Genomic DNA, 144179 nt, shown 5'->3' with positions numbered 1-144179 from the left:
CCGAACTACAGGTACTTGGCGGCGATTCGCTACCGCGAATCTTGAGAAATAATATTTTGAGGATTTTCAAAACATCGACTGGGTCTTGAAAAAATGTAGAAGATATGACAAACAGGGGTACAAATAATACTTTTGCATTTTCATCGCCATTAATTCCTAATTTTTAATGTAAAATGTATCCATCAGCCATTCAATTTTTATTTTTAATGGAAAATAATTCCCATTAACCATCATATTCTAATTTTTAATGAAATATAATTTCATTAACCATTAAATTCTAATTGTTAGTATAAATATTCCCATCAGCCGTTCAATTTTAATTTACAATGGGAAATCAATCATCCCATAACCCACTAAATTTCAATTTTTAATGAAAATTATTCGTATTAAAAATTGAAAAAGTAATAAATAATGATTAAAAATCTTACAACCGTTCAAGGTAAAATAAACCGTGCGTGAAGGATATTCTATAGTACATATTGTCCATGTGAATAAACAGTGTGGAAATAATTGATCATTTATGGGGCACATTGGACAACATGTGGATGAATGGTGTTATATATATAACGGGGTGAAACGAACAGTAGGTACTTATATAAACGCAGGATTGTAAATGATACATTACTTTTTTCAATGCATTAGCATTTTCATTGATCACGAATTCTTACTTTTTAATGCGAAATATATCCATTGACTATTAAATTTTAATCTTTAAATTAAGAAAATTAGGTCATTTCTATTCACCGTTGAATTTCAATTTTTGACAAAGGGTAATTCCATTAAGGGCTCACATACCCCTGAAATTTTCAAAAAGTCGATTTTTTTAGAAAATTTTACTCCATTACAAAGTTATAGCAATAAATGTAACCAGACATCGGGTTGGGACGCCAACCTAGCTAACTGCCGCGCCCCTCTCGGCAAGTGCGTTTCGTATTTCTTTTGTTTGCAAAATCTGGGTTTCTTAGAAAAAAAGAAAACCATAAAAAAATACGAAGATACGAGAGGAAAAAGGTGTACAGTACGAAGCTGGAATGGCAGACTAGCCGTAAGTCACGTTGTACCCATCAGAAACTTTAAGCGCGTTTTATGTTTTCAGACAGTGTCAGTACGGTAACTTGGTCAATTTTTAATACTGTTTAACTTTCTTTTTTAAATCTTGATAATTAGTTTTTCTACATATATCCTGGTGAGGGGTTTTTTTAATTTTTTTGCTGGACAATTTTTTATAAATTATTGAATACTATTTTTTTTTTTGAATTGCATATTGAAGTTTAAAAGACTGTAATTTCTTTATATAGAAAAAAGCAGTCCTTCCATCAGACTATTACCATTACATTATTTAACCAGATTCTTTTTCATTTTTACCGATTGGATAATTTAAATGAAATTATGATGTCGACAAGGAGGCTCCATGGTATTCATCAGTAGTCCATTTATACCGGTAAAAAATAAGGTTAATATTACAAAAATGTCAATTTTATTCTTATAATTGAAAAGTTAATAAAAAATGTGAATTCAACAATTTAATTTTTTTTTCACCATATAACCTTAATAATAATTTTTCAAATTTAGGTACATACTCGGTTTTCAGCGCGCGCTTGGCCATGTGAGCCCCTAACGATTGAGTTTTAATTTTTGATGATAAATAATACTCATTACTCATTGAATTTCAGTTTTCAATGAGAACCAATTTCCATTAATCATTTTATTTCAACTTTAAGGTACTTATAAGGACGCGTTGTACACCTCGAAAACACGGGGATGCAAAACTTCTAAACCGCTCAAGCGATCAGAGTGAAACTTGGGCAGTTAATACCTAATTTCGGCAAAAAGTGGAGCGTCTTTTTAAGTTTTCAAAATTTGGAAAAAATTTTACAGATTGGTCAACATCCACAGAAATTGGCCAAATTTTCACAGTTGCACTGAATGGATCGAAATCTTCAGTATGATGCCACTCGGCGTTGATGAAACAGACATTTTGAGCCCAGTCCCATGAGATTTGATGGTGAAATGACGAAATGGCAGCTGATCTGGTTTTCGATTATGAAGAACACCGAAATCTCATTTTGGCGACATTTGTTATCGACCTTTCACGGATGCCGGTAATTTTTTACCTACATCACACGCATACATTACCGGCATGCACGTAATGTCGGTAACAAATGTCGCCAAAATGAGATTTCGGTGTACTCCGTAATCGAAAACCAGATCAGCTGCCATTTCGTCATTTTACCGTCAAATCTCATGGAAGTGAGCTCAAAATGTGTGTTTCATCACTGCCGAGTGGCATCATACCGGATAGTTCGATCCATTCAGTGCAACTGTGAAAATTCGGCCAATTTCTGTGGGTGGTAACCAATCAGTAAAAATTTTCCAAAATTTGAAAAATTAAAAAGATGCTCCAAGTGCAAAAAAATGCACTGCGTGGCTGCTGCTGTGTACGATTGCGTGCTGCAAAAAGCCGTCGATGAGGAGAAAGATCTGACTTAAAAAAGAATCTTCATCATCGGCGCTAACAGTGTCAGGGGATGGTACTAGAAAAAAACGAAGTTTTAGTTCACGGTTTGGCATGACTAGTATAATTGGTAGATATAGCAAAAAAGTGCTAGATACTGTGGTCAAATCGAGCTTTTGCCAAGCGTGTGCTGTAAGTAAAACCAACATGACCACCGAGGAATTCGATGATTGGTTCGAAACTCACAAAGACTGTACTAATAACCACCATGACAGTGCGGGTAAGATGGAAGATGGGTAAGGGGATGGTACTTGGAAAAAACGAGGTTTTAGTTCACGGTTTGGCGTGACTAGTATAATTGGTAAATATAGCAAAAAAGTGCTAGATACTGTGGTCAAATCGAGCTTTTGCCAAGCGTGTGCTGTAAGTAAAACCAATATGACCACCGAGGAATTCGATGATTGGTTCGAAACTCACAAAGACTGTACTAATAACCACCATGACAGTGCAGGTAAGATGGAAGTTGACACAGCATTAGAGATGTTTCTCCGATCGCTCCAATACACTAGATAAATTGGCGATGAAGATTGCAAAACGTATAAAGCAATTGTAGATGCGTGTCCTTATGGTAAAGACACTATTGTACAAAAAAAAGAGTGTATTGGACATGTTTCGAAAAGAATGGGAACAAGATTACGTAACGTTGAAAATCAATGTAAAGGTATAGGTGGAAAAGGGAAATTAACTGACAAGCTAATCGGCGACTTGACGGTCTAGCGATTAGAAGAAATTGTCACTCAATCGAAGAAATGAAGAAAGCCATGTGGTCACCATTCCATCACTATGCTTCAAGTGACGAAAACCTCAACACATGTATTGCCTGCCGGGACCTTCGAGCTGGTGCAAGTGACGTAACGCAGAGACTGCTGGGTCACTCGAAGATTTCAGACATGATAGACTGCCCCTCTGTGTTCAAGTTTCAGAGGTGATAAAGCCCATATAAGAAAATCTTTCGTCGGACGATGTGTTAGAGCGGTGTCTAGAAGCGGAGACGCAAAACAATAATGAATCTCCAAATTCATTGATTTGTATGTTCGCTCCAAAACACATTCACTCTGGAGCTGTTACGATTGAAATTACCACTTTTCTAGCTACGTGTACTTTGAACGAAGGGTTCCCAACAATATTGAAGATATTACATACGATGGGTGTAAAAATTGGACAACGAGCATACGCATATGTAACGTTACGTGATCAACAGAGAATCGATCGTTCCGAAAGACGTTCGTTATTCGCCTCAAAAGAAGCCAGGACTGCTAGAAGGGAAGCACTATTGGAGCAAGACCATTTCTACGAAAGGGAAGAAGGAGCAATATATGGACCCGGGTTGGCAGATTAACTAGTAAGCATCGATAATTCGATTTAAACCTCATCTTACGGTACCAAAAGTTTGAACGCGTTCATCTCAGAACTATGTTTTCCAAATCAGCGCCCGCGATATCTCGATAACTAATTGACCGATCAAACTCAAATTTTGCACATACCTTCTGTAGCCTCTTTCTGAGGACTGGCAGCAGAATTGAGTCGAAAAATAATTTTTCCCACATTTTATGACTCGTCGAATACCCGAAAACGTATGAAATATCGTCAATCAAAGTTTAACAGGCATCCATTTTGTAGCAACATTTTTTAAGTACTAATTCCGCTACCAGTACTCAGAATACTCATACAGATTGAGATTTTTTTTTTTCAGATGCATACATCACCCAGAGTGGGCGCCGATTGAGGCGATTTTCGGCGGACCATGTGGCAAGAAAATAAAAAACTACATTAAAAATTTAGAATAATTTTTTTTTTATGCAGATAAATTTTCAAAGGAACAATAAATACATATGTAAAATTTCATCAAGACAACTTCAACGGTTTAAACATTATTCCAACCCAAAAATGACGTTAAAAATCTCGCTCTACAACAGAACTCGCGACGCGTCAGAACCAAATTCGAAAAAACCTAGCATTTTTGTATAAGATAAGATCGACAAGTTCGATAAAAATGCGATACGGCAAGAGGTTCATGATTTTCATCGAAATAACGAAATGCCAACAGTGGATAAAGTTCTACAAGCCGTGAAGAAGACCTTCCGGAATTCAGGCAATCGGCCTTTCACAAATTAGTACTGGAATTGAATCTCACTTGTACGAAACAACAACGTAATAGCGCCCTGGCGGTGACAGAAAACCTCATAATATGGCGAAGAAACTATCTGATAAAAATTAAAAGGTACCAGATAGAGGGTGGATCGAGTTATTACTTGGACGTAAGGTAAGTCAATGCAGGTGAGGTTCAAAGCAGGGCAGTAAGATCTCAGAAGGAAGCACTTCTCCGAGGCCTGATAACGGGACCTGCAAATCCGAGTAATAAGGGGAAACGCTTAATTGTTCTACATATCGGCAGCGCAGCCGGATTCGTACCTGGTGGGTTATTATGCTTCAAATCAAAGAAAAACACAGCCGGCTACCACGGCGAAATGAACGGAGATACATTTCTGGAATGTTTAAAAAAGTTTTGCCGCCGCTCGACGAAAACTGCATGATTGTTATGGGAAATGCTCCATATCATTCCGTGAAACAAGAGAAGCTACTAAATACTTCGTGGAGGAAAGCAACCATCATTGAGTGATTGAACAGTAAAGGAAAGAAGTGGACGATACGATGGTGAAGGCTGAACTCCTGCATATCGCCGGACTTGAAAAGGTAAAATTTAATAGATACGTGATTGATGAAACGGCAAAAGAAGTGAATAAAATTGTACGTAGACTTCCGCCGTATCACTGTAAGCTCAATCCAATCGAAATGGTTTGGTCGATGGTCAAGAGATACGTAAAAACCAATAATACACCATGAAATTGTCAGACGTGCAGATATTGCTTAAAGAAGGAGTTGCTCAAGCGACGGCCCAACACTGAAACAATTTTGTTAAACACGCAATGGAGGAAGAAAAAAAATTGTGGGACATAGATGAAATCGCAGACAGAATGGCAAACCAAACTCCATCGTCGTTAATTAACGTGAACGCTGAAATAGATTGCTCGACCAACGACAGCCATTATACCATGCAACGGAGTATAAAATAGCGGGTGTTCATACCAAGGTATCCGAGGAAAATGGTGGTGAGCTATCTCAACAGCAAACAATTGATGTTCCGTACCAGCGAGGGAGAGAAAATGCAGCGTATGTCAACTGGTGTTCCACAGGAATGGGTACTAATATACGATCACTCCTGTGGAACATCATGTACGCCGGGCTCCTGACATTGGAAATGCTGGGCAAAGTCATAGCAGTCGGTTTCGCAGGCGACGGTGCAATCATGATCACCACGAGGACGGCGCGCCTACTAGAAGCTACAAAGAACGAGGCAGTGCCGAGGTTGATGTAGGGGTGTTGATTAACCCAAACGGGGCTGGAGTTAGCGATGAAAAAAAGGGAGCTAACAGTGCTAACAAGACGATTGAAGTTCACGCAACCAAGGATCAGGGTCAGGGGACACGACATGCAGCTAGACAAAAATACGAGGTACTTTAAGAGCCGTGATCAACGCCAAGCTGAATTCCTCGGAATACGTCAAAAAGACGGAAGCAAAGGTAAGGGAAAAAACAACGGCACTGGGAGACTTATGTCAAACCTCTCGAGTCGAAGCACGTGAGGCGCAAGCTGCTGGTGGGGGTAGTCGACTCCGGACTACTACGCGGTGCCTTTATATGGATGGACGCTTTCGAAATGGCCATCCACACCAACCGCGATGATCCTATCCGGACCGATCCCACTACACCTTTTGGCGGCTGAAACGAAAAAGGTTGACGAAAAGGAGGCGACGATGGCGTCAGAGTTACCAGAACGGAGCGGAGACACAGCAAACAAAGTAACGATACAGCAGTGGCAGCAAAAATGGGACACCCGCAGCAAGAAATCATGGATGCGCGATACCATTCCGAGTCTACTGCAGTGGATAGAACGATGCCATCTGACATAAGGAGTGACGGGGTTGGGTGCTTCGGTAAGGAGTCAACAACGAGGTGCCACCAGTTTCAGAGCGAGAAAGATAAAGCAGAACACACTTAGTTTGAGCGTCCCCCCCATGGGACGCTGAGAGGCGGACGATGAAGGCAATAGCCGGCCAGGTCCAGAGTGAAGGAGAACTGGTCCACGCAATGCTGGGTGGACCAGACATGTAGGAGGCGGCAGGGGTGTTCGCGGGACGAGTGCTATGGAGAAAAGAAAAAACGGAGAGGTCAAGAAGAGCAAGCAACAACGGAGGGTAGAATCAACATATAGGGCTAGGAACGGAGTGGAGATGAAGTAATGCGGAAGCGGTCTTGTCTCTACCTGGGTGCGCAGGGGGGGAGGAGTTTTAGTTAGTAAGAATCTGACACTATACTGACACCCATAACATCAGGGTGTTTATGCAAGGTTTCTATTCCTCTTTGATGAATAAATAAAAAATAAAAAAAAAATAAAAGTTGACAATACGTAACGGTAAACAACCGAGCTGCAAAGTAACCTTCGGTAGATTTAGCAGCTTCTACCAATGTATACAACTTGACTCCGTGTAATGATCAAATTCAGTGGAGATAGCCACACAAACGACCTGCTTTACGCCAAATGCCCTACATCTGTACTTGATGAAAACCGTTCGATCGATGAATTTAAATTTGAAAAACATTGGAATAAAAATATTAAAATTTCAAATGGTGGTCAGCTCATTCGAATGGCAATGAAGACAATGATATAACGATGATGGTGATAATGATGTATTATTATAAGTAATAATAATTATATTCGTGATTATAACGGAGATGGTAATAAAAATTATACACAATAACAAAAATGGTAATAATCCATAGAATAAGTGACTGTAGTTATAATTACTTACTATAAACAAGCTTATAATATAGTCATCAAACTAATACAACTTGTTCAAATCGTTTTACTGCAACTAAAGAACATTGTACTGCGGTACAATTAAGGTTGTATGTCAATCAAAACGAGTCGTTGGACATCGTGTATTCTACTCATCGGTATAAATATTAAATATTCAATCTGTAAAAGTTAATTATTGGGACTCGAAAAGTACCGAGAGAGAAGAGTACAAAAATTCTTGGGCAGTGAATCATTTCAGAATTCATACATTCGAAATTCATTAGGCTTTGTTGCCAACAATATAGGAATGTCACCAACTTAAACGTCTCTTCAAAATTTTCCAGGTAAGAACTTTTCAATTTTTGTAACGTTCATCTAAAACCTAACGGCACAAAATATTCCCTATACGCATCAACTGATCGTAATCTTGAACTATCTTGGACATTTTGAGAACATCCAGATATAATTTAAAAACACTGCTAGAACAAAAATCCTATTTTGCATATTAACAAATGGCATGATTTATTCTGATTTCGATTTTTACGAATACTACTTCAACTGCTTTAATCATGATGCAACGTAAGTTGAGTGTCAAAAATTGATAAGAGAAGATTAAAATGTTGCATATTTTACTACCTAGCGAATTACATCAAAATGTGTGAATATGCTAAATCGTAAATCTCGTATACTCCTATAACAAAGATTACTGATTTTTTCTGGTTCAAACATTTTTCAAGGTTTGCAAGAACCCTCTGTCCACACAAGACACGTCTTGTTTTTACTGCATGATTCTAATTTGCAATTCTTGCCCATGCTGAAAATTCAGACATTTCCTAAATATACCTCATGCGACTTGCTTGTTTTCATCGTAGTAATAAAATATTTATTAGGAATTTACAGTCGCTCGTCAAGTCACTCCCATAATTAATATACATATTCGTTCTTTTGCAAACCTCGCTTTCTTGCACTTGCTTTTCAATTGTAACTAGTTACATATCGAATATCTTGCTTGAAAAGATAAAGGGGAGGCAATAATTGCGACACCACTTTCATGTCACTATACAAACTAAGCGAGCGATAATTACAAAATTTAATTGTAATCTTATTGCTTGAACCGAGTTACGGACGCAAGATATTGCATATCCAAGTATGCGTCGCAACTCAAGTTTACGTAAACAACCACAACAAGCATTGTAAATTCAAAGAATCGCCACCCCGTGAGAATTATTCAAAGTATTTGTTTAATTTGGGTTTATCTTTTCTGTTTCTTATGCCTGTGAGAAAAGGTCCGATGATCGCGCGGGGCTTGACACTAGGAGGTCGCGTTCCTCGTGATGCTCTGGACGACACGTTGACCCCACCAGGCTTCCAGGTTGAACGGCTCAAAATCTGGATAAATGTACAAGTTATGGATTATTTGTCGAACATGCATTAAATTTTATAAGCGTACACCAAAGCCAGATATGCAACACCACTGAAATTCTACAGTAACATGTGCATCATAATCTTGAGCCATACAAACTACCAAAACTCTCTGCAACAAAAATTTATGTAAGATTACGGCATTTGCCAGTGCAGGAAAAACGCAGTGCTTTGTTTCGCAGATTGCAGCTAGAAACAATATAGGGACATGCCTGCGAGGAGTGCATATAATCATTTCATATTATTTCATGTTGTACAAGATGTATGTGCAGTTCATTGTAAAGCGGTGTCAAACTTTCTAAATCCCATAAATTGTGAAAGTATTGTTCCGGGTTTGGAAGTCATGCAGTGTATAACAATGATGGGGTAAGAATATGTGCAAAATCAAAACATATCCATAGTACAGCATCATCAAGAAGAAAAGACATTAGCAACTTTGACATTTAATCATGAATGGAAATATTCAGAATTTTATTTTCATACAAGATGTCGTATGAAATTTGTATAAATATAGTCGAAACAAAGTCATATGAAACACCAACACATTCATACTTCAGTTCTTTGCCTTTTCACAAAGTAGAAACATCCCAAACTTTCATAATGAGAGGGCATTCAAATATTACGCAATGCATATGGAGGCCTAAGATGTCAGGATGTAATATTTAAAAAATTCGAGATGACCTTCAAGTCAGAACACTTTTTCTCCCAAAGACCATCGGGTGTTTAGAATGAAAATTGTAGCTAGAATGAAAACAAGTTCACTTATTTCTGTACTTTGTTTAATTATTTACTCAGTTTCTCGAATGCAGCACCGTCGATCGCTAATTTTGTAAGGACTGGATACCTGAGAACTGAATTGTCACGAACATTTTGTTTACTTGTTGAAAGTGATATTGCCTATTGGAATCCAAATATTATTGATTAGCTGTCTGGTGACGAAATTTATCCGTGAGCCATTTAGTTAATATTTCATTTGAACCTCACTGTGAAAAATGTTCGTAAATTTACGACACATTTACTATACAAAAATGTAACTGAATAAAAAATTTCGTGTTTTAAAGAGAAGTTCTAAGCTATCTCAAGAAATTCACAACAAAATTGTGTAATTTTGCTTAACTTAGTTGAAGAAACACAAAAGCATATTTTTAATTTACTAAATTATGTAGTAAATGTATTATATTTACAAATTTAATATACATTTGCTATAAGGTATTTGGAATTTACTAAACATATTGCTGAATTGACGTGACAAATGTATAAAAAAAAATCCAATTACAGTCTGTTAAAATCTATCGTAGCAAAAGGAATTGATATCAGATATGCATCTCTATCAATTTTTCTCTGCCATTTCAATTATTTTATATAATATCATAGATTCGGAGTTGTCGCATGTGGACTTAAATTCCATAGTTAGATTTCGAATTTTCCAAACCTGAGTTCTAAAATCACCCCAGAGAATTCTAGTTTTACTTGATAGTATATAAATGGAGATAATCACACGTACTGTACTTAAAAAGGTTTTCAACAGTTTTTGGAATTTTCGGGATTTTCTTTTGAATCCACTTGAGTTGTGAATGTATAAATTTTACACAAACTACTTGACAGTACCTGATTTCAGTAACGCCATGAGAATCACCATGTTAATTTTGGAATTAGTAATAAAATTTTCAATTCCAGAGAATTACACTGTAATTTACTGACTATCTAACAATTTACTAAATTTGAAACGTAAATGCTCTTGTAAATTTATTTAAAATTATATTGTGAGTTCCAAATCGGAAATTATAACCTTATTGATGAGTTTTCTGTTACTCTGTTATCTGCCATGCCCGTGTGGACCGTGCGTTGTATTATCAATCGCATGTGTTGGGGCTCGGATCAGGCGGTTTCAAGAGACGTTTAATGTATTCAATTGTTTGCCAGAATGAGTGCTCGTTATCTTCAATAAACTCGAAATATAATATCGAATCGAATATCCTGCTTCATTATTCGTATTGTTGCTCATGTTGACCGCTATTCTCTAACATTTATCCGAAGAACATTACAAACACTGGCTAGAACTCTTCAACCAGGAGTTGATCTGAAACTTACAGCCTCTTCCGACAGATATACATTACATACATATAGCTTCGATTGCTATCAACGATAGGCGAAAGCTTCAGTTCATGTATGAAGCTTATTGTTAGTTAAGGTGACAGAATATGAATACGGATGAATCGACCATCGCATTTTGTTCAGAAATAGATTTAGCAGATACGGGTATAACAGATACAGATTCTTGCAGAATCATGACAGAATAATGATACCGATGGGAAAGATAACAATGATATCTAGAATAATATATAGTCGGCTGTGATATTACTGTCAAAGTTTCTGATTATGGTGCACGCATTCAGTGCATGGATAGCAAGATAGACAAAACTTGTAGCACTTTATCATTGCCGATAAACGTATCATCATATTACATATTTGATTGATCTTTTCGAGTGAAGTTATATGATAAAGCTGTTCAGCAAAGAGCTCCAGCTTGTTACTGAAATCAGAAACGCCGCAGCACTTAATGTTATTTAAGTTCTAGCATGAATCGTTGCATCTGTCTTTTGCAGGCCCTTACAATTTCAAGCTTTTTCCACGTTAGTGTCTGAATTTCTTTATAAATAGAGATAATGAATTTTTGATTGTTACAATTCAGGGATAATCTTTTTTTGATATTTCTGATGTACGTTATACTTCTGAGAAACTAAACGTAGTAGGACTTGAGAGTTGAAACCACGTTACTCCTGGGCAGAATTTAAACATATAGAGTAGAATTATAGGGGAATAGAACTCTTCATCTTGGAAAATGGGAGTACTTTATGGATGAGGGGGATAACTATTCAATCGAAATCTAGCACAATACATATTATTAAGATATTGAACTTCAGTTGCAGGATTCGTATACGAATTTATACAATTATAATTTGTATATTGAAAATAGTAAGTATTTCAGTATTATTATAGTATATTCCTAATGAAATGATTTGATGGTATTCCACTGGACACATGTCTCAGATATGCACTCTGGATGAGAGTTACATACCCATAATGCCACAGTATAAACCGGACATACGCATACAATCTGCCGATTCGAAAACAATAAATGCAATACAGTAGAACCTCGATCATCCGAACCCTCAATTATCCGAACGATGCCTTAGGTTATCCGAACGCTCAATTATCCGAACTTTGGCGCGAAAGATACATTTTTGGTCGCTGCTACCGCCGTGAGCAACAATACATCTTTGCGAGAATCGCGGGCATGCAACGGCGCATATCGAGCGAGTTAAGTGTGTTAATATAAAGAAAGCATTCGACTTTTTGCAGGTGTTTAAAATAGATATATATATATATATATATATATTTCAACGTTAATATGTATGTCAATATATATGTATGTACTGCTTTTATGTAAAAAGGTGTTGTTTATGATCTCGTCCCAAAAAACTCACGTTTCGATTATCGGAACTAGTCTCGATCCAATTGGTTTGGATAATCGATGTTCTACTGTACATTACGTCACGTAACCTGTGCTAGATATCTTTTCGAGTTTAAAAATGCTTCCATAACGAATAGTTGCATTTAAACAACACGAACGATGTTGATGTAAGACGTAGGCTGTGCAGACGGGTTTGTAATACCGATCGAGATATGGCGCTACATATTTGCACATATTTATGTGCAAGAAATCGAAGTACAGCTAGTACTTTGACTGGCGACACGCGCGAATTCGTCGTCGGGGTCGGTATGCCTCGTCTATCAATATTACGTTTGTGCCTTATACCTATTGAAATGCTATTAGTGTTATACTGCCAAATCAAAAACATTTGGCTTGTGTTTATTTGCAGTTCAGAACGGCATCTGGCAAAATTAAACAAATAGGAAATATACGTATATACGTATATCTCTGAAAAAATAAGCCTCACTAATGACACAGCCACTGTCATCCTTGATCTAAAACTATTCGATTTTTTTTGTTGTCCTAGTCTCGAGATTTTTTCAACAATTCGGGCCTACTTATTTTAAGAGGTATTGCATTAGACTGATATTTTTTGTGTATAAAAAGTGTATAAAATTAGAAAATGTTTTTTTATATATTTCAAGAGTGTGTTCATCAAGCCTAACAAACCCTACATCGATATCTACATCAATGATGTCAGAAAAACATTCACAAAAATAGTGTTCTTTTCGGGGCGAGTTACTGTTTCTCTAGTAAGAGACCTTATGCGAAGAACACATCAAGAGAAGCGCGACTAATCCATCGACCAGCCCAAAATAAAGCAGAGAACATAGCTGATGTTTCAGAAGAATTTTTATATAGCACAGAAAACGTAGATTGAAGGTACAAAAAATAATTGTAATTTTATCTCATTGTCAAACCAGTAGTCTATACATCAAGACACTCTCTTAGAATTCAATTGTTTAAATGACAATTGCCATAAAGCCATGCAATTTGTAAAAAAAAAAGTTTGGAATCAAAGGTGTTCTTTGTTGAGTTGACTGTATAAAAGCTCTCTTTGTTACTAATGGAGCTAGCAGAAAAATGAAGGAGACCTTTTCCATTGTAAATCAAAAAAAATACATCTTTTGTTTGAAACTTTGTTTCATAAAATGAATTTTTTCGTCAGAATCGTCATCTGAGCAATTAAATTGTTTGTTTGAATAAAAGAAAGAAAAAAAAACAATTTGAGCGCAAAATAAATATCATATTAGTATTCCCCGTACCTAAAGACAAAGAGTATTAAAAAAACCATCAAAGATATTGAGCAGACCCCAAAATTTGTACGAAAGATGTGGATTTTGTACGTTTACTTTTTTAGCGATTATCTCGAAATTATATTCCACGATCTGGCGGGTATCATATTTCAAAATCTATTCATTCGACTTACTTTTAATTTGGAGTGGCGTAGTTAATAACATATTTCATCGAACCTTCGGATAATTTTTTGATATACCACTGTTTATTAATCACAAACGTTTGGAGTTTTTATTTATGCTCAAAAAACGAACTTAAAAAAAAGGTCGTTTTCGCAATTTATAAATTTTCCAAATAGCATCTGATGACCTACAGCTTCATCGTTGTGTTAAAAGTGGATGTTCCATTTTTGATATTAGATGTCTCCAGTTGCCGAAATCATGTACGCCAACGTGCGTAGCTACAGCGCATTGTTTGAACAAGAATAACTATGTTGCTTGAAAATATTTTGCAACAAAAGAAATGAAACATGTCAAGACTGTGTACTAACTCTGTGCAAAAGTTTAATCTTTCATCCCAATTCTTGAGGCAAGAAGAAAAAAAATTGAAAATCCAACTGTTTTTCGAACGCCAATGTTATGCATACCCATAAAGATTGGAGGATTGCACAGAGCGTCTGCAAACCTTCAACCAACCATGTCCCACATATGCTTTATCGACTTAGGGTATAAGCTCATAGCTGGTGATTGTCCAATGCAAGTTTAAAGTCATTCACAATTTTTTCAGATAAAAAGCGAAACCGAAAGAAAAACTTTTAAACGACGAAAAGGAAGAAGTTTATTTAAAGAAGTTGGCAAATAAAAAGGAAACATATTTTTGCCACACCCTCGTGGTTGTTGTTCTGAATTTGCTAAAGAGCAAAATGAGTAAGAAAAATTTTAAATAACTCTATAGCTTATCTCTAACTCTAATTCAAAAGGAACAAAAGCAATTATAAAATCCAGCACTGCTTTCGTTATTCTGTCTTTTGACTCGAGATTAAAGTCCAACAAATCTTTTTAAGTTTTGCAATCGATATCTCTGGAGCCAGCGATGCATCAAGAATCGTGATTTCCTTTTTTTTTGTGTTTATTCACATCTTTAACAATTTTTATCTCCAAAGCGATGAACTTTGTCAACAAAGACCATAAGACCTTTTATTGAAAGACATTTTATTTTATTAATTTTATTGCAAAACACCTAAGGTGGTGCCCTGGTGGATTTCGACGCTGCGTATACATCTCCAAGTATCTAATTCCACGTATCTCAAACACAAGATCAAAGTGTTAGTGACGTTCGCAAATTAAGGTTATATGGGTGATTCTACAGAAAGGTAATTTTTTTTGTGTTCCTCGATTTAAGAAGTATTTAAAACATAAAAACAAAAAATTTGTTTTCTATTTAAAGCGAAAGAAACTAAACTGAGCTACGAAGGCAATGAAGAGAAATTGTGTGATTTCATACTTTTCTCCATGAAAATGACTCATATTCGTATTCATATTCATATTAAAGTCTCAGTCCACTAGCATGTCAACGACGCAAGATTCAGACAACTAAACGTATTCAAGAGCAGAAGATTATATTTTCACTTATTTTTTTTTCATGGTATCTATACTGCACAGATTGTGAATAATGCTTACAATATTGGTTGCGATTTCAGTTGCTCTTTTTTATATGAAAATTGACCGTGAATTTTGTCATCACTTTCGAGACTTCAGTCCCCTGGATTCAACGAAATTGAAATATTTCGATATTCTTCACCTCAGAGAATAAAGTGCTTCCATCTACCAATGACCTTTCAACTGAAATTAGCAAAAATGTGCTCTGTTCACGCGCATCGGTTATGCTCAGTAGTAATCGCGACTCCATCAAGGGAAGACGTGGTGGTGCCAGTAAATTTATCGGTCCCCTGGTAAGTATTGTTGTTTAAATTTTCATATTTTTCTCATATTTACTGAATACAATGTAATTAAAAGCATGGCCCAGAACTGTGTGTACAATGGTGAGATTGAATAATAATTTAGTTTCGCGTTATTTACAATATCAATGAAGAATCTCAGTCCCCTGCAAGAAACTATTGCAGGAAACTGAGAATTATGCCAAGGGACTGACAAAGTTGCACAACTAATCCGTTTTTCGTACCTTGCTAACTACCTACACCTTATATAAAATCTATTTGTAAGTACCTTTACTAAGTACACAAAGATTATGATTATATAATTTGTATATTCAAAGACAGAAACGAAATAAAAATGACACCAACTCAGAAACGACAAGTAAACAGAGAGGAAAGGCTTGAAAAAAAGAGAGTCGCTGGAAGTGGTAGGTATGAAGAAATGAAGAATGATCCGGTTAGACTAACTCAACAAAAAGAAAACAAAGACTCAAATGTTTTAAAGAGGAGGAAAAAGGGAGCAGAAAATCTATATCTGAAACGACAACTCAACAGCAGAGAGCAATACGAAAAAAATGGTTGACTCATTCTGCTTCCTTCTAGGGAAGACTGGTTGTATAAAAAGAAACCAAATAATTTTATGAGACAAACTACACTCTCAACTTCTGGCGAAATGGAAGAAAATCGTGTACCTTTGACAACAGTAGAAATTAATCCACTAGCAATTGCATATGTAGCAGCAGCACGAAAACAGGCACAAAAACAACGGAAGAGACGTTGCAAAGAAATTAAGAAAAAGAAAGCAATCATTACGAAGTTGAAAAGTAAATTAAGTTGTTATAAACAAAAGGTTTACCGTCTGCGAAAAACAGAGAAGCTGACACCGAGAACCGAACTTCAAAAGGTGGTTGAAAATCCCGGCACAAGAAGAGGAGTACTGAAGAAGGCATTATTTGGTCAAATGATAGAGGAGCAAATAAAAGAAAATTATTCTAAAGCTAGATCCTACAAAGAAAAAAAGATGATCTACAAGAGGCTTTTAGGTGAGAAAATAAGGTACCTTACAAAAGAGTTTGGTCATCAGAGAATCAACAAAAATCCAAAGCTGCACACAAAGAATCCATACGAGCTGTTAATAAAGCTGTACTAGTGTTTTTCGAAGATAACAACACTAGCAGGCTAGGTGCTGGAAAGAAGGAATGTATCGTGACAAATAAGATGGAGAAACAAAAACTTTACCTACTAGACACGATGAAGAATCTATATAAGGAGTTCTTGAATTCTACGAATATGATCATTGGCTACTCCCTAAGTATTTTGCCATCTAATACCCTTCTGGGTTGTTTCACCTAAATTCACGTGTTGTGATACATGTCTATGCGTGACGTATACCAATGTACAACTGATTTTATTACATTTTACTACATACCAAACTCTGCTGCAAACACTTCGTTGCGACAGATATAATGAACGATGATTGGCAAGAAGTTGTAAATGTTTACTTGCAGTGATAAGAGCTTACCTTACAATGTATTTTATAACGAGAAGGAAATTTCTTACAACCAATGGGTATTATATGAAGAAGGCTTAATTGATCCAAAGACTGAAAAAATTCGATATGTGCAAAAGACGAAATAACAGCACTTTGAGTCGTCACCGCAGGATCTTATTTTGAAATTAGAGAATGATCTAGTCAAGTTCTTTCAACACGAATTGAATATCATCCATCGCTATCACACACTCAAGAATCTAAAGGAAAGTCTTACAGAAAAAAACACAATGGACTGATACACATGGACTGTTCCAAAAATTACGCAACGGAATATAATCAAGAAATTCAGACCTTTCACTTCGGAGGGTCCCAGACACAAATAAGCTTGCACACTGTCGTGGTTTATACTTAAGAATCAGTTACGTCCTACTGTACGATTTCTCCAAATTTATCTCACAGCCTACCAGCAATTTGGGCTTCTTTGAAACCGATGTTATTTAAGAAAAATGTCTGAAGATACCGGTGTTCACTGTAAATGATGGTGAAATAGAAGCGATAAGATTATTATAGAAAATCAGTTGGGATTTGGATCTTTCACAGGTATGCTCGGGGGGCTACCATGTAGTAATGGGAAGCACTTATTTGCCACGGCAATAGATTATAAAGTCACTAAGTTCTTTTTAGCATCCAGAATACTCCTATCATTTTAAATTGGGGTCCATAACATATCCATTAAGTGCAGAGAAATTAGATGCCAATAGCGTATTCACTGATTCAAAACCAGAGCATGAATCTGAAAAGCAACTGCACAGCAAGCAAGTCCTTCGGCGAATATTCCAATTAAAGCTGAACCGAAACCACTTATTACATATGGCTAATACATTCTGGTCAAGTTTTCCTCGATGAAAAAATAATTCCGATACACAGCTGCCTATACAGGAATTTTTGAGGACGATAGTGAAATGAAAGTACTTTTTCTCAAAGGTCTGTAATAAAAAGCATACACTTTTTAAAGTAGATGAAAAATATGTAGGTGCCATAGCTTTCGATCAAGTCGTGGAAAAAGTTCCCATGCCTGAACTGCAAGTCAAACGTGACAGGGTTTCGTACAAATTCGTCAAACCAATTAATGTTTTAGAAAAATGATTACTAGTCTTTGCCAAAAGTCATTATATGATTAAACAAGTACAAACAAATTTAAGTTATCTAAGCTGAATAATAAAAATTATAATACATCAAATATTATAGTATAAAATGTGTGAGCAACAATATAAGCACTAAAAACTGATAAATTTAATATACTAATATATTATAAGAATAGTTACCTTAAAAAAAAAAAATATACTATTTTATAAAACTAAAATCCCTCTACTGTGAAAAGTTGCTTAGGAAAGAACGTACTACTTCATTTCAATACACGATAATTCTTTTATTTTCAACAACAAAAAATATGAGATTTCTGATTTGGATTAACGAAAAAAATGTATTAGTATATATAAATTGATGATAAGTATGTGATGATAATTCTTACTTTTTCGATAAAAAAAAATGTTATTTTCGTTTTGGTATTTATAATTTTAACATTTTGTGAATTTAGTATTTTTTATATCAATAACATGTTTGTTCTATTTAGATTTTGTATTGATTTCTCAGTCCCTTGAAAGTGTTTTTTTGAAAAACGATAATAAAAGTTGGAATACTTCTTCATTTTACTAGCCCTTTTTGTAGCAGTAATAGCTCATCATCTGCCACCAAAAAGTTAATTTTTGTTTCATATTTGAGAGAAAGAAGTATGTCAACACTTTTTGGGCAAGAAAATTCTACTTTCTGTAAGATCATCCATTTACAATCGGCCAACAATTCTCAAGTATTATCATAGAGTCTTACATCTGCAAAGTGTGAAAACTAACTTGAAGTACTAATCCTCCGCATCAATCAAGTCACAGAGTAGCTGGCATGAAACGCCTCCAATTAACTATAACAATGGGCGGTAAAAAAAAAAATAGACTTAGCTTTCCTATGCTATCATGAGTGGGATGATAGCAAATATAGTGTACAAACATTTTTTTAACAATATTTATCAATGTCGATTGTTGTAATATTGAAAGTGGATAGAGTAATAAGCAGTAAGAGAGGTAATTAGCAGGCACATAGCACATATTAAAAAGCGTTTAAGATCCTTCTACACAAGATTGGTGAGTCATCAAGAGTAGGACAATTATAGTGAATCAAGCACAATAACGACATATGAGGCACAAGATTGCTAATTTAGTCACTAATTCCCATTAAGGAAAATCAACAGCATCAGGCAATTCATAAGTGAAAAATTGAAGCAAAATAAGTAAATGGTATTTTATACATCAAAGGGGTAAAGCGGCTCGTCTGACGCCGAGTGTAAGTTTGGAATATCAGTAATAGACGATCGTGTACAGTACACAAGCCGAAGAAGAATATTGCAAATACACAAGGAGTAAAGAAACTTTGTCATCATAGTGCGCATACTTTATGCAACAAAAGTATGGTTTACAAACTTTTTGTACTGTCACAGAAATAATTCCTCCGAATATGGAATACAAGAAAAATATGCTAAAACCATACTTGTGTGACATAAAATACTACGATAATTGAATACCTTTCAGCTGGGGGTTAGGCTCTCTTTCTTGATAATACGTTACTGACGCTCCGTTTCTATAATTCGTAGAATTATTAAGCTGTTGGTGGCACATATCGAGTTCTTGGGATACCAGATTCCATGCTGGATAAGACAAAGGAATGAAGATCAATTACATAGACCGGTACCACTATAGGTGAGACATATATATAGAATAATAGCTCAACTGTTCATAGTTACATTCACAGATGTATGCTATCAGATCATCATGCTGAGTCGGTGGTTCTTGTTGCAGCCTAGCCGGAATGGGGGATGGTCGTTTCCCATTCATCGCCGTTATTTGAGATCTTCCGCTGTAATTGAAAGATCATAAGGTCAATGTTGCTTAGGAGTAACAATAACAATATTATTCTATAGTCTGCAACAATTCAAGTTTTTGAAAATTTAGAATTAAATTTATAAGATTGATGTTAGTAACATTGACCCTAACGAAATATTCAGTATTAGTAGCCTCGGAATGGTTGAAAGGGTTGAGCCTGCAAAACATGAGTATATAAATATCAGGGTGATTCATTCTGAACTTACATTTTTTTTTTCCTCTCGCCTGAAAAATCGGTGCCCAAATTCAGAAAAAAAATTCTCATTCAGGAGAATTTGATTCTGACTATTAGGCATTATTGTCTCAAGTGAGAAAAAAAAAATTTATTCCGAATAAACTACCCTTAAAACGATAATTGACTCGTTTACAGAAATTATTAATATTTTTTCTCTCTTGACCCTCGGTAGCAGCCTCAAAATATTTGTTTTGTGCTCCACGCTCTGAGATTTTTATTCTGAATTTGGCACCGAATTTTCAAGCAGAAGGTGCAAAAAATACAAGTTTAAAATGAACCACCTCAATATACATATTATGCTTTGTTACGGCTTACAGCATTTAAGTCAATCATAAAGCTTCAAAATAATAATTCTTCATGAAATTGAGTTATTACTAAATACGTAACCTTACAAACTTCAACCCCAATGAAATTTTTCCCTTGACCTGACAGGTTGTAGAAATACTTGCAACTACAGAAATAGAACAGCAGATGCATTCGTGAATGCTATGGAATAATCATGCTTTTCAGACTTTATATAGACAGTTCCACGAACATTTTGAACTGAGAAAAGCGTAGCATGAGTACAAAATTCTTTAGCTTATCCAGCCTTTTGTTTGGAGTGAAAAGACGTGAAAACAAATCGTTTTTGATTTGAGTTATCTGATTTTAATCACAGTAATGTAGCGTTTGCTATGTGAATCAGGACGGCATCTACCAAGTCAAATGTACTGGATGCAAGAGTTCAATTTCAACATTTGAAGAAAACTCTACATTTGGAGATTCATGTTTTCCTACAAACTCATGTCCTTCAACTTTCTGACGGAATTGAGAAACGGTAATGAATCAAAATACATTCATGTATTTCAAACTGGACTTAGTCACTCATTTCAGAAGTACGAAAACGGGATTTCTTTACAATGTTTAGTTAAATTAACGTTATTCATTTCAACCTTTTTCTGTTTTACTGTTTATTTAGCTATTTCTGTTGACTAGTAGTTTTATGATTAACCTTTATTTGTTTTCAATGCTGGGTCTCCTCATGCATGTCGCGTGATATTGGGCACTTCTTGGAAGAATGAGTATTGAAGGTGAAAAAATGAAAAGTTAAAAATAATTATTACAAAAATTTGTAAAATAGGTGGAAAGACAAAACTCAAATAAAAATGCCCAACGAGATTTCTGTGTATGCGAGAATGAGTGTTAGAACGTTGTAGCTTTGGATCGATTATTCTGAGAACAAGGTTTTTTTAGACTTGTCGTTCTTTACTCGATTAACTACTGGCAGTTTTTTCCTTCTCTATGAATACAGATGCAAAGTATAAAAAACTACTTTTGATCAAATTTCTATGTTCTTGAAGTACTAATTTGCCTAAAACGGAATATGCATTGGCCCTAAAAATTAAATTAAATATACCACCACTGGGTAATCAAATGAGGAACAAAAAAACGTTGAGCAAAACTTTATCCTCGGAATGATTGTTTCAAAGCTGTAGCCTGCTTTTGATTAATTTGTGCAGATGCAAAAATCTTGCAAATCATTCAATACAATCAAACTGTCCTGCTGTTCAAATTTGATCCATATTAATTACTACCAGGCATGACTATGGCTAGGCGCATATGCACGAATTGTTCATTGGCATAAAGTATTTCTGTAACTCGTGATATCACTAGTCGTCCTTTCCAAGCGTGTTAGCACGTGTGCTGGGATGCTTTAAGTATATAATCGACCGAAAACCTGCAGTGGCGAATGTGTCAAGCAACACACACGTGATCCAGACATAAACACACGCACGCTTGCAGAGAGATGTGATATGTCACACGACAATATGGCTGTATTCATTTCTGACATTTAACCTATCAAGCATTTATATTCAGAACAGGCATTGATAACTTGAAATGATAGGGAACTCCAGGTTGAAAAGCACAAATTGTCAAAACATAGATGGATTTATTTATTACTAGTGAAGAAGTAATGAAATAAAATTCACATATAGCTGAGTAAAATATGGGTAATAAGGGAAAATGTATATAGAATGTATGTACCTCATTTTCAGCAGAGTAAATGTGTCACGAGTAGATTTGCCACTCTTCACTGTATTCTGCGAGATGATTGTTGAATATAAACAGAAGATTTCTACAATATTTTTACGGTATTGTAGCTGGACTCCGTCACTTACGTCCCGGATAGGAAATTTCTTTCTCAAATTATAAACCTAGTAACGTACTCGATTAGTTGTTATGTTCATTTGACAGAACGAGTTCGTTGAAATGCAATTGTCAACAACCCAGTCCCTAGAAGGAGGGTTCAGGCACGATGTAAGAATAAAGCTGCATTTTCACGTGCAGCAAACAGCCGGACGCAGCAACAACAAAATGCTCTCATTGGCTGCTTGCTAAGTACGTGGAGAGCTTCTGCTGATGCAGCAAAACCAACTGCTGCACAAGTAGGTCCATTTCTAATTCAAATCGCAATTTTCACCTTCGAGAAATTGCTAAAAAGAACACCAGAATCGTTGAGCAATCGGAGTATTTTTACTGTTTCTGTACCAAGCTGTTTGCTACATGTGAAAATGCAGCTTAATAGGTCGGTCGACGGTGGATCCGACCGGAACGTCCGTTTGTTTTATTACTTTTATAACTATTCCCTAACATTAATACCAACTCACCAAACTCCAATGTGAGAATTCTGTAACTAAATCATTCAAGAAAGCTGCCTAACCATTTGAATATCCCTAGATAAATTATAACAAGAAATATCATTAAACAAGAGTCTAACATCCGTGTTACAAGATCCTTACATTACAGGAGACTATGCTGTGTATTATTTTATCATTACAATTTACTAATACTATTATATTCAAATACTTTACAACACCTAGTTGCAAACACGGAGTTTCGAGCCACATTATAGGCAACCTATGCAACACCCCAGGGCTCGGGAAAAAGATAAAGCTGTAATGCAAAAGGCATACAAGCATGTATAATATAAAATCAATAGCGTTACTGTGATAAAATATACGGGCCAAGGACTGCGAAACCTCCAAAAACGTAAATACAAATTATCCAAGCATGAATTATAGAATCGTTTCCGAAACGCCGTATTGTAGGCAACGCGGCGAACGTTTGGAAGCAATGTAGACCTCTATCCTTAGAGCATATACAGTATGGAGGAAGCGTGGCGACGGAAAACCGGCGAAAGAGAGGGACATAGTAAGACGAGTATTTCTCTCTTTCTACAGCAAGAGCGTACCTATCGTAATTGAGTGCCCCAAGCACTGCAGCGATATTGTAATACGAAGAACATGCCCTACACATGCAAATGCACTAGGGGGTCAGGCGATTGAAACAAGTCGGTAAACTGTTGAGAAATATATGATTGAGTGACACAAAATTGTTTATACAAACCCTATCATAACCTAAAAAATGAGTAACGTGAAACTTACCGATGAAAACTAATAAAACCTTCTATAACATCTTGCTCAAGTTCGCACGTAGAAACATTTCGCTGTCATGATTTCATTCATCAAGTATTGAAGTCTGCTATAAGCAGTGTTTATATATCTCTATGGTTTATAAGCTTACAAGGTATGTTCAACAAATCCAGGGCGCCGGGGCCCTGTGCAGCGAGCGTGAGTGTTCGGGGCGCTGACATCAATCAACCAATCGCGAGCCTGCAAGACAGAGAAAGATACTCATCTTAATATTGCCCTCTTTGTGCCGTTTTCCACTTACACGAAAGGGTATACAAGGCTTCCTCCATACTGTATATGCTCTAAGCCTTTATCGTAGAACCGCACAAAACGCTACCTGGAGAGTATATTAGTAACACAATAACGAAATCACCGAATCGCCGATCTATTTTGACTAAAGAATACTACCACAAAAAGAAATCACACGAAACATGCATGCAACCTTATCCTGAAATTTATAACTACCCAGGTTCTAAATACTATTTGTACGAGGCTAATCCCGTTAAGAATAAACAACTGAATGTAACTGCAGCAACGCGATCTTATTATTTGAAGTCCGATATTAAATACAACTTTAATAGTATTCCAGAATTACTTATCATTGTACCTCAATAAAATACATAGAACATTATACTTCTGAAATAATGATTGAGGGTGAAGGCTATTATATCGCTAATCATTAAGCAAGTAAGCTAATCCATTATTTTCCTCACTAGTATTACTAGAATATTTTGGAAGTAAAACTGCGCTTATAATATTGTTATTTCTTGACAAAATAATGGCACGACACACAGATAAATTAATGTTGAGGCGGTTTATTAATTAATAAATACAAGGTCGATGTTACGATCATGAAATCCTTTCAAAAAGAGAAATGAAAGAGAAAGAGATACGTAACAATATAATGCCCCGTAGCCTAGATAACGCCGACGCTGTACGAAATCAGAACCAATTTAATGGTGTAGGTAAAGCTCACACGAATTCAAAACTAGGGAACAGCGATCTAGAATATACGCGCCTTATGCGGCCGAAGGTCACCCCATGTAAAGTTGCGTAAGATTCCGAACTCCGTCAGTACTGTTATCAAGGGATTGCGCGCCTATACATATACATATAGTACATATAGGAACATACACTAAGGCGCCGCACCGAAGCGCATACACATGAAGCTCATACCCATAACATACTGTTAAGATACCTAATTACTTTAAGTGTCGCACATAAGTACCAGGCTTAAGTTGAATGAAAAATGTAAACGCGGCTTGAGGGCGCTAGCTGCTCCTGCTGCGTCTTCCGGTACAAAGAAACAGAAATCAGTCAGCTAGCAAGTATGGTGAAATTTTCAAAGAAAGTGTATCCAATATAATCCTGCATGTACTTGCTAAATCCGTCAGTAAAATTATTCCTAAATGTATGTTAAATTGTTAAGCTTCGATACAAGTATAAATACTCCTAAGAAAGGTACGTAAACTACAATAAACTGCAAACTAGCAATTCTCATGTGAAACCGCGTGCAACATGTAACCACCATTTCCTTGTTTGATTGTAAATGTTGCAGGCCCCTTTTGTACTTTTGTTATCCTCTTCAGTTCTTATTAACAATAACTCAAATAAATAAGAGATTTAAACCAGACTGAAATTCAATATATGTATACCCACTTCCAACCAAAGAAGAAATATTACAACAGGTTATGGGCCCAGACATAACCAAGGGTATACATATGAACTGAAATAAAAGAGGATAACAAACGTCTGGAAAACAATCGAGTCATGGATACAGTCAGATCTCAACTGGAAAATCTCGCAGAGGACAGTCAGGGAGAAGTCAACTACGAGTCATGGAGGTTCAAGCTGAACCTAACCTTAAAGACTAAGGATCTTTTTCAAGTCGCAACGGGTGCTGAGGTTAAACCGCAGGGACCAGATACTGAAGCAAGCGTCAAGGCCTGGATGAAGAAAGACATTGAAGCTCAAACACTTATAGGTTTAAATGTAAGTAGCGATATAGCAAAGAAAATCTGTAACTGTACGACTGCGAGGCTGATGCTCGAAAAGTTAGAAACTCTATATGAGAAAAAGTCAGATATTACTATTGAAAACTTACAAAGGCTATTCTTTAGTTATAAGTATAATGAGAGCAAATCCGTAATTGAAAATTGCATGAAAATTCAGCAATATGCAGACAGATTAAAAGCCGGAGGCGAAGAAATTAAGGAAGGGTGGATTATATCGCGAATTCTGAATATGTTGCCACCTAGATTATATCATTTCAGAACCTCTTGGGATTGCATGAGTAGTACAGACAAAAATCTAAACAAACTTTTTGAATTTTTGCGTCTAGAAGAAGACAGACTAAATGAAAGTAAAGGCGAAAGCCATAATTCTCGAAACGCTCTTATATCAAAACAGTCAGGAAAAGATTATAAACCGCCGAGTCAGAAAATTGAATGTTTCAAGTGTGGAAAGGCAGGTCATTTAAAGAAAGATTGTCGAGGTAGGCCATGTGAAAAGTATTTAGACTATTGTAAGAAAAACTATGGCTGTAATATTTGTAAGAAAAAGGGTCATTTTGCAAAGGATTGTTGGAACAACAAAGAAAAGAATGAAAAGTCTGATAAAGAAGAGTCCACAAAAGGTAAAAGTGATAGACGAGCATTTATAACAATAAGCCTATCAGCTGCAAATGTAAATCACATAAATTCTTTACCAAATTGTAGTGATTTATGGTACCAAGACTGTGCTGCGACACAGCACATGACGTCTCATATGGAATGGATGAGTGATTATGTAAAACTCGAAAAGCCTGTAATGGTCGTGATCGGTGACGCAACCCAAATTGAAGGGATAGGCATAGGGAATGTTAAGTTAGAAGCATTCGACGGTGAGCGTTGGTGTAAAATTGAGCTAAAGGATGTACTACACACACCAAAGATGCCTTTCAATTTATTGTCTGTTACTAAAATATTAGATAAGGGTTACATTCAAACTGCAGATGCAAAAAACTCCTATTTCATGACTAAAAATGGAAATGAGATTGTCGCCATAGCAAATAGGGAAGGAAATTTATTCAAAATGATGTTTCGTATGGATAGGTCAGAAAGTACAAAGAGTGAGTCAGTTCGTTCAGACAGTTGTCTAGTCAGTATTTCTATAAAGCAGTGGCACGAACGAATGGCGCACCAAAACATTAAGTATATTAAAAACGTATTAGATAAAAAGGGTATTAAATATATCAACGACTGGGAAGAGTATGTTTGCGAAGGATGTGCTTACGGGAAGCAACACAGGGTGTCTCATCCGAAAAATAGTAAAGTAGCCTCACGACCGCTGGATCTGATACACGTAGACTTAGGTGAGATAGAAACTAGATCTTTAGGAGGAGCGAAATATTTTCTTCTTCTAAAAGATGACTTTACACATTACCGAACAGTTTATTTTCTCAAAACCAAAGACGAGGCAGTTACAAAATTAGACATATTCCTAAAAATGGTGCAAAACCAATTTGACAGAAAAGTTAAGACTCTCAGGTCAGACAATGGCACGGAGATTAAAAATTGTGATACTAAGAAACTATTAGACAATCTAGGAGTTCTTCATAGCAAGACTAATACATATACGCCAGAACAAAATGGTCGAATCGAACGTGAAATGCGTACAATCGTAGAGGCAGCTAGAACTGCGATACAATCGAAAGGTTTAGATGAAAATTTGTGGGCCGAAGCAATAAATTACGCAGTATTTACAATTAATCAGACTGGTACAAGCTCACAAAAGAATAAAACACCAGCCGAACTGTGGTTTGGACGCACAATAGACATAAGTAAGCTAAGAATCTTTGGATGTGACTGTTACGTTTTATTACCAAAGCATAAACAAACAAAAATCGGTAAAAAGTCGATAAAAGGTATATTTGTAGGTTACGATTTAGATTCACCGAGTTACAGAATCTATGTCAAAGATAAAAATGATGTGATAAGCTCTGAAAATGTAATTTTTGATGAAAAATTTAAGTCAAATCAAAGTCTAACCGAAATGCAGATGCCTCTAAATGAAAACGAAAATGAAAATATTGAAATTGAGTCAGTAGATTCGGAATATGATACACCTGACAATGACACTTCAGATGAAAGCCAAAACTCCGAAATAGTTGAAGCTGAAAATCAAAATGAGGGTGTAAAGTTAAGAAATCGTAACGAGTTAAGAATGCCCAGAAAATTTGCCGAGTATGAGACAGGCTGGATAAATAGCGCAAACAATTGTGCAATGATAGGTGAAGTAGAAGATATATCCGTATCTGAAGCACTGAAAGATAAAAATTGGTACAAAGCAATGCAAAATGAATTCGAGTCTCTAGTCAAAATGAATACTTGGAAATTAGTAGAACTACCGAAAGATGCTAAACCATTATCCTGCCGTTGGGTTTTACGTCAAAAATCCGATGGTACAGAGAAAGCTAGATTAGTAGCGCGAGGATTTGAACAGGAAAAGGGTATAGATTATTTTGAAACGTTTAGTCCTGTTGCTCGTCATGCATCTATTCGATTGTTGCTAAGTCTTGCCGCGTCAAACAAAATGAAGCTAATGACATTCGATGTTAGAACAGCCTTCTTACACGGTGAATTAGAAGAAAATATATATATGTATCAACCTGAAGGATTTGATGATGATTCAGGACGCGTTTGTAAGCTCATTAAGAGTCTGTATGGTCTGAAGCAATCACCTAAAAATTGGAATGAGAAAATCTCATCGTACTTAAAAACATTTGGATTAGAAAATACCGAAGATGATCCGTGTGTATATTATAATAAAGACAGAACCGTCATTATGATCTTATTTGTTGATGACGGAATAATTGCTGGAAAAGATGAATCTAAACTAGTACAAATATTGAGAAAAGTGAATCAAAAGTTTGAGATCACATTTAATACTGCTACAAGCAATCGTCTGTCATATTTAGGGATGAATATTGAAGTAAATTCAAATGGCATTTTCGTAAACCAAGTCCAGTACACTGAGAAAATTATCAAAAGATTCAACCTTGAAAACTCTAGTCCTGTATCCACACCGATGGAACGTGGTATGATAACTGACGAAGGAAAATTTGTAAACGATCAACCACTTGATAAACTAAATCCATATCGTGAAGCCATAGGTAGCTTACTTTATTTAGCTACAATTAGCCGTCCAGATATTAGCTTTGCAGTGAACTATCTTAGTAGACAGATGAGTAAACCGATGACGAGTCATTGGAGAATGGTAAAACGTGTGTTTCAATATTTAAATGGCACAACGAATTTTGGAATCTTCTTTAACGGAGATGATAACGTAATAGCCTATACTGACTCAGATTATGGAGGAGATCCAGTGACTGGAAAGTCAACAAGTGGTGTGCTTATTTTGAGAGGAGGCCCTATTGTATGGCACACACAGAAGCAACGCCATGTAGCAAATTCTACAGCCGAGGCTGAATATCGAGCAGCAGTATCATCTATTGATGACATTTGCTGGATACGACGTTTAGGTAGCGAGCTAGGCATTACAAATCTAAATGAACCCACAACTTTATACGTTGATAACAGATCAGCTATCTGTATGTTGCAAAACACCCATGAAGGGAGAATTACAAAAGGAAAGAAACACATAGACATCTCACGTAAGTTCATTCAAGAACATTTAGAATCTACTATTACCTTAAAACATGTAAAGAGTAACGAACAAATAGCCGATATTTTAACAAAACCTTTACCCTATGTAAGTTTCAAACTATTACGAAGTAAAGTAATTAAGGAGGAGTGTTAAGATACCTAATTACTTTAAGTGTCGCACATAAGTACCAGGCTTAAGTTGAATGAAAAATGTAAACGCGGCTTGAGGGCGCTAGCTGCTCCTGCTGCGTCTTCCGGTACAAAGAAACAGAAATCAGTCAGCTAGCAAGTATGGTGAAATTTTCAAAGAAAGTGTATCCAATATAATCCTGCATGTACTTGCTAAATCCGTCAGTAAAATTATTCCTAAATGTATGTTAAATTGTTAAGCTTCGATACAAGTATAAATACTCCTAAGAAAGGTACGTAAACTACAATAAACTGCAAACTAGCAATTCTCATGTGAAACCGCGTGCAACATGTAACCACCATTTCCTTGTTTGATTGTAAATGTTGCAGGCCCCTTTTGTACTTTTGTTATCCTCTTCAGTTCTTATTAACAATAACTCAAATAAATAAGAGATTTAAACCAGACTGAAATTCAATATATGTATACCCACTTCCAACCAAAGAAGAAATATTACAACACATACACTAATTCAAATCCTAAAAGATGAATACTAACCTAGTTTTAAATCTTAAAATAATAAGAAGAGCAAGGGCAAGAGTTGGGGGAACGTTAATTCCAAAGTCCAACTTTGCACCCAGCACCAACAAGTGCAGAGTGCTTTAGCACAGCAAGCCGACGCAGTTACAATTCTTAAAATAAGGGGAAGAAATCTTGTTGTGGGGCAATGCTTGAGAAGGAGGATTCACACCCCTACTGCTACCGATTCTGAATAAATACGAGCACCCTGCGTTCATTCGTTCTCTTGGTTTTTATCTCCAGTAGTTACTTGTTCTCGGTAGATTCTCGCGATAAATTTTCTATCTGTTGCATTCCAATGATGAATCTCTGCCCGATTCATTACCGAATTTATACGATTCTGTTAGAATTTTTATTCCTATTTTGTCTCTCTAATTAGAATATATTCAACTTATACAAATTTCAACTTCGACTCAGTGTTTATTTGAAAGAATTTCCATCCATCACATCAATTCAACGGTCCCAAAGAAAAGTTATTCCATAAAGGGTAAAAAAAAACTTTTTTCCGATAATTTATATGAAAATTTCCTATTTCTCGGAATTATCCAATAACGCGAATTTGTCAACGGTGTCCATTTTACTATTGGACCCTCAACTACTGATGTAAAGTCTAGCTGAACCTGTCGCGATAATTTTTAGTAACAAACTTAGGGAATTTTCATGTATTGCCGCACCGACATCGCAGCAGCGAGGTAGTGAAGAGAAAAAATATAATAGAACTGGAACGCGCGCCGACTATTCTCTTGCATTGGACAGACCGCACAGAGAGAGATAGCTTGCTGGTAATATCCTTGTTTACGTCTCGTTACTTTTATGCAAAATCAATTCTTCTCCAATCACTGCATTCCGTGAATTCGATCACTTACTGTTGAATTAACATATTGGAAAGGACACTACCGACAGAGACGGGGATACTACTGGCCTTAGCATGGAGTTGTAAAGACAGAGAAGAAGAGAGTAACATGAGTACCTCTCCCTTTTTAGGCCAGAAGCGTAGCATGATAAATGTAGTGCCTGCGTCAATGATATGTATATAATTAAAATCTTGTATGACATTTTGAGAAGTTCATGTTGTCTTCATTATGGTGAATATTATGTACGCTAATTGCATATTTAATTATTATTGTATACCGTATACAATATGTTATGTATATTTCAATACAATATAGGTATATCCCCAACAATACTACGTTTGCATCTATACTTATATTCAATGCTTGCATACGTATACATATATACATATATACCTGTTTCTTTTATGTTATCAGAATATTAAGTTTTATCAATATATATCTCAATATCTCAAAATATCTAAAGCAAAACATTGTTCTTAAATGATCAAATTGTTATCTTACTTGCGTTATTACTAATATTCTTATAATTGAATTGCTATTAATCCACTATTCTTAGAACACCTAATTATCTGGGAAATTATTACGCTTATTCCCGTGTCAAAGAGATACCATAAGCCAAAAAAGCCTATCAGCCGATATTACTTCACCTTTAATATTAAATGCTAAAACGTTATGAATAAACCCTGAAGGTGAAGGAACCCCGCAAACGTATAACTATCCATACTTAAACGCAACACACCCCCAAACACCTGTTCAATCTTGCACACCTGTGCGCTCCTTTTACACAATTATTAAAATTCAATAATCAACCACCCAGCTATTGCTTATCTAATATTAAGGACATTTTTAGAATAATTCTGAATCCTTATATGATGCTACCAGCGAAAACATCCAAAACTCAAATTATTAAATATTATAAAACCGAACCAAGAGAGCTTTGGTAGCCAGCTAGAAGCTAGCAAGGCAAACCATATAGGGTAACAACCAAGACGCTAATTAGGTCACCTTGATCGGAACCAATCACGGTCCAGCTACCCCCAAAATCTTTGCTGGTGACTCAATGCAATAAATCTGTCACCCAAAAATTGTACAGAAGCATAGGAGATCTTGCCATATATAAACGGGTGCAGATTGGACTCGAAGAGCATTATTTTTCATAAGTTTGTAACCGTCACCCTGTCGCTCTGCCCCAGAGCATTATTTTTTATAAGTTGTAACTGTTACTTTGTCGCTCCACCCGAGAGCATTATCTTGTGCATTTTGTACTTTTAATTAAAACATGAATTAATAAACATTCAAGTGTATTGAAAATCAAAACCGTTCAATTTTAATCAAACGCACCTAAACTAGCTGGTCCTTCGCCGATCCACGAAGCTACCTGTTGTGCAGTTCCTACCGAGTTGGAGCAGCAAAGGTAAGTTGACTTCTAAATTAGAATTATAGTGAATTCCTTTCAAATCATCAACCCCATTACGCGAATTTATCAATGTTGCCTATTTCACTTTAGTGATTAATCGATATTGGCGACCCACTACTACTGATTACAAACGTCCCAGTTCATTTTCGCGACTCAATTTCGAGTCTAACTCTTAAGTTGTCCGGAATTGACCGTTAGGACGTCACAATGTGAAGATCGCAACTAACCTAGTGGCGACTAGTGAACTATCAACGTGTTCTCAATAAGCGACCAATTCCTTTCACTGGAGTTTCTAGACATGTACGTAAGACCGTGCTGCAAGCAGTAGTAGGCAGTTGACAGACAGGATTGAGAATGGCCGAAAATGTGTTGGGGTCCGAAATCGGCTTTCAGGATTATCACGCTACCGAAGCAATTCATTTAGATATTGAAGAGGTAACAATTCCTGAGAGGACACACATTGCCAGTCAAATAGCGAATCCTCTTCCGTTCTACAGACAGACCTCCAAATTATTAATTACATTTTTGACAGGTTGCTTCATTCAGAGGTTATGATCCTCCCCCATTACAACATTACTATAATTTTATAGAGGACAGTTAATTCTTCATATCTGCCCTGTCATATTCTTCAGTCAACGGCCCTGTGTTTACGCTTGCGAATGGTGAAACGACTGGACAATTGCATGCTCGCATTTGTTACAGACAAATTAACACTTCTTAATATACATTGTTTAGAATGTTTTCCCACAATTTCCCAAATTTTGATTACTGTTTACTTATTCTCAAGGTGTCTAATAACTCTACTCTCAAATGGAAAATTTCAACAACATAACGGTATTTCTGCTGATTGCAGTTGCCTGATTTGTATATTGAAACTTTATATAAGGTTGAAATTCATAACATGAATATAGCAAACTATTCAAACGAGACATTGCCATTTCACAAGTTAAAAATGTCTTTTTTGTGGTATACTGTATGTTATGTGGTTTGAACGAAGCATGCATACACATACTAATTCTCTAACTATAATTCGCATAATATAGTTTCAAGGTTACAAGATAATGATTTCTTTTTAATCTTTTTTTAACTTAAGCTCATATCATGACATTCAAGAAACCTGCTCACATTTAAATAAACCTTATGGAATCCCGTTCACAAGAACTATTGCAATATTTTAGAATCTTTGTCACTACCTAATGAACTTTTAAAATTTATTGAAATTCCAATAGTTCATTAGACTGATACCATTCAGCGTAAATTTTGGGGGAATTTCGTTGGTATTCCAGATCTGGTTGGGCCAATTTTCAATACGGGAATTATTTACTTTTCTTTGTCGATTAGTAAATATATAAACTATTACAGAGAACACCTATTGATAACAAAAGTATAAAATTTCTCTCAAACTAGCACTCTACGTGAGGAAATTTACTATTATATGAAATGAACTTGGGTGCTCTTTCACCAAATATTCTCTAGTTCCATAAACAACAACTGTATGATGATATGAATTGATAAATTCTAAATTATTGCTAACTAAAATAATAATTTTTTTTATAATCAATTGCAAAATAATATTTATCACATTTATAAAAACACTTACTACCTTTGATCACATAATCATGGTTCGTTCTTGAATTTCAGTGTTTATCGTATGAATCAGTGGATTGACTATTCATATTATGAGTCATCTGCCACTAGGATAAGGGAACATGCAATAACCATATGTCACAAGCTGAACTATTTCTGCACAATGCAATAGATATAAACATTATTCTGAAAATGATTTCTTTCAGTTAATGTCTGTTAATGTAAAGATATTAGATTAAATTTCTCAATGTTCCATAGTTCTACTTTCTGTAAATGACTCGATGATAGAAAACAGATTAACTTATATTTTGATTTACAAGTCTTGTAAAACTGTAACAAGTCGGGTTGTGGAATAAAGAATCACGCTGAAACTAGCAGCCAAAGTTATTAGCTGAATGCATACAACTTCTTTTGAAGAGGATTACATAGTAAGGTTTCATGCCTACAATTTTATAAGAAAGTAGTTCCACAAAATGTGTTTCAATTTCTGTTTGCTGTTGTACCGCCTTATAGAAAATATCTATTCACCTTCCGTTGCCATCTAAGAAAGAAACCTAGGGCTCTCCTGCAAGAATCAGTATTATTGCCAGTTTAGTTTCACTGAAAGTTAAACAAGAAACTTGCAAGCTCCATCGGTGCCTTTACAAAGCTGTCAATACAGGTTTTTTTTTTGCTCAGAATTTCGTATAAAATTATGCGATAGGTGACATGTTCATTTCAACATATTTTTTTATTTTCATTGTTAATATTTTCAATAAATCTACCGTAATTAATTTACCTTATCACCAAAGGTATAAGTGAATCCGTGCCCTACTAAAGGTAAAATTTTGTTAGCCATTTTATTTATTGTCAATGACTTAGTTGACAAGTGTTTTCATTGTTTCATTTTCCATTTAGAAAAATGAGCGAATAAAATCTAAGAAAGTTCTTGAATTCATTGTCAGGTTGAAATGTTACTACTAAAAAACAACCTTATTCCAAAAAAAACCTCACATTGCGTTTCTTATACTGGAATGCATTGAAACAGGTGTGTCTTAAAATTTATAAGATCTTATTAAATCAAGTACCTTTTTTTTACTCAAGGTCGAAAAATATAATCAGTAAATGTTATTTACCTTTGCATCGTACCTCAAAAACATAGTGTTTTTATGGGTCAAAAAATAAACAGACTTTTTGGACAGTCAAAACATGTTATAATATTTCTCAGCAAGAATTGTAATTCCACCCTTTGAAACAATTCTTTCTTACGCTTTTTATGAAAAAAATCTTATCAAATTTTAAACGATGTATTCTTTGCATTTCACTTCGTAAATAAGATGAAAAAAATATTTAAATATGATTTATTCATCTGAAAAATTATTAAATCTGATAGTAGGAACTTCGAACTAAAGTTCTGTATTTTTTCAAATTTTATTAGGCATGTTAGCATGAAGACGTATATGTTGTACACAAATGATACCAGAATGCAGTTAGTGTTATGAGAAACATAGTGTACAGTTTCACAGTTAATCAGTGATAGTATGTTTGGCAGCTAACTTCAGTTAGACAATCAAGAAGAGCACTATTGTCTTAATAACACTTCTTTGAACCAATATAGTTTTTACAAATCCTTATGTGAAAGCAATACTTTTGAAAAAGTCTTGTCACTAATGTAATGCGTTTTCTTACAGCTAGATGATGCTGAATACGCCATCCCAGCTGTGGAGGAGCCACCCTCCTTAGAGAGTATTTTGACTGAACTAGATTTTGGTTCACTATCTGGAACAGAAGATGAGTTTGCAACATCAGCAGAAAAACTGGGAGGTAGCGAGACTGGCAGCATTGGGAGTTTATTATCTCTAAATTCTGTCAGTAAACCATTTAGACCATCTCAATCACCATCATCGAGTGCCATATTAAGGCACGTGATACTGAAGGGAATATCCTCACAAATTTCATCAGCCAGCGTAAGAATTCTATAATTTACTCTGACTTTTCTTCTACAATAATCATGAATATCAACATTGTATTATCAAGTTTTTTACAAGACATGACTGCTGTACTTTGCTAAAACAAAATGGCAATTCAATCTGGATAGATCGGAATGAAATCTTTGAACTATGAAGTGTTATAGTTTGTCCATTTGATTTTAAGTGCAGCTACGATGTAAAATGTGACGCAGTGACATAAGTTATTACATCGTTAAAAATATTTCATATTAGTGACTACATTGAGTGCTCTATAATAAGAATGAAAAAATCACTGGTCTTAAATATTACGAAGTGATGATGACCTGCAAACCGTGTAATGATAATATGATACTTACGGTCATCTTACGGGCTGTGGGTAAACCAAATGGACAAACTAAACTTCATACTAAACTGGTCTTTGAATTACAGAAAGATTTTTATATGAACGTATTATGAGGAAAAATTGTAACCATTTTTTTCTGCGATATATATATACCTACATACGCATTCAAGAGATTTCCATGTACCCAATTTTGTGAAATGACACGGTATTGATTAAATCAAGAGTCTAAAGTTGCAATCGAAGCTCATCGGGTTATCTGAAATTGACAAAGGTTTATGTGATACAGTAAAAATTTCACAACGCTAAATTTTTATTGTTGAGACCTTGTTATTAGCAGCATCCGAGAAATCACATTACTCTACCATTTGTTACAACCGAACACATGTTCATCTGATTTTATTAAACAATAGCTCATCTTATTCACTTCATTTATGAATAATATGAGACATTATTCTTCGGAATTGGGCTACTAATATGAATTTTTCGATAGAAAAATGACGGTAGAGCAGATTATCCAGACTAATCAGGACCGATTACGGTTTAGAAAATCAAGAATTTGCATAAGCCAACAGCAATGTTGCATGGAGAAGAAAGAAGTATGTAAGCATATGATGTTTATACTTGAAATTCGGAGCACTGGATGGATGTTAAACTCATTCAGGTCTGAACTCACTATGTCGCAAGCCAATCAAATAAATCAAATTATTATTCCGATGATCAATGATTCGGCTAATTGAATTATGCTCAATTAATGTTATTTCTTTGATGTTGTTAGTACATAATAATGAGGTGTTGGTTGATACTGAGAATTTCGTATTTTTATATTTTTGCATGTATCATCGGGACTGTGTTTTAGCTAAATGTGCTAGATTAAGTCGATGCCACTTTTTAAAATCATTAGGTATATACCGCATTGCTGTTACATCTGTAAATGGAGCATTCCATATTGAATTACCATGCATGTGCCCCTGATAATTCTGTATTTGTCTGATTCTTTTTATGAGATTAAAGTTTGATTGAGAATTAAACTTATGAAAGTGCCATTGAAAACGCTACTATTTCAAAAGATTTACCAAAACTAATACTAGTACCGCCACAGTGGTCCAAGATGTGAAAAAGTTAGCAAAAAAATGGAAGGTACTGTTTAATCTCAACGGCATATGGTACTCGGGGCTTTCCGAGGTCGCTGATTACGAATCTGAAATCGAATTCTGTAAAAACAAGATGTAGTGGTCCAAATCACGAAAGAACTGGTCAAAAGTCAAAGAATATTTTGAAATTCGTTGAATTCAGTATGTCTAAGTGTTTTGGGTCGCTGAATCCGAATTTCGAATCGAAATTCAAAATGGCTGACTCAAAATGACGGCGATGTTTAGAACAAAATGGCCGTTCAGAGGGAAATTGTGAACCTTAGCAAACCCGAAAATGTTAACCTAATATAACTGTACTTTTTTGTTTAAAATTTTTTTACTAAAATTGTAACCAATTTGCGTTTTTTTGATAACATCGATCTACAATGTAGTGTGGCTCTTTGCACTTCGATTTGAAATTGCATTTTTTTTACATCACTTATTACAACAAAAATTCAAAAGATTACATTTGTGAAAAAATACAAGATACCAATTTGTATGTTACTTACGTTGGAATAAGTTTTACAATAATCCAACTTACGATTCATAATAACACAAGGAAAATCTGTATACATAAGCGTGAAAGAAATGTAACGAATAACTGAAATCATTAATTTTGGAATTATGGAAGAACACAAATAAAATTGTTATATCATTCTAGTTAGCCAAAAAACAAAGATTTCCGTGTTAAAAAATAATAATTGATTCGATCTATGACATGTGAACCAACTTTGAGCCCTGAAGCAAAATAAATTCTTTTTGAATTTCGAATTCGTTGCTAATCATAAAACAATAAAGTATCAGAATTACCTACCTCAAACTACCTCAGGTGCAAAATTCCTGCGACAAATACTTAAAAGCGGTAAACACCTTCAAAAATTTCTATCTTATCACAAAAACTATCAAAATAGCTACCCCCAAAAATGCTTTCTTGGTGTACAAAAAATATTGAAATCAATCTTTGTCGCTAAGTACATCATAGACAATCATTTCCGTAAAAATAGATACGAAAGTAACAAATGGAGGACTAGCTGGGAATAAATAAAAAATTAGTAGTGACTGGTATTTGGTGGCATTTTCAGATCGAGGAAAAAACGCATAAAACACCCTGTTTCCAAGTGTGGTGGCTCACTTGGAAAACCTGGAAATAACGGGGAATTTGAAGAGGGTCAGGGATAAACCTGGAATTGTCAGAAAATTCGAATATTAATCATGGGAAAAAATAGAAATATTAGTTTTTTACATTCGAAGTTGAAATAAATCTCTGATGAGGCAAATTGATTCCTCTTCAAAGTAACGAAGAGACAGGGAGAATGAGAAATTATGAGAATATGAGAATATTCATTAAATGTTAGGTAATAAAATATCTTAACAAATTAGAACACATACTAACTAGCGTTTTGGGTACTGGAAAGTCTAAAAATTTTATGGAATTTATATTGTGAAAATGAGTAGCCATTCTGAAAAAAGATGAATAGGATTATGTAATTATGTTGTTACACATGTATCAACTTCTACATGTGATGTCTCAACTTCTACATGTAATGTCTCATCTTCTACATATAATGTATCAAACACACGTAAACGTCAAAGTGAATTTTGCTTGTGAATTTTTTGGAAGAAATGCTACTCTTTAATCTTTCGGTATAGAACGGATTCTATAGATGAAAATCTGAGGCTTATGATCGTGAACTAATGTTGTTACGGGTACAGGTTTCATGTGAATACAGTCATAATAACCGTGGTACAACGGTTGAACTAACGGAATTGGGACGCCAGGTACCAATTACTATAATTTTAATCCCCCCCCCTAGTTCTTTATATGTATATATTATTATTTATGGTTGAATGATGTACTTAACAACGAAGATCGATTTTAATATTTTTCGTACATTAAGAAAGTATTTTCATGAGCCGCTGGCTTTGTGGTTTCTAAGATAAGGAATTTTTTTTATAGGTGTTTACCACTTTGGTGTACTTCGTACAAGGTTTTTGCACCTGAAGGAAAAGGGATTACACTAATTTTTGCAGATTTCCATACTTTGACTACGTAAATAATTTTTTCCAAGTCAAAATTATGATGTTTGAAGAGTACCTGGTAAAAAACCGTGTCGGTGAGTTATCCTGTCGTTATTCAAGTAAGAATTGAGTTACATTAAATTTATTTGAAAAAGAGCTCGGTTCGGATCCAGAAGGAAGGTAGTTGTTTCCAGGGGTATGACAGTCTTGTTCCCATCTAAATGTGTTGACGCACGACTTTCGTCTGTTGCAACAAGTGCATTCAGGTTTCTAGTTCGGTCGTTCAAGCTTGTCGGTAATGCAGGCTGTGACTATGTTGTACTTTGAGCAGGTTCAGACTTTTTTGTAACACCTGCTTGGAAAGTGTCATTTTTGAGGCTTACGTAGCGTGCGTGAAGTGCCTTATTCCTGAATAACAGAGTTGGCGCATGCGCACATTCGATATGCTCTATTTTTCGCTGTAGAAGATTCGTGGCGCATGCGCGCATTCGATATGCTCTATTTTCCGCTGTCAAAGATTCGTGGCTCATTCGCGCATTTGATATACTTTATTTTCAGCTGCAGAGCAGCGTTGGTTTGCCTCTCAAATAACACTTTCCTACGCGTGTGTTACAAAAAATGGCGTGTGCAGCTAATGCGTGAAGGCGATACCTGCCTCGTGTGATTGCGGCATGCGCCGTCTGCTCGTGCTGCAAACTTCACAATCGTCGGATATCGCCTGCTTCACGCACTAGCTACACAATTTGCTATTCCGTCTCCCGTCGAGCCGAACGCGGTATCAGTCAGTAAACTCATTCCCGCACTTTTATCTAAACTGATGACTGAATTTGCAGGTGCAGAGCTTGCACTCGTTGCTAAACCACAGTCACTGGCTTATTACGACGTTCCCATGTTCCTGATTGAACCCTAGTCAACAGATGTAGGGTTTTATCTCGTTGCTGTACAGCAAAAGCAGGCTTATATTATGAGGCTATTCTCGCTTTCCTGTCTAAAATCCTAGCTTTTATCTAACGTTACTCAGCCAGAAGACAAGTATTGCAGTTCAGAAATTTATTTAATCAAGCAATTGAATCAAATTAAGATATTAAAAAAGATGAGACAAATGCCCGATTTGATGCGATAACAAGTGGCTCCTTATGGTGCATATAAAGACCCGTTGTACACCTCGAAAACGCGGGGATGCAAAACTCTCATACCGCTCAAGCGATCAGAGTGAAACTTGGGCAGTTGATGCCTTATTTTGGCAAAAAGTGGAGCGTCTTTTTACTTTTTCAAAATTTTGAAAGAAATTTTACAGATTAGTTACCACCCACAGAAATTGGCCAAATTTTCACAGTTACACTGAATTGATCGAACTATCCGGTATGATGCCACTCGGCCGTGATGAAACACACATTTTGAGCCCAGTCCCATGAGATTTGACGGTGAATTGACGAAATGGCAGCTAATATGGTTTTCTATTACGAAGAACACCGAAATCTCATTTTGGCGACATTTGTTACCGATATTACGCGCATGCCGGTAATGTATGCGTGTAATGTCGGTAAAAAAAGCGACGGAATTGTAAAACGAAACCAGGTCCGCGCACGGATCAAGGTCTTCGGAACGCTCGGTCGAAGAAGAACAACGAAGGGTCTGGACGTGAGACTCGGTGGACAACGTCATACGTCAGCAGCTTTGTACCGCCAGGAGGACGTGTTGAACGAACAGCGTCTGGCCGGCCTCGAAGCAAACTCAGACCTAACATGCGCGACGATAGAAACTTTGAACGTAGTCAAGGAGGCGAGCGAAGACGACGACACATCTCGGCGATTAGTGAACAGGCTAACATCGGTCAAGCGCTTTCCGACCTTTTCCGGCGACAGCATGGAGTGACTTCGCTTTAAACAGGACTTTGAGCTATTATCTGAGATGGGAGGTTTCTCCAAGCGAGAAAATGTGACTCGGCTTTTCGAGGTGCCGAAAGGAGAGACCAGTCAAGCGGTGGATGCGCTGATGATTAGCGCAAGTGATATGCAGACGGAAGTGAAGATGCTTCAGTTGCGATTCGGCAATCTGGACAAGATCATTGAGCAAGTGATCCGAGACATCCGGAAGCTACCTAAGATGAATAGGGGCACAACCGATTTGACATCTATCGCCACGAAGATCCGCAACGCCGTATCCGTTATGCAAACGGTTGGTCATGTCGGATACTTACATAGCCCAGTCTTGGTACGGGAAATTGTGGGCAAAATGCCGTCGGCGTTGGTGTATAATTAGCATAGCTATGCCAATTCTGCCCGCAACGGGGAACCGTGGCTGCGTAACCTGGCTGCCTTCTTATTTAAAGAAGCCGAAATGGCATGTGCCGCCGAAACCACGACGGTACGTCGCCCGGGGAACGCGAGTCAGCCAATTTCCGACACCTTGAAAAACACCAGGCGAACGGCGCGTCCGTCGGTAAGACCACAACCGGTCTATACCGCAACGATGTGTGTCCGAGAACAAGCAAACAAAAATAAGCGCGTAGCAGGGCCATCCACACCCCGGAGCGAAAGAAATTATGTGTACTGCCAACGCTATGGGTACACGATATCAGACTGCCTAGTTTTCGCCTACTGTACGACGTTGGAATTGGGTGAAGCAGCAGCGTTTATGCTTTAAATGTTTCGGTAGTGATCACAAGAGCACACAATGTCAGATGAGAATCGGCTCGATCCGCAATTGTAACGAGAGACATCATAATCTGCTACATGACACAGCCAGGGACCATCGAGACCGTCGTGGTAACCTCATCGAATACGCTACTGGGAAAGCCAATGATAAACAGCCGATAATAAACGAACCGACAACATATGACTAGCACTGGGACACGTGCTGCTAAAAATCGTTCCGGTGAAACTCACGGGACCAAAGTTCCACGTCGAGTTCTACGCGTTATTAGACGAAGGCTCGACCGTTACACGTATCGATTGTGACATCGCTAATAAGATCGGCGCCAAAGGCCCACGCGAGACGCTAACTCTAACAGGCATAGGAAAATCTGGAACTATCATAGTCTCCAGCGAATAGATCTCTCTACAGATAAAGGGGGGAGTCGGGGAATGTACTCTCTAAGGAGTCAACTCGGTGCGAAATCTATCCCTACCTTCACAATTGATAGAGGGAAGTTTTGTGACTCATGCCCTTCAGTTGCTCAATCTAAACATAAAACTGTATTCTGCTAGATCAAAACAATTGGGAGTTGATGGAAATTACTGGAAAAATTTGCTGTTCACGAGGCAATGGCTTCGCGCACCATGTTGGGTTGGGTGCTTCATGGGCCCGTGAACCAGGGTGTGGTCAGTGCGGTAAAATCGTCTCGGTGTATGCTCTATCACGGGGGAGAACGTCGTAAAATGTCCATGACCTAGTCAAGCAGTACTTTTACGTGGACGCGCTGGGGGTCCTAGCTTTTGACAGAGTTCATACTGACACAAAACGAGCAAAAGAAATACTAGAAAGGAAAGTCGCTGAATCGGAAACTTTTGGGATACTGAACTTCTCTGGAAGAGTGATAAAGAGCGACTTCCCAGCAGCAGAGAGATGGCCATGTCACGCTTAATAAATCTCGAGAAAAGTATGCTGCGTGATCCATATTACGCGGCTCTATACTAGACCGAGATGCAGAGACTTGTACAACACGGTTACGCCGAGAAAATCACTGACCAAGAACCGGGCAAACGTGTGTGGTACCTGCCCCATTTCGGCGTGCTTAGGCCAAATAAACCGGACAGGATGAGACTCGTGTTTGACGCAGTCCCGAAAGCAGCGGGGACCTGTTTGATCGACTTCTGGCCAGTCTGGACCTGTTGTAACCTTTGCTAGGGGTACTAATGCGATCTAGACAGAAACCGGTAGCCTTCAAAGCGGATATTCAGGATATGTTCCTGCGGATAAAAGTGTGTCCAGCAGACCGGGATGCGCAGCGATTCCTGTGGCAAAGTAATGAGACGCCAGAGGAGCCGGACGAGTACGTCATATCGTCACTCATTTTCGAAGCGAAGTCCTCACCATGTAGCGCCTGGTATATGAAAAATAGAAACCCAGGGGAGTTCAAAAATTGAGCGTCTGGAGTGATTTCAGGAATAATAAACAACTGCTACATGGACGATCTCCTGGATAGTCGGGAAACAGTAGAAGAGCCCATCAAGATAATCGGACAAATTACAACAGATATGTCGAGCAGGAGGCTCCCACAGGCATGAGTGGGCTAGCAACGGCCAACGCATGTTAGATGCCTTATCAACTAGCAGACATGCTTCAAAAATCATGGAACTCAGCCCAAACGGACCGAAAAAGACTGGTGAGAAAGTTCTTGGGTTAAACTGGAACACATGTTCGGATACCTTCGGTTTTGAAACCGGGGTGGGCAAATTCCTGACGGATGTGATATCGGGGCAGAGGAGGCCAACCAAGCGAGTGTTTTTAAGGATCATCAGGTCTGTTTTCATCCCGCTGGTTCTTTTAGCACCGCTTTTGACCAGATCGAAAACTTTGATGCAAGATGTCTAGATGAGCGGTGTAGGCTGGGATAGCACTCTACGTGAAAGTGAATTCACCACGTGGCGGGCCTGGATCAAGGATTTGATGAAGGCAAACTTATACTCTATCCCGAGGTATTATCTACCCATCAACGCGAGCCCAAGACGTTCGGAACTACACATTTTTCGCGATGTGAGCGCCAAGGCATACGCCGCTGTAGCTTATTGGAGGTTCCAACTGGGAGCAAACTCCTACTACACAAGCATAGTGTTGTGTAAAAGCTGAGTGGCTCCGTTGAAACCCCCCTCAATCCCTCGTCTGGAACTCCAAAGGGCCCTGCTGGCGTGCCGGCTCGGCAAAACCATCGAAGCCGAATATGAGATTAAAATTGACCACCGTGTATTTTGGTCGGATTCACGAACAGTGATTTCATGGGTAAAATCATATCCACGATCATATCAAATCTTCGTATCCAGCATACTGGTGGAGATAAATGACTTAAACCCAGCAGATGATGCAACAAAGAACGTGAGCATTGCTCTTGAAACCAATGAATGCTGGTACCAAGGCCCCCCGTTTCTTGGGAAAGAGGAAGCGGAATGGCCCGGGTAACGACTTAAACTCACTAAGATGGACATTTTTGACGCGAAAATTGAGGTGAGACACGCTACCATGGCCGTGGTAAAAAGTACTTCGAGTTCGTGGCTACCAGATCTCTCGCGGTTCTCCTCGTGGAAACGTCTGCTGCGTAGCACGGCCTGGGTGATAGTGGTGGTTGAGAAATGGAAAGGCCATAAGGATCCGAGTCTTTCGGTGAGTCACATAGCAAAAACTGCAGACTTTTGGGTTCGTCAGAAGAAGTGCTTCGGCAAAGAAACGAAGGACTTGAGCGAACATCGAACCGTTGAGGGTATTAGCCGCATCGCATCCTTGATGCCTGTGGTAGATGAAAGAGTAATACGAGGTCGCATTAATAACTTGGAAGAGGAACCCTTTAACAATTACCCCCCCCCCCCCCCCCCCCCCCCCCCAATATTAGATGGAAAGCACATAGCGGTGCGCTTGATGTTAAAAGACCCGCATAAGAGGGCCGGACACGGCAGCAATGAAATGATAACCAATGAGATCCGCCAACAATACTGGATTGTTAACATGCGAAAAACCTTGCGCTCCGTGGCAGTGAAATTTAAATTTTGTTGAGTAAGAAAATCGAAGCCTCGGGCTCCAATCATGGGATATTTACCACCAACCAACTACAAGCGGTCTTGGAAGAGCAGGCACCAAGCGAGGAAACATTGCTCACATTGCTAGCAGAAGTAAAATACTGTGAATTGCCGATCCCTCACACATGTTTCGGTAGAACCGTGGGACCAAGAAGCCCTCACGCCGAATCATTTCCTGCTCGGCTCTACGTCGGTTACCAACCGCCTACCATTAGTATGAGGCCCACAATTCGTGTCTCAGAAGGCAGTGGGAAATTGCCTAGAGATTCGCGGATTCGTACTGGGAGCGGTGGTTACGAGAGTACCTGTCGACGCCATTGCCTAGGAAGAAGTGGACATCCGAGATAGATCTCATAAAAGTGGGGGTGTCGTCCTAATTGCGGATAACTAGACACTGAGGAACCAATTGCCAAAGGGGGTCATAGAGAAAGGTCTTCCCTGGGGCAGATGGGCGAGTACGGATAGTCGAAATACGAACTATAAGAGGGAACGTTGTGAGACCAACGATTAAAGTCATAAAGTTGACGTCTGGTTGTGTACAAAGAGCTTGAAGAGCCCAGTCTTTGTACGGAGGAGAGGGGGGGGGGAGGGGGTATGGCAGACCCGAAACCAGGGCAATTTATTATTATCATTATTATTTTTTTTTTTCTTCCCGAGTAGTTGCGGAATCCAAGTTACAGGTTCACGCCAGTCATACGGGCTAGCGCGGATGTGGGACTCCAGGGTGGCCTACCCACTAAATCGCCGCCTCCTGTGCAACGCCCTCAGCCATGAACTATGGTGATATTACTTCTAGCTGGGGGTCTGTGTACGTCTTGTCAGTCTGTCCGTCCGTTCAGTGCAGGCCGTCCGTCAGTCACGTTACGTCAGGCAGCCTTCCGCGTTCTTACGTCGTAAGATTGTCTCTGTGTAGGTGGCAACTCGTTGCTACCTTTCCGTACCATGGAGCATCACTCCGACAATGTTGTCGGGACAGATACCTCCCACGATCGTCTCCAGTCTCTGTCTCAGTTTTGTCCAGCGGTCACATTCAAAGAACGTGTGTTCCGCGTCGTCTCGTTTGTGTCCGCAGTACGTACAGTTGGGCGTCCATACTCGGTTCATATTATGTAAGTACCGTCTATAGTAACCGTGGCCCGTCAAAAGCTGGGTGACATAAAAATTGACATCCCCGAACCCCCTCTGGATCCACGGTCTGAGGTCCTTGATAAGTCGTCTCGTCCAGTTTACCGTCGTTTCTTCCGTCCAACATTCTTGCTACGTCTGTAACGTCGCGTCTCTTTCCGTCGTTTCCGCGTCCCATCGTGTCACGTCCGCGTCTCTTCCGCCGACCCTCTTACGCTCGAACGCAAGAAGGTCTATGGGAATCACGCCTGCCACCACCAGAACGACCTGTGCTGAGACCGTCCGATAGGAGCAAGCGATACTCAACGCGCTCCGTCTCTGTACCGTCGTCATCGCGTGACAGTATTTCTTAGTCTTTAGGGAATCTGCCCTGATCTCCGCCCCGTAAAGCAGAATCGAGTGTGTGGTAGACATTAAAAGTCTCCGTTTCCCCGGTCTCGGTCCGTTCGTGTTTGCCACATCAGGCGGCTTAGGGATGCTATCCTTTCGGCCGCCTTTTGAGCTGTCCGTTGTGTGTGAGGCTAGAGGGTCATCTTCGTATTCAGGGTCAACCCCAGGTATTTGACTACCCCTCTGGTCTCGATCTCATCTGTCCCGACCGTCATGGATAGTCTTGTCGGTATGCGTCTTCTAGTGAGAAATACCGGTTCCGTCTTTTCTGTAGCGAGTTGCAGTCCATGGTCAGTCATCCACCGTCCGACTCGTCGCATCATTTGGTTCAGTTTGTGCTGCGCCAGCTCTGGAGAGCGCTCTACCATCACCGCCGCCACGTCGTCAGCGTAAGCGACTAGGCTAACGCCGAGCAGGAGCTCCAGTCTGAGCAGGCTGTCGAAGATACCGTTCCAGAAGTCTGGTCCAAGTATGGATCCTTGGGCGAACCCCGCGGTGATCTGTCGCGTCACTTGACCTTCGGTCGTTTCGTACGTCAGTCGTCTATTCCGAAGGTAGTCTTCTACAACCCGGAGCAGGTAAGGCGAAACCCCGAAGTCGCGTCTCAGTGACTCCAGGAATTCCACCCACCTGGCCGAGTTGAAAGCGTTCCTGACGTCCAGTGTCGCCAGCAGCACGATAGATCGCGCTGCGTGGCAGTATTTGTCTGTTTCCCGGAAGGAGTCGACCACCTCCTGGATCGCTTCGATCGTCGATCAACCCCTCCGGAAGCCAAACTGTCGGTCTGAGAGTCCTCCCCCCCTTTGTATTGCGTCCGTCAGTTGTGGTCGCAGTAACTGTTCAAACAGTTTCCCCGTCGTGGCTAGTTAGCTCAACGGCTGGTCGGCCGACGGCGCGCTGGGGTCGCCCGTACCCTTAGGGATAAGGACCAGCTACTCCGTCTTCCACCGGTCCCTGATAGTCCCTGTCGTCAGGCATGTATTGTAAAGGTCAAGAAGTGTCTCCGGCCTCAGGCTTGCCGTCAGCCGAAGAACCTCCGCCGGTACCCCGTCCGGTCCTGGCGCCTTACCCATCTTTATTGCCTTGGTCGCTCAGATGAGCTCCTCAGCAGTAAAGACGGGGGACGCCGCCGTCTCGTCGTCGTTCGTCGCGTCTGTATGCGTAGGGTGCTTCGAAACCAGTCCGTCTACGATCCGTCGTGCGGTTTCAGCGTCCTTGAGTTCTGGCAGGATCCGGCCCCCCAGCCTGCCGGTCACAATCTTGTAACCGGCACCCCAGGGGTCACGGTCCATCTCCTCGCAGAGCTTCTTCCAGCATCGCGTCTGACTGTCCGTGATAGCGTCCGTCAGTTGTTTCCGTGCCGTCTTGTACTCGGCCTGGCGGGTTTCCCTTTCGGGTCTTCCGTCAGCCCTCGTCACCCGTCTTCGTTTTGCCAAGCAGCTCTTTCGCAGCTCGGCGATTTCGTCGGTCCACCAGTACTGTGGCTGTCTGTTACGCCCGTACCGTCGTTTCGGCATTGCGCTATTGCACAGCCGTGTCGTCAGTTTGGCCGTCTCGTCGTCCAGTCTTTCCGCCCTTTGCCGGCCAGTCAGCTCTGGGGGAACGTCGGTAATCGGGGCCGGCACTTCCGCCAGTTCCACCGAAAACTTGTGCGCGTCGAGTCTGTCTACGTTCCACCGCGGGGGGTGCTGGGTCCTTGTCCGTGTCGTCCTCGTCTCTCCTGCCACTTCGAAGACGATGTACTGATGATCGCTGGCAGTGTAGCCCTCGAACACCCGCCACCGTCCTACCCGTGGCGGAATCCTGTCCGTCGTCATCGTTACGTCCGGGATGGCGTCTCCGAATCCCGGCCGTCTGTACTTCGGTACGTTTCCCGTGTTTGCCACTACTAGGTCCAGCCTTGCGGCCAGCTCCGGCAGCAGCTGTCCGCGTCTGTTCGTCTCTGTCATGCCCCACTCGATCGCCCTCGCGTTGAGGTCCCCGCGACCACGAGGTCCCCGGGCAGGTTCCTGAGTCCGTCCTCGAGGAGCGCAACCTTCGCCCCCAACTCCGCCGCAGCGCAGTTTGGGGTTCAGGTACACGCTGACGTAGGTGACAGCGCACACCCTAGCCCAGACGTAGTCGTCTCCTATTTCACGAGCGGTTATCCGGGCTCGGGCAGCGCCCCTCACCCAGATAGCTGCTGTCTCAGTCTCGTTCGTAATCTAATCCCGTGTTCGTCGCGCCCTGTACGGCTAGCACAGAATCAGAATGTCTGCGTCATGTTCGTTCGCTATCTGTGGTAATAGCATGTCTGCAGTCCTACTTCGATTCAGGTTTCCCTGAACTATCCTGTTCGTCGTCCAGCTTGCTTCCTGCACTCCTCCAGCGCGGCCCGAAACACAGCACACCCCCCGGACCCCGTGAGGTGCACCGCATCACCGTGTGCCGCCTCGGCGCACAGTGGGCAAGCCGGTCTGTTCTTGCAGTCGGTCGTGTAATGTCCGGTCTGGCCGCATTTTCTGCAGTACTTCGTCCGGTTCTTGTTCTTACAGTTTGCCTTCGTGTGGCCGTAGCCTAGGCACTTGTGGCATTTCGTCACCGTCAGTCGCTGTCGGACGCGGCAACCCACCCATCCAATCCCGATCCGTCCCCTACCAAGCAGCACCTTGGCTTCCTGCGACTCAAGATCGCAGACCGCCATATACTGCTCGGCCCGGTTCAAACCGAAGATGTGGACGACGAAGTCAGCGTCTCGTCCAGTCGCCCGTCTCAGTGCTTGGACCACGTCGGCCTTGGTATTGACGCAGTTCAGATCCAAGATCTCCAATTGAACCTTGGAGTTCCCGGCCCTGACTTTGCCCGTGTTGCCGACCGCGTCCTGCAGTGCGCGTCGGAAGTCGTCCCGTCCGTCTGCGTCCGTCTTGAACTTTAGAAGACACAGTCCGTTCTTGGTCTTCCTCAGAGTTGTCACTTGAACGTGACTCTTCTTCGGGTCGACCGTCGTCCGTATCTTTTTGACAATGTCGGAGTATGTGTTGTTGTTCCCGGGTTCGACAAGCACAGCCGTCCTCCAGTGCTTGGGAGCCATTCTGCGCCCTTCAGCCCGGGTAGTCGCGTTTGTCTCGTCCGTTCGCGTTTTCCGTTCCTTCGTTTTCTTTTTCGTCGTCACGGTCTGCCAGGCCGCGGACGGTTCCACTGCCGTTGGCCTCTTTTGAGAGGACTCCGGGATGGTCTCAGTCGCTTCCCGCTTCCGTTTCGTCCGTGGCGTTTTCCGTTTCTCTTCTCTTGTCTCGGTCTCCGTCTATGTCGACTCGTAGTCTGTCCGTTGAGTTCGCGGGGCTGCTTTGGTGCCCCTGTTCAGGGCAACGTCAGCGGCCCCGAGTATCGTCTTGATGCCTAATTTCACAGTCATGTTCATGTTTTTCTGGATGGCCACTGCCTCGGCCATCCTTGTCGCAGTACTGTGTATAATCATCAGTACGTCCGTGAGGTTCGTTCCGTCTGTTATCCGAATGTCACTGCCGATCGCAGATGTAACGGAAGCGTAACTCGCCCCGCTACCCGCGCTCGAAATACTGCCCGTCCGTTCGCGTCTAGGTAACCGTAGTACCGTCTTATTCCCTTTTCCATCCGCCCGTCCGTCTTTTTTGTCGTCGTCTTCGTCGCCTGTCCCTTGCACGTTCTGCGGCCCTCAGAATCCGTGCCGATGCCCTGAGCCACCGGGACTTTCACCCGAGTGGAACCCGGGATGGATTCCCCCTGCACTGGGGCTACCACCTGAGGTACTCCTTTGTTAACATGGGAAGATGGCCGTCAAACACCAAAGACGACCTGTCACATAGGGTGACTAAAAAGGGTCGTCCGCCATATAGGGTGGCGCTAAAAGACTGACCTGTCACATAGGGCGACCAGAGGTCGTCAATCACATAGGGGCGTGGCAAGTTTGATCTGTTACGTAGGGTGACTGAAAAGAGTCAAAGGCTATGCAGGAGACGGTACCACAGGCCCGCGGTATGAGACGGCTGAGCGAAGGGGGTCAGCATCGGCTATTGGCGAGAGCAGACGGCTGAGCGCATGCGCTGATGACAGCCGAACACTTCTGGGGACAGGAGAGGGGAGAAGATTCCCGGGGCTAGCGGCGGGAGTGATTTGCACTCAGATTCTAGTCACAATATAAATGTGTCACAGTGCAGAGCTCAAATAAACAGCAGAGCAAATAGATAAGCGTGGAATTTATTATCTTCTTCCTCCGACTTCTCCTTTTGATTCCGCCCGCGCGTGATTCGATCATTTAACGTATATGGTTGATCGACTTACTCATTCTCATACTCATCAAGCTATGTCGTATGCACATTAGGGCGATTTTTTTTGAACGACTTTTTTTTTCAGTCCCCATCGAAAATTTTGTTCCGTGTGTCAAACAAATAATTCCCTAAAAGTTAAAGCTCTTAACATTAATATTAAGTACTCGCCCAGGGTGTCAAAAGATTTCCCATATAAAATACACGTGAATCGAAGCGTTTTTTTTTCAAATCTCTACAACTCGGTGGAATTTTATGATATCACATTGGTCTTGGTCGTAAATTACGCAGAATCGAACGATCTTCAAAAGTGTTTGGGACGGCGTAAGTGCAATTTACATTTGTGAGGTGGTACAGGGCACTAAAGTTGATTTTTACCCAAGATTCTCCTTTTTTCGCTGTTATCTCCAAAATGATTAACTGTACCAAAAAAATGTAAAGAATAACTTTGTTGGAAATTTGATTTCCTACCAGAAAGGTCCTTCAGACCAAAATGCTTAGATCGATATTTCTTGAGATATCGAATTTCAACTTACTTGACATATAAAATTTTTATGTTCTATTGAATTAAACGTTTTAATCTAATATAACCAATGAACATTATGGTTTATTGAATCAAACGTTTTGAATTACTGATATTCCAATGGAATAGATTAAATGGATCGGATCGAATCGAAAAAAATTAAATTCCAATGCAATATCAATAATTTAGAACGTTTGATTCGATAAACCATAAAGATTTTAAACGACAAGAAGTTGAAGTTCGATATCTCAAGAAATATCAATCTGAGCAATCAGGTCTACAGGACCTTTTTTGTAGAAAATTGAATTTTCAACAAAGTTTTCATTCACATTTTTTTGGTAAAGTTGATCATTTCGGAGATAACAGCGAAAAATGGAGAATTTTGGGTAAAAATCAACTTTAGTGACCTGTACCATCTCACCAGTGTAAGTTGGACTCACGACGTCAAAGATACTTTTGAAGATCGTTCAATTCTGCGTAAATTGCGACCAAGACCAATGTGATATCATAAAATTCCACTGAGTTGGAGAGATTTGAAAAAAAAACGCTTCGATTCACGTGTATATTATATGGGAAATCTTTTCACGCCCTGGGCCAGTACTTAATATTATTATTAAGAGCTATAACTTTTCGGGAATTTTTTGTTTGACATATGGAACAAAATTTTCGATGGGGACTGTAAAAAAAAAAAGAGTCGTTCAAAAAAAATCGCCCTAATGCACATATATGTTAGTAGATATAACATGAGAGTTCTGGATCAAGATCCTTACTGCCGACAGTTACCACAGTCGGTAAGTTACCTGCAAGGAGTAAAAATTTTCGCCTTACTGACGGTCGCATTTATTTGCGACGGGTAAAAAATCACCTTCATTGCCGATCGATTTTACCGACCAAAGTGTTACCAACAATTAACCAAATAGCGTTATTATAGACGACGCCACCTTTATCAAGTAATCGTTGTTGTACTTATCAAGTCTGTTTTGTTTTCAATGTATACCGCAAGATGGTGTCCTTCAGCCTGACCGAAAGTGTGTGTTGCCCACGAGAGATAAAAAGAGTGTTATCATAGATTTTTACAGGTAGCGCCCTCTTCATCGACCAATCGTTGTTCTTTTGGTATCGATCGACTCCGCTTTGTTTCCGAAGTGAGCCGTGCGATGGCCACTTTTCATTGGGCGGTGCTAATATGGGAACATATCGTTTCGAAACAACGTTCAGATACCTTTAAATAATTATTTTTACCCATCATAGCTATTTTCAATTTGTCCACAAAATTCTTGTCGAGCTTTGTTTGGTAAAAAGTCATGGTGGTGATAATTGATATTGTCAATAAATCAGTTGGTGTGAAACGTGGGGTTTGTAAAACTGGAAAAGTTCGGGGAAATGTAACCTTTGAGTTGGTGCCAATAATGGGCGACATTATAAGTCAATTAGTCTGGGATGTTGGGCTCGTGAGAAGAATATTTCCAAAAATAGCTGGTGTCATTATGAATAAATTGGTGTGAAATAGGGGAGATTCATCAAATTTTTTTCCTTCAAGTGCATGTCGAGTCTTGTTTGGTGAACATTTTTAGTTGGGATAGATGGTCTCCAAACGTGAGCTTATTTGAATAGTCACTCTGTTCTCATCGTCTCCTCGTTGCGAACAGTTCTAGATCTTGGAAAAATCAACATCGTCAATCATTTGTAAGGCCAGTCGACGAAGATGTCTAAACTGAATATTGGTAGAATATACAATAATACGAATACGAGCGTAAAACTGGACAAAACGAAATTCGGAGTACGTGTTCTGGCAACACCTAATGAAGAATACAACGTCTTTTTACCGTCAGGAATCGATCGCACACTCCGAGATTCACGCCCATCAACCTTTTGCATCATTCTCCTTCGGGAATAACGACGAAATTTGTAAATCAGAACGAACGCATGCTATCCGAGGAAAGTTCCCTGCCTGCACACGGAAAAGTGACAAAAGCCGACAATTCCACGATGACTACCACGAAATAGGTCAACATAGCTGCGAGCCATATGTTTGAGTAAATAGCTTTCTAGTTGAACGGTATGCAAATTGATCGGAATAAAAATGTGGGCATCACCAGTGTTATGAAGGGTTACTTAATGCATCGTCGAGTACAGTCTGACAGTGGTACGGTAAAAAAATCAGTATAAGGTAATATGTTTAATTTTGGAATAAGGTGCTTCATTGATAATGTGTATGTTGAAAAGCAAAATGTAATCATCAGTAGTATTAAAGATTTAACGGGAGGAAGCAAGGGGAATGTAAACTCACTAATAATATTAACACTGTGGGTGCCGGCAGAATATAACAATAAATATATTAAACAATTAAACGGAATACAATTAAGTGAACCCGGACATGGTTCAAAAGAAACGGTTATTTAATTAACTATGAATAATTATATTGATATTCGCGCATTATACGTAATTATCGCTCTGGTTATCTTTCGCGTCCTTATACTTTCGGTCTTTCGTACATACTGTCTTTTCCTTCGCTCGTGCTGTTCACTCATCCTAATCCCTATTGTTCCGTTCAGTCGTCAATACCGTACGCAGATTATCACACACTACTCACGAACACATACTTACATACACACACTCAAACTCATACATAGACATATTCGTACGAAGATCGATGTGATCAATCTTCAACAGTAGATATAGAAAAAATATGTATAGGGTGTTTGTACAATTTAGACTAAAAGAGAATCAATTCTTAATGTGCAAACTGAAAAATAGAGTGTAATCGTTGGTGAATAAGAGAAAAAATAATCATTGTTCAAAAGCATCCAATCCTTACTTTGAAACGTTATAACTCCCTACCACCACCACCCATTAAAAAGTAGCCATCCTGCAACAGATACTAGAAACAAAGCAGAGTCGATCAACGTTGATAAAATAGAACAGCAACTGATCGATAAAGGGTGCACCACTTGTAAAAATCTAGATAACGCTGTTCTTACCTCTTTCGGGTGACACCAACTGTGGATAAGGGTGGAGTTGTCACCATCTTGTGGTGGACATTGGAAACAAAATAGACTTGACCGGTAATACAGCGGCTGATGGATGAAGGTGGCGCCATCTATGGTACCGCTCTTGTCAGTGACACACCCGTCGGTAAAATTGATCGGTCATACACGTAATGTGTAACCGCTCGCAGGTAACACTGACTATCGATAAGGCAGGAATTCCTACCCCTCGCAAATAACTTACCGACTGTGATAAGTGTCGGTAGTAGGGGTCTTGGTCCAGAACTCTCGTATTATATCTACGAATCACAGTTTCATTCACAAATTTATTAGCATCTTAGAAGAAGACCCGCTCTGTTCCAGAAAAATTTACCTGTAAATGTGTAATATCAGGGGTTATTTAAATAGCGTCAACATAGGTCCAGACGTTAAACACCTTAGTAATATATGAGACATTCCATGCGGTTTCGAACGGTCAAAAAGTTGTCCACTCTCAAAAAATTAGAAGTTTTGTCAAATTATGTAAATGAAAAAATTTTGTTTTGTAATTTTTGGTGTTGGAAAAATTACCATTTTCATCAAAAATGTACGAAAATAATTTTTGACGAATAGCCTATGAATAGTCATACAATAGCCACGTATTTTTCTTAGATGGTTCTATTAGTTGTTTCAAAGCTATGATTTTTTTTAATATAACGATTTTTTTCCCGAAAAATCAATTATCGCCGGCAATCATAATCATGCTTCTCGTACGTGAACGTATCCCACTCATCGTAGACCATTAGCGGGATCACATCGATCAAGAGATCCTGATAATGATTTATTCGTTGTTAATTTAACAGAAACTTCCAAGCATGAGTAGCTGGAAGAGGAAGATTTCCTTACTTTCGTCAAACTGCTATTGGTCTTTATAACTGGCAATTAAACTGAAATATAAATAATTTCAAGGAAATGTAAGGTTCTGTGCACAATCAACGCTTCCTAGCCAAAAAATCTGTAAATTTATGTCAAGACTCACACAAATTCGATACCCTATCATCGTTTTCTATTGATATAGCTTGTAACTTAGGTTCATCTAATGAACAAATTCAGTTGAATAATTCGTTCTGATGCAGTTTCCCACTCAGTCCGAAACGTGAACATAAAACCTTTTGTTTCGTATCATTGACCTTCATATCCAAGAAAACAATCCTGTTCATTATTAGTTATCTATCAATTGATTCGTATTTGCACTTAGGCATATATTACTGGTCGCCCTGTATGTAGGTATATGATTGATATTTCTAATCCATCTTCCACATTGAATATACTTTGTTATTGTTTTGATTTTAGTTAGAAGTTCGTTATAAAACCTTTTTAATATATTTGACACTTTCAGAATTTAAAAACAAATGCGTATTCTATCTATAACAGTAACAGTTTATCTTCGCAGTTTATAAGCATATGATGTAATCACATCAATATTATATCAGGCGTACAAAAAGAATCCAAATATGTGGCAAAAACATGAATCGCAAAGAATCCGCCAGGTACTTATTTTCTATAGTTTAGCAGAAAATCGAGCGAGAAAAACTTATCGCCAGTTTTTGTTGTGAAATGAAAAAATAAAGCCAAGTACAATACACCCGTCTCATCAGGCACATTGTACTTTGTACTTCCGAATTCTAGATTAACTGAAAGTATGCACCCTTCTTTTTTTGATTTACAGGAAAGGATAAATGCTGGTTTAGCAAGTGCCATGGCCGCTGGTGGTAACATGTTAGTCATAGGCACCAGTCACGGTTTGATTCTGGGCTTTGATTCTAATCAAACTTTACGTTGGTGCGACCAAGAAGCCAGGCACCAAGGCTCCGTCTCAGCTTTATCCTTCAATCACGATGGTTCAAGACTATTAGCAGGCTTTGCAAGGGGACACATACTAATGCTAGAAAGCTCTAGTGGCAAAGTCTTAAGGACACTCACTGACGTACATCCTCCTGGGACTGCAGTGTTACATGTGAAGGTAAGTTTATCCTTTTTCTTTATAAAGATCAATGAATTGCACAGAAACAAAATTTTCAGACCGTTTTCCAAATGCTCGTTTCTGATTTTTTGATGAATACTTTTTGATGTTCCGAAAAACACACCCAAAGTTAGACACAAAACACAATATTAAAAACTCACTGGAATTTTTTTCCAGCCATAAAATGAGAATACCCACCAGTTTTCTGCCAAAAATGTAAAAAAAAGTAAAAGTCGTTCGATTTCAAAGAAAAAAAATTGATATCGTTGTGATTTTTCTACAACCTTGATTTCATTGCATATAGCTGTCATGAAGTGCTAATAAATTTGATGTGCAATCGAAGTACAATAACACAGGTCGACAAAAAAAACTTTTTTCCTGGACTTCTGTTGTAATGCACAAATTCTGATGCTAGGCATCGAAAAACATCAAAATATACATTCTTAGCTTTTAAAGTTTGCTTTTGTCTGTTTTACGTCGATAAGTAAGTTTTGAAAATTTTAATTGATTTTACGAGAAGCAGATGGTAGCACTTTGATCAAAGCGGTAGCAAATTGCATATTACTCGCGTAAGGCACAGTAGTGAGTGTTTACTTGTATATCAAAGCTGTAATAACCGTTCTTGTGCATTACTGAGTTAGAAAATGGCGTGAAGACAGTGTAAACCAGGTGTTGATTCGTTCGGTTTCATTTGCGGTGAATTCATTGAAGTGAGAAGCAAAAAATTCTCTTCGACTACAAATTTCAAGCTGTGTGAAGTTTATGTAGTCTACTTCAACCGGTGAATTCGGAATCAAGATAAACAATAGATAGTTGGATACCTCACTTTGCCTATGTTAACTGCAAAAATACTTTAGAAGGTAAAAAACTAAGAAAGTTCCGAACGTATTTATATTTTTATAACTTGAATACTCAATAACTTATATTATTATACGAGAAAATCATTAGAATTGACCCCAATTGATCTCAATTTTCATACGAGAATATGATGAGAGGTTACATTTGGGGTTTAATACGAGAAAATCCATACAAACGTAAAAAAATTACTAAAAATATTTATTTTTGAACTTGATTTTTTATTATTTTACACTTGTATGCTATTACTAATTATTATTCTTGAATTTAAAAGACTGATGTTTAGCAAAAGTTTTTCTGATTGCAATTTAAAGTAAAATTATGAAGAATTCAGTTATATTTCTCAAAATTGGAACAATTACTTTGGTTTCTACAAAAGCAAACTTTGATGAAAAAAAATATTTTCTCCTTTATTAGTAACTAGAAGAAACCAAAATTTGACATTCATAAATCAGACCCAAAAATCGACCGGTGTAATGATTCCCGTCATCGTAAAACTTTTGCCTACACTTTAAATTATTCAGATGTGTGTTTGAAAAATAATTTGAAAAGTTATCAGGTATCTCTACACAAATTTGTACTTTGCTTTGGTTCATTTATGGTATAGTGAGTATATGTGTAATAGTGCTGTACGAACCGACTTAGCCGGCCATAACAGTTGACTTGACTAATTAGCTGAAAGTTAGCTGCCTAAAGTAATCAATCCGCCAAAATAGTTAACCGGTTAACTGGCTAAGCCGACAAAAAGTAGCCAACTATGCACTTCCGTATAATCCCGTTTGGCATCTACGTGTACGTTTATTAAAATACATTATTCAATACCGCAAAATCTCGAAATCGAAATGGCACCGCTTGATGAAACTGGATCAAATTTTTGGTCAGTAAAAGATGTTTTACCGACAATACCCTCTTTTAACGGTCACAACATGCCGTTTGACTCGTTTGTAGAGCAATTGCGCCACGTAGAAACTCTAATAAAAGCAGCAGACAGAACGACTTTCATCAAATTTGTGCAATCTAAATTCACAGGCCCTGCCTCTCAATATTTAATAGGCAAAAATTTCAACTACGTCGAAGACCTCATAGCCGCTCTTAGTCGAGCTTACCGCCCGGATATTCCCATACGTCAATTATTTGCCCAATTGGATAGAATTACCCAACAACCTCACGAACGCGTCGTAGATTACTCGTGTAGAATAAGAGAAATATCGAACGAAATAAACAATGCAATCATAGAAAAGTACCTGTCAGACATAGCGACCATCTTACTAAATGATTTAAAGTAGGATACTGCTAGATCGTTTATTAGAGGGCTTCTTCCAGAATTGGAGTGGAAAATAGCTACTATCAGACCATTACCGACCTTCGACGTCGCCGTCAGCATCGCCGAAGGTGAGGAGACGGAACTAATTAACCGTCAGATGATATTTTCTGCACAATATTCTACTCCTTCTACACCTACATATCTCCCGTTACCCCCAAATAACGCCCCCCTATCTCAGGTATACACAACTTCGTCCTTTATACCCCCCTGGCGTCACTGCCCACACTTGGCTACGCTTATCAGCCAGTGTCCCGTACCGAACTCAAGTTCTACGCTCAAGCGCTCGATCCAAACGCCCGTCCCGTTGACCATGCAAACGTTCTACCCGTTACTTGCCAATTTTGCAACCACCGTGGTCACTCCATCACGGAATGCCATCGTGCGCAATGTAAGAGATACTGTACTAAATGTCGGAGAATGGGCCACTTTCACGACGAGTGCAACCGGACCAACGCACCGAGCAGAAACCAACAGCTGTACTGCGATAATTGTAAGCGCAGAGGCCACACAACAAACCAATGCAGATTCTCTCCGCGTGGTAATCAAGGCCGTTGAAATTCAAATCAACATTTAATCGACAACACTGCCCGCGGGTAAAACGCGCCCGCGAGCAATGCAAACAACTAGCGTTTAGATCCTCAAGTCATACTTAATAACGGCTTCAACTAATCCCGCCTTAATTTCTATCAACACCCCCGAGTTAACAAAAATTTCTAAGTTTATTATAGACACCGGTGCAGACGTGAACTTGGTCAAAGAAAATTTTGTTAGTCCCCTCGTACGACGCACAACCGACGGACGTCTGACATTGACTGGTATAACAGACAAAAAGACGAAAACCATCGCAAAAACAGAAATCCATTTTAATAATCACTCTCACGTCTTTCACTTGGTCCCTGACTCATTCCCCATCCCGCATGACGGTATTTTAGGCCAGCCCTTTTTACGGAAAGGGAGAGCAACTATTTCTTTCAACTCAAATTCGGTAATGCTTGGATCCTCATTGCCAATTCACTTTGATAAAATTGAACAATCATCTCTCGAAAATCCCCGCGTAATTACAATACAGGCCCGTACTGCGAAAGCAATCCCATTAATAGTGGCGAACCCAGGTACCAAAGTAGGCTACCTTAAACGCATCGATCTGGGCGACAATATTCTTTGCGGCGAAGCATTAGTTGAAAATCAGAACGGCATCGCTTACTCTTACGCGTTCAATTGTAATGAATCAGCTGTAGAGATAATACTCCCAAAGGTAACTCTAGCCGACGTTGACGAACACTGAGTACAGTCATGTCAAACTTTGCATCTACTTCGCCGAATAATTGCAACAACGATGCCCGACGTAGACCCGCGCAGTTGCAACCAACCCGTACAACGCGTCCGACTAATAATTCCCTCCCCCGCCCCCTCCAGTCCACTGACCTCACACAACAGCAAGCCAATCCTCCGTACCGATATTCGTACCTGATAACAGTACACTTTGTCCCGGCGCCGCGACAGTACTCTTGACTGACAGTAGGCCAGAAAGATTAGACGTGCTAAAAAATAATTTGCATCTTGATCATTTGAATGACACCGGAAAACAATCCATATTCAACCTTGCCACGGAATTTAACCACCTTTTCTACCTCCGAGGTACCCCCCACGACGGACGATACGCCCCTTCATACGAAACAATACCGTTTTCCAAAGATCCACAAAGACGAAATTGAAACCCAGGTCGTTAAACTCCTTAAGCAAGACCTTATTAAACATTCCGCACCCCCTTGCAACTCCCCAGTGTGGATCGTTCCCAAAAAATCTGATAGTGACGGCAATAAGCGATGGCGCATGGTTATTGACTACCGAAAACTCAATGAAAAAACTATCGGCGTCGGATATCCCATGCCTGACATCACTGAAATCCTTGACCAACTTGGCTCAGCCAAATACTTCTCTACATTCGACCTTGCCTTCGGCTTTCACCAAATTCCCATGCACCCGAAACATGGTGCCAAAACTGCATTTTCGACACCTCGAGGTCATTATGAATTTTCTCGTATGCCTTTTGGATTAGAGAATGCCCCCGCCACGTTTCAAAGGCTCATGGACCAAGTCCTGCTAAGCTTATAAGGCAATGAGATGTTCGAATATTTGGATGATATAGTTATTTACGCCCGAAATTTACATAAACATAAAATTAAATTCCGAAAAGTGATGAAACGACTAACTGAAGCTGGCTTGACTCTGTAGTCAGACAAATGCCAATTCCTGCGCAAAGAAGTCGTTTACCCTGATCACCTTATAACTGAGTCAGAGTTAGACCTGACCCTGGGAAGTTAGTAGCTTTGAAGGAATATCCTGTCCCGAAAAATCCCAAAAGTGTTGAACAGTTCCTTGGTCTTTTGGGTTATAACTGCATGTTTGTCCCAAATTTCGGAAAAATTGCGAAATGCCTCACTAATCTAACCAAGAAGGATACCCCTTTCATTTGGACATCCGAACACCAATATGCCTTCGAAACCTTACGTGACTGTTTATGCAAAGAGCCAATTCTCCAATACCCAGACTTCAGCAAGCCGTTTATGCCTACTACCGACGCGTCAAAATTTGCCATCGTTGCGGTTCTGAGTCAAGACAAGAACGGTGCCGACTTACCAGTAGCGTACGCATACCGAGCACTCATATCCGCTCAGTTAAACTACTCGGCGCCCGACAAAGAATGTTTAGTCGCTTACTGGTGCATCAACCACTTCCGCCCCTATATCTATGGTCAGAAATTTACTCTAGTTACTGACCACGAGCCACTCAAGTGGGTAAAAAGCGTTAAGAAGCCTAATTCTCGTTTATTACGATGGAGTCTAGAACTAGCAGAATACGATTTTGATACCAAACATAAATCGGGCAAAGCGAATGCCAACGCCGATGCTCTATCCAGGAACACGCTGCCTGACGTCGCGCAAATCCTTCCTATAGATGCAAAACGTCCTCGTCCCACGACCGAATCATCTGACAACAGACTCAAAAAACGCACCAAATAGACCCATCAGTACCCCCGACGCCCTCGACAGACCACAGACGAATCTACGAACCCGACCCCGCTAAAATACCCAAAGATCTCACGACCCACCTATCACATGATATACCCCTCTGATTCTTCTGATCTCTCAGATGATGAATCCAGTGACAAAGAAACCGCAATGCTTTTTAAACCTCCCCCCTTCATCCCACCATCGCTCCCGGTTCATCCCTATCCGAAACGCCACCGAGAAACGAATTCTTCTACAAACCCTGGACCACATAAGAGACCACACCTGAACTACTTTTCGGATTCTTCAACTAGCTCAGATGACCTACAAACTCCAGAAGTTGATAACGTTAATTTGGTTAGCGATTTACCTAGCTCCTCTCACATTCACAACCCTTCCTATAGCGATTTCCTTATAGAATGCGACACGTTCCCTCTTACGCGTGATAAATATATTGAAGAAATAAAAGCTGACCTATTACAGCAAAAAGATAATTTGGCTCATTACATATCAGCTGATTGCCAAATGTCAAAAGGAATCGCGTCACAGCTAAGGGAACGTAATCTCATAAATCGCGAACAATTCAGAAAATTCAATCCGACTGTGACTGAAATTATTCCTACCACTCACGGAAACCGAAAAATTTATAACCTAGTGACAAAGCCAAAGAACAATGACAAACCCTTACCACACGATCTTTTGACACCTTGGTTAACTTCAAGAACGCGCTGCAAGAAGATGGTGTTGTATCTGTCTTAATCCCATGAATAGAATGCGGACTCGAAAAACTAGAATGGAGCGCGGTGCGCAAAATGATCCATTATGTTTTTAAAAATTCAAAAATGAACATTACAGTTTGTCGCCCCCCGTCCCTGCCCCCGCCCATGCCGATGATGCAACTACGTTCATTGATAATCGCCCCTCTGACTCCGTCCCTTCCACATCTGGAAATCCCCCTCCTTCCCTTCGACCTCCACGAAAGAAATCACAACGTCCGATTGAACCCTTGGCATTTCATATGTCTCTGCCTCCCCTCTCAACGACGGACGCCATAATGATTCTCCCTCTCGGATCGCCACGTCGGGCTGAGAGAAACCCCTCCCCCCCACAGCTTCTTCGAGGCCTACGAACCCCCCTCCTCACTCTCATTCCCCTCCTCTCTCTCCTCCCCCGCCAGCCTACAATGACGACGACAGCTCCGATCTGCTAACGGACACCGAGTACCATACGTGCGCTCAACAATCCGACTCTCATATGGAAGTTATACACTCTACCATAACACTGCTCTCAACACTGACGATGAACAAACGGACACCCCTAACGCTTTTGCACACTTTGTTGACAACTTGGACGACATACCAGTATCAGACAATATTAAAGATACCAATGATGGACTTTTGATGCTTTAAATCAATTATGCTCACTTTATATCAGCAGACTGCTCTTGGACTAAAGGTATACCAGCCCAGCTTTCCCGGGAAAATATCGTTAACCCGAAAATCGAAATGAAGCGACCTTTCCGCGAAAATTTGATATTATCGAATCCAAGCACAACAACCGACGTATTTTTACCATGATATTGAAATCAAAAGAATCTGATGAAAACAAACTATACGATATTTTTAAACTACTGTCTACATTGAAAACTGTGTTGGCCGAATCAACGCCAAAGTCCCTCGCATTTCCAATATCCGCAGACGATTTAGGTGAACTCGATCCTCGCGTTGTTCGAAATCTTTCATCCTATATTTTCGCAGATCTCGGAATTTAAATCACGCTTTGCCGCAATACTACGGTCGTTCCAGACGAATGTTTACGAAAAGAAATAATCAAAGAATGTCACGAATCGTTAACCGGTGGTTATTAAGGCGTCACTAAAATATATAACCGCGTCAGACAAAGGTATTTTTGGCCATATATGGAAGAACAAATCTAGGATTTCATAAGAACTTGTGAGAGTTGCCAAAGGAAAAAATTAGTCAGAGTAAAGACCAAGTTGCCAACGCTGATAACGAACACCCTTGCCGATGCATTCGACAAGGTGGCGTTAGACATTGTTGGACCCCTCCCTCTTACTAAATCGAACAACAAATATCTCTTGACGCTGCAATGCAACTTGACAAAATTCCTAGACGCTATCCCTTTGCCTGACGCCATTGCTAAAACTATAGGTGCAGCTTTCGCGAAAGATTACATTACACGTTACGGTGCCCCTCGAGCAGTACTTACGGACCAATAACAAAACTTTACGATCGCGATCATCAAGCAGCTTTGTAGAGTTTTCAAGATCAAGCAAATTCGAACTACAGCTTACCGTTCTCAGTCTAACGGATCGCTAGGCCGTAGTCACCTTGTTCTCATTGAACACGTTAAACATTACACGAACGCATGTAAAGATTGGGACGATTATATCCGCTTTGCCATTTTTTGTTATAACACCGCGAAACACGAAGGTACTAACTTCAAGCCCCATCAGCTAATTTTTGGTTCTCATGCCAGACGTCCAACAGACGCAAACCCTGCCAGCGCATAAACCCGTTCCTACGATTCCTTTCTCCTAGATTTAATTACCAATCTATCCAGCATACGAAAATAAGCCGCGTCTAACCTCATTCAAGCAAAACACCGTTCCAAGACGTACTACGATCGTCATGTCAATAGCAGAAATTTCGAAGCAGGTCAAAAAGTGTATCTACGAAATGAAACCCGGTCTAAATTTGACGACCACTATAAAGGAGCGTATACAATCAAACGTATAATTGACAATATCAATGCTGAAATTTTCATTACCCCCAATAAAACTAAAATCGTTCATTTGAATAAACTAAAATTGGCACAAGAAGAGAGCGACCAAAATTGAAGTTCTCTAAACATCAGCAACCGCATGTTATCAAATTTCCCATGGCCGTGTTGCACGACATCTGTTACCCTTATATGTCGTTGCAGGTGCAGTTCTCTAGGCATCAAGACAGACGAATCGACTGACATTGTGATTAAGCAACTGAAACACAACCCGGGAATCGTCTTAGAACAATTACAAGACTTACGCCCCTATAATGATGAATGGACTCTACTGAATTACGTAAACCTTCAATATTTGTTCGACCGACTCGACCAAACATCAGATTTCTTGATCATAATAGAGAAAAAATGCTCTGATGCCACGAACTATTGCCATACGGGCGACCATATTCAAATGCTGGCTAATAGACTAAAAACCATGATAATATACCAAGAACGAATCGAATATTTAGTGGGACACCGCACAGGTGAATCCACTCACTCCGAACTCGCGAAATTAGCCCACCATCGCAGAACACGAGGCGCAATCGATCTCGTTAGTAGCGTGTCAAAATCCCTATTCGGCACCTAGACGCAGAGGACGGAGAATACTTCAACCAGCAAATTGACAACTTGTACAATGACAGTAGACTCTTAGCATCTCTGCTTAACAAACCGACAAATATTATACAGTCAACGCTGGGCGTCTACGTGAAAGAAATCGACAGCAAAATAAGCCATAACCGCGAACGAGACAAGTTACTCACGGCTCTCTCAAGTGATGCAGTTATTTCGAGAGCCTTAATCGCGTACCATACCTTCAGAATAACTTTACTTAACCGCTTAATTCACTTGGATCGACTCATGAATGAAAACGAACTTGACCTGTCGATTCTAGTAAACACAATCCTCTTCGCTCAAAGAGGGATCGTCCACCCTAATATTTTATCGCCGGACCAGATTATATCCAGCCTTAAACATATCCAGCTACTTAGACCACAGATAGAGTTCCCTATCCCAATGGACCCAAATTACGCCGAAGAATTAATTCGCATCTCACAAATCAGCATTAAACTAATTGTAAGCCCTCTACCATATCTGCAATTATATTCTTTCATTGCTTTATTTTACTATAATAATCTATAACGATAACATGGATATGAACCACATTATGTATGCTGTCTTTTGGTCATTAGGGGACTTTGTCCTACGATCACAATAAATTACATTACATTACATTATTATAGGTATATTACTATATCAATATCTTTTTTTTTTTACATTTGCAAGTTTCGTCGCGGAAGCACATTTTTGCCTAGTCTGTGTAGATCTTATAGACTGTGTGTGTGTGGTTCTTTTGATAGTGTGACTCTTCAGTATCACTACTCAAGTCTGTTAGATGGCCCAGCCGTCTAAACAGAGATATGAGAATATGAGAATCATATCATTACGATGCGAGGAGGTTGGTTGAGAGAAATTAATGACACTGGGGTCAGGGCGGCTAGGTGGTCTAGTGGAGTAAGTCTCCGGCAAAGCATCTCTAGATACCAGGTTCGAATCCTGGCTCCGTCGTTAATTTTTCAAGTCACCTAATATGTATTCGAATCTATATTATTCTATATCAATATCAATTATACATAATTCAAAATTATACCAAAATTATTCTGTCGCCATACCTCAACGAATGTTTCCTTCTAGGGGGGGCGTGTTACGTCCGGCGCCCCGCCATACGCCCCCCCCCCCCCCCCATCTTCCTCAACAACCACTCCTCTCTACCGGTCATCCACATCGTAACGCCATACTCCATTTTCTCTTGATCTTGTCCTCCTATTTCCATCCAGCCTTACGCCACTCGTTACCGCCCTTACCTTGCTATTTCTATTCCCCACTATCCTGGATTCTCGCTCCTTCCTCACGCTGAGAAGACACTCCGATCCCAACGTTCTAACAAACAACATCAAGCTCCAACTTCTGTTCTCTAAAAGTCACCTTAGCTACTCCTCAAAGTACTTCGCCAACTTATTCCACCCTACTCCCAAATTCTACTAAAGTTAATACAGAATCAAAAGTAACCCTTCTCCATTTCATTATCCTTCCTTCCATTATCCCCGGAACGAGGACAGCGACGAGATCGGACCCAAAGGCATCCGAACCAACATCTCGGGTGGATATAAGGAGGTATTGACAACCGGTCGTCAATACCGTCCCTCTATACCGTAACATAGAAACCAGAGCAAGTTTCCAATTATAAGAAAAATAACTGAATTTTTCATAATTTTATTTTAAATTACAATCAGAAAAACTTTTGCTGAACATCGGCGTTTTTTTAATTCCAGAATAATCATTAGTAATAGCATAAGAATGTAAAATAATGGAAGATCAAGTTCAAAAATCAATATTTTTAGTGATTTTTTTTATGTTTGTATAGACTTTCGCGTAGTAAACCCCAAATGTAATCTCCCATCATATTCTCGTATGAGAATTGAGATCAATTGGGGTTATTCTGATGATTTTTCCGTATAATAATAACAGTTATTGGTATTCAAGTTACAAAAATATAAATATGTTCGAAACTTTTTCAGATTTCAATTTTAGATATAATTTTAAATTAACATAGGCAAAGGAAAGTATGCATTTCTTATCTTGATTCCGTATTTGCAGGTTGAGGTAAGGTTCTTAAACTTCACAAAGCTTTAAATTTGTTGTTGAAGAAAATTTTTTGCCTCTTACTTTAATGAATTTACCGCAAATAAAACAGAATGAATCAATATCTAGTTTACACCGTCTTCACGCCATTTTCTAACTCAGTAATCACAAGAACGGTTGTTACAGCTTTGATATACAAGTAAACACTCACTACTGTGCCTTATGCGAGTAATGTGCAATTTACTACCGTTTTGATCCAAGTGCTACCATCTGCTGCTCGTAAAACCAATTAAAATTTTCAAAACTTACTTATCAATGTACAACAGACAAAAGCAAACTTTAAAAGCTAGAAATGAATATTCTGGTGTTTTTCGATGCCTAGCATCAGAATTTATGCATTAAACCCGAAACAGAAAAAAAAAAATTTCTCGACCTGTAATATACTAACTACAGTTGGGAAGTAATACGTATTAAATTATTTGAAAATATACGGAGCTTAGTCTGTAATTTTGATAAGTTAACCCAAACAAGTATCATGATTTCACGGATAGTCATTTTCATCTTTAGCTTTGCTGGTTTATCAACTCTTCAGGTACCCTGAATGATGAGATGACAAAAATTCTGTAAAGTGTACATAATAAAACTTATTTCAATTGTAAGTTCCAATCTGAAAAACTAAAAATTCATTTGTTGTTTGATTTTGTACATTTTTAGCTTTATCAAGATGAAATTAGAAGATTAGGTCATTTTTGCCGGCTGTGCCGGTTGTCCGGCTAACTATTTTGGCTGCCTAATTGTTTTAGTCAGCTAATTTTTAGCTAATTAGCCCAGTTAACGTGTGCATCGGATAAATCGTACAGCACTATAGTATATACCGATGATATTCAAACTTGGAAATGATATAAAGTTAGCGTATAGTTATAATCAAGTATATCAATCAGTTATCATAAAAATTATAACCACGAGGCCTAACGGGACACATAAAATTGACCAGCACAGCTTTGCTCTTCATCGGTAGTCTACAAGTTCAAGAAATTGGTCGCAGACATGAAATGAAAGCTTTTTCTTCATTAAATGAGTAAAACAAAATTGTCAGCAAATTTTTAATCATTAGGCTATCTAGTTATAAATTATCTCTGCTGAATATTATGGAACAGAAATCAATATTCGAAAAGGGTGCCACCGAAATTTTTTTTCCTCATCTATGAATCTCTAAATTTACTTATCAACTTCTAAGGATCTACTCTTATCTCTTTTGTAATCATGTTATCTCACACCCCCTAGCAGTTCAAGTTGTATCACTGTGTAAAACACAATACCAAAAGTTTTAAACGATTGTACAACTTGACAATTTGATTATTTCGCACATCATAAAGTGATTGAATGCGTTGACCATTGTTTAACCCAGAATATACTATTACTATCTTTTTGATTCTTGATCTGTAAGTGCACTTTTTTGAAACATGCCCTCGCAGATATGAAATCATGCATATTTAGTAACGAAATCCTTTTACGTCTTAATTGTATTTTTTCATTTAGTTTACAGACTCACCAAAGTTGGCTTTGTGTAGTGACAGTGGGGGTTCTGTATTTGAATTGAATTTCACTCGTGTTATGGGAGTTAGAGGTTGCGACAGCAAATGTCTCTTTAGTGGTTCAAGGGGTGAAGTTTGTACATTGGAACCCCTTCTATTGAACCAACTCCCGACGCATTCACTGAAGAATTACACGTTGGTGGCAATGGCTACTTTATCAAAGGTATTGTAATTTTTCCATTCTTGTTATCTTGTCACATACTTTCTAACAAGTGTTTCTTTGGTGGGGTGATGAAAAACTCGCATTTTTAAACGTGAGTCAAATTCGAATCCGTAAAGTGATTCTAGTGATACCTCATTGTGGTAAAAAATGAAAATGATACTTTTATTTGTTAAACTAACAATGAAGGAATATTTGTTCATTACAATATATGTACTACTTGTTCGAAAACAGAATTTCTAGAAATATGTTTTGTACATCAAATTACGCAGTCAAACAGGATCTTGGGTTTAGTTGTCTACTTAATTTCAAGCTTGAGTCCTAATTATATGAGAATATAATCATTTTCAAATGTTTGTAGTTTGTACATATTACGTCATTTCGACTGGTATGCTCATTTTTATTACGCATACTCATCAGCGTTAGATTAAAAATTGTAACATTGTGCATATAGTTGTGTAACTAACGATAATTTGTGCTCACACCCTTTACACACCTTTGATCTGCAGAGCAGAATAAGTCAAATCAGCTGCCTCATCTACTATCTTAATTAATACCGTTACTGAGTAAACTCACAATATTGCGTGAACAGTCCACCCTTAGAAATTAAAGAGATATCTTGATTTTATCTTTGCTTTTGTTTTATTTGACGTGCGTTGTACTTTATTCGCTTAGAAAACTCTCTCAATCTTTATTTTCACAACGGGAGATATACTCTTGTGTTACGAAAGGTAACTCAAGATGATTTCTGGAATCGTCGCTCAGCTCGTACAGCTTTCAATGAAAATGATCTTAGCGTATTTTTGCATGTAATTTCACTTGAAATTTACTCACGCGAGATAATAGTTCTGACTTTAGTTTGATAAGAAGTAATTAAGATTAAATGTTTTTCTTTTTGCATAAGTCAAGTTGAAGCACTTGAACAAATGACAGACAACGATAGGACCTCGGGAAGGGTAGGTAGTGTTTGAAAATACGGGGCATTATTTTTTAAGCGAACCTACCCGGAAATAAAAGTTTTTAGATCGGACTCAAATTTAGTTAGTGTATAACCCACTGTGGTCACAATGTACAGTACATTTTTTCTTGCCCTGGTACAAATAGTTATCAAAATCTCAGGGGTGAAATTTTCGACTTTAATCTGCACATTATTTTCCTTTGATATTTTTTAATTTCAATTTCACCATAACTGATTACCATTACTCAATAAATTGCTGTAAGAGTGTCTTGAATTATTTTCTTCACATGCGGTTCGTTGGTGCTAAGCATTTCACATTTAATCCATTTGGACTTGTTTTTTCAATATACAGTGCACGCTCTCAATAGGGCAGCTCCGAAACAAGAGGGAGAACGATTTTCCACGAAGCGGAGGCCCTCGGCCAGTCACCATCAAGCGTGCAAAACATTGCATTTGCTGTGCGGCCGTATTGAGAGTTGTACTTGAAAGAATAGCTGGAGCTACGGAGTGGGGGGACAGGGATCGAGTATGAAAGGGGTTAGCGGCCCTATTGAGAGCGTGCACTGTAATTGGGGGAAATCCATTTTCTTAAAATTTCTGCTCTTTCGATTTTAATTATGTTTTATTAGAAAAGTTCAATTTCTCGCTTCGAATACCACGCGGAAAGTTCTGGTCTGACATGTAGTTTTCTGGAAACATAGCACAACACGATCGTTGGTACTATCCGTCCGGTCAGTGATTTGAATTTTGTATCGTTAGGTTCTGTTATATTGATGAAGATTGAGTCTGTTTCGCGGCAGCCGGTAGTGGCGCTGCGAGCTGACACCATTACCAACGTAATCGACTTAGTCGAAAAATTAGCCGTGCATGAGTGACTGCAAGTCGGTCATTTTTTGTAGGATTGGTTATATTTTTACAGTAATATCATATTTTATCATATTTTTGGAAGCGACGGCTGTATTGAACGATCCGTGATTGTCAAAATTTTATTCGCTAGGAGTGCCGAGAACATGGGCTTTGAAACGCAACGGCAAACCTTGATTTATCTAATTATAAGTTCGAGTCCGAAATACAAATGCTACTTGCGCTCCGTGATTCTTCATTCCCTCACCTCACCGAGTATTTCCCACAAATGTGTCCCTTCGCTTAAGCAGTAAATCCACCCTCGGGATAATCTACGACTTTATTCCGTTGTTCCATAATTTACAATTTGACCATAGCACCGTCTAAATACTAGCAATTGTAATCAGTAATTCATAGATTCACAAAATAAATGTTTATAAGATGAATTACATATATTCATTTCTTAAACACCAAAAAGAAATCAGAACATTCAAATACATGTGTTTCGTTTTATCGGTATTTTTTGCTTTGTATCACGATTTCAAGTGTGCACAGGTCTGTACTGGTTATAACACTGTATACCTATACACTATAACGCATCGTTGCTCAAAAGAAATTTGTCAAATTTGAACCATTGAATTTAGAAAATTTTATTCATATCTGATTACGAACTAGTAAAACATTACGAGTACGTACATGTAAAGCACCGTGTAGATATGCATTTTCTCGAAAAAATTTATTTGTTATTCTCATCAATTTAGAACCGACTTATGTTTTTGAAATTTATTCTTAAGTTGCATCCAAGAAGTTGTATTTTAGTACATTCCTGCATTGTTAAATTTTCCGATACAGAAAATGAAGCTCTTTTCAAAATAGCACGAAGATCTAGTTTAGTGATTGGAGCAGTGGCGGACTAAGCCCGTCAGAGGCCTGGCACGGCCTTTTATATTGAATTTCTCAATGACCTAAGATAATTTTTTATTTGTCCTAGTTTAGAAAAATTTCTCTCCATGATGAGACTGACAATGAGACATAAATGGTCAAGAAGTATTGAAATATAAGTGATGTACATGGTAATGATTCATTGAAGTCCCATTTAATTATGCCTTGAAAGTCTTCTGGGCTATCCATCTAGCAGCAACGTCCAAACTTGTATCGGTTACACGTAAATGCCTACGATAACTTTTTATTTCTTGCAGAACCTGCTCCTTATTGAATTCATCGTAAATTTCTACTAGATTGTCCAGCGCTACCGCCAGAGCGTCAGTGCAAGCTTCAAGCATAAATTTTGTTTTACCAATTTGGAAAATTTTGTTGACTTCCTTCATGACCGTGTATCCTTGCGACAATTCTCGCATAAATCGGTCAATGCATTCGAACATTGATCTACGAACTACTACTTTAATTGATAATTCAACGTCACGAGCTAGTTTACCCGGCAATGTTTTTTCTACTCTCCTTCTTCTTCGTCTGTCAATGTTAATGCCTACATCATTAAATTTTTTAGTGCCGAAAGTAACAGCATTGTCTATAACCGTAGTTCGTACCGTCACTAACGCCTCATTCAGGGCTTGCGGTATGGTGAGTCCTTTATCCAAAGTCATCTACAGTGTGTAGATACTGTTGGACTAAATTTAAATCCTCTAGTATTGTATGCCAAAATTTAATGTAGGCCAAAATGGTAAAATCACATATATTTGGAAGGTGCAAGCTTGCTGCTAACCTAGTATTAAGGTTTGCTTCGGATGGCTCTTGCATATCTTCTAAAGTGCTCTCAATTATTTCCACATTTTCTTTTACGACTTTAACTGAATCGTAATCAGCACTTCAACGAGTATCAGACAAATGTTTCAAACTTTTTCCTGTTTTTTCTACAAGTAATTCTCATGTATGTGTATAGGACAAGAAGGAAAAATATATATAACTTCTATACAGTTCCAAAACAGATGACGCTAGAGAAAACGCATGAGAATGCATGAACTCCACATAGATTTAAGGAAAGATTAGTGCAGGGACTGAACAGAGCTTTTGGGTTAACTTCTCGGATTATTCGTTGTACTCCTCCATGTACACCTGCAATTACAATGCATACGTGACATTGCGTATCGCAGTTGCTGTTGAATACCTTTTGACATATCCTCTGCCGTCTTTTCCGACATAAAGAAAAACAAACCTAACAAAGATTCTCGAACTTCCACTAGATGTATCTGATTATTTGAGTCATTTAATTAGTTCTGCTTTCATGGCGAGTGCTGTCAAAAATTATTCCGTAATACTTAGCCTCTTTTATATCTGCAATAACTATTTCCTTAACATTTTCACCGAAACAAATAACAAATTCATTTGTCGTCACCTTTGACCAGTAAAAAGGTACTCTTTTTGATCCAGGAGCGGCCTCAGCAAGTTATAAACAATGCTCTTTCAATACTGGATCGTATTTCGCTATCAGTTGCACCAGTTCCAAGAAATGTTCGCTGTTTTGTGATTAATCGTCTTCACAGTGACCGTGGAAAACTAGATTTTGATAGGCTAAACATAGTAGAATATCAACTAAGCGATGTAAAATGTTTCTCCATTTCTTGGTCTCATAGTTAACAATTTTCTCATAATCTTTGATGATCTATGATCTTTGTCAATGGTTTTATTAAGTTTCAGGCCCATAGAGAGTGTTTTACATTTTTCCAAATTCGGTAGATATTGAGACGCTGATTCATGCTGTGATATCTATGGATTTAATTTCCACTACTGACAGAAGCCACAAATAAATTTATTTATGTTGGTATCGCCCTCACATGCAAATAATTAGCAACAAAAACAGTACAGTTTCTTTGTTGATGGTGAGTATAGCATCCATTTGCGTAAACATTTAATCTCGTCCAAGTGGGAGTAAAACCACTACGAAATTAAACAACGATGTGTTCTCTTAATGTGTACACCGGATCTTTCTATAGCTTCAAAAGGTTCCTGCTTGTTTTGATACAATTCACTACCCTTTTCGATAACCACAATTCTGATATGCTCTGGCACAGGTATTGGCCATATACAGTATCATTGTATGAGGATTAGTTGAAGTTAGAAGCATCAGAAACAAGTTCATTCTCAGTAATTTTCTCATCACTACTATCCTTATCATGTTTTTTTCAGCGTTACTCGAAGTCTTTATTAACACCACAGCAGCAGGCTTTTTACCTGTGTTCATAGTCTCAACATCAATTATTTGTACGCCCGAACCAGATTCAATAGTTCGATTACTCTTTCTCCACCTTTTTTTTTTTCTTCACAAGTGGAAAGGTATTTGGATGAAGATCCAGCGAGTAATATAGTCTTTTCAGCCTTTGTTTTTTTTTTTAATTTTCTCTTCTGAGAGTCAGATGCGTGAATGCTTTATACTGAGAAAAAATATTCAATTTATTTCGGTGACAGCTCATGGCCTGGCACGTCCATGAAAGATGGTTCGTCTGGTACGTGATGAGAAACGAATCATAATTTTTAAGGGGGTGCTCTAGTCGATTTCGACGATGTCCGTATATATCTTCAAATAGCGAGGTCCTCGTATTTCAAACGCAGAAAAAGGCTTAGCAGCTTCATTTTATCGATAATTCTGAACCTAAATAATCCAACACATCTTCATTTGACGCAGAGATAACGAAATGGCATAAATTCAACGAATTTACTATTGCGGTTTCGTAGAAACTGTGCTATTTCTTTATTTCTACATCAAATGAAAATGCACATACGTTTTTTTGTTCATCATTGTGTATAGAATTGGGCTGTTAAGTTTTTTTTGCGTTTGAAATACCTGAACTTTGATATTTGGAGATATATATATAAACTTCGAAATCGACTAGGGCACCCCCTTAAAGCTCAAATGCCCAAACAACTTGGATAACAGAAATTTTTATGTTGTATTTTTCTCCTTGTAGGTAGTAGAGGGTAGGTAGGTACCATCATGATCATAAATGTGTGGTCAATTTCAAACGAATATTCTGTACAGCGTTTATATTACAGCTGACAGCCAATTTTTCAGCGGATAAAAACAATATTTTCATTTTAATATTTGATAAAACATTATTTGATTGTTAAGTATCATGATTATACAATTTGTAACACATTTTGATATTACAACAAACTGTTATTTGCTGTAAAACAGTGTAAGGAAAGGATCAAATATTTGCGGAGGATTATGCAAGGTTTTCATGTTAACTCTGAAAAACTTTTAGGATGTGTAGGGGCTGCCAAGGCAATCATTTTGTGGTAAGATACCCATGTTCGCAAACCCATCGTAACTGCTTTGAAGGATTCGGTACCGCGCGCTTGGTCGTAGTGTAATGAATCAGATACGATCACTTTGGACCCAACGTTTCTTCTCAACGGCCATGTGCAACAGTACAAAGTTCTTTAAAAACCATAAGCTTTGTAAAAAAAGAGAAACAATGTAAAAAATAACAAAACGCTTTTTTAATAAAATATTATAAATGTTTTTTGTCTTTAAACGGTTCTTTCCCAGTCAGTGTTCAAAGTGTCCACCACCTTCAACTTTTTCAAATTCTATTTACAAGCACCAGAAATTGTTTTGTTATATTTTTATTGCCAAGTTTATCGTTTCCTTAAATTCACACAAGAAATTTGTACTATTGTCTACTGCTAATTATGAATAAAGCGTCGGGTCGAAAATGATCGCATCTGATTCAGTACACTAAAAACAAGCGCGCGGTACTAAATGCTTCAAAGCTATCCACAGCGCGTAGGATGAATTTCCGACCATGGGTATCTGACCTCAAAATGCTTATTTTGGCAGCTCCTACACACCCTAAAAGACTGTCCAGAGTAAACATTATCCTACTGTAACCAGCGTCCAAACAGGCTAATTTTTGGGAATTTATTTAGAAAAAACTACAGATGCAAAATTTTCAATTTTTTTAATGTGTTTTCATGTATGTACAACTCAAGGTGCTTATAAAGAAGCGGTGTACACCTCGAAAACGCGGGTTAGCAAAACTTCTATACCGCTCAAGCAATCAGAGTAAAACTTGGGCAGTTGATGCTGGATTTTGGCAAGAAGTGGAACGTCTTTTTACTTTTTAAAAATTTGGAAAAAAATTTTACAGAATGGTTACCACCCACAGAAATAGGGCAAATTTTCACAGTTGCACCGAATGGATCGAACTATCCGGTATGATGCCACTCGGCGGTAATGAAACACATTTTAAGCCCAGTCCCTTGAAATTTTATGGTGAAATGACGAAATGGCAGCTGATCTGATTTTCGATTACGAAGTACACCGAAATCTCATTTTGGCGACATTTGTTACCGATATTACGCGCATGCCAGCAGAAAACTGATTATCATTCTACTGTTTACGTTCCATGCAACGTCTTATCTAAATTCTTTGCTGTATATACCCTCTGATAATTGTCATGGCCTGATAATAAATAGCCATGTAGCCATGTAGGTACCTACCTACTGTTATATTTTGCATACGTACGGGGCCCCCAACTCCAAACTGCTTCTTACTGATTCAACATATTTTAGCCTTGTTTGGAATTTGATTAAAAGAGACTTCTCAAGATTTGGAGGCCCCTGGAACTAGAGCCCCCCCCCCCCCCCCCCCGCCCCAGTCCGCCAATGCATTGGAGTTAGGGTTGGCTGTAAAAACTGTTGAGAGAGACTTGTGAATAAAATGTTAAATTAAGAGAACATGAGTTACTCTTGAGAAAGATGGTCTATCTGTGAAGTTCGGGGCACCTGGTCCTCACAGATGAGACCATAATCGAAAGCTGCTAGATACCCAAAAGAGAACACCTTGAGGCTTGAATCATTCTGATACTACAAAAGGGGAATTTCGGGAAGAAATGAGTAATTGCGTGAACAAACTAACAACGAACGATAACTTGGTAAGGCGTAAAAACCCTCAAGGAGCAGACATATATAACATGAGTTACTCTTGAGAAAGATGGTCTATCTGTGAAGTTCGGGGCACCTGGTCCTCACAGATGAGACCATAATCGAAAGCTGCTAGATACCCAAAAGAGAACACCTTGAGGCTTGAATCATTCTGATACTACAAAAGGGGAATTTCGGGAAGAAATGAGTAATTGCGTGAACAAACTAACAACGAACGATAACTTGGTAAGGCGTAAAAACCCTCAAGGAGCAGACAGAAAGCTCGAGCAAGGCAATGAATGATAACGAAATTACTATATAAAGTCACGTAAAACCCAAGTACATGAAAGGGTAAACAAATCACCTCAAGTCAGAAGCTTAATTTATAACTTGATCTATCGTAGTTGAAATAATCATTCGCTTGACTACATCAACTAAGAGAAATCTCTAATTGATTGGACGATACAACCTCCGTAATATTGTCGCAATACACGGTGTACACTGTGATGCCGGCATCGCCCTCTCTTCTGGGCCAGGTCGTGGGGAAAGGAGGATTTCCGAATGGTGAAAGCCCAGCTTATTGCAGGACCCCAACGTCTCAAGAACGGAGACAGCCCTTGCCCCGTAGATGACTTCGGATAACACGCCGTTGATGCGGTGTCGCAAACAGTGCACCTCCACAAGACAGCCCTATTGTGTCTCGCTCGCACAACCAACTACAGGCACACGGTGATACAAACTCCCACAAAACAATAACTGTGTCCGTGACGATGCAGCGAAGTAACAGAATTGATAGATTGTAACATAATCAGAAATTATCCAGAAAGTTGGTATATATGCTGAACGCGCGACCGCTGTCTGTGAAATCTCTTTTCTATCTGCCTTGAGTCGATGGTTTTCACACGGCCTGGCCGTGGAGACCCATCCCTACACCCAATACAGTGGATAACCATATGTCCTCCTGAGTGCATTCAAGCAGACAACCTAGGCCTGCCCCTGACGGTCCCAACTCAGGTCGCTTTCTCTAAATTATGGCTCGTAAACGAACGTGAGTTTGTCCTTCAGGCCTCGGGTATGTTATTTTAGAACTACTTTAGAATTGTTCTTGCTAAAACAGAGGGAGACTTTTACCCGGTTCGTCGCGGTCAGTTGTAGGCCCATGCGATATTTCCGGACCGGCCGGTCGAATCGTGTGGGCTCCCACGCTACCATCCCCACCTCGTAACGGGGCATTTTGAAGGCTCTACAATAAGTGAAGAAAGTGAAAGGAAATGAATAAATGCGATTAAAGTATTGAAGAGGCCTGTAATCTCCTTGTGCTACACCTTAAATCATTGAAGCGCACTAGGCGCGAACAAGGCTGAGATAAAACCAAAGGGAGCCAGCAAGGTTGAGAACACATTGAACGTAAGAATTTAGTAATGCTTCTAAATATTCACTTCTGGTAATGTCGAAAAAGTAGTGAAAAACAGAATAAACAAACTGATAAGTGACTTCTTTTCTAATGGAAGTAAAATTAAACCTGCGCATGTGCACGGTAGAGTGTGAAGGAGTGCGGGATCTCTCCCGCGTATCTTAGCCGAGGCAATCTAGTCCCGAGCGATTACGATAACCGAGGTCCTATTTATTTGTCATTTACAGTGAAACCGGGCTTGTATTGAACCCTCAAACTTTTTAAATGTCCACTTTATCATTGGATGTTTTCAGGTGATTGTTGTTTGTATAAGACCACGGATGCGGGTGGTTCTCACGCACGCCTTACGTGGAACAGCCATTGCTCCGCCACAAGTATCGTGGCAGTTAGTTGTCATACAAGCCGCAGATTCGACCCGTGTTGTTGATCCTGTGTTGGCCCTAGCTCGAGATGATACCGTACACTTCTATCAGGTATTCACTAAATTATTTCTTTTCTACTTCAACAATGTAACGGCAATTTCAGCGACGACGTATATCGACGACGGTTCCATTCAACCTCCGAATCTCATTTCAAAACTTGATTTCGTTACGAGTGTAAAAAATCTAAGAAAACTAGCGTGTAACAAGTTTTGAAACTCGAGTTTCACATGGTCTAATCACAATAATTTATACAGCAATTGTCGGATTCAAACCTCTTGATATCTATGTGAGTTTGACCCCGACTTCCACTGAAATTGTCGCCGATTTGTATCCTACTTCTACTTCACGTAGGAGTAAGTATTTTCGATCTCACCTTCCATAGCTCGGAAATTGCGCTTTTGGGAGACAACTTGTGAAGAAGAAGAAATTGCGATTTTTCTGAATTGGTGGGAAATATAGCTATATATTATAATTATGGATAAATATACATTTTTTCTGAATTTTCTGCTAACATTTGGCTGTAACTTTTCTTTAACCACTTTTCATGCGATATCTTGCACATTAATGTTCAAAAAGAAGCGTAGCACTCATATAACGGCCGGGTTCATTTTGCATGAATGTAAAAACATTTTTTTTTCTAGTCGATGAGAATTCCAAAAAATTTCAAATTATTCGAGAACGTAGTTTTTGAGAAAAATCTATTTTTTTGCGTTTTTTGTTAGAAATGATCACTTGCGATTTCCAAAAAAGTCTATGTTACGGGGTGGATGATTGTGACCACAACGACCCGGCTATCAATGACCGCACCCGCACCCAGCCGCGATGATATTACGGCCTATTTCAGGTTTATAACCCGTTGACTACGCGCACGTACAAAGGATAAAAGGAGATGAGAGGAACTCGTATTGAGAAGTTAAAGGTTTAAGTATACCTATAATTGATTTATTGTCAAAGATACGGAGAGTACAGTGAAAAGATATGGAGGAGGAAAAGGGGAACAGAACCGAATTTAGATGTTGGTAGAATGGGAGATAACTTGTGAATGTCTATGGGGGGGGGGGGGGGGGGGCTAGTTGCAATATAGGAATAGAGGGAGCATACTGCAGACTCGGTGAAGATAAAGAACGGATGCATGCTGTATAGTGACTATAATATCGTGGGAAAAGAATGTGACGGCTTGAGGACGTCACATCTGAAAGAATTATATTTGACCAAGTCAGAAAAAAACATAATTATTTTCGTTTTACAACTTTTCTCCCAAATAAACAGTTTTTGAGTTATGGAAGATGAGATCTAAAATCCTACTCGTAAAAGGCAGGTGGAAAAAATCTGAAAACATTTGCAAATATGTATTTGGTGGCGTGAAAGTACGACATGAATCGGTGATCAATTCGGTGGAGGTCGGGTTGAGACCTTGTTCACGTTCATTTACACTACCCCATATATATATAGAAAATACATTATCGAGTGAGCTATTGACTAGAGATTCATACCAACATTTGCGTCAATTGCATTACTAGCAAATTTATTTAAATCAAGACAATGCTATTGTTCCAATTCATTCTTTCAGGTTTGCACAGAAGGAAATGCTAGAGTTCGGCTTTCACCATTGCAACGTATTACTGTTTCCTATATGATCAGCAATTTGCGATGGCTGAACGCAAGGTCCCTGGCACTGCTTGACTCGCAGGAAAAGTTGCATTTGCTAGATGTCAGATCGCAAGACGAATTGGAAACTCTGGACTTGAGTAAAGTGGGAATTTCCTACGCATCCAGTCATTTTAAAGGATTGTCTACTGGCGGTAATGTCTCAAAGGTAAAGAGCTGAAATTTGATATAGCACGTTCGATGTAATCTTCACGATTATTGCAATTGCAGTCTGATTTGTATTTGGGTCGGTCCACCGATTTTCTGCCAGATTTTTGGAGAAAAAATACCGATGTGACCGCAATTTGGATATTTCTTAGAGTACACTCATACTGGTATACACTAAATATGTGATACAGTGTACTTGAAGATATGAAAATTCTTCGATTTTTAGGCTTCCAGGCCATACGTTCACGAAAAACGCGTTGGTAAATTTTATTATATTTTCGAATTGAACCTTGGTCTTTCAATTGTGAGAACTGCCTTTCTTCATAAAAACACAACCTAATGTGTATTTTTTCCAAAAAAAATTTTCATCTACCTGAATATGAATCCATTGCAAGGAATACTTTAGTAACTGCCAAACACACATTTTTGTATATTTTCAGTCAGTATGTGCGAGAGACCACAAAATGAATTGTTGCTCTTTTATGTAATAAAAAAAATATCTTAGACCACATCCTGAAATTTTTATATTACCGTGACAGTGGAATCATGTGGACTTGAATATTAATATTCCAGGGACCTTGAATGTTATAAATGTACCGGGTGGTTGGCTTTCATTACTCCAGGCGAATATTCAAGGAACGATGAGAGATACGTGAAAAAATCTCACACGAAACTTGTATCGTTCCAAAGGCAAGGATGATGCTTAAAGTTTCGATTTGGATAGGGAACACGTATTTCACATATCAGCAGTTGATTATTTGATTAAAGACAAATATACAGCAGCTCACGAAAAACTCGATCAAAACTATCTTACCGTCTACTGCCTTGCCTTTGAAACGCCCGAGAGTACAAATTCGCTGACGTTCAGCTGCTCGGCAGCAGAACGGTAGCAGAGCTCGTCTGACTCACCTCGCCATTTTAACGAGTTCAGTTTTTATCAGGAGACTGACTCTGATCAGATTCAATTTCGGAAACTCAACACTTATAAAGATTTAGCAGGCTAAAGGCGGGAAAAATGATGAAATAATTACCCGATAGAATATGATAACGATGACCATGACGATGACGATGACGATATTGATAATGATGAAAGAAGAATATTCGTAAGCTCTACCCCCTACCCCCCGGTGGGGGCTTGGCCCCCTACACCCCCTACCAGGACCTGCGTCCTTGGACCCGCTCCAGAAATAGACTCGAATGTTAGTTTTATAAAAGAACGATGGAGGATGTGGAACGAGATGTGGGGGAAATTCGTGAACAAAAAAAAGTGAAAAGAATATGCAATATATGTATACATGGGGTCTCTGAGACCCCAAAATTTTTGAAATTTTTTAAAGTTTAAAATGTGGATATCTAGTGAAAACTCAACTTTTAGGACAAGTAGGAGGTCATTCTCTCAACTTTAAAATGTGTATTTCTGGTGAAAACCCAACCTTTAGGACAAATAGGAGGTGATTCTGTCAACTTTAAAATGTGGATATCTAGTTAAAACTCAACTTTTTATTTAGGAGGATTTTCAGATTCAGATGGACGTCTGCGTGTGTGCATGTATGTATGTGATCAATTACGTTGTCCAACGATACCTCCAGGACGAATTAACAGATATCAATGATTTTGGTGTCAATCGACGTGGCTTTTCCAAACTTATAAATGAGTAGATTTTGAATTTGATCGATTTAATAATTTTTTAATTATTTGAATAACAAAATTTAAAAAAAAACACTAAAAATTATAGCTTCATGAACGATGAATGGATTTAAATGAAAATTGACACCGTAAAGTTTTTGGGTGGGGCTAATCACAAATCTACGGTTAGAGTTCTGAAATTTAAATTTGGCGTGTTCAATAAGCTGTAAAAGAACTAAAACTATTTAGATTGTGATGAAAATTGGTATTTGGCGGTTTGTTGGGTAACTGATCGCGAATCTGAAGTCAGATTGCGAAATCCAAAATAGCGACCAATATGGTAGAAACAAATCTATAAATATTTCGATTTTAGTAGAAATTGGTAGGCGAAGGTTTTTTGACCCACCAATAACAAATCTAAGGTCCGACTCCTGAAATTTGTAATAGTGGATCCATTATAGTGGTTCAAAATTAAAAAAAATCGTCATAATTTTCTGTAATATGGTATCCGCGAGCTTTAAAATCTTTAATCAGGAATTTGTAGCTCGAAATTCGAATTGGATAATATTCTTTTTTATCTCTAGGAACTTGGAACCTGCAGTGTGAGAACGGGAAGTTCGAGGACTGGCTCATGGTCAGTCTGAACTAGCTTATTTCTCTTTCTATTATATTTTGCTATTTTTTTTTTTTTTTTTTTTTAGATAAATTATTTGAAATTCGCACTTTGTACTTCATTGTCACAAGCATATTGTGTAACTACTATCATAACTGTAAAATTTAGTTTGTCTCTTTCTTCGACATAATATTGATTTACAGAGGCCAATCATTAAACAGGATAGGGGAAACAGCTTTGGTGATACGAATCAGATGGATTTTTTTTGTCTTTGGCTGTCTGTCTGAAAGATCCGATCAGGGATCCTGAGTCTGGTGGACAGTCTTGATATACAAACCCGGGTCTGCAGAACAAGCAAATCGAAAATCAGGCAAGCCTAGGCAAGAGCAGCAAACGGGCGTTGGCGAGTGTCGTGGTTAAATCAATGAAAGTGTTGTCAAATTTGAAAAAAGCGAAACTGTGGTTGTAAAGGTGAAGAAATCGTCGTACGTCGGATGTACCGTTCGACCAATAAAGGGGGTGGGGCTTACTCGAATACCGATCGCGTAATTCCTAGCACGCTCAGTTGGATTTAGAGCCTCGTCGAAAAGAGATGATTGAGTGACGAGGGACGATTGTTGACCTGTGTTGGGGGTTGTCGATTACAACATTCAATTTATTCTATATTAGTTTTTCACAGTAAGACAAAAATGTATACAAAATACAATTAGCTATACTCATTTCCTTATAATCAGTCTTCGCAGCGAGCCATTTGCTGTAAATTCAATGAGAGTCAAGCACTAACCACTAACAAGAAAAAATCCCTCATTGAGCCACTGAATATTTCTCTAACTTAGATAAAAAAATATCGATAAAACCAATACACTTTCTTGTTAAAATCTATGGTATTCAAATTCTTCAACAAAAATTGTGTGGCGGTTCAATTATCGAAGAATACGGGTTCTGCCCTTGCTTTATGGTACAGATTCTACTCATATTTAAGTAATTATTAACCAGATTAAATTATCAAGTTTCATGCAGTAAATTACATTGACATTACTTATGATGTACTAAAGGACACGGCAATCCTCCAACTTGACCACGGGTACGATAAAACGTTTTTATAGAATCGTTGAGCGATACGAAACGTTCATTTGCCATTGAATTGCATAGCTTTTTTGATTCAAAAGTATAGCCATACTGTTCATAGCGCATTCCAGTAGCGGCCCGCTAAAATATATACCGTGGTCGCACATTTTCGCAATCAATGACAGTCTATACTGTGGAAGCTGGCCCTTCTAATATATTGCTCCTTGCTATTGGTTACCCCAGAGTTCGTCACGTCCCGACGGCATCCTTAACAACCGGATTCCCTACTCTGCTCTAATCTGTCCAGCGAGAGATCGACACAGCGTAGTGGAGTTTCGCACGGAAATGAATCAACTCCTCGAGACGAAACGACTCTCCGATTAAAAAATTTCAACAACCCATACCGCGACTCGAATTGACAAAATTGCAAACAAAAACCGAAGGTACAACCACTCATCCAAGAATGGCGTTAGAATTTCGTGCTCAAATCGTACTCGATATAGCGACGCAAAACCGGTCACAAAATGAAACTGAAAATCAGATCCAAAATACCATTAGAGTGGTAGTTCCAACTTGCTCTCACCATTCCACAACCGCGTGAAGGTAGCGCCACAACTCTCGAACTTTATCTCCGGGCCGATGAAAGGTGTCATGCCGTTCCCACTAATTATCGTCACTCAAAAAGTTTTTCATTTCCGAAACAACAGAACCTTCTGATTAAATAACAGAACTCTTTACCACATAACAAGGAAATAAGTATCCTCGTTTACCGTACCGCAACGCTGCCTGTGAGTATCCCTCACTTTTTCCGGATGTCTGATCGTGCTAACCTGCTCGATTGATGGATGTGGTTCTATTTCATCGCTGATTACAATTATTACGACTAAGTCCGGGCCTTTACATGCAGGGACTACAATAACAAACAAAAACTTCTGTTAGCAGTCCCTGAAGATCTACCTTGGAACAGCACATGATATGATGCAAAATTCAGATTTTATGCCAGTATATACCTAATTCACATTTGAAAAGATCAGATTGTTTACTAGAAAAATATATTAACACGTTTCTTTCCCGATCGCAGCACGTGCTATGAATTCAAAGGCAACCGTTCAATTCGAAAACTCCATAAAATTTATCAGGACTACGTGTTTCTTGTTAACAGTATGATCTAAACCTTAAATCCAAAGATTTGACCTCAAGTTGATGGATTGGTCCATGTACTTGGGTTCCGTTTATAACGTAAAACCACACGAACCTCAGCCGATACCATGCGATCTTTTTCTGTTCAAGTCTATCAACTATACATTCATGCTCTTCATTATAAAGATGATAGCAGAAGGAATTACGTCCATGAATTTTTTTTTATAAAGTTACTGATTTTACTATTCTTACTAATGCTTATGAGTATCCAATAATACCCAGAAAATTGATATTATTTGTCCAATAATATAACGAATCATTTTGATATTATAACAATCAAATTTCATTGTTAGTACTTTTGTGCTAACTACCACTGTTTACCAGTTTGGGTATGTGGTTTCAGTGATTTTAATACCTATGAAAATTCAATAAAATTAGAATAAATAATAAATTTCGACATCACGCCTAGTATTGTTCGCAACTGATAAAAAAATTATTAAAATATCGAATATCTGTGTTGGTAGAAAATATACTATAGTGTATGGACTCACAAGAGGGATTTGTACAAAAAAATTCTCTTACAAAGCTGAGGACAATTTCTTTACAGGCAATGGCTTTGGCGGGTGAAAGAGCTTGTTATAATACAGTAATCGCTTTTGGCAGTCAACTATTACTACTTGGAACCAAAAGCCTTCACGCAGTCTGCATAAGAACCTGGACCGAACGTTTACGCCATTTAACACTGCAAGTAAGTGCATTTGAAAGTCTCTAATATATGTACCTAATATCATGCATTGACAAGGAGACAAATGAAGAAGGGGCCCACTTAAATTTACACATGTTTACTAACCACACTCGAAATCAATTCGATATTTATCTTTATATACATCATATGTATCGTATGTAATGCTAATCACCCAGTAGCAACGCCTAAAAAAACAAGCGAAATTCTATCAAGCTTCCGGATGCCATAAGTGATTATAATGCGATTTTTATAGAATAACAACTCGTCCTGTACCTCGAGTTCTTAGCAAATTTTTCTGGAATATTATCATTTCGCCAACTAAAACATACGTCACAAACCAATAAAAAACATATCTACGTCATCAACTATACACTTTCCTAACCGCAATTTGTTAGTCACTAGAGTCTAACTCTACTGTTATTCAAGACCTCGTGTTCAACTTCGTAAAACCTTCGATTTTTTTGATAATTGATGCTACTTGTACTATCTATGTACATGCAGTTACTTGGGCGATGGATGAGTATGAAGAATCTTATCTATATAAAATATAGAAAAATGAATTTCGAATATTTATTGGTTGACTTGAAAAATTAACTACGGAGCCAGGAATCGAACTGGGTATCTAGAGATGCTTTACCGGAGACTTACTCCACTAGACCACCTAGCCGCCCTGACACCAGTGTCATTAATTTCTCTCATCAACCTGTGTATTCGAAATGTTTGTTTTCGTGTGCCGTAGTCTATATAGAAATGTGAATTTCGTCGCAGAGGCACATGTTTGACTGTGTCTGTAGGATGTTGTAGACTGTGTCAAGTGTGTGACTGAGAGTGTAACTCCGTATCACTACTCAGCCTGTTAGAACGGGCCCGGCCGTTCTGGAGGATATGAAAAGAAATCATATCAAACGATGCGATGTTGGTTATCTAGAAAAATGAATTTCGAATATTTATTGGTTGACTTGAAAAATTAACGACGGAGCCAGGAATCGAATTTTTCTTTTCATTTTTCGAGAACCTCTGGCGGTGCCACTCTGGCGATTTTTCTGTGATGTCGTCAGACATACTGAAAGACCCTGTAATTTTTTCAGCAAAAAAAAAGTGGCCTTTCTTGAATAAAAGAATTATTTCCAATTTTTTTGGTAAAAAATCAGCGTTACCGCAACGTGAAAATTATTTCAAGTCGTCTGCTCGAAAGCTTACACAAAAATACAACTTTTATGTAGAGACATTTTTTTTCAGTTACTTCAAGTTTCCGAGATATATTAATTTGAAAAAAATGGTATTTTCCAAAATAATGAATTTACAAATCTGAAAAAAATCACGCAGAGTGCCTTTTAGTAGTACTTTCATATACCCAATTATGGGCAAGATCTGAGATGGTCGAAAAAAAAGTGGCCGGTTTCGTGGAGAATCCCTCATATGTAGATTTGTAGTACCAGTCGAACTGACTATGGTACCGACACAGATGGTCTGCCCTTATACATAGGGTGTTTATGTTAACTCTGCACATACTTCTAGGGTGTGTAGGAGCTGCGTAGGCGATCATTTTAAGATCAGACACCCATGGTCGGAAACTCATCCTAAGGGCTGTGGATAGCTTTAAAGAATATGGTATCGCGCGCTTGTTCGTAGTGTAATGAATCAGATGTGATCACTGTCGACCCAACGTTTTATTCAGCCGTAGACAACTGTATAAAGTGTATGTGCGTGCGTGCGTCCGTGCGTTACCACTCGCGTAACTGCATTAGCCATATAGTCCAGTTGAATTAGCTTGAAAAGTGGCCGAAAATGGAAAACGGAAATATAGGTGATTTTTTTTTTGCAATCGCTTCTTCGTAAGATAGATATTGAGAAAATAACCATCCACAGTTTAAAAAAAGTTGTGCAACAATTGTTAAAAAATCGATTTATGAAAATTGCGACACATTTTCGTGAATATCTCCGTTTCCATGCGAATTTCGAAAAAACTTATACATACCTTTTTTGTTCGTGAAGAAATTTCCTACAAAATGGGACCCGTTCGATGTTCGACAATTTGAAATTGAATGCGCAGCGCCCTCTAATTCGTAAAAAGTGGTCTTTTTTCATTCTTTCGTAATGAGTACAGAACTTGTAGAATAGTCTTAATAATCTTGGGAATGAATGTTTATGTCAGTATAATGAAGTATGCAAAACGCGGTTATGGCTGATCGAACCGTTTTCGAGATATTGATTTTTTTTAAATATTCAGAGCCTTAATTGCAAATTGCATCACGGCCAAACAAAATTTTTCCATCTAGTGATTATTTTTTTGCACACACTTTAAAGTATGCAGTATCGTTTGCGCATCTCAGAAAAAAAAAAAATTCCTTTTCACGTGTTTTAAACAATATCTTAGACAAACATGCGAAATTCCGAGACAAAAGGGCGGCATAACTTTACGATTCCACGTGTTTTCAAAATCTCTGTTCCGTACCCGATTGGTAATTGAAAAAACGAGTATTTGGAAACAAAAATTTTTTGATTCGGATCAGTGGTTCCGTAGATATGTAGCATAACGCGTGTCGGCTAATAACAATGAAAGTAATTAATATTTCGACTTGAAATTTGGTATGCAGGTTCTTAAATATGTGTACTTCAGTTGTAAATATATCTGATCGGAAAATGTGCCATGCATTCCGAAATGAGCTGATCTACGTATAGGAGATTTGTGCGGTCGGAAGCGTTTTACGGCCGGGCGCGAGTGGAGGGGGAACCGTTCGTCTCTCTCGGGCGCGCTTGGTCTCTCTCGCTCCCGTTAGGACTATCCGCACCGAATTGTTCCAACATTTGATGCTCTGTAACTTTTTATAGAGGCCCCAAATAAAAAAAAACGTATAGACGAAAGTTGTTGTCAAATACCTGAAAAATATTACGAAAATACTCTCTAAATTTTCAAAACATATTTACGCATTCAACGAAGCTTGTGTATTTTTTTTCTCTGCATACAATTGTATATAACATTGTTTAATACATTTTTCCACGATTAATAAAAAATAAAAGATTGTGGTGTTGGGACAGCGCTCCGTTCGAAAAATGTTTTTTTTTGAGATGCGCGATCGATATTGCATACTTTAAAGTGTGTGCAAAAAAATAATCACTAGATGTATGTATGTATGCATGTGAGTTGGATTGGGGACGGCCAGGCGCTCAGTCCTGTTGGACCATTGTGCCCGGGCCCTTTGTAGGCACCCCTAGTGTGTAGGGAACGAGGTCAGGCCGACCAGCTTCGCGAAATGAAGCAGCCTGCCCACCCCCATTTCCTCAATTTTGCCCTCGCCGGTGTAGTTAGCTCCGAAGGCCTGCTTACGCGGTCCCTCGAGCCCCCTACACTGGGTGATGAGGTGGAGGGGGGTCTCCTGTTCCCCTTCACATCTCGGGCACAGGGACTCTGATCTGAGTCCCAGGTGCACGAGGTGCTTGCCCGTGTACCAGTGTCCGGTGATGAGGCCTATCACGGTCCTCAGATCGGTCCTGTTCAGTCGTATGAGCGTGGCTGCTAGGGCTTGTGATGGCCCTTGGAATAGGGCCCTCGTGTGAGCCATGCCTGGTGTGCAGTCCCAGAGGTCCGCAAAGCAGGCCTCCGTCCATTGCTTCGATAGGCATCTTATATGCCCATGGGGTAGGCCGGGGAGGGAGCCCTCGTCGCTCGGTTGGCGCGAGGCCCCCTCTTTGGCCAGGTTGTGAGCTATTTCATTGCCTTGGATGCCGCTGTGTCCTGGCACCCATACCAGGCTCACGCGGTTGTCCTTGGCCAGCCGTGATAAGACAGTGATGCAGTCCCAGGTCAGCACCGACCTTACGACGCAGGAGTCCAGGTGTTTGAGTGCTGTCCGGCTGTCACTACAAATATATATGTGTTTCCCTTTGTAGCCCATGCTCAGGATATATCTGGCACAGGCTAGCAGGGCGTAAATCTCAGTTTGTTGCACCGAGGCTGTGGGTCCCAAGGCGAGCGACCTGCTCGTCCTTGGTCCTCCACACCAGAAGTCGGCCACGGTGCCCGTCTCAGTTTTGGACCCGTCTGCGTACCACACGAGTCCTTTTGGGGAGAGTATTCTGTCCGGGTTGTTTGCCCAGGTCTCTCTGTGCGGGTACGTTACCCTGAAAACTCGGTTAAACTGGAATCTGCTGGTGCAGCGGTCCCCGCTCTGTTCCAGAGCTGTCCGCGGTGCTCCTTCCCGGTTTAGTATCACAGTGTGTCCCAAACCGGTGCGCTTCCAGAGTCCTAGGTGCCTCAGGCGTAGCGCCGCCCTCCAGGCCTCCTCCTCCACTGTAATGTGTGGAGGTGGCAGGCCCAGGAGGGCCCCCATGGCAATAGTTGGGGTGGTCCGAAGGGCCCCTGTAATGCCTAGGATCGCCATCCTGTAGACGCGTTCGTATGCCTTCCGGTATGTGGCCCTGGTCATCGCGGGCCACCATACGATCGAGGCGTAGGTGATTTGAGGTAGTATGATGGCCGTGAAGATCCATCGAACTACCCTTGGTTGTAGACCCCAGGTCTGGCCCACCATCCTTCTGCAGGCCCAGTACGTGGCCGTAGCCTTCCGTGCCTGGCGGATGGTGTGGGTCTTCCATGTGAGTTTGAGGTCTAGGGTGACTCCTAGGTAGCGTACCTCGGTGGATAGGGTTAGCCTCGATCCGAATATCTCGACATGCCCCATCCTGAGTTTCCGCTTCCTGGTGAACAGTACCATCTCGGTCTTGTTAGGATTGATACTTAGTCCCTGAGATGTGCACCAGTTCTGTCAAAGTCCAGTGCCTTTTGCATCTTGCTTCTCATAGCTGGAAGGTTGTCGCCTGCGACGATCAATGCCACGTCGTCGGCGTAGCACACCACTGTCACGATTCGCTTGTTGAGCCCCGTCAGCAGTCCGTCCACGACTAGGGTCCACAGCAGGGGGAAAAAAACGCCCCCCTGTGGGCAGCCCTTGCCGACCCGGACGCTTACTTCGGTACCTCCGAGCTTAGCGGTGACAGTCCTAGTCTGTAGCATCTGCCTGATCCAGTCGGCCAGCATAGCGCTTAAGCCGAACTTCGTGGCAGCCTCACAAATTGCATCGAAGGAGGTGTTGTCAAACGCTCCTTTGACGTCCATAAATACGCATAGCGCCGCTTTTTTCCGATGGAATGGCCCCTCCACTTCCCTTACCAGGTGGTGGAGTGCCGTCTCTGTCGACCTACCGGCTTGGTAGGCGTGCTGCGCCCCCGATAGGGGGTTTGCAGCTAGAGCCCCATCCCTCATGAATCTGTCCACTAGTCGTTCCAGTGTTTTCAACAGGAACGATGTTAGGCTTATCAGTCTCCATGATTTGGCGTGGTCGTAGCAGCTCTTTCCCGTTTTAGAGATGAATACTACCCTGACCTCTTGCCAGTTCACGGGTATGTAGCGTAGCACTAGGCACGCTCTGAAAATCTTGTTTAGTCTAGCGATGAGGGCCTCGCCACCCTCCTGTAGGAGAGCCGGAAGATCCCGTCCGTCCCCGGGCTTTTAAACCTATCGAAGGTGTGGTGCGAGTTCGCGTCGCAGCCCACTACGAGGTGTAGCCCCTTGTCGGTGCAGTACCTGACCACCTTTTTTCAAATCTTCCGTGGGAGGAGGTTCCATGGAGTCATAGGGGAGGTAGGCAGAGCAGACGACTATGTCGATTGTTCCGCCCTGCTCCCTTTTAAACTTGATCAAGGCTGCTGCTAAGTCCCTGCTGCAAAAGTGGCTGAGCATTAGAGCCTGGTGTCTGCTGTTGATGAAGACCGCCGCCCTCAGACCGGGTCCAGCCGCGCCTTCCTCACACACCAGTGCGCCGATCTTCTTGTCTAGTCCTGAAACAAGTCCCCTGTTAACCCATGGTTCTTGGATGACTGATATGTCTGTTTGCTCCACCGCCAGGCTGCGGCTATGGATAGCCAAGGCCGCTTTGCAGTATTGCAAGTTGGTCTACGAAAACCTGATCTTCCTCGCGGGCATCGGTCCGTAGGATATCAGCATCGCCGTTTTGGGGGGATTAGAGAGTATCTCTTATCGAGTCCCCTCCTCTCCCCTGTCCGCTGGGTCCCCAGCAAGCTGGTGCCCCTGCGGCCGCTCTGCTGGTACGGGGAGCGCGCCCTGCAGTGTCTTTCGGGACCCTGCTCGCACGCTCTCCCTACCAGCCTTGCTGAGCTCGTGGGCCCTGGGGGGACGACCCCTAGGCCTCGCGGCGCAACCTCCTCTTCTTTCCTTGGCGGTGCCCCTCGCACTTTGGGCCACGGGGTGCAAGCCCCCAGTCCCCGAGCCCGATGGGGCCCCGCCTCCCGTCAAGGTGGCGGCCCGGGAGGGCCCCGCTACCGTTGCCGGCGCCGGTGCACTCTCCCGCGACGTCACCTCGACCTCCTCTCTTCTTGTTGAGGTTGGGGGGTTCTCCGGTCCCTTCTTCGTCTCCGGGCGGCCCTCCTTAAAGGAGATTCGTCCCAGATCGAAGTGGGCCATGAGCCCCCTTCCCTCAACCTGTCCCTAGATTCGGCGTCCACGCCTAGCGCCAGATGGACGGATGTGGGTCCGTCCCTCCTGTCCCAGACCCTCCAAAGGTGGGTCTGGAGACCGGCGTTTTGCCGTTTCAGCCTCCTCAGGATGGTCTCCGTGTTCACCGGTATACCGGGGATGAAGACCATCATCCGCGTGAGCCTGGGCAGTTGCTCCCCTTCCAAAATTTGGAGGGAAGCCCCCGCCCAAGGTTCCAAGGTAGGGACCCTCTGGCGTAGCCAGGTCAACGCCCCCTCGTCTGAGCACACGACCCATAGGACTCCCTGGTCGTGCCGGCTCCGTTCGAAGCGCGGAACCTCCTCCCCTCCGGGATGGCGCCTCTCCCAGCACCCGTACCCCCAGGTCGCCCTGGTCAGAGCTGAGAGTGGCCCTGGGGTAGTCCGTGGGGGCGATAATCGCCCTCCGGCATCCCCTGGCCGCCTCCTCGTAGCTCCTGGGTCATGCCCCCCCCCCCCCCCGGCCCCTTTTGGGGACCGAGAGTACTTCCGGCGGCGTGCTGTCTGAGGGCCTGGGTCTTTTCATCCCCATTCCCCCGGCAGCGCGCAGCGCCCGGCTGTCTTTCTGTCGCTCCTCGGTATCTGTCCGTCCAGGAACTGGACGGCCTGTCCCGGGGCGCGCTGGTCTGCCTGGCGGCTCTCCCCCAGGGTTCATCTTCGAGGAGGTCTTGAGGGCCAGTTTGGCCTTCATCGCCCTCCTCGACGCCCCGCTGCGGCGAGCCACACCTCTATTTCCTGTTTCTGGAGGTGCGGAGGTCCCGGCTTGCGCCGATCCCTCCCCCTCCCTAGCCACAGTAGTCGTCGTCGAGACTACCAGGGCGCGGTGTGTCAAGGAGACCAAGGTCTCCTCGTCCGCCCGCGACCCTACCGTCCCGGCGACGGTTTGTATCTCCGAAGAGTTGGCCTCCATGGAGACCTCCTCATCGGGTTAGTTTTTGTCGTCTTGGTTATCATCCATAGATGTCCCACGAGTGTGCAGGAAAGACGGTCCACTCCCACAGAGCCTGCTATGTGTGGGTAAAGCTAATACAATGGGGGGTCGCCCGGTACCCCAAGGGCATCGTTCACGACACTGTGACCCCAGTGCCATCCAGCCCTCGGCACGATAGCTTCCACCTTTGCTTGGGAAGTTGGTCCGCGGCCAGGGCCTTAGTTCCCCTGGGCCGGTTTTTACGCCGGCCGGGTCCCGTATAGCCCCAGCTAACCAGGGCGTCTTCCACCCTCGTCCCGTAGGCCGGTTGCCGACCGGCATCCCAGTCCCGAGCACGAGTACGTGGGGACTACCTTGGCCGTCCTCCTATCCACCACCTGGAGACGCGCTCGGTCGGCGCTCAATCTAAACCCCTTACCCCGTGAGGGGTGCGGGGAGCCGAGAATCACTAGATGGAAAAATTTTGTTTGGCCGTGATGCAATTTGCAATTAAGGCTCTGAATATTAAAAAAAAATCAATATCTCGAAAACGGTTCGATCAGCCATAACCGCGTTTTGCATACTTCATTATACTGACATAAACATTCATTCCCAAGATTATTAAGACTATTCTACAAGTTCTGTACTCATTACGAAAGAATGAAAAAAGACCACTTTTTACGAATTAGAGGGCGCTGCGCATTCAATTTCAAATTGTCGAACATCAAACGGGTCCCATTTTGTAGGAAATTTCTTCACGAACAAAAAAGGTATGTATAAGTTTTTTCGAAATTCGCATGGAAACGGAGATATTCACGAAAATGTGTCGCAATTTTCATAAATCGATTTTTTAACAATTGTTGCACAACTTTTTTTAAACTGTGGATGGTTATTTTCTCAATATCTATCTTACGAAGAAGCGATTGCAAAAAAAAAATTACCTATATTTCGGTTTTCCACTCCTTTTGCTAATTCAACTGGACTAACACGGAATGCTGAGGATTAGTGTGAAAATAGTATATTATATTAGCATTAGACTCTCCGGGAGCACTAGTGGAGCTGCATTCCTCTCTTAGTTTGTGTGAATGACGACTTTTTAGTTGTATAAGAATATAACAAAAAGTTTTTTTCATTCCAAATACCGTCGCTGTAGTAGTGCTGTAAAAAATAATCAAAAACAAAATGCGAAAGCAATCAAATAAAGAAACAACCGTAAATATCACGAACAAAAATAAATAGATGGTCTAATATCGGCGTCAACTACCAAGATGGTTAATCGTAATGATTACAATAATAAATATAAATAACAAATGATATGCGTTGATTACACAACAAATAATTGGTAGATTCGTTAATAAATAGTTTAATTATCAGTAATCGCGTGTGATGCACTAGGCAAAACAATATATTCTAGATCTCCAATGAAAATAAAAGAATTCAGTACTAAATTTTAGCGTTTGATAAAAGAATGCGAGCCGAATTCAACAGAGAAGGTTCAGTTGATTTTTTGGCTCAGTGGATTAGCGCTTCTATAGGAAAGTGCGGAATGAAAGTGTCTATTGCCCTGCCGACACCTGTTTCCATACAATTTGGAAGGCTTCCTCCAAAAAGGATGGGGTAGAGTGGAAGCAGCCACAGACCGTAATGGTCTTTTCCGTATCCAGTTTACTAGCGCCGCCGACGAGTCTTCGGCCAAATTACTGACTCCCACTTCTCGACGTGGCGGTCAATTTGAATTCAAGTTTAAAATTCTAAGCGTCGGACGCTGCTTTGGCACAGGGAAGGATATTAATACACGTATTTAGAACAGTACGTACACGTATATTGACACAAAAAAATGTCCATCTGATACCGGACACGCTAGCACTATTTTTTTTATATACACTATCTACAAGATTTAGACTCTTCACAATTTCTGAAAAAGTTTTTTGATGTACACTATGTACATTGTACGTGTACTTATTTACTTCCCTACTTAGTACTTGTGAATTTCCTATTTTTTTAGGACGTTCCTCATTTGCAATGCCGTCATTGATTTTGGTATTCAATTGTCTTCGAATAAATCGCGCTTTCCAGTGACACCTGATTATTATAAATAATAACAAGAAAGTTTGACTTGTTACAGTACTGTATAAACGCAATAGAGGACATGTCTCTGTAAGCACTTTAGGCCCCTCGCATAAACGGGAAGTTCTACTTTCCGATGCAGAGGGTGGTGAAAAATAGTATACGTCACACGGGAGTGAAAAAGGTTATCCCAAACTGCGTTCTTGCCACCCTCACCTTTGGCTCGGGTGTCAATCTCGCACGCAGTTTGACATAGCCTACTTTCCCTCCATGGGTGCGTAATATACTATTCCTGACGCGTGCATCAGGCCATGCGTCTTGGCGTAAGTTGTCATTATCAAAAAAAATTTGTGATCAGCGTATTCGGTATCGTTTTCCAAAATTGAAATTTGTTTCATTGGAAGCAATTGTGCCACAAACGGAATTTTTCACACAAGTAATAGCAAATGTAATATATTGCCTTGGTCTCGGTAGACTCTTGTGTTTCGGTTATTGAAGAACAATTATGATTCTCGGTATTTGTAATTTCAATTTCAGCGGTTGGAAAAGTTGGCTTAGATCTGGTTGTACATTTTTGATCCAGCTCAATTTAACAAAAACACTATCTTTGTCTGATTGACAATTAGCAAATTCTGAAATTCAAATTAGCTGTGTTATTAAAATGTGTCGCATGCCACACTCAAACTGCATCGGTGATGGGTACATGGAACACCCATGCTGTTGCCTGATGGTAGGGAATAAGTTTTTCAACAGATCCTTAGACAGAAGAAGAAAAGAAATTTATAATTTGTTTTTATATCTTCGAATTAATAGTAAGAACAAAACCTTCAGCGCAAGGAGGTTGTGCTGCGGTTTCGTGTACACAAACCGGGCTCTTTCAAAATTAACTGCCATTAACTTCAAATATTCTGCATGTGCCGACTCTTTGGACATCGCATAGTTTAATTCTCGTGGAATGGTATTTCTCAAAAGCGTTGAATTCAAAGAGTCATTAAATTATTCCTCAAGGATTTTCAAAGATTTGGTGGGTTATACATTACAAAGATTTTATTATTTTTCCAGTAAAACTTTAGTTTTTCTGTCATCATGCCATTATTTAAAAAAAAAAACGTACATTTTTGGGTCCCTGATCAAATATAATTGTTTTTACACTTGAACTGTACTCGAGGTCTTCATGTACAGATTCTAAAATTAGTTTGTGGGTTAACGGAGAATCGCCTGAGGCACTTGGAAAAAAATATCTACCGACCTGTTTGAGACTTGTATCGATCCAAGATATCATTACAACTAATGCGGATTTCGCTACTCGTTCCGGCGAGATGTACCGGTGTCACTGAACCCCAAAAATTTTTAAGAATAAGGATCGAAATGTATTTCTGCTGTGAGATTAGTTTCATCAAACAGGAGAGATACTTCTTTATCTGGCTGAGAAGCGTGTTCGAATTTATCTTTCAGTGTAGTTAACACCAAAAGGTTCAAACCCGAAAAATTGGGAATTACAGCCGCCGCTACTTTTGAAGGTGACATGAATTTGGAGTCATCATAGAAAATAAGAAGAAAATCTGGATATTCAGATTTGCAAATCTGATCCAAACTAGAGGATGGAACTGGGTCCCACTTGATGTAGGAACCAATGGAGGTGTTGGTAGATGTTGGATAAAAGATAGCCAGATATTCTAAATCGTAGCAAGTTGGAATTTTGGAATGTCTAATCTACGACGCGGAACTCCTTTCGGAGGTCCACACCTTGAACATGAAGGAGACAGGAGAATTGGAAGACCGTCGTGCCTTATCAGCCAGCAATTCTATTAGTTGGAGTTTAGGAATGATTATGTTGCCCTGAAGAGAGCAGGTCTCAAAAATGAAGTTTTCAGTTAGTTCCTGTCTTCTTGCGCTGAGAGGTGGAATGCCACTAAGATGGCAGACTACATTATTAGGAGTGGTCTTTAATCATTCCATGCAAATTTTGAAGACTGAAATCTAGACTGATTCCAGTCTGGATGAATGGCATTCATCTCTCAAATCTCACTGGAGGCAAGTTGTGAATCAGGGAACCATGGAATTAAATAAAGATAGGTTGATTGCCGGGAAGTCTCCTAGAGAACACGCAAAGGTGGGACTTCCTTGAACTGATCGTTAGGCCCCTGGAAATGAGCCAGGAGTTTATTGAGACTAGAGAGGCCGAGACTTCCTCGAGAGCGGAATTTAGGATCCGATGAGAAAAATAAATCACCACGTCGTCAGCGTGAGCGAGGACCCTGGTGCTGGGACCGATGTTTCTGAGGCTGGAACTGATATAAATGTAAAAAAGAATAAGACTGAACATGGAGCCCTGGGGAAGACCGAGGCCGGTCACCCTGACACCCAGGTCTACCCCCTGGACCCTGCCATTGAGCACTCTACGCCAGATTATGTGGCTAATACATCGGAAAATTCGATCGGAAACACCGAGCTCCAAGAGATCCTGAATGAGGATCTTCGGAATCACACTATCAAAAGCGCCTTCTATGTCGAGAAAAATGCCAGCTAAAAATCCTTTCCTAAGAAAGCTCAAAGAGATGTCCGTGATAAGGACCGTCATGTTGTCACTTACCGATCTGCCCTTCCTGAACCCAAAAAAGTACTTCGGAAGAATATGACGATTTTCAGAACACCAAAGTAGTCTGAAGTTAATTATCCTTTTCAATTATCTAAGAATGGCGGAGGAGAGCGAGATAGGTCTGAATCCCTTGGATCCAGGTTTGGGAACAGAGCAGACAATGCAGTGTGACCATTCTTCCGGAAACTCGCCTGACTCAAGGATTCTATTAAAAAAAAAAACAAAAGGAAACTTGACCCCTCAGGAGGGAGGCGTCCAAGAACCTCGTTTGTTGTTAAATGGATACCTGGTGCGGACTTGGTTTTGCCCGAGTTCACGGACCAAACCAACTCCTCCTGAGTGATATCCGCATCTAAAGTTTGATCATAGTTGTTGAGAATTGGAAAGTTGCAGATTTCGGCCAAAAAAGGGACCAATACCCTGCAAAATGCGTTAACTATGTCAGGATCATCCGAGGAATGAACAGACAAGAATTTAGGGAGATGAATCTTTGTTTCGATTGACTTAATAGTCCCCCAAACCTTATCAAGGCCGGTTTGCGGGCCTATCGTAGAGCAAAATTCCCTGAAGCTTTTGCTCTTGGCATCCCTGAGGAAATTTTGACCTCTTTGTCGATCATATTATATATTATTATACAACTCTAGGTTCTCCTCAGAGGAGTTTTCCCTAAAGCGTTTAGTCGCGGCTCTTCTAGTAGTTACTTTGTTATGGCATTCCTGGATCCACCAGGGAGAAGCAGGAGCAGAAAATTTCTTCGAGGGAGAGTCCTCAAAGGTCTTACCCCCTGAAACTCGGAGAGAGTCGTAGATGGAATTAATAAATTGAGTGTACAGAGTGTCTAAATTGTTGCAATTTCTGGAGATGTCTTTAAGATTCGAGGTGAGAGCTTTATCGAAGGATGACCAGTCTACATTGTTTAGAGAAAGTTTGTTTCTGATTTGAAATCTATGAAGCTCGATCCTGCCCAGACGTACATGAATGGGAAAGTGATCGCTGCCTAACGAGTCGTCTGTGACTAACCAGGAGGATCGCGAAAAAAGTGGTCCTGAAACAAAAGATAGTTCAGGGACACTTCTTTTGTTCGGTTCAGCGTGAATTCTGGTGTGAGAACCGTCATTTAAAATGATAAGGTTACTGTTGACATATGCTTGTAATAAAAATTTGCCATCTTGGTTTATCAGTTGACTCTCCCAAGTAGAGTGGTGAGAATTGAAGTCGCCACACACTATTAGGTTATCGAACTGAGACAGGGTTTGGGAAAACTTTTTCCATTCGGATCGAGTGAGCGGCTTATGAGAAGGTCTATAGACGCTTAGGATGTACAGGAATGAATTTACCAATTTTATTTGGACCATGTCCCACTCCAGTTTGGGAGGGAGAGGGACATGGTTTATCCTTTGGTAAAATATTTGTTTAGACAAGAGAAATGCTACACTGCCTCCCGGAATGGGAGCGAGCCTATCCCTCCTCAGAATGTTGGAACCTTGAATAGTAAGGAGCTGGTTGTTGGATAACTAGGTTTTCGTAAGGCAAATAATATTGACGTCCTGATTAAACCTCCCTATTTTGGTGATTTCGCTGAAAACACTGCGACAATTCCACTGTAAGATGTTGAGAGAGCTATTCATAGTGAGGATGACGTTGACGCCTGAAAAGCTCCTCCGATGCTTTAATGCTAGCTGATATTTTCTCTGAATTAAGAAACTCTTCAGATATTCTCTGGCAGATGAAATTAGAGAAGTGACCAAGAGAATTCGTAATTTCCGCTCTAACCTAGTCCATCATTTTCATGTCCGATTCGGATGGGGATCGAAAGGGGAGGGATGACCAACACAAATTCCATATCCATAGAGTCCCCGGAGAAATCGAATAATTGTTTGAGAGTCAGGGTTGTGGAATGATCATTCAGATCAACCTTGGATTTGCGAACGTCTTGTTGAAAGCCGGCAAATGTCTCAGGGGAGACCCCAGCCGGGCCATTATAAGGTCCCACGCCTAGGTCTGGAAAGAAGGAAGAAGTCGCCCTCGGATTAGGATCCCGAGCCAGCATCTTAACATTCGTATACGGAGTGGAGGCTAAAAAAGGAAAGTTCGTTTATTTATGAAGAGGAGTCTGGTTAATTGTCCTGACTAAAGCGTTTTGTTTGCCGAATTTGTCGTTGATAGCTCTCCTCTCCTTAAGCTACACTGGGCAGTTCCGGCCAGAAGCCCTGTGTCTACCCTCACAGTTTGCAGAACTCAAATTCTGAAAAGATCTAGGGAGGTCACAATTTTTTTCGTTATGTGAACCGCTGCAGATCACGCTTCTGACTTTTCCTCTACACTGAGACTCAACGTGCCCGAAGTGCTGATATTCACGGTACATTTTTACAGACGGCAGATAGGGATGCACATCTCTAACGTTCAAATAAATGGCTACTTTTTCGGAAAGGGTGAGACCCCGAAAGAACACCTTAATTCTGGATGGGTTTTCCCTCACAGGAACCCCGTTCTCGTCTCGAAATACCCAGGGCATCATTTCAACATAAACTACTTCCGTAGTTGCGTCGCCTAAAATCGTAAGGTTAACTAGAATTTCATCCTCCGAAAGTGAGGGGTCAACCCCCCTAACTGAAGCAATTTTGAAAATACAACCATCGGGGATGTAAGCCCCTAAAGCCGAATTGACCGCCTGTATACCCTTGTCTACAAACAAGTTCGCATCAGTTATGTTATTAAAATATATCTCGAATCTATTAATTCCCGAAGCTTCGATCCTGGAAATACCCTTTTAGCAAATCCTGATCCTTGTGAAATTTCGCAAAGCTCATTGCATGTATTTTTCCCGCGTTGCCCCCCTCTACCGTACACCTGTACGAAGAATGGACCACGGTCACGCGATCTAATAACGATTGCTCTGAGCCCTAAGAGATAGTGGAAAACTTATATAAAATCAATCACTGACATGAATTTGTAGATAAGTTGCTGACTGGCTAGCTCTGTCTCTATCAGTTTCACTGATTTCCTTTCTTCTCTCTTATCTACCTTCACTCTCTGCATTACTTGTAATCTTGGTTTGCTGCTACCTCTCCAATGTTCCTTCCGCTATAAAATCTGAACAGAGAACACGTGCTGCTGACTTTTTCAATTGTGGTTGTCTAATCTGCAATAATCTCAATTGAGCGTCGGGAGATAAGAAGGAAAAAGCAAATTTACGTACCATGTCTGCTTCTCGGAATTGACCGCTTAACGGCATGTAGCAGTCCTACCTTTACCGACCTAGCAGACTCATTCTTTTTCTTTCTATAATTAATCAACAAACAAACGGATAGGGTTGAAATTTGGACGGCGCACAGCTCTTTCGTAGCGAAATCGAGCAAGGTTACTCATATCCCAAAAATCGTCAAAAAAATTGGTGGTTTTTTTACACGTGTTACTATTTTCACATCCCCTGCATTTCAGGGACCAAAAAGCGCATAGCTGAGGTACCTTCCCCCATTCTGCGAAAAATAAGGAGTAAAATGAGCCATTGTGAGACTGTTTTCGTGCAATATTGTGACCAGGCTATGAGAACTAGTAATTACAATAATTTCGCAAATAAAAGATGCTCTCGCGATCAGCTGGGCACGCGGTCGGTACAGCCGAGCGTTCCTTGGTTGGCGTAGTCACCGCAGCACGAAGTGCCGCTTGCGTAACAATGGGCCCTGTGGCAGCTCGTCCAGGAGCGTAATTATTTAATCGGATCAAAGTCAGTGGCGTTTACGAATATCGCTGAATATGACTACGGGAATTTTTAACCCGAGATATAAAAAATTCGTTTCAAGGTACAATACGGTTTCGGGGATAATACGATCAATGTAGATGTGACTCATGATGCCCCTCGGAAACTTTGACTACGTGAAAACGACGTTCCAATAAGCACGGAAACTGCTGAATGCAACGATAAGTAGTGAAATCGTCTGAATAATAAATGTATACATCTTTTCTCGTGGGTCTTTCAGAAAAGAATAGACTACAAAAATTTCGTAACGAATCTCAACAAATCAATTTTACCAGACTCCGAATTATAATTTCAAATTCGAAATTGGCCTGTTTGGATCATTCTACATAACAGAAATTGCTACATAACATGATTCACTTTATTAGTCTCATGCTCGATTTTACAGAATCATATATGTATGTACATAAATGTTACCACAATAATACAACATTATGTTACAACAAGCGTCCCGAATAGTCGTACGTCGACAGTGATTTGGATAAATACACCAAACCAAATGTCTTTGTAGTCGTACATATTTCTGACAAATAACACATTTATTTCGCAGGAAGACATGTCCATTTCGCACAATTCATTCGGAACCTTATTCTATAATCAATGGATCCGAAATAATTCGTCAATTTTCTGCGCATAACAACTGTTGGAATAAAAATTTGACGCTGATTATGCTGATTTGTCGATAAAATTAGTACTAAGCTAAACCTAAATAGTGAGAATTGCACATCATTATTCAACAAATTTCAGGCCTCACAGCTGTCACCTTTGTCAGAAAACGTGACGGAATTGACTACGAATATTAAAAAAGTTACCATTCAGTCAAAACAAAAAAACGTGATCATAAACTGACGTATTTCGTAAAATTCATTGACGTAATTTCGAAATACATGGTTCATATCTATCATACTGAGTGCCTGTCCAGTTCTAGGTATATCTTCGGGCTCTTCGGTTCAGTTTATACTATGCTAAGGCTGTTAGAATGTCAAAAATTGTGGTACAACAGAATCATCGAAAAGCTTCCATGAATCGTTTCGAATATTTCGATTCTCTTGGCTGTACCCAGCGATTGTTGAAACCCAGCGCGAAAGCACCGAAATTAATTCTTTTCAAACAAGAAGAAAAACATCCGGCTTCCGAAACGAAACGTTTTTACGGTAGATTGATAGTAAGTCGTCGGTTTTTTCAACTTTCTTAAAAATCGATATTCCACTTTCTGAATCGTTTTTTGCGAAATGAATGTGTTATTTGTCAGAAATATGTACGACTACAAAGACATTTGGTTTGGTGTATTTATCCAAATCACTGTCGACGTACGACTATTCGGGACGCTTGTTGTAACATAATGTTGTATTATTGTGGTAACATTTATGTACATACATATATGATTCTGTAAAATCGAGCATGAGACTAATAAAGTGAATCATGTTGTGTAGCAATTTCTGTTATGTAGAATGATCCAAACGGGCCAATTTCGAATTTGAAATTATAATTCGGAGTCTGGTAAAATTGATTTGTTGAGATTCGTTACAAAATTTTTGTAGTCTATTCTTTTCTGAAAGACCCACGAGAAAAGATGTATACATTTATTATTCAGACGATTTCACTACTTATCGTTGCATTCAGCAGTTTCCGTGCTTATTGGAACGTCGTTTTCACGTAGTCAAAGTTTCCGAGGGGCATCATGAGTCACATCTACATTGATCGTATTATCCCCGAAACCGTATTGTACCTTGAAACGAATTTTTTGTATCTCGGGTTAAAAATTCCCGTAGTCATATTCAGCGATATTCGTAAACGCCACTGACTTTGAGCCAATTAAATAATTACGCTCCTGGACGAGCTGCCACAGGGCCCATTGTTTCGCAAGCGGCACTTCGTGCTGCGGTGACTACGCCAACCAAGGAACGCTCGGCTGTACCGACCGCGTGCCCAGCTGATCGCGAGAGCATCTTTTATTTGCGAAATTATTGTAATTACTAGTTCTCATAGCCTGGTCACAATATTGCACGAAAACAGTCTCACAATGGCTCATTTTACTCCTTATTTTTCGCAGAATGGGGGAAGGTACCTCATCTATGCGCTTTTTGGTCCCTGAAATGCAGGAGATGTGAAAATAGTAACACGTGTAAAAAAACCACCAATTTTTTTGACGATTTTTGGGATATGAGTAACCTTGCTCGATCTCGCTACGAAAGAGCTATGCGCCGTCCAAATTTCAACCCTATCCGTTTGTTTGTTGATTAATTATAGAAAGAAAAAGAATGAGTCTACTCGGTCGGTAAAGGTAGGACTGCTACATGCCGTTAAATCTTTTTCTACGATTGATGTATGTATTTAAGGTTAGTTTTAATTTCAACTCTCGATCTATTTAGCATATCAACCTTCGTCTAAGTTTATAATTTTTCTTTTAGTACGTCATGGGCATGTCCATCCCTATCTTTCTGTTTTTGTTCTGCGTTATGTAAGGCCATCCAGTAATTATTGGATCAAGTCTAAGCTAAAAACTTTTTCAAGGTCAGTCACTTTTTTTGCTCACTCTTGCTGTTACTTAGCAAGATCTGTAAAATATGCTTTTTTATGTACAGATGAAAAATGTCCTGAAGATGACTCCAATCAGTGAGTCGAAACGTTGACATCAAAATTATTGTTGTTAATAAATGATCTTCATATCCAAGATTCTTCTACAACACAAATATTATGCTGTTTATGGTTAGTGAAATTACACACCCGATACGTCCATAGAATGCAGCTTTATCTTATTTCAGTATTCATCTTTCAATCAATTACCCCGATGAATACATAATTTGTATAAATCAATAGAGTAAATGATTCAGTAAATAATAACCGTCTACTCGTGTAAATTCTTCATGATATATTCACAATTTAATGATGCATATGTTGAAACCAAACCGGTTCGAACGAAATTTAAAGAAGCTGACATTACTCTTTTAACTTGATTGAATTAACTATTAGGTGTTAATAGCTTTCGATGTATCTTGGCCCTATGAAATACTGAGCCACCGCTATTTCAGTTCAAATAATATTTACAAATTCAAAATTTCGTGATTCCTCGAATTGATATTAAAATTACGTTAATAAATAAACATGTGGTACACGTTTAATAATGGTCTCAGATTCGAGGTTGCGTGTAACATTATGATATGTACAATTTCATTAGGATTTCGGTGAAAAAAGTGCCCATGGTACCAAAGGTTTTTTTCCAAACTCCTAATTTATACATTTCATCTGATTTTGCGTTTAACTTTGAAACACACAATACATATTGCGCTCTATGACAGCACCATTCTATAAAAATTCCAGTATGCTAAACTGATACATTTTGGAACGTATGTAAAACGTTTGTTGCTTTCGACGAAGAATTCTCAGCTTCTTGTGATACGTAACTTCGACAGTATTCGTGATTTCAATACATGGATTTGTAGTTGTGTCACGAATTACTGGCTGACTATCGGCTGGTGCGGGCATTTTTTTACACCCTTTGCTTTACACGTCGCTAATACACATACACGTGCCCTAAGCTCACAGATGTCGCTGGCCGCGGTAGATACGGTCAGCTTCCACTCTTCCCTAGCCTCTTTGGCTTCCCCTTCTTTGCCGGCATGTTAAATTTAGGTCGAAGTGGGCTATTGCTATTATTTTTTTACTTGTTTACGTCCATTTGGCTATATCTATAGTCGAGGTTCCTTTTTGTTGTCTGTATTGATTGTGCTCGACATGAGTGTGAGGTATAAACAGTAGCACTCGTGGAAGGATATTGCGATTTGCGTGGCCTTCCACGATCGCACGTGTGGCAAAGAATGGTGGATCAACTACCCTCGTTAGCCATCGAGTATACTTCTAGCGCGATACGCCGTTGCGTATCCGTTTAGAGTAATGCTGTGTTATCTATACAGATGAAGTATATTTTTTGTATCGTTTACACCTATAAAACGCATTGAAATTTCTTTATCTTCATCTCACCTCCCGTTGAATTAAGGTTACAATTTCCTAGCGCAACACTTTTGTAGTCCTGACTTCCTTGCGCGTCCTTATTTTAATCATATTTGGTATTTTAGTCTATATGCTAATTTAAATCGTTATTATACGCGCTCTAATGCATCTAATATCTAGTATATCAGTACTGCAGTTTGCTAGACTGGACGCTCACTGGTCTTGTCTAGAGGACTGTTATAATTAAGAGCCGAAAGGCAACTAGGAGAATCGGCCGATATCTTTCCAGCCGGTCTCTGGCTGGTGAATAATTTGAGTGAATATGGGGAAAATACAGATATCGTAATGGTTGATGCATTTCGAGTGTTATACTCCCCCCCCCCCCCCCCCCCTCCCGCACGCACGCACGCACGCACACATATAATGTAACGACCAGCTGGGCAGCACGCTCACGCTGCTATCTGTGCCGCATACATGAGGGGGTGCTGCGGAAATACCCGAACTAAACCGACGGTTGACGGTTGCACCAGCGCGAGGGAGCATCGAGGGAGACCGAGACAGAGGCCTCGACCGCGACGACGACAGACGGCGAACCTTACCTGTGGACCACGGTCTTACATACAGGTCTGGAAACTCCATTGGAGGGGGTAGGTCGCTTATTGATGCCAGACGTGTAGTTCATGTATTGCCCACTGTGATCGCTGCGATCTAAACTCCGGCGCGATTAGAATGATGTTACAATGGCACAATGTACGACACGGGGATTTTGAGGTTACGTTTGAGTAGGCGGATGGATCGCAGAGACGAGTAGTGACGGGATTACAAACTACTCCAGTGCTTCCATAAGCGTCCACCCCCACCACTTGATTTTGTGACAAGTGTCCAGACCTGTATGTAAGACCGTGCTGTGGACCGACAGCGGCCACGCCACGCTTGACTGGTCCAGTTCCGTATAAATATAGGTGCACCGCTGGCACTCGTCACCAGTAGGCAGTACAGCACTCCTTTGAGTCAAAACATATATATTTTGACCAGAAGGCACTCCTCTGTGCCGTATCTATATTTTTATAGACCCAGTAGGTGGTATAGCACTCCTCTGCGTCACAGTTGGTCATAAATTTAGATAACACTTCGCCACGTTATATGTGAATTCAAAATTTTTATAGTTATCGGTGGCAGAATTCACGATTGTCTAAATTTTTGAGATCAGAGGTTATTGGTATTTTAGCAATATTATCATTAACCTACTAATAATAAAAAGGCCAATAGTTGCCAAAATATGTTCTTCTTGTAGCAACCAATTTCTGTTGTACATACAGACGCATGTATGAAAATATCGGTATAAATTAGTTAACAATATTAATTTCTATCTTCCGGGATTGTAGAATACATATATATCTAGTCGTCAGCTGTATGGCTTTGAAGGTGAGTAGTTTAAAATTTTTTTTTCACTGAACCGCCCTGACTACATTGATTTCAATTTATTTTACCACCTATTTCCGAATTTGTTTTTCGTGTACTTTTTGATTTACAAACTCTTTGCCAAATGAAATGTTTTACAGCGTTGACATCTATTTTCCCTACACTAGAAAAATGGTTTTGAGAGAAATACAGCAGCCGCGCTGGAGAACGGCTTTTCGCCGACGTTTCGTAAACACTACAGTTTATTGCATCAGCATGAGGAGTCAACCTGATGCTATTTGCTTTCTTACAGGGTGTGCCTATTTATACCAGAACTGCAACCGCCACATTGTGACGATACCAGTTTAGCGGAATTGACCAATCAGACATCTTTTTCGAACTGATTAGCCGATCAATCAAAAAAAAACCATTCTCCATCGTGGTTTTACCTCGGAAACCAAAAATTACATTGAATTTGGACAGCTGAAACCTCAAAGGCCTAGGTATAGTGGTAGAAATCCAATAATAGTATTGTGTGAAAGTAGAAATGGTGATACGGATTCGGAATTTATGTAAAGGGTTTCAAAATCACAGAATCGGTATAAATGCGATAAGTTGTGTAAAACTGTGACAAAACTATTTATTTAAAATCTACCTGGTAACGGAAAGACCGGTGATGGAAATGGTATTTCTGCAGGAGGGTGTCCGAAGACTACTATAACTGTAAGGGAACTGTCTTATTCGAGGGGGTCCAAAGGCCTGGTTAAGCTCCTCTTCTGTGGTGGAGAGGCACCTCCCAAGGAACCCAGAAGGGTTGTGTCTTAGGAGAATGACTTGACGCTGCCCCGACGCACTTGGCTCATGGTTTTGGCTAGGCCATCGAAGGACTGTAAAATTTATAACTCTGAGTCCTCTATGCCTGGTTACTTTCAAGACCACCTGAGGAGCATTTCTTAGGTCCGTGGGCTCGGTCTCTGATATTCTACTTATTCTAAGTTATTCTATTTATTTATAAATATTTTCTCAAGTAGAGTACGCCCCGGGATTTTTCCACCGCCGGAGGGGCATGTGTAAAAATGGCATATAACAAACTTACCCATGTCCATGAAATTACCGCTCAGGTGACAGTCAGATGATATTGACAGCTTATATTGACAACTCTCGGTCATTCCATTATTGTATGAAATTGAGTTAAAAAATTCAATTACACAAGAGAGACACGGGCAGGTAATGTTAGAAACTGTGGCACATGTAATACTTTATTGGCAAAACTTTGAAAATTACGTCATAGGCGAAGAATTATATAAAGTATCAATTGAATCATCTAAAAAGTATGCACAATATATTGAAAAAAATCTGGTACAGGTACGGAAGGTTGTTGTGCCATCCCGAAGATTAGAAGAAGTCAGGCCACGTCAAATACAAAATAGTGACGCGCGTAACGCCGAAACCCTAGTATTATTATAATAATAAGGTAGATAAGAAAAAAAAACACTAGTAATCAAATAAAGTTGAATTGTTATTCTACAAAAATCTCATTATAATCCCGATCGGCATTGAGTTACTACCTGGTTAATACTGACATTTTCATACTCACCAAAAATACCATATTACACTATTTGAAATTTAATTTTTAAATTTTAGCGGCGTTTTCCCGAAGCTCTGACCTTGGGGCTTTCTTTTTATCAGGACAAAGGACAAGCTGTGGTAGGTTTGTGTGGTTCGAAGCAACGCCGTAAGCAGATTGCCCGTGATAAGGTCTGTGATGTTTTAATTCAGTACATGGATGACTTAAATCACTGCTCCGTCGACAACTGTGCAGCCTCAGAAGTGGTGGCAAGCTGCGTGAATTTCTGCATACAATTAGAAAATACCGCCTTACTATATGGTAAACTGTGGGAACTTGTATGCGAAACAGACGAATTTAGAGGAAGCTATTTACGAGCACTTGAGGGCCCACTGTTAAATGGAAGTCTGGCTCCACGATTACCGCCCTTTATTTCACAGCAATTAGTGACTTTGTATGAACAAGAAAAACGATTGGATTCATTGCAGGCCATCATCGTCTTGCTTGACGTTGATTGCCTAGACATACATCAAGTAAATATGGACCATAATCAAAATAACATAAATGGATTTTATTCAGTGATTGCAGAAAAAGTTGGCACTTTTTTCGATTCCAGCGTACACTGAAACTACTTACTATTTTGAGATTGAGAACAAAATACAGTCGTACTCCACAGTAGTGAACTCATCGATGCCGGCCAACTGTGCAATATTTTATATCCCTATCTTGATGTACAATATCAATTAGTATATAGTCAACGTGAAATCCGCCCATGATCCCAATGTAAGTATAGCTTACTGCACTAAGTTAACACAGAGCACGGAGATTTGAATTGGTGGGACGGCAGTGATAAAATGAGAGAGGGGAAAGCTTTGACAAATTAGCAGGTTGTTTCAGTTGGTGGGAAATAGCCTTATACACGATTCAAACTAATCGCAAGTTGAACGTCAGTACACAATATATATAGTGCGTGTGCGTACACCGGGGCATCGTAACTATACTTCGAAATTGCGATGTTATGAACTGAATTGATATCATCGGCGAATGGCTATCAATTAATAAAATATCATTTTGTTTTTTTTCCTATTCACTGTGTTCAATTGAATTTGGTGGAATTAACACCGAGAGTTCACGAGTCTCGATCCTGCTTTGTTGCATTCGTTCTCGACATTTTCAAACTTCTATAACTGTAGGTCATAGATCCACCGTCAGCCAACAGCTAACGAAGACCACACCAGCTGTAGCAGTCCATTGCTCATTTCAGTGGATAAACGTGAAACGCTTTGATATTTTTTTATTGGCATCGTCTAGAATAGTTCTTTATAGTGTCAGTGGGTAGAGGCTATCGTTATGTTTCGAAAAATCGACATGTAACCTTTTTTTTACTGTGGGGCACAATTCATAAAAGGCGTTAATAGTATATTTTGTAGCAAGGAGGGAAACTCGAATATGAGTCCTAGGTGAGCACGCATACGTGCCGAAGACGAATATTGCAAATATGCCGGATGAAAAGACTATTGCCTTTATGTTGCACACGATTCTTTATATAACAAGAGCATGTTACGCGTTTTTTCACGAAGCACAAAATTGAGGTTAGGGTCGCGTAATATCAGATTTGTTAGTGACAGCGCATGCGCGGAGTACAGAAAAAAGAAAAGACCACTTTAACTCTTAGGAGTTACTGCGCGCATGCGCATTTGTAGACTCACTCTACTGTCATAGAAACCGGTACTTTGTGTACGAGAAATACGCATTAAACAACGCATAAAACATGCTCGTGTTATATAAAGGAAATTACTGCTCAGGTAATCTCAACAGATTCCTAGGAGATTTGTTGAAGGAAAAGTGCATTTTTGTATGGCATAAACTGCTGTGGAGTAATCTATTTCCAAAACACGACTGTATTTCGAATTACGAGAAACGTTGTCAATCAAACAATAAAAAAATGTTATTCAAAATTTCGTCTAAAGACATAAACGTATAAGAATCTCACGTACGCTGGACTTCTTAAATATCATGGAAAATCGCAATTCAATACGAGATCTTCAAAATGGAGTCTGAATGTATTTTTTCAACTTCATTTTGCCGGGGCATACCTTGGCTTATAGGATATGTGATCGTGAAATGAACAGAGCCGAGTATATGAATTCTGTGAAATATGCTCTTATTTACGCCGATCTGCCAACTTTCGACCTACTTTTTAGAGTCATAATTTCAACCTGACTGCAATTTTGGATACCTTATAGTGTACACTAAGATAAGTATGAAAATTTTTATTTCGGCCGTTGGCAAAGCATTCATGACCTTAACGATTACTAGAAATACATAAGGCCGGAAAAAATAGTTCTGTTTTTTGTGTTAAAACATGAACATCATGGTCTTTTGTTGAAATTCTTATAGTGGTATGAAAATGGGACCATAACTGAATCAGTATAAATATTCTAAAGATATAGAACATATGGGCCAATCTACCAATTGTCAACGAATGATCTGGACGTCAAGAAATTGATTTTTCTGAAAATTTATTCTCTTTTGGTGTCTACTAAGATTGGAAACTTCACCAAGTTTTAACCTTTTAGGAGTTGCCGTTCGCGAGAAATGCCACATCAAAGTTTATCATTTTGTAAAATATGTATTTTATTTAGAAAAACTCACATTTCCGAATAGATTACTCATTTTTGGATAAATTTTGGGACGTTTGTTTTCTAACTGTGTAGAGAACTCGTTGTACGGCTGGCTAGGCTCAGGTACTTACATGAATTGGTAGAGTGGCGGTATTCAAAGACAGCTAGCGATATATAAATAAATAAATAAATAAATTCAAGTCAAAGAAATTAACAGGCCAATCAGGCGTATATTGAAGATTGAATTTACATGTTTCGAGTCAGTCAAATAAGGCTTACAAGACATAATAATAATTCTCTCAGTTTCATTGAGAAGTCAACAACAACAAATAAATCGAAGATTAGCGACTCACCTGATTTTCTGAGGAATACAGTCAAACAATGGCTTTTAACAAAGTCGGTATAAGTGATACGATACAAAAATCTACTTATAACTACACATCACTGGGCGATGTGATTTTGCCCACTTTTCCAAGAACGATGCTATGTAAATTATTAGTTTATGAAGTTGAAACGAAAATGGACGAATTTTTTTAAAGGTCGGTAGTTGTTGAAGGCGGTAGTCTGGTCTAGAAATTGGAAAAAAATCGATTTTTTTTTCATTCTACTATTCGTTAGACCTTTTTTAATACGCTCGTGAAAACCGTTTATTGATATTTCCAAAATTATCAGAGCAATAGAGATTATAAGCAAGTCGCGCTTAGGTAGCGCGGTTGGGAAGCAGCTGCGTGCTCGTTCCGAGAAGAGGCACCGTTTCCTAGGGCTCCAAATAGTATAACGGTTATCCGGTTCTCAGAATTATTTCGCATACTTCACCATTTTGTTTTAACGTAGTTGAATTGTGCTAGAGCTTCAGTTACATCCCAACGTTCGAACAGAGCAGACACGAAAATAATTCTGTAAAATGAACAGTAGAAAGGTACGAAAACAAATAAATTTCTCTCACATCCAAATTCAGCGACGAAAAAAAGAAAATTCTGCGGACATCAGCATACTGGTGAAAGCAGTAAGAATCTAACAAGTGCATTAGCAGCGAAGTTGCAAAAATGAATTTTTTCACCGCTTTTGCTGCAAGCAGCGCGTTTGTTGATTGTAAAACTTGTAAAAACGAAGTTTCCTTCGCTAAAACCGCCTCTCACGGATTGGGTTTCGAAATCTAAATGAAATGTGCGATTCCCAGTATATCAACACTTCAATGCGATTGTCAGGAATTGGAAGAGAAGGACTTAATATATTTTGCGGGACAATGGATATCGGAGTGAGAATGTCGAAAGCAAATTATTCTGCTGTTCAAAAAATTGCACTGCGTGGCTGCTGCTGTGTACGATTGCGTGCTGCAAACAGCCGTCAATGAGGAGAAAGATCTGACTTTTAAAAAAGAATCTTCATCATCGGAGCTGACAGTGTTAGGGGGTGGTACTTGGGAAAACGAGGTTTTAGTTCACGGTTTAGCGTGATTAGTATAATTGGTAAACATAGCAAAAAAGTGCTAGATACTGTGATCAAATTGAGCTTTTGCCAAGCGTGTGCCGTAAGTAAAACCAATACGACCACCGAGGAATTCGATGATTGATTCGAAACTCACGAAGACTGTACTAATAACCACCATGGCAGTGCGGGTAAAATGGAAGTTGACGCGGCATTAGAGATGTTTCTCCGATCGCTCCAATACACTCGATATATTGGCCATGAAGATTGCAAAACGTATAAAGCAATTGTAGTTGCGTGTCCTTACCGCAAAGATACTATTGTACAAAAAATAGAGTGTATTGGACATGTTTCGAAAAGAATGGGGACAAGATTACGTAACGTTAAAAACAACGTAAAGATATAGGTGGAAAAGGCAAAGAAAAATTGAATGACAAGGTAATCGGCAACTTGACGGTTTACTATGGTTTAGCGATTAAAAGAAATTGTCACTCAATCGAAGAAATGAAGAAAGCCGTGTGGTCAACATTCCATCACTATGCTTCAAGTGACGAAAACCCTCAACACATGTATTGCCCACCGGGACCTTCGAGCTGGTGCAAGTGGCGTAACGCAGAGACTGCTGGGTCACTCGAAGATTTTAGACATGATAGACCGCCCCTCTGTGTTCAAGTTTCAGAGGCGACAAAGCCCATATACGAACATCTTTCGTGGAACGATTGGTTAGAGCGGTGTCTGGGAGCGGAGACGCAGAACAATAATGAATCTCTAAATTCATTGATTTGGACGTCGCTCCAAAACACATTCACTTGACGTGTATTTTGAACGAAGGGTTCCCAACAATATTAAAGATATTTCATACGATGGGGGTAAAAATTGAACAGCAAGCATACGCATATGAAACGTTACGTGATCAACAGAGAATCGACCCTTCCGAAAGACGTTCGTTATTCGCCTCAAAAGAAGCCAGGACTGCTAGAAGGGAAGCACTATTGGAGCAAGACCACTCCTACGAAAGAGAAGAAGGGGCAATATATGGACCCGGGTTGGCAGATTAACTAGTAAGCATCGATAATTCAATTTAAACCTCATCTAACGGTACCAAAACTTTGAACGCGTCTATCTCAGAACTATGGTTTTCAAACCGGCGCCCGCGATATCTCGATAACTGATTAACCGATCAAACTCAAATTTTGCACATACCTTTGGTAGCCTCTTTCTGAGGGCTGGTAGCAGAATTGAGTCGAACAATAATTTCGCCCACATTTTATAACTCGTCGAATACCCGAACATGTATGAAATATCGTTGATCAAAGCTTAACAGGCCACCATTTTGTAACAACATTTTTTCAAGTACTAATTCCGCTACCAGTACTCAGAATACTCATAGAGATTGAGAATTTTTTTTTCAGATGCATATAACATTACCCAGAGTAGGCGCCGATCGAGGCGGTTTTCGACGCACTATGTTGCAAAAAAATAAAAAATTACATTAAAAGTTTTAAATAATTTTTTTTCAATTGTAGATACATTCTCAAAGGAACAATAAGTACATATGTAAAATTTCATCAAGACAACTGCAACGGTTTAAACATTATTCCAACACAAAAATATCGTAAAAAATCTCGCTCTGAACCAGACTGCCGCCTGAAGTTAACGACAGCTTGAAACAGTAGTGACAAAAGAATTAGATAAAGTTTTCGATACACGATATTTGATCAGAGAGATCGAAGTAAATCGCAAAAGTCAATTGACGAGTGAATTATCGACATAGTCAAACTGATAAATTACGATACTTAGAAATAAAAAGATACGGTAGTATTTAGCGGTAGTATTTAGCGGCTCAATCTACGCTCAGATGTACTCCAAGGCGCTCGATTGATAATACAAATTTATGCGCAATAGCAAACATAATATAATACGGCAAATGGAATATAATAAAAACTACTAGTACAGAAATTAAGTGGACAGAAAGACAGATACAACTCAAAATACGATCGGAATTACAGAAGCAGTTTAAGAGAAAATTACAAGATAATGAGAGAAGATCAGATACACGAGAGAAATACATATTCAGCAGTTACAAGGTGGCTAAGAGATACGAAATTAATCAATCAACGAAATCATGCAGTCATACGATGGCTCAAAGCACCTCAAAGCCGTGGACCACGGTTCACAACGATACTGGCATCACACGATGCAACCAAAAAGATGATCAAGATACGAGGAAAGAGAAGATATGAGCAACTTCGTAACGACACAGTACAAAGGTAAAAGCGTTACCTGAGACGGCGACTTGACCACTCATACACTGATTTCAATTCAAGATAATCTTAACGATAATTCAAAGATAGTAAAGAAAAAGTAAGCGAAAGGAAAACAGAAAGAAGTTAACGATAGCGCAAACAACAGAGCAAATTTAAGAAAACGGTACCGATAGAACATAAGATAGCGATAGAAGAAGAAGGAAAAATAAAGTTAATCCAAGGAAAAATCTAGATCAACGGAGCAACGAAGGAAAGAACTTGTCTTCTGGCAAGTTGAGTGTAGAATACACAACGGTCAGATCTCGCTCGTCAGTGTTATAAGGTGATCTTTCTCCCAGTTGATTGGTCGTTTTTACCCGACGATAATTGGGCCATCCGCCTTGCGGCGAATATCGGTTATGACTACACCAAGCGTTTACTGACATTACCGATATATGTTACGTAGTGTAATGTTCGTTCTGTGACTCCTTCGTTGACACCTGCTGGTACGGAATTACCATTGCAGCACCTTACTGACCAGCTAATTGTCCATCGTCGGGTACCCTCTGGCAAAAAAACACGCAGGATGTCTCCCAGCCAAAGCTTTTCGGCTGAAGAGCGACGACAAAATGCACCTCAGAGTCGCTTTCACCGGTGGCGTCGTGTTGGCATTGTACAACTGTCCACGATATAACCGTGGTCCTTGCCGACAGTAATGCAGTCTCGACTCCTCTGGATACTTTCGATGGCGATAACAACTACTGGATTGGTAGTAATTGAAAATCGATCCGGTGCCTGGCCGGGAAGACTGCAAGACTGGAAGTTGTGAATACGCTCCTCGCGTGACCCTGTACTAGTCCAGGAACTTGAGCATTTCACTTCGGAAAAAGTCCAACCAAGCTAAAAATTGGTATACACTTACCTTTCAGCTCTCCAAATAAAGTGTGAAAAGTCCCCTGAATTCGGTTGTACGCATAACTTGTGACAGCCCAAAAACGGTGAAAAAAATGACCTTTTTTCGGTTTTTTGCGAATATCTCCGTTTCTGTCGGTCTTACGGTTATAAGGTATACTTATTATAAATAAAGAACGGAAAATTTCCTATAAAAAAGCTCCAATAGAGTTTATTGATAGAATTAGTAGTTTTCACGTAATCTGGTATTTAAACTGCAATAAAAATTTTGTATGGGTATTTAATTGCATGTTATAATCGAAATCGAGGTTTCTGTGCCGTATCTTCTCGTTTTGATATTTTTATAGACACTCGGGTATAAATAATAGTATGTTTAATAATAGTATATAAAAATAGTACTATAAATAATAGTACATTTGTCTTATTCTAACATTATATAGATGTTGAGGTTTACCGTATAAAAATGATATATTCAATTGTGCAATATTAACGTTCCTGTTTATGATCTTCTTATTCTAACACTGAAAAGATGTAAAAGATTACTTCAAAAAATAAAGTTTTTCCGGTTAGGTATAATCTAATATTTTTCTTGGTGAATATTTAGGAATAGACTACTAAAAAAAAATGAAGGTTGGTTATGTAACTAATTTCTGACAGCTTATTCTCTTTCAGTTTCTTCCTCTTCTCTCTCGAATTGTTCTTGATTTTCCCACGAGACTGGTGGGAAATTCCGAGATTGCTCAGAATCATCAATAAAATCGGTGCCTGGGTCTTCCATATCGTCCGCTCAACTGTTACAGATTCGTCATCTGCGAGTGTTTTGTCACATATACCGCACAACTGTTCCATAATAAGTCATTACACTGAAAAAAAAAAAATTGTTGAATTTATAAATGTATAGTTGAATACGCACGACTAAATATTTTTCGATATTGACTAAATTTTTGCAATCTCAACGGTATATTTTGTTGAAATGATAAACACACTGTTGGAATGACAAAATTTTTGTTGATGTCCAAAAATATGTAGTCGTGCATATTCAACTATACATTTATAAATTCAACAATTTTTTTTTTTTTTCAGTGTAATGACTTATTATGGAACAGTTGTGCGGTATATGTGACAAAACACTCGCAGATGACGAATCTGTAACAGTTGAGCGGACGATATGGAAGACCCAGAAACCGATTTTATTGATGATTCTGAGCAATCTCGGAATTTCCCACCAGTCTCGTGGGAAAATCAAGAACAATTCGAGAGAGAAGAGGAAGAAACTGAAAGAGAATAAGCTGTCAGAAATTAGTTACATAAACAACCTTCATTTTTTTTTAGTCATCTATTCCTAAATATTCACCAAGAAAAATATTAGATTATACCTAATCTGACAAACTTTATTTTTTAAAGTACTCTTTTACATCTTTTTAGTGTTGAAATAAGAAGATCATAAACAGGAACGTTAATATTGCACAATTGAATATACCATTTTTATACGGTAAACCTCAACATCTATATAATGTTAGAATAAGACAAATGTACTATTATTTATAGTACTATTTTTATATACTATTATTAAACATACTATTATTTATACCCGAATGTCTATAAAAATATCAAAACGAGAAGATACGGCACAGAAACTTCGATTTCGATTATAACATGCAATTAAATACCCATACAAAATTTATATTGCATTTTAAATACCAGATTACGTGAAAACTACTAATTCTATCAATAAACTCTATTGGGTTTTTTTTTGTAGGAAATTTTCCGTTCTTTATTTTTTATAAGTATATCTTATAACCGTAAGACCGACAGGAACGGAGATATTCGCAAAAAAACGAAAAAAGGTCATTTTTTTCACCGTTTTTGGGCTGTCACAAGTTATGCGTAGAATCGAATTCCGGGGACTTTTCACACCTTATTTGGAGAGCTGAAAGGTAAGTGTATACCAATTTTTAGCTTGGTTGAACTTTTTCCGAAGATTAGCCCATTTTTTGTCTAAAGTTCCTGGACTATACCCCGTTTCCCGGGTATCTGGGAAGCGGACGGCTGAATTCTTCAGGAGAAGTAGTCACCTAGTTGTCGGGAAGATTTTAATGTGCTTCTCGCACATCCTTGTAGACAGAAATTCGAAGTGGTACGAGCGGTTCAGATGAACAGTAAATGCTGACCCGGGTGCTTTTCAAAGCACAACGGAGCTTGCACATCAGATGGTCGGTAGATGAAGTCATCAGGAGAATAATTCGTAGTCATCAGAGTTGATGTTGGTCCCTCGGCAGTCGGGATCGTTGACGCCCTGGTACTTTGTTTGCTTGCGCTGAAGCGCGAAATGCAGAGATTACAAAGAAAGAATTAACTACTAGTAGTTTGCTGTCTAATTTGTATCCAGCTTGCTTGAAGTATCCCACCAGAGACGCCTTTTTGTGGGGTTTTAATCGGGCGCGTGCCGTTGTGACGGGCTGTTCTAAAATACCACGTTACAGTATATACGTTCAGGTGAATTAAAAAAACCGACTTACATCGAATTGACAGTTTTCGCGATAAAATATCTCAAAATTCATTTATCGTTCTTGACACCCACTTACATGTCCTCTCCTGAGAAAGATGTAAGAAATACAGAAGAAGGGAGGAGCTGAGTAAGTACAATTGGGGCATTCCAGGAGAAATCGAGGAGTCATTTCCCTTGGGTCATCAGATCCTTGCATAACTTTTTTTCCGCATTGATTAAACTTAAAAAAAGCCTAAATTTTTTGAAGAATTCTCTCGATACTCCTTCAGGTGGCGCGACGATCGTTTTTGTGTAAAAATCAGATAACTCAAAAAACACCATTTTTAAAATTCTGCAATTTTTTCCACAGATTCTGGGTCAGAAATAAGTAATATCTATCATGATTAGAAAGTGGGATGCGGCTGCCTCATATTTTTTTGGTAATTTTTTTTTCTCTTGAGTTTCTAAAATAAATGAAAAATTAATTCCTGATAGTCCTTACGGGAGTGAAAAAAAAGAGAAACAAAACATGTCTTGGAAAGTTTTGATATTTTGCATATTTTCCAAAATAAATGAGAAAAATCTTTTTTTTTCCAATTAAAATAGATCAATATGCAAAATTAATGAGGAAAATTATTTTTGACTCCAAACCAGCATAAACTTTGGTGTGTAGTCATATCTTGAATATTGAATATTTATATATTATATATTATATAAATATTCAAGATATGACTACAACATGAATATTTATATATTATATATTTATCTATCTATCTCTATATATGAGGGATTCTCCACGAAACCGGCCACTTTTTTTTCGACCATCTCAGATCTTCCCCGTAATTGGGTATATGAAAGTACTACTGAAAGGCACTCTGCGTGATTTTTTTCAGATTTTTAAATTCATTATTTTGGAAAATGCCATTTTTTTTTCAAATTAATATATCTCGGAAACTTGAAGTAACTGAAAAAAAATGTCTTCGCATAACAGTTGTATTTTTGTGTAAGCTTTCGAGCAGACGGCTTGAAATAATTTTCACGTTCCGGTAACGCTGATTTTTTACCAAAAAAATTGGAAATTATTTTTTTATTCAAAAAAGGCCACTTTTTTTTTGCTGAAAAAATTACAGGGTCTTTTAGTATGTCTGGCAATATCACTAAAAAATCGCCAGAGTGGCATCGCCAGAGGTTCCGGTATAAAAAAATTAATTTGTGTGGTTTCATTTTTTTACCCTAGAACCTCGATCCGAAAACCACACAACTTAATTTTTTTATACCGGAACCTCTGGCGGTGCCACTCTGGCGATTTTTTAGTGATATTGCCAGACATACTAAAAGACCCTGTAATTTTTTCAGCAAAAAAAAAGTGGCCTTTTTTGAATAAAAAAATAATTTCCATTTTTTTTGGTAAAAAATCAGCGTTACCGGAACGTGAGAATTATTTCAAGTCGTCTGCTCGAAAGCTTACACAAAGATACATCTTTTATGTGGAGACATTTTTTTTCAGTTACTTCAAGTTTCCGAGATATATTAATTTGAAAAAAAATGGCATTTTCCAAAATAATGAATTTAAAAATCTGAAAAAAATCACGCAGAGTGCCTTTCAGTAGTACTTTCATATACCCAATTATGGGAAAGATCTGAGATGGTCTAAAAAAAAGTGGCCGGTTTCGTGGAGAATCCCTCATATAAAAAAAGGTTTTAATCGCTTGAAGTTAACGTTTTTAAGATTGACGTTTTTAACATTAATGAAGTTAGCGTTTTTAAGATTGAAATTGTAATACGCATGAAGGTGGGTTGACGAGGAGGTGTTTGCCGTCGTCCAGGACCAGCGCTCCGTAGTCTATTAAATTATTGTGGTCTAGGTTGCCGGGAAGGTGTTTTACGTTGTCCAGGACCAGCGCTCAGTAGTATTTGTGGTCCAGGTTGCCGAGAATGTGTTTTCCGTCGTCCAGGACTAACGCCACTTAGTTTTCGTGGTCCAGGTTGCCGAGAGTGTGTTTTTCACAATCCAGAACCAGCGCTCCGTAGAATTCTTGGTCAAGGTGGATAGGCGGATGTTGATTGTCGTCCAGGACCAGCGATCCGTAGTTTTCGTGGTCCAGGTTGCCGGGAGTGTGTTTTCCGTAGTCCAGGATCAGCGCTCCGTAGTATTCGTGGTCCAGGTCAATAGGAGGATGTTGATTGTCGTCCAGGACCAGCGCTCCATGGTTTTCGTAGTCCAGGTTGACAGGAGTGTGTTTTCCGCAGTACAGAACTATCGCTACGTAGCATTTGTGGTCCAGGATGACGGGAGTGTGTTTTCCTTAGTCCAGGATCAGCGCTCCGTAGTATTCGTGGTCCAGGTCAATAGGAGGATGTTGATTGTCGTCCAGGACCAGCGCTCCATGGTTTTCGTAGTCCAGGTTGACAGGAGTGTGTTTTCCGCAGTACAGAACTATCGCTACGTAGCATTTGTGGTCCAGGATGACGGGAATGTATTTTCCGTCGTACAGGATCAGCGCTCCGTAGTATTCGTGGTCCAGGTCGATAGGAGAATGTTGATTGTCGTCCAGGACCAGCGCTCCGTAGTTTTCGTGGTCCACGCTACGTAGCATTCGTGGTCCAGGATGACGGGAATGTGTTTTCCGTCGTCCGGGGACAGAGCTCAGTAGTTTCGTAGTCAAGGTTGCGAGGGTTCGTCCAGGAAAGGTACATTCCGAAAGATACTTTCAGTATTGCCGACTGTGACGTCAGATAATCGCGTTCAGTTTTAAGTAGTCATGGTAGCAACAAAAATAACAATTTCAAAAAAGAGAGGTAAATTGATTAAATCAGTTAAATGAGTGTCAAAGTTAAAAATATGGTGCTAGATGGGAATTGTTTATTCAGGGCGATCTCACAGTGTGTATATAATACTTAAGAGAATCACCTAAAGGTAAGGGAAGATATCGTTCCGTACGTTACTCAAAACTGGTGCGATTATGAAGGTTATACCGTGGGCGACGAATCACATAGATTAGCGGTTAAATCTACCATAGATTATAAGCGGTACATGGGTAAAGTCGTCCATGACCAGCGCTTCGTAGTTTTCGTGGTCCAGGTCGCCGGGAATGTATTTTCCTTCGTCCAGGAGCAGCGCTCCGTAGTATTCGTTGTCCAAGTTGAAGAAACCAGCGTATTCGTGGTCCAGGTCAGAGGGACGATGTTTTTCATAGTAAAGGAGAAGCGCTTCGTATTCGTCGTCCAGGTCGGAGGGACGATGTTGTTCGTCGTCCAGGAGCGGCGCTCCGTAGTATTCTTTGCACAAGTCGAAGGAACCAGCGTATTCGTGGTCCAGGTCAGAGGGACGATATTTTTCGTCGTCCAGGTCGTCGGAACAAGCGTATTCGAGGCGCTGCACGAGCAGTGAGATGAGTTGGAGGTGAGTCGTAGACGAGCCGAACGGTGTTGCATGAGGACGATGTTTTTCATCGTCCAAGAGCAGCGCTTCGTAGTATTCGTGGTCGAGGTCGACGGCACAAGCGTATTCAGAAGGACGATGTTTTTCATCGTCCAGGGGCAGCGCTTCGTAGTATTCGTGGTCGAGGTCGACGGCACAAGCGTATTCAGAAGGACGATGTTTTTCATCGTCCAGGGGCAGCGCTACGAACAGTTTGATTAGGTACTTATCGGTACATGTCGCAGGGACGATGTTTTGCGTCGCCCAAAACCACCGCTCTGTAGCATTCGTGGTCCAGGTCGACGGTAATACGAATTCATTAATCAAGATATAAGGTGCGATGTTTTAGAAACACAGAAGGGGACTTTTGCAGCCCAAAGATGAAAGTAATATAATAAAACACTGAATAAGGACATCTCTTATATTCACTCTATTCAATCGGGTGACAAGGTTAGTGTGGGAAACTCCAGAAAGTACATCTCTTACTCCCTGAACAATAAATGAATGAAACGCACAAAAGCGCGAGGCGCGAAGCGCCGAGCTTCAGTGGGCTGAGGCGCGTAGCGCGCCGAGCGGGGTTGGTGCGCGAAGCGCGCAGGGGCGGAGCCCCTAGTTATATAAATATTCAAGAAATAACTACAACACCAAAGTTTATGCTGGTTTGGAGTCAAAAGTAATTTTCCTCATTAATTTTGTATATTGATCTATTTTAATTGGAAAAAAAAGATTTTTCTCATTTATTTTGGAAAATATGCAAAATATCAAAACTTTCCAAGACATGTTTTATTTCTCTTTTTTTTCACTCCTGTAAGGACTATCAGGAATTAATTTTTCATTTATTTTAGAAACTCAAGGGAAAAAAAAATTACCAAAAAAATATGAGGCAGCCGCATCCCACTTTCTAATCATGATAGATATTACTTATTTCTGACCTAGAATCTGTGGAAAAAATTGCAGAATTTTAAAAATGGTGTTTTTTGAGTTAACGGATTTTTACACAAAAACGATCGGCGCACTACCTGAAGGAGTATCGAGAAAATTCTTCAAAAAATTGAGGCTTTTTTTTAAGTTGAATCAATGCGAAAAAAAAGTTATGCAAGGATCTGATGACCCAAGGGAAATAACTCCTCCATTTCTCCTGGAATGCCACAATTGCATGTGCTGTGTGCACCAAAAGCCTGTGCAAATGTGCACAACGGGGCTGGATGGAAACTATGTGGTTACTGTGAGGAATGTGGAAAATTGGACATACATATAAACATACGGACTGGACATAACAGCACTGTGAAATTTTCAGAATATACTATCAAGTGTGTACTTTTTCCACGAAAGCGTGAGAACAATTTGTTTTTTGGACCTTCGCATGCACCAAATCAAAAAACTTTGTTTCAACTATTCCTGGGGACCTACCTCAAAGTAGAATTGATATCCAGAAAGATCAGACCATTTACTTTAAACATTTATTAGGTCACATTTTTTCGTCAACAGAAAGTATCAACAATGCGGATACAAAGGTTTGATTCGAAAACTTAACAAAACTAGAGTGTTTCTCGTAAGCCATATGGCCTAGTAGCCTAAAAATTCGAGGATATTCATATCTTATTGTTAGTGCAAACTAGAACGTATCCAAATTGCAACTCTACCGAAATTTTCACCCTGAAAAGCTAACCAAAAGTAGGTGGATCGAACCATTTAGTCTATTTCCGACTTTTCACAAAGCAACAAGTTTGTATGTTGCAGATTACGTGTTTTGGTGTTGCATATGCATTTGTGCCACATTTACGAAATGCTCTAACAGAAAATTTCGATGTGAGAAGGAAATTTATATCCAGAACCTGTTTCTTAAGAACCATGTCATAAATAAAATCTTGAATGGAATAGTAAACGTTTCAACATATTGTTCATTGAAGCACAATGGAGGTAAAGCATCTTTGCAAAACGCCTTGTCCTGGCCGCGTTCGCATAATATTTTCTGCGCTACCTCCGTCAACAACTCGACGACTTTGTAGTTTTTGATAGGAGGTAGCACAAAAATTAAGATTTGTGGCATGGGCGCTTATGAGGACTTCATGGCTCGTAATGCACTTTATGCTCGTCAAGAAATCCCTATTTTATGTCCACTTGCCACAAAAATAACTAATATGTGCTCAATAACTATTTATGTTGATTCTGACTAAAATTAAGCGTCGTGTTCTGAATCTTTTCACGCTTATTCTGCATCATGAGATTCAGTGTTGGAAATTCGTCTGTGCATATTATTAGTTTTGCTTGTTTTGGAGACTTGGAGTTATCCTCAATTCCCTTTACAAAATCATACCCTGAAAGTTCTATATTGAGCAGCAATGGTAAAATACTCCTTTTCCGCGTTGTATTCGTCATTAACAATTCTTAGATTTCTCAGAGATTTAAATAATCAAATTATCAATATACGAGTATTTAATTTATACATCAAGTAAATTTAACGGTATCTATTCATACAGGAATCTTTTTTATTCTACTTTTACACAAACCGTAACTAACCGTATAGGGAATAAAGAGAGCTGCTTGAATAAGGGAAGGCTCTCTCATACGCTTGGGTTACATAACAATCTGTAATATAGTCAGGTATCAGTAAAAACTTGAAAATTCAGACCACTGGGCATACATGGACCATAACTTTATTCAATCGAAACCTAATTAGCTGAAAGGAACTTTTGAGTTGGAGTGCATAATGAATTATTCGAACCACAGTAAAAAATAATAATGTTTCGCAAGGAGCTACACAGGTATACTTATAATATGCATGATGAATCGTCTACTTCCAAGGCTGAATCATCAATGTTTGCAAGTGATATCAAGTTGTCGAGAATCCACTCAAACAACCTCTACAAACTGCAATGTCACAATCCTAGTATGAAGAATGTCAATCACGTAAAATAAGCACTAACTGAAGAAACACTCATGGATTAAACCTTTCTAAAAAAACTCGGAATGATTTGCGATTTTCCAATAAATGAAAGTGTTTGTAAGACACATCTCACTCCAACTTATGTCAAGGTTTATAATTGATACTATCAAAAAATAGTTCAGCAAATTTTCAACTGTGATACAAATGATTGTGCCCCATTAGTTTTCAAAAAGATGGTTGTAATTTGTTTTTCGTGAATATTCCTCGAACCAGAATGATTTTATACGTACTTTTATACGCAAAAATTTTTTTCATATAAACTACAATTAGTCATTGTATGAATGGTTCGAGTTGAGTAGCAAGTTGTTCTCTACAGATGCACATGATAACTCTAGCGATTCTTTCCAGGTAACAAAAGTATGTGGTCAACATGGGCTCTGGGAAGCTCTGATTTATTTGCAGACTTCGGCTCTAAGTGATTTTACAGCACCAATTCACCAGCTCGTGCCAGTTCTCCAAATGGCGCTTGCCAATGCCAGAACACAGAAGTTATCACCCGAGAAAATAAGATTAGGCAATGCAATTTTAGTATATGCCAGCTGCTGTCTTGCAGGTCGTGGATTTCCTAGAGGCAATCTACCAGAAGGTGTAACTCAGAGAGCCAAAGCTGATGTCTTGCGCGCTCTTTTGTCACAGCATTCAAGTTCAGCGAGTGACGCCGAAAGGCAGTACCCGTATATCAGAACTTTACTTGAATTTGATGCCAGAGGTTTTCTAGATGTGATAACCATTGCGTTTCAAGAACCAGAATTCATGTCTGAAATGGGTCTGCGACAGCGTCAGAGATTGATTGACATTTTACTCAACATAGTTATGCCCACCACACCTCTAAGCCCTGATAATTATGATTACTTGACTGATGAACAAAGAGCAGTAGTTCTAAATTTTGTATCCAATGAAGTGGCTGAAAGCTCGGTAACGTTAGAAGCCGGCGCTTTGAACAGGATGGTAGAAATGCTATCGACTAGTACAAACAACGGTGAAGACATGCCAAGGGACATTGAAGTTGAAAAGGAAAATGCAATTCTGCAACTTTTACACTCAAAGAAATTGACAAATATATCTGATAAGAGCCTACTCAATCTTGCACATAGTGCTAACTTGTAAGTACTTATTTAGAATTAACACGAATGGAACTAATCTTTCATTATAGATTATCTTTCAACCAAAAATAAGTTGAATCCGATTTCTTAAATAGATTTTAATTCCTATACGTAGAATTAATCTCGGTTTCAAACTCTAAATTATCTAGTCTAGTTAATTAAATCCATTCCAAAGTCAAGCATAATATGTGGCTCTTGCAGACTGCTTTTGAGTTGCCATAAAATATGATTGCTATCATTTCGACTGATTTCACTTATTACATAGGTACTTTTACCCTATTGTTGAACAATAAGACGACAGGCGCGTTAGGTAAATTTTACTCATTGTTTCAGCCCCATAAGTGCGTAGTAACTGATGGCTCATTATGCAAGAGGCGCCAAAAATAGCGGAACCCCTGAAAACGTTTGAACAGATACAGATATCGAAATTAAATTTATAGGGAATGTATGTAACAAAAAAATTTATATTTCGGTTCGGTGAGTGTTTTTATTCCACACTCAGGGGTCGGGTGTGTGTATGCTGGCGGAAGGATGTTAAATGAAAAGGGGGTTGAGCGACTGCTCATTTGAAAGGTTCCTTCGTGTAGAATGTGCTCACTGAATTCTAGCTCAATCGATTTTGCATGCCCAGAATAGCGGCCAGACAAAAAATTTAATTTTTGCAATCAACCGCCCTCCTCGTTCAATCAAAATCACTAACTGTTACGGACGGGTGCAGAGGAAGAGGGTGAGCGGTGGATATTCCCTTGTTCCCCAATCTTGGCATAACCTAAGATAAACGGCATAGACACGTTGGAGATCGTATTCCTTCTGGGTGTTTAATTTATGTAAGTCCCCTTACGTGTCATTTCATTGTTTCATATGAAGATTTGACACGATGCACTGTATGCTTAAATATTAAAATCGCGAACTAGTGGCAATAACTGATTATATTTTTGTGAAAGTACAATGAAAATCAGAACTCGAAAATTTTTTTGTTCGTGGATTCCAAATCTTGACTATCAACTTTAAAATTCCAAATCATGTATCTACAATTACGCTTGTTGAATCCCTAAAATCATGCGATTTACGTGAAAATCGGTGCATGGTGATTCTGAAAATTGCCGATTTGGAACTAGAAGTCTAAATTTGCAAACTTCAAATGGCGAATCCAATATGGTGGTGGCAACATCTTGAAAATTACCAAATCTGAATAAAATCTTCATATATACATGACTTTCAAGTTACTAATTTTAAATCCCAAATAGTGGATTTAAAATAGTGTCCATAAGCGGCTTTTTACCTTGATAATGGCTTAACTTTGGCATAAGCTAAATTTTTTTATGTATAGTACGTGTGGTATCTTAGGTAAGAATTTGAAATTTCATGTTTTTGACTAAAACTACCATGGAGCTAGTGAAGAAACATATTTGAGCGGTCAGCAGTGTATACAGTTATGAATTTATACAGTTTGAAGGATGTACAGGCGTGACATGACATAGAGATTGGCTCGGCTCATGATTTTTAATCAACCTATCGGGTTGTCAGCAGTTAATATCAGAGTAAATCAAAATCCGTCTACAAAAGAAGGTGACCGCATGCGCCCGGTAGCAGCATCGGCAATATGTCGGCAATACCGTCGACGGTATATAATACCGCTCATGCGTGGCCCATGCCGTTATTGAACACGCGATCTAAATTTTTTTTTAATTTTTCTTTGTATAATTCAGTGTTTTTGTGAATTTATACGCAACATTGGGTTTCCAAAAGACAACCTTAAACAATATGCCGATAATTCACTTGAGTATGATGGCCGAGTTCATTTGTATCATTTTGTATTTTAGTATATCATGTTGGTCTAAATTTATGAAATTAGTCGATGAATCGTGGTATTTCTTTTATGGATTTTTTTATATGAAGTTTTCGAAAGTGCATTATAACCTCAAAATCAATATCAAGCGCTGCCTGCTTTATTTATGTTGCTTTCTATATACTTGGTTGCATCAATCAAGCTGACATTTAGTGAGCGTATTTTGCTTCTAGGGACCTTTTAAGTGACTCTCCGTGTCATTCAAGATTTTCACCCTTCCTCCTCAGCCGCCCATAGTGCGGAAAGAAATGCCCACCCTAAATGGTTATTTAAGAATTCCGTTATTTTGGCTCGCTCTATACAATGACTCGATATTACAAAATTGAAGCTCTTATATGTTATCAATGTTACCGGATAACACAGTGGCATCTTGAAAATGGGAATGCACTGACTTAACATCAAATGAACGTTATTACATTGACTAGCAACTTCAATAACCTGAATATATACTCTTTCAGATAAATAATATATTCCGGAGCACGTTAGGGCTTACCGTGGTATTTGTGAACTTTTGCTTGTAAATATTCGTCGATTAATGCCACACATTCGGATACTATTCTTTTTTTTTTATCTTTCCTCAGTATTATTAATGTAGCTATGACTTACGAAGATCCCGAACCTGGGGTGACTAGTTCTCTTTATTCAATTTTATCAGACCCGTACTTTTTCCGACCAATAGGCAATGGTTGCCGAAAAATCACGTAATTTACCTTTACAGTATCAGTATTTTGTACGCATGTACCGATACCTAAACGTAAGCAGTAATTTCAACTCGGGGTGCATCTCTTTACATCAATCAGTAGATCTTCTAGATCGCCTTTTCCAAAAATAGCCGTTTTCTTCGATATCCACCAATTTTCATTTCACATTTCTCATTTCTATCTGAAAGTTTTCAGTTTATCCATGAAAAAATTATTTTCTCGGAAGGTGCTGAAAATGGGATCAGGCAAAACCTATAATTAATTTTCTGAAGCATAAGTAACCGTTCTTGTCGTCACGTAGAGAAATGTCTTCATTTTTTTACGTATCCAGTTCTAGAAACATTCGAGTCACAACACTATTTTTCACAATAATTGTTTCATAGAATACAAATCTTTTATTAGAAGGAAGTCATTTATTTTAAATGCCCTGTAACTGATATCCCAACCGTGAAAATAGTGGTGAATGATGTTTTCTTAATGGACACTACATGATTTTTCGGCAATTACTGCCTATTAGTCAGAGAAAAAAATTCAACGTCTAATAAAAAGTCTAGCGCAGTTCTATCGAGTTTTAGTCGTTCAGATTCCAAAGAAGTCGGTCACCCCGTGGCGGGTGTCTGTCCTCCACTTGTTAGCATTTAAACTCCTTTCTGATTTCCAAATATCTAACAGATATCTTGTGATGTCAGCAGACATTCTCTACAACACTTAAAATATTTTCAGGTCGACAACAACAAATCAAATAATCTGAAAAATCTATTTCTTTTTTTTATTCGTTGATCTGGTCCTGGCATGCAAAAAATAGAGTGAATTGACTTGTGTATTGCATTATTAGTCTTGAAGCTAAATTCAGTTGGTAATAATTCGCAAATTGCTGTCGAAATAACAACTAAATTTCGCACAAATCTTTACTAAACCGCATCAGTATGACAAATTCGAACTCCGTAATTTCAACATAACCAAGTATTGAAAACAAATTGATATTTCTCAACTTCAGAATTCTTCTCATTATGCTGCAAGACGGTAACTGTGAAAGCTTAATTGTAGCAGAGTATATCAATTTCGCAACTGTGACCCTCACAAACTAGTTCTAAAGTGATCAAATATCAATTTTGTTTTAATGTTTCGTTACTTTGACAATTATGAACTTGAACTTTGCTTAGTATGACAAGTTTATAACAAAATGTTGAGAATTTTAAATGCTGCGTTTTAAATTTCAAAGCACATGTCAAGATTTAAAAATAAACCATCAATGCCAATGAATGGAAAGCTCCTACGACTGTGTTAGAACAAATTGTAGATATTTTACTGAAAACTAGCCTGGTAAATGTCTTCAAAGTTTAAACTTTAATTCCTTCTTACTAAATTTTTTCTGTCAAACTGAATAAAAAGTATTAATATTTTAAACTCAGTTCATAAAGTCCCGAAAAGTTGTCGAAACCCATCTCTAGTTCAATTAATTCAAATAAACATTTTGGAATAATCATTATTAATCAATATCTGACTGATAAATGTATCCGAGTTTTAATTTCAAGATATTGTTTATTTTCAAGTTTGCGAGTTGCTGAAACCATTTACTGCGGGCAAGAAGACTGGATTTCAGTGTGTCGATGCATGTTGACAGATAAATTACGTCGTTATGAAGTATGGGAATGGCTAGACTGTTTGCCATTAGACTCTCTGCAGGAAGTTGTTACTGCACATGCTGCTGAGTTGGTGACAGTTGATGCAGCTCGATTGGCTGTGCTTATAGCTAATCGAATGCCAAACCATTTAGATAACATTCTGCAAAAAATTAATGAAAATCCGAAATTAGCGTACGCTTTACTCGGAGCCTTGTATCAAATGATTCAGTGTGGAGAAGAGGATATAAAAATGGAATTGACCACAGAAATACTTGAGCAGTACTTGAGATTAATGTGTAATTTAGAACCGGACCGTGTAAGTATTTCAAAACTGATTAGCAATTTATATTTTTTTAAATTTCCCTTTATCTTTTTGTATGTGTCGACTTCATGGGCATATTTTAAATTGAACAAAATATATTCTCTTAAGGTCATATAGTACTCCTACATTCACCGATCGCGCAAACGCATCCTTTATCTTACTATATTAAATAAACAAATAACTAACGGGAAGGGTTAGTTTATTCAGTTGGTAAAGGTAAGAGTACTATATGACCTTAACTAAGAAGTATTAAACTCGATTTTTCCTAAGAGCCTGCGTATACCGTAAAATTTGTCCAAATTAGGTTTCCACCTTCCATTTTTCATCATTTCGAGATACTCATCTCCTTTGATTGTTCATTGTTGTTCAACATTGTTTTATTCATTTTCATGTTCATTTCACCTTTTTCAAATTTCTCGTTCACCTAGTGTTTTATTGATTTTCTTGAATAGTCTTCCCGAGTGACGAATTAAAAGTGCACGCTTCTTGAATATTCCTTACTTTTTTCAGCATTTTCTATTGTTCGTTTATACTGCTGAGTGAGCGTGGCATCCGCGAATTTAATATTTTCGTTACAATGCATATCATAACATCTTCTTTTGATCGAATCAAAATCTAAATCTAAATTTGAAATTTCAGCATTTTATATGATTACCTAATCTAATCTAAACTATTCGGTAACCAATGCCCTGCACTATCAGCGATATTCTTACTACGCCCTCAACTGATCTTTATTCCTATCTCATTTCGTAAAGTGATTATTTGCCATAGAGTTTTAGTGACTTGCAGGATTTTCTACCTCATACCAAAATGCTATGACTTTTGCGCTTATAGCAGAATCGTTACGAATTTGTCTTGTCAGTTTGAATAGCTGAATAGTCAGTTACTGAAGAGAATGAAATTAACTTCTATGTAAATTGAACCAGTAAGTAGTGATTATGAAAACTGTGCTTTTTATAAGAATGCATCGGAAAGACCATCGAAAAATAATAAAAATAAATTACCTAAATTTGTTTCTCAGTGTTCTTCGTTTCGATCAAACGGATGTTGATTAATGATTTGAGCACACACATGTTTCCCTGTCGTCACAATACGTTGTTTTTCTAAAAGAAAAACACGGAATTTCATGATTATATTATAATATGGCTCGTGATATACTTACAGGTTGTTCAACATCTCTATGGACCACACGGTTGTCGGTTGAACGAAGTTCTGAAAATAGTCCAGGATATAAACCATACGGAAGCTATAGCTGTCATGTTAGAAAAATTAGGAAATTATCAAGAAGCTTTTGATTTACTAGTAGCGGATCTTCAAAGTCTGTTTGAAATGGTAATCATTTTTATTTCGTATAATAATTTATATTGCAACTTTTATCTCACTATTATTTTACAATATGTCGAAATTTTTGCAAATTTCAAATGTTGGACTTACACGGGCGTTGTTAGTTTGAGGGTGACAAATTGTAATTGAGAGAAAACAGAAAGTAAGAAAAATAGTGTGAGGCCGACAAGAAAAATGCCCGAGGTGTCTCCCTCCGACTTCGTTCATTTTAGGATATGTCATTCTTCATCGGAATTTCAGCGGTACGTATTTTTCTCATCGACGGGGTAACGGTTTGAAGGAATAAAATCAACCTCCCAAAGTTGGGCATCCCAGCGGTAATTTCGCAGTTTCGCATATTTCCAGTTCAGTTATTTGAATGAAACCAAGTGGAGGATAATTCTCATGGCGAATATTGAAAAATGCATATTGTCCGATTATGACGGGCTTAAATAGTGAAAAATTATAGGGGTTACAAATTATTTATAACTAAAACACTACTACTCATATTTGAAGACAGTTAATTGCATTAAAAAAAAAAAAAAAAAAAACAGAAAAATGTAGGACACATGTGTTTTTTCGTTTTAGAAATACTGTCACATAAAGAGTGGACTACCCTTATATACGCGCAACCAAGTTCCCATTAAACTGGTACTATGTTGCTTCGATTCGTCTTATTTAATATGAAAAAGCACTTTTTGAGCAACAATTAAGGGGCTTATTCGTTTGAATAACCCTCGGTTGTTTTGATGACAATAACCATCCTCCCAAAGGGTATCCCTGGTTATAAGTGGCCAAATGCCTGTCTTGGGATTTTCACACTATTTGTTCAGAAATGTTTCTTAGGTTAGAAAAACATGTGCCCAGCGGTTCATAACTCGATAACCCTCTCCGCCCTCTCCGGTACCAAAAGACCTTTTATATGAAATAATTTAGGCGCGAGGGGTTACTCCTAAGGTTCCGAGAAAACTTCATAAAAGTAAAAAATCGGGATATTTCGAGAGCTAATTAATTCAACGAAAACCTTCTCGTGATGTTAATGATTCAGGTGTAAAGAACCCTGCAATGATCCTACGGGCATTGGGTTTTAGTGAAATCATCTGAATTTTTGATATGTTGTAGACCTTGGCATTCTGAAAAAAGTCTCCACGAGCACGACCCTCTCCTATGAATAGTTTCGGCGCTAGAGATCACTGAACCCTAAAATGTTCATCCTATTTCCAGCATTCTTTTTTGCAAGGAAAACTGCGAGAAAAATAATTATTTCCCATAAATCAAACTTAGGGATTAGGGTGGGCCAAAAAAAACTGTTTTTTTTTTTCTTTAGTTACCGTGAAAGTATCGTTCAAGATGATAAAAAAAAATCTGATAAAGTTTAAGCTCTGAATATTAATATTAAGAGGTGCCTCTTATTATGCTCTTTATTCGAATCGTGCAAAATTAACATAAGTTTTTCTCTGTAAATTCGTGGAATAAAAACGAGAAACTTCAGGAAGAATACGATGTTTTATGTTTTGGAGCCATCATTTCGTGATAAAATCTAAAAAAATTGTGGAAGTCATCACATACCATTTGAGGTTGAACTTTAACCTTGAATAACTTTCAAACGAGTCGACTTGGCGAAAAATCATATCAGACCTTTTTTGGGGATCGTTCAATTTTCTATAAGAATATGTATTGATTTCTACAACAGGCTAACTCGTTAGAACGCAATAAAATTACAAATAAAAAAGATTTTCTCCATGTTATTTAAATGTAAAATCAAAAATCACGATGAGGCACCTCTGGATATTAATATTAAGAGCTCAAACTTTACCAGAATTTTTTTGTTTATCATCTTGAACGATATTTTCATGGTAACGAAAGAAAAAAACTTAGTTTTTTTTTTGGTTCACTCCAGTAGGCATGTAACCGGGCATGGCCACTTTAACTCTAGGCACTCATCCCCTCCTCCAACCTCAATGATTTTACCTATAGATGACGTTACCTGGTGGGACCTAGTGCAAACAGGCGTTTTTGGTTCTCCGACGGGAAAATGGAGACTAGAAAGTGCCTTATACACAAGTATGTACACATACGTACGTGTGTATATACATATATGTACATACACATATATATTAGACTGTATCAAAAAACCAATTTCTTTGCCTTTTTTTTCGTTGAAAAAAGCACAAACACATATGCCCTACTTTTTTCTGCTCTTTCAAATGCAATTAATTGCATTCAAATATGAGCAATAGTTTTTTAATTATAAATAATTTGTAACTTTCAGCCCCTATAATTTTTCAACATTTAACCCTGTGGTAATTGGTCGAAATGCATTTTTCATTATCCGCCATGAGAATGATCGTCCAGTTGGTTTCATTTAAATAACTTGACTGTAAATATGTGAAACTGCGAAACTTCAGTTGGGATGCCCAACTTTGGGGGTTTATTTTATCCCTTCAAACCCTGTTACCCTTTTCATTGATAAAAAAAAAAATACGTGTCGCTCCGATTTCGATTAACGAATGACACATCCTAAAATAAACGAGATCGGTAGGGAAGGGGGGACCTCGGAACCTTGTGAGTGAAAATTCAACGAGAAGCGTTGAAAAATACAGGGAATGGAAAGAAATACGATCAGAGATTAGAAATAGATTGAAAGCGAGGTATGAAAAGCGTATGATCGCTTGGAAAATAGGAAAGAGTGAGTTTATAAGGGAATGGTAAATGAAGAAATAAGAGCAACCATGTCTATATCATTCCTTGCCAGCCCTTCCATACATATCTTCTGGTATTGTAAAATCAGTGCATAAACTATTCCTAATTGCGATGTGATATGACGGCGAAAAGATCAAAATCGACATTTCTTTGAATCAGATTACTTTAGTATATAATATTTCATTATTATCTATACACAAATGCTGTCAGAAATTTATTTACATTGCATGTACTATACCTTATATTTTAGCACTGCGGTGGGGATATCAAGAGTAATGAGGCTATTAAAGCAACTTCAGAATTAGCAGCACTATGCAGACGAGCTGCTGGCCACCTAGACTGGATGCCGCTGGTAGAAACAGTATTACATCCATGTACCGACATCGATAACCAAAAAGGTATGATTAATACTTTAAAGGTGCTCTTGTGTTGGTATTTTATTTCTTTTCTTCGTTAAAATTAACGAATTTCATTTTTGGACTGAGGAAACAGCAGGATAAGAAGTATGAAAGTCCCCGTAATCCATATACCTAGTATTTGGACAGAAATTCACCGTCAGTGCGAGAATTAATTTCCCAAAAATAAAATCCATGAAATCTTCCAGCTTAAAGGTTCAGGAAGAAAAAGAACGTAAACGACTTTTTTTTGTTAAGGGGCACATCTACCTTGCGACTCAATGTATAACCATAACTGGGACGAAAATTGAAACTCAAATGCAAAGAGGGAAGGCTCACGATAATAAAGCAATTGAGTCATATTTAAGATAAAATAAAAGCGCAAGATAACGTGGAAGCAAAGCAAGAAGTCATACGATGAATAATAGCATCGTCAAATTGTTGCGCAGTAGGGGATAAGAGCTGTTCTGCTCGTCAAAATTTTGAGAATTACAACTCAGGGAGTCGTGTGATAAGATAATCTAACTTACAAAATTAAAATAACCGTGGTCCTTACAAACAAAACCACCAAATTAACATTTAGTACGTCAAGTCGAGACAAGGGTAGGACAGTTGCCCTACGTTTTTTGTGGGGGACTATGACTGGGATCGTAAAATCATAATACCGCGCAAAAAATTATAGTAAGTTTTGAAAGTGTTGGTAATTCGGTAAAATCGTAAAATATCGTTCCGATAAGTATTATTAGCCAAAAATTATCAACTTTCTTCATTTGAATTCTCAGAGTGTACCGGATTTCTTATTCCAAAATTCTTTGAAAAAAATTGTCAAAAGCACATTGTAACGACTTGCTTGTCGGTTATTCCCGAGCGGTAAGGAATAGCCGTTTGGTTCTACTCCGCTTTTACACTGTTGTAGTAACCGGGAATGTAGTGTATAAATTGACGATTCTGTTTATAGCTTTTTATTCGATGGGTACAGTTTAAGAGGTCGATCAGAAGTGAAGTAGCGAGTCGAGAGCGAAGCGAGTCAGTGCAGAAAAGCAGGGTGCATAGTCAGGGTTCTGGGAACGAGAGGAGATAGTCAGGTGTGGACAGGATGTATGGGAGATAGTGTAGTCGGATGAAATGGAGAGTATCATTGATAAGTGGGACGAAGAATGAGTGGTGAGTGTGAAGAGGGGCTGAGCACGTAACAACATCATATTATTTTTTATCAAACAGTAGCGGCATGGCGAAAACAGTTCAACAAGTTTAAATTTTCATTCAATTGGGTAAATAACAATAACAATAATTTTGCATATATTTTTTTCTAATGAATAACGATACATAGAGTTCTTATTGATCCATAATATTTGTAACGAACACATATTTTTTCAGTTCTGTTTCGATATTTTTTATTTTGTATTTTTTTAATCTTATAACTTATATATTCGGTATTATTTTATTACATTTTTGATCAAAAAAAATTTATGATAATTTAAATTATAGATTTTGGTTCAGAAATTACGAACCATGATAATATGATTATTGCTATCACAGTGACAATTTATTGCAGATGGCGTCGCTGTCGTTTTTGAGTTGAATTCAGTATACAAGTAAAGTGACGATTTTGTTATACAACTACTTTGCTTTAGCCAGTTGAAAATTAATACAATCTGATCCAATTCGCTTCCTAGCTAGTAAAATATTGTTCACAGTCAATGTCACTAACTTATTTCTTGTGTTGGTTTTTATTAGTTTCACTCCACTGAAAATACATTCACAATCAATGTTTAATGAGAAAAAGACCATTTCTGTAGCACAAATTTTGATGAATTGTCGAAACCAATAAAATCCTGATCACCTAGACCGCTGTACAATAATTTGTTCCGGAACACGTTGATATTATCGGCGACACTCATGTTATCGGAAGCTCAAAATTCGATTATTGTCTCCTCTCATTATCAATATCCTGATACTGCTGGTGCAACACCTCTATTAACGGTAATAAACTCGGTCAAATGGCTCATGTCTTCTGAAGGACGCACACATAAATTTTGCAATAACCATTTGCGGGCCTCAAATCTTGACAGATACTTTGTAATTGTTGCCTTCATTCATAACTTCAACTTCTTGCTCAGAAACAAGCGTGGATAGTATGGGATATCGTTCATACGTCCATAAGTGACAACAAGGGCTGATATGAACAGAAAATACTCATAATAGTGGATTTAGTTTGGTACTTCTAATTTTGCACACAAAATGGCCAGCAGGTGACCGTAACGAGCATAAGCAGACCCAGTACGGCCATTTTTTTCTGTTCCTATATAAGTGTTGGAACGGAATTTACGTATTATTAATTATTTTATTAATATATTTTCTCAGGTGAATCGCTACGGGGCAAATTGCTTCGAATCGTGCTAGAGTCACTAAGTGGCACCACAGCCCTATCCACAGTATTGGAACAAATTTTAAAGCATCCTCTAGCTACTGGTGGGACAATTGGTGATATAAGAGAATTGTTAACTGGAGTTTTGACGCACTCTTGTTACGATCAAACACTAGTCGAAGCAACTGCAAGATTAGTAAGCATGGAACTGCATGAAGCTCTTAAAAAATCTCTCAGGTAAGACAAAAGCTGAGGTTTCTCATCATTCTCATTCCAAAGATGTAGAAACAATTGGTGAATTATACGGATAAAGAATAATCGAACTAAACTCGTCAGTAAACTTGGGAAGACTTTAAGATCACTTTCTTGTTTCAAAGTCTTACACAAAATCAATTGTAGTTGAATTATAAACGGTTTGTTTGCCACCGTATACTAATTAGGGCATCTATTAAATACTAACTGAACTTCCTAATTCTAAGATTCTCTGTCTATATCCAGGGATGCAAGCAAAGCGTTCCAAAACGTGTGCTTATATTGCCCAGTGTGTCGGCGAGCACTTTCACAATGCACAGATTACGCAGTAGTGTTTAGATGTGGGCATGGGTACCATATATCTTGCATAGGAGATTCCAGAGTATGCTATCAGTGCTTGCGGACTAAGGGCTGGGCACCAACAGCGACCAATTCACCTCCAACAACTAAAAGACCCCCGGTGAGTTCTCGGATGTGAACCTGATGCTGTACAATTGACATACTCGTATGTATCCTCCTAAAAATGACGTTTCCAATCGAATATCGAAATATCATTGGCTTGGAGCTGCTTTTCCGCAGATTTTATTGGTTGTATTCGTTTCAGTTTGGTACATCAAATATCGAGTTCGATCAACGAAATAAGTATCATTACTGTTTCGTAAAACCGAACGGGCGTATAAAGCAGCATGCATCATTTTATTCCTATTAGTGTCAATCACACGCTTTTAGTTTTTAACTTTTTTCTTTTACTTAATGAAAAAGTATGTATATTGTACAACAAGGAGACAAACACAGTCTTTTCGGGCCGAGCGTAAGTTTGCAATATGAATCGCAGGTGAGCACGGATAGGAGCCAAAGGCGAGTATGCTTGTGCGACCCGTAGACGAGTATTGCAAATACGCGAGGCGAAGAGACCGTTGCCTCCTTGTTGCACACGATACGTTATATAACAAGTGCATGTTATGCGTATTTTTCACGAAGCACAAAATTGAGGTCAGGGTCGCGAAATGTCAGATCGGTTCACTGTATTTGTCGCGACAGTGCATGAAAGCTGTACAGCAATGACCACTTTCAAGTCCTAGGAGTTAAAAGTGGTCGTTTCAGTACTCCGCGCATGCACATTCGCAGACTCACTAGACCGTCATAGAAACAGGTACTTTGTGTACGGAAAACACCCATGAAAAAACGCGTAAAGCGTGCTCGCGTTATATAAAAACAATTACACGAATATGCGTCGTATTAAGATGGTTTATCTAATAGAGTTACTCTTTATTCAGTTGAAAGTAATGATAACACATGCTTATCCAATTTGACCATAAGAACTATGATCAAAGATGATAATGTATTGTAACGCCCAAAACGCATCATTACAATTTATTACGTGATTATTTTCACAATGATTATTTCTTTTTTATTTTGTTATTTCCTTGATTTACATTTATTGTTTATCCACCGCCACAGAGCGGGCAATAAAAGCCATTCGTTATAGTTTCTAAATCTACGAGAGCAGTCATTCCAAACACCCACACATACACTCGGCTGTGTTGCGATTCGAGCTATTGAAGCTCCCGAACACATTGTTTACATCGACAGAACCACACATACACCATTAACGACTGCGCGCCACTGTAGTGCGCAGGCGGTTTACTGAAACCCTCACATACACCAGTGACGACTGTGCGCTATTGCAGTGCACAGGCGGTTTACTGAACGCATCCAAACGGCGCCAACTGCGCACTATTGTAGTGTACAGGAGGCCTGCCACGACACACAAACCCCAGTGACGACTGCGCACTATTGCAGTGCACAGGCGGCTTACTGACACACACATAAGCACCAGTAACGACTGCGCGCTATTACAGTGCACGGGCGGTCTACTGATTCACGCACACGCACCAGCGACGACTGCGCACTAGTGCAGTGCACAGCCGATCTGCTGAAACACATAAACTCACCACCGACAACCACGCCACTACGAGTGAACATCTCAGCAACGATATCAGATAAATTGCTCCGCAAAGAGGAGATCATACGTACGTCCGACAAAACGGTGGTTGACGCTGAAACGGGAGGTTACAATATGCTCCTTTGGAAGACGCATTTTTATCCCGTTCTACGCCGGCCTTGTTTGGCGGTTGGCCCAATGGAAGCCATTTTGAAAACATACGACGGTATTATACATATACCATGTAGAGATGTCCATACTTTGAAATCTGCGCTAAATGCATTTGAATGTTATTGATTGAACATCCAAGATGGCCTTCATTGGGCACGGGACGCGTTTGGTTCTTAGAGATGGCTGCGTAGGAAGACAGACAGAACTGTGTCTGGATAGAAGATGTATTGTCATAAGATTAGGTAAGCCATGTTAGAAAAATTCAAGGTCAAAGAAAAGCCTACACACGTATAAGCACTACTATATTATTTTCTAGAGAGTTAACGTATTGACAAACTTAAAAGAATGCCGAAAATTACGGCAACTGCAAAAACGAAGCTATATCACAACTTCAAAATTCTAAGAAAATTGATATGCAGAAATATGAACAATTATATATCTGAAAAACAAAGGAAGATATTTAATATTTGTAGCAGAAAAATGAATAATTAATAATGACAATAATAATGAACCATATTGCGGTTTTATTGACGTACTCAGTGGCATCTGCAAAACGTGCATTTATTACACGACTTTAATTTATTTAATAAAAAACAAAATTATGAAACTGCATTCAATATGGCTTTTACCAGAATCAGAACAAAGCTACTGCTGTTTAATGACAAAACTGTTATCCAGAATTTACCTGAATTTCTATAATCACAATTTGAATAATAGTATCCCCTTGAGCTTAACTGTTATTCGACCTTACCGAAGGATCAAGCGATGGTAGAGTGCGCCTTAGCTTAGAAAAGCGGTTCAGTTGCCCTATGCTCGCTTTAAGCCCGCACGTCTCGTACAACGTATATTTTAGGGGATATTCTGATTCAGACGCCCGAATTTTAGGTGTTTTCGGGCGTTATAAAACGAAACCATTTAATAATTATAGTATCCATTTTTTTATCAGTTATTTATTGATGTTTCGAAAGTATAGAGCAGTATTATTATTAAAAAAAAAATTCAAAATCGAAAAAGGTGCAGGCCGGCAAAGTGGGGGCTCGTAAAAGAACGGTGCGTCCTGGATAGCAGGATTCCAACCGTTCCAGCAATCTGAAACAAAAAATTATTTGATATTCTTGAAAAAAATAATGCAGTTATAGTCATCTACGTGAGAAAATTATGAAAAAAAATTTCGCCAAATGGAAGCTAAAAAGTAAAAAAATTGGAATTATAAAAAACGTTTCGTCATTTCATGCTCTGATATATCGAGAAGCTCTCTACCAAATTTTAAGTAAATCGGTACATGAGAACTTGAGATATCATGCCAATCGTATCAAAAAAAGTAGTTTCGAGAAAAACGCGTTTAAGGTTGGAGTAGAGTTTCGCGCATTCTAATTGTGAGCCCTCTACCAAATTTTAAGTAAATCGGTACATGAGAACTTGAGATATCATGCCAATCGTATCAAAAAAAGCAGTTTCGAGAAAAACGCGTTTAAGGTTGGAGTCGAGTTAAAGTAGTTTCGAGAAAAACGCGTTTAAGGTTGGAGTCGAGTTTCGCGCATTCTAATTGTGAGTCGTTTAATGCTGTGTAATACTGTTATTTCTTGGTAAAATAATGACACGACACAGATGAATTAATGTTGAATCGGTTTATTAATTAATGTCGATGTTACGATCATGAAATCTTTTTAAAGAGAGCAATAAAGGACATTGTTTTTCCAAAACGACAGTCGTTCCCAAGAGACTCCTTTTACATTCTTCAGACGGTTAGATTTAAGGGTCTGAAGGGAGATACGTAACAATACTTACATTTTCTTAATTAGCGATCCCTGCCTCATATAGTATATCTTCTTTCACTTCAAAATTGGGCTTTTCTGAAGCCCTTTCAGACATACGAGCAATTCTAGCTTCTTTGCAAGCTTCAGAAGCTCGCAACTCGGAGCGGTCAATGCGTTGTTGATTCCATTTGTTGACGAAAACACAAAATTCCGGACCAATTGTTATTTCCACGATGCTCATAATTTCTAATAGTGGTCAAAAACCTTAATTAAAACTACAAGCAGCTATAAAATTCGCGATTTCAATAGAGGGGGCTCCTCTCAGGTAGTAAGAGTTTGCTTACCGTCTACTGTTGATTCGTTCCAGCCGGACCGGTTTAGTCGTCGCGTCACAAAAATAACGGTAACTCCGAATATAATTTGAATTTTTTTAAATCCTGTTAGGGATATATTCTTAAAGGCCTAAACTTTCAAAATATGCAAAAAAAACATCGATTTTTTCGAATTTCCAAACCAGAATACCTCCTCAAAGCAAGAACCGTCTCCTCTGCCACGATTACTTGGATACATTCCATTCGAATAAATTTCTTTCAAGTAAAGGAAAAATTGTTCGACGCACTAGTCAAGTCAACTTTATTGTTTGCCTTCCCAGTATATGCTATACGCTGTCTGCATGAAATAGAGAAGGTTCAATTGCTGTTCTTTGAGTGCCTCGTAAATCTACCAATATCTATAACTATGTAACTACGCAATCAGCCTGTAGCTCGGCCGACCCCACATTTCTGTAACAAGTTTCGAACACATACCGAGGAGGTAACTACTCGAAAATATTGTGTCCTAATCATTTCACATTTAACTAGTATTTCATGGTATTTCATAAAATTTCACAGGCATTTAATAGAATTAAACGGCATTTCATAGAATTTCACAGACATTTCACAGAATTTCACATGCATTTCATTACCATTTTATAGCATTACAATCGTTTATTGAATATATCTGACAGTATTTTGACCTTATGTTATAATGTACTAATAATAGGTGAACTTAAAAACTAAATCAAATATGAATTACCAAGATAATGAATACCAAAACTCCCAGCAAAACTCAGTGAAGCAAAATCAAATATGAAAAAATGTTATCAATGAACCTTAATTCAAAATCACGTTCTCGACCGGAGGACATAAACTACTTCAAAATGTTTTGTCCTAAAAAGAAACTTCTGAAATAATATGAGAGAATTATAAGTACAATGCATGTCAGACGGATGATGTGTAATGTAGGTAAAAAAATACCGGCATGCGCGTAATGTCGGTAACAAATGTCTCCAAAATGAGATTTTGGTGTTCTTCGTAACAAATGGAATGAAAAATATACTTGAACAGCTAATTTGGTCAAACTGAAGTTAGTAACGTTGACGTATGTAACGAAACATTCAGACAAAAATCATTAAGTAGAATGCGAGGTAGAATGACATTCAAGAAGTTGGCTTTCGGAAATATGAATATGTTTAGTTTACCATGGTTTACTACATTTCAAACAATCTCAACAGTGCGATGTAACGATCCTTCTTAAACATGCGTCGTTACAGTAACGTTACCAATTTCTACCTCATTAATTTCGACCATGTCATGTGCCTTGACTTGTTGGTACCACCGGTAATTTTGCGGTAAAGGTGGAGGTGATGGTGCAATGCATACATGATTACGGAATTTTTATTTCTTAGCACATTAAAATTACCGACCGAAAAAATAAGTCAACTCTGAAAAAAAAAAAAATAGAAAACACTGATCATCAATAGAAACTTTGCATAATTTGACAGAATAGTTTAAATGTTCAGTTGACTCGGTATCTATACGGATAAGTGACTGTAATGATTAATAGGGTGTTGTTAAAGTTTGTTGAATCAAATAATTATGATTTCAGTGTAATCGAAGTTTTTAGAGAATTACATTCCAAACGGCGAATATATTCGGAGTGTCTCGTCACGGATTGAACTGGATTTAAAAAAAATCAGTAGAAAATACTACAAACTTTATCCCCAATCATGGATACACATAAATTCATTTCCTCAAATTATTAAAACAGAAAGCGATGCCTAGAAAGTGAATTGATCGACATTTCGACATAAATATAAATTACTACCGAAGAATTGAATATAAATAGATGGAAACGAAATTGTGTATTGCAGATTGGATCAAATCAAAATTGCCTAGCAATTCAAACATAACAAAATGTAAAGAAGCCGAATTCGTAAACACACATGCCAATCAATAGAATAATTAATCCGGATGATTTTCGCATCCCGCAGTATGTCTTCTTGAGAATTTCGGATGGGCAGTAATCAAAATGAATTTGTTATGATACGGTTGAAACTTTTTTCCGTTTTCTTTTCTCATTTATTAATCTGGGTGCATCGTAAATGCTGCCTGCTCATTAATTTGGCTACCAAAAAAATCAACCAATCTACATGATAGTTATGCATGTTAATGTATGTGAAATTCCACGTATAATATAATGTTTAATTTCACTCTTCTATATTTACCGTTGTACTGACCTGTTGTAACAATAATTATTTGATTTTTGCAGGAAAAAAGGAAGATTCAGCCACCAAGCTTTATGATGGACAGAGATCTGAGGCTACGGCTAGCTCCACAAACACTTCTTCCAGACTTTGAGGGAATATTTTAATATAGTCTCTCAATTTCACACATACACAAAATGAATGAATATGAACCCCTGAGTTAAAAAAGACCACTATCCTGTACTTGAGTTTACATTAAGATTGATGTCAGCAAAATGGTCATTTTCAACACAGGCAATTTTTTGCATTAGTAAAATGAAGTAGATAATTTCAAAAATTGGTTTCATTGATTATCACTGAGAATGTATTAATTACCACACATGCATCCCTATCAAAATTTTATACAAACCGCGGCATGCAAAAGCATTCTACAATTTAAGGGGGGTGTCCCATTTTTGTTCGCTAAAATGAGTTCTTTGTCTACTTGAAAACAAATGAAACCGTGGGATTAATTATTTCCAAATTTTCACCATATGTTTTTGATGTATTAGGTATTTAAAAAAAAATTTGATAATTATTTTTGAGAAAAATTTCATCTGCTGTCACACCTCGACCGTGATCCCTCGGAACTGCTGGTATACAGGATTTCTTCACTCCTGGTAGTCTGAAAAAATGTTTAACGGCGTTTTAATTCGGACACACGTAGATATCGTTCAATGAACCAGCATGTAAAAAAAATTACGAAACAGCCACATGTCAAACCCAAATATCCATTCTGTAAAATCAATTGGGCAATAAACACACGCTGGAAATTTATATATTACAAAATCTCTCACTTCAACTGACATGAATGAGACAGTTCCCTTAACAGCGATAAGTTATCTATATGTATGTGGTAGCTGTAGCACTAAGTGCAGAGATTCATTCGAGCATACCGTAGGCACTAAACAGAACTGACACTGATTCTTTAATTTATTATTTCAATCACGTTATTCTCAATGATTACCATCCACTCATAAATATAAAACACATAATGAAGTATGTCAATAATCGTATACACAAATTTTTTTTACAAC

At 39.1% G+C, this 144179-nt stretch overlaps 2 protein-coding genes across 2 annotated transcripts; one reads left to right on the top strand and one right to left on the bottom strand.

Moving 5' to 3' along the window:
* Window positions 1-7421: 7421 nt before the first annotated feature.
* On the bottom strand, window positions 7422-22390 carry LOC124415851 (MAPK regulated corepressor interacting protein 2-like). The gene is made up of 4 exons (XM_046896529.1): window positions 22202-22390; window positions 19803-19915; window positions 19584-19706; window positions 7422-8761 (listed from the first exon to the last, which is right to left on the bottom strand). The coding sequence occupies exons 1-4, from the start codon at window positions 22204-22206 to the stop codon at window positions 8685-8687; spliced, it is 318 nt and encodes a 105-aa protein (XP_046752485.1). The 5' UTR covers window positions 22207-22390; the 3' UTR covers window positions 7422-8684.
* A 10188-nt stretch (window positions 22391-32578) lies between these two features.
* LOC124415825 (vacuolar protein sorting-associated protein 8 homolog) lies at window positions 32579-143434 on the top strand. Its single transcript, XM_046896479.1, has 15 exons — window positions 32579-32685; window positions 35508-35783; window positions 56024-56317; window positions 68474-68692; window positions 78081-78260; window positions 79780-80025; window positions 85079-85219; window positions 108077-108532; window positions 124414-125168; window positions 129272-129659; window positions 130830-130997; window positions 133942-134089; window positions 136451-136691; window positions 136953-137166; window positions 143169-143434. The coding sequence occupies exons 1-15, from the start codon at window positions 32605-32607 to the stop codon at window positions 143268-143270; spliced, it is 3909 nt and encodes a 1302-aa protein (XP_046752435.1). The 5' UTR covers window positions 32579-32604; the 3' UTR covers window positions 143271-143434.
* Window positions 143435-144179: the final 745 nt, after the last annotated feature.

This window comes from Diprion similis, chromosome 2 (assembly GCF_021155765.1).
Source record: "Diprion similis isolate iyDipSimi1 chromosome 2, iyDipSimi1.1, whole genome shotgun sequence".
NCBI lineage: Eukaryota > Metazoa > Arthropoda > Insecta > Hymenoptera > Diprionidae > Diprion > Diprion similis.
This window is presented reverse-complemented; position numbering and strand designations above follow the sequence as displayed.

What these genes read in the sequence shown, in the direction of transcription:
- LOC124415851 (XM_046896529.1), bottom strand. An exon ending in GATAGCATACATCTGTGAAT is followed by an intron (nt 19,707 to 19,802) that starts GTAACTATGAAC and finishes TGTCTTATCCAG; the next exon opens with CATGGAATCTGGTATCCCAA. An exon ending in GCCTAACCCCCAGCTGAAAG is followed by an intron (nt 8,762 to 19,583) that starts GTATTCAATTAT and finishes ACATTTATCCAG; the next exon opens with ATTTTGAGCCGTTCAACCTG.
- LOC124415825 (XM_046896479.1), top strand. Translation starts at nt 32,605, where the DNA reads ATGGCCGAAAATGTGTTGGGGTCCGAAATCGGCTTTCAGGATTATCAC. An exon ending in TTCATTTAGATATTGAAGAG is followed by an intron (nt 32,686 to 35,507) that starts GTAACAATTCCT and finishes GTTTTCTTACAG; the next exon opens with CTAGATGATGCTGAATACGC. An exon ending in TACGCCATTTAACACTGCAA is followed by an intron (nt 85,220 to 108,076) that starts GTAAGTGCATTT and finishes TTTAAATTTTAG; the next exon opens with CGGCGTTTTCCCGAAGCTCT.